The sequence below is a fragment of the Drosophila tropicalis genome, unplaced genomic scaffold (assembly GCF_018151085.1).
Source record: "Drosophila tropicalis isolate 14030-0801.00 unplaced genomic scaffold, ASM1815108v1 contig_443, whole genome shotgun sequence".
NCBI lineage: Eukaryota > Metazoa > Arthropoda > Insecta > Diptera > Drosophilidae > Drosophila > Drosophila tropicalis.
The window spans coordinates 2,856,762-2,974,957 of NW_027172907.1; the positions used below are offsets into that span (position 1 = coordinate 2,856,762).

Here is a 118,196-nt window from a genome sequence, read left to right on the forward strand (position 1 = left end):
TACATATATGCTTGAGAATTGCTGCAAGGGTGTGTGTGTGTGTAACCAACAAAAAAAAAAAAAAAAAAAAATGGCCAACAAAAAGAAGGAAATTTTCCATTATTAGTTAGTCACTTTTTCAGTTTTGTTAAGTTGAGGTTTTTGGTTTTCAATTTCTATAAGCGGCTGGAACTCTAAGACAATCTGCAATATTTTTTTTTGATATATACATACATCAAATCGAGAAAACCTATATATACATATAAAATGATGACAAAAATTATGAATAACGAAAACTAAAAACTAAAAACTTGTGTAAACTAGAAAATAGTGAAACGAATGATGTAAAAAAAAACAAAAACCAGAAACATTAATGAAAAAAGAAAAACAACAGAAAAAGAAATTCTACTAAAAAAAAAAAAAAATAATACTTTCGATTTATTGTAATTAATTCAGTTAGCCAAAATTCAATATGTGTGTGTGTATACATACATATATACATATGTATATGTATGTGTATGCCTTGTGAAAATACTATCTCTAACTATCTATCTCTCTCTCTCTCTCTCTCTCTATATCTAATTCTCTCTTTTGATTAAGCTTAAGCTAAAACTATACAAATTATATATGCTCATTTATATACACCACGACCATGCAGACATATGTATGTATGTGCTTGTGTGTGTGTGTGTCTGTGTGTGTGTATGTATTCTTATATATTATATAAAAATATGCTAAACGCATTCCTCTAGTTAGTTTTTTCGTTTTTAGTTTTAAGCTCATCAGTTTTCTTTGTTTTTCCTTTTATCAAGAGCCATCTATCTCTTTTTCTATTTTATTCCTTCCTCTTTCCATTCGTAAATTAAAGAAGCAAATCAATTTTAAAAACAACAATTTGCTTTCAATTTGAATTTCTTAATCATCTTAATCAACTATTTTGTAAATAAAAACGAATTTAAATACTTTTTTTTTTTTTTTTTTTTTGGTCACATTTTGCAGCTCAACACAAAACAAAACAAAAAATACACCCAATTTATGATAATACAATTTAAAAAAAAAAAAAAAAAAATTATACAAAATAAAAATTTAAATTTAAAAACACATTTTAGCTATATATGCATACATATATATTATATATTTATGTAATTTTTTTTAGATATAATTAATTAAACCTAATATATAAAAAAATATATATGTATATATTTTTTTTTTTTTTTTTTTTTTTTGTCATATTTTTAGTCAACGTTTTTTGTGTGTGTCTAATTTATATATTGAAAGAAAAGTAAAAATTAAAAAAAACAAATGAAAACAAGAAAAAAGAAAATGAAAAACAAAAAATTAAATGAAACTAAAAACTAAAAAAAAGAAAAAAAAAATACCAACAAAACAAAACAATTTTAAAATTTATTAAAAACATCAAATGAAATTTATAAAATGCTTACGGCAAAATGAAAATGAAAATGAAAACAAAAAAGGAAAATCAGTTTCTTTTTTATGCTTGTGTTTTTCTCCCCCTCCTTTTTGTACTTCTTCACTTAATAAAAAAAAAAAAAAGAAAACCAAAAAAAAAAGAAGAGAGAAATGAAAAAAAAAAAAAAAAAAAAAAAACATTTGGAAAAAGAGAAAACCCGACAAATTAAAAGGTTGACAATGCAAAATTCTTTTCAATTAAGTCATCGCACCGACTTTCGGAATACCATGTACAAGTGGAAGTCACAGGCACTTTGGCGCCACCAACGGCCACCTTAAAACTCGGATAATACTTCATTTGATTCTTATAAAATCTAATGGGCCGATAATAAACTTGGTCTACACAGACAATTGGTGTCTTCTAGGGACGAACAACATGACTACATCCACCCGACCATTACCATAGGTGGATCTAGGGCTGTTGCCCCTTAAAGTATGCAATAAGCAGTTAAGGAATGCGCCTTTTGAAACATTCGAAGAACTTTTGGAGAATCTTCAAAGCAAACATTGTTGATAGACTCCCTTTTAATAGCAAGGCATAGGAAAAGTTATCAATTTATAGCATATTGCATACTTTAAGGGGCAAATTTACCCCTTTTACAGCCCTAGATCCGCTCAAGCTATTACTGATTAAGAATATGTACATTTGCATACTTATATTTAAAAAATGTACCAACAAGTCTCACAGATAATCGTTTTGGGTGCCGCAAAAGGTGAGATATATCTTCATCTAGTGCCGGATTAAGCCAGCTCTGGCCAAGCCAAATGAAACTAAATGAAAATCGGTTAAGAACTAGCAGATTCACTTAAAAATTTACTAAATAAAGGTTTATTGGAATACTTTGCTGTTAATTGGCATACTTAGACATGCTTGGAAAGATAACTTGAGAATTAGTATTAACTGAATTCCAATTCGAAAATGAATTTACAAGCATTTTATTTACAGATTCACAAAACTAAGAGTATTAAAAAATTTTTAGAATTTTTCCAAACTGTAACAAATGAATTAAACTTTCAGTGGTCAAATCTCTTTCACTGTCTTCATTTCAGGTAAAGTTTAATTTCTTAAATTTTTTGGTTGGACACTATTCAAACGAATAGTTCAGACTCAACTGAACTATTGCAGATATGTGGTCCTAGATGATCTTAAACTTGAACGGTCAACAAATGGCAATTCAAGTATATTTTATTTTTGTTTTTATAAATAAGTGATATATGCAAGCTTAAAGAATTGTGAAGGGAAACGATGATCGATCGCTGTAATCAAATGGGGTAAGTTCTTATATCGATAATAATTTTTATTTATTTCACTGATTTCTAATCTAATTCGTTGTTAGTTTTAAAAATAAAAATTTTAAACAAGAGATTGGGCAGAATTCAAATAAGAAAAGGTCGACAAAAACTTTATTTTTTAAATACACTTTGATTTTAATTCCAACAAAAGAAGAGATTGAAATCAATAAGTTGAAAAAGGTGCAAGAAGGTTTCAAATTTAGTGCCCTAGGGAAAGGTAGGCATCTGCCCCTCCTCCCAAGCCTAGCTACGCCCTGATATCCTGCCTTTTAGATACAATACTTCCAAAAAATTAAGGAAATTTTACATTTAAAAGATAAAACTATATGGAATTAATGTCCATAGTGCACATAGTCATAGACGGATCAAGGGCTGTAAAAAGGGGTATATTTGCCCCTTGAAGTATGCAATATGCACTAAGATATTCATTGTTCTCAACAAATTTATAACTTTTCGGATGCCCTGGAAGTTAAAAAGAGTCTATCAACAATGTTTGCTTCGAAGATGCTCCAAAAGTTCGTCAAATGTTTCAAAAGACACAGGACTGTTTATTGCATACTTTAAGGGACAGCCCTAGAACCGCCAATGACATAGGGAGATCTTTTATAATGTCTAAGCCACTAGAGTTTGTTAAGTTTAATGGAGACGTTGATAATTAATTTACTTATTGATGGATAAGCCTTCAGTCCTTAAGACAAAATCTTTTGTTTCATTTGTCATTTGTTGACCAAATTTTGTGGAGTTCAACACAACAATTGGCGATATTCAATTTGAATCTAATGCTATTAAGTTTTAATTATCATAGTAAAACTTCTTTGATTTGAAAATTGATTAAAAGAATCGATTGGTATTGGTTGGTACTCGTAGACATTTTAAGTAAAGCGACAAATTCTCTCATAATCCCATAGATATATATGTAGAGTGACGAGTGTTATCCACAATAGCCTTCAACTGTACTTTGGCTTAGAAAGCGAGCTCATTCTTATGAATATTTAGCTGAGAAGCCCCAGATAGCTTTAGGTAGTATATATGTGTATCCATATATAGATATATCCTGTGTTCAGTGTGTGTATTTGTTTTGCATATTACAAATGCATCCAACGAAACTTGCAAATTTTCTTCGTGTTAATTTCCTTTGCTCTGCTGTGCTGAAAACTAAAGTTACGTAAGCATTTACTTTAAATACGACTACGACTATTAGGCAACTATGGAATTGAATTTAAAATTTTTGAGAATTGAATATCGAGAATCGATTATTTGATATGCAGTTGCGATGAAAGGTTGAAGGCAGCTGCTGTGGCTGCTGCCCATTTGAATGATGGCCTGAAAGTGAACTCTTTTTAGAGAGCTATGAAATATTCATTGGAGTTGAAATTTGCGTGCAATAGAAATAGGTACATATACAACAATAGAAGATAAGCTACTGCATACAGGCGTATTTGTATGTATATGGGTCCCTGATCGTTAGCTAAGATGATCGACAACTCTAATGCTCTCACTCTCTCTCTTTTAAAGATTGGGTTAAACATATCTCATTATAACTTACAGACCAATTGATAAGAATAAGATTCTTAGTTTTGAATTTCACATAATTTTATGATTTCCATTGATTGGAAAACTAATTTTTTTGAGTATGGATAGAGAAATGATTGAGAAAGGCTAATTGTCAGATAGATGGTTAAAACTGGTCTAAAACGAAAGCCAAAGATCAGCTGAAAAGTTCAATTGAAAGATTTACTTTGTTTTTTTTTTTGTTGTTTGAAGGATTCTTTCTCGGATGCTATCAAAAATGCTTCAAAGCTTTTAAAGGAGGGTGCATAGGGGTTCATATATATATATACATATATATAGAAAATAACAGACGGCAAACAATATGAAAGAAAGAAAAAAAACCTCGAAATGCGGCGAGCGACCCTGTAATGATAGTTGATAGTAAGCGATAGGGAAGAAACCGAGCTGGCAAGCTCGACAGAGATAGAGAGAAAGAGAAAGGGAGCTAGAACGAGCAAGCGAATGGGTGAGTGAGATAAGTGGATTTTCGATGCGTTTTGCGATCCACTCGATGCAATCAAGACGATCGTTCAAAGGAATTGAGTGAGTGAGTGAATGGAGTGTGAAGTGAGCAGATGAGTAAACGAGTGAGAGTGGGGGGAATAAAGAATGACATATATAAGTATTAAATAATAGCCGGTTGGTTGGCTTACAGGTAACTGAGAACGGCAATGATAAATATCGCGTATACGCCCCGGGCCGGTTGACTCGTAACGAAACAACCTATCAAAGAGTAACTGGCGATAGTTGCTCATGTTCTTCTCATCCATGTGTGTGTGTGTGTGTGTGTGTGTGTGTGTGTGTGTTGGGGTAAGTGTGTCGGGTAGTAGGTGAGCAAGGGAACGACACGAAACGAAATGAAAAAAAAATGCTCATGAGAATGCGCTCGCATTTCGTTGCACTTTTTTTTTCTGTTCTCTTCTTCTTCTTTCCGTTTTGTTGTTGCATTTTCGTCGTTTTGCCGTTTATCCAGAGCTTAGAAATTGCAATTCTCGTGCTGTGTTTTTCAGTTTTATTTCAACACGCGAAACGGCAACGAGCGGCTTTTTGTTTTTGTTTTTTTTTGTTTGCTTCGTTGTTGTTTAACTACATAAACTTTTGGTAAACGGAATTGAAATTGAAAACAGATAAACCGCCACCTACCGAAAGTAGTTTGCGCGTCTTTGATCTACATATATCCCATATGCATAATGCCAGATCGCCCGATTCAAAGTGTCTCTTCTACCTTATTTGTATCAGTCCATGAAAGATCTGCTCTAAAGAACATGAAATATAAGTTTTAGAATTATAAACACAAACAGAAGCTGACAGAGAGAGAGAGAGAGAGTGAGAGAGAGGGAGAGGGAAAGAGAGGGCAAGGGTGTAAGAGGAAGACAAAAATATAAATGAAAACGTTTGCAAAAAAATAAAAAAAAATAGGTTTTTGTTGTTTTTTTTTTTTTTTTTTTCTTCTGCTTTTGCTTTATTCCCTCTTCTTATTATCCACTATTATGCAATATTTTATATTTATTGCACGAGATAACAGAATTAATAAAATGTAAAAAACAAAAAAAAACCAAGAAAATTGCTGTATAAAAAGAAGTAAATTCAAATTGTGCTAACAAAACAAAAAAAAAAAAAAAACTCTAAACAAATGTTTTTTTTTTTTTTTTTTTTTTAACCTGTGGCTCCAAGTGAAATGTTTGTGAAATTAGCCCTAAAAATGCATTTACTATGCCTTTTTTTTTAAATATTAATTACTAAAGTTGTTTGCCAGATCCGTTAACTAAACTAAACTAGCAAAAACTGTGTTTCTGTGTGTGTGTGTGCGCCAAAATAAAAGGAAAATAAAACAAAAATGTTATAGTAAACACAAAAACTAATACTACAAAGACGAACGATGATAATGCCAAGCCGAAGATCATAATACTCTTATGTGATGATGTTTGAAGTGCGAAAAGTCTTTCCAAAATGTCTTTTAAGTGATACGAAAACATGAATACAAAGGATATACAGTAGAATCTGGTTATAACGACTCCGTTTTTAACGTCCTTCCGGTTATAGCGATGAGTGATTGGTTGGTCCCAATACAAACTTATATGAAAGGCCCTCCGGTTAGTACGTCTTCCGGATATAATCCGTCCCTTGAGCGTCCTTATAACCGTATTCTACTGTAGTTCAAAAGCCTAGAAAGTAAACTATCAGACTAATTGGCAACTGCTTAGACGAAAAACTAATATCAATTATCGATTCAATTCTCTTATATAGAAGGAAAAGAAACTCAAACTCATTCAGTTTGATAATTTTGCAGTTGTTCATTCTCAAGTTCATTAGTTAGTTGGCATTACTCTCCAATTTGATCAATAATAGTCATAAAAGTAATCATTTTCATATCATAATTGTCGTGAGATAATGTTCAAGTCCTTTTAACTTCTTTTTGACTGTCTTTTAAACATTAGCGACTAATTTGAATCGTAAGCAAGTGGTTTATAATCCTTATAATCCTTTCATTCCTCTTTAAATCGAAAATAGACTTGCCAAGGCGATTTATGTTAGTTCAATATTCTATATGCTGGAAAAAGAAATTAATTGAATTGAATTACTTTGTTAATAGAAGTACTTAAGTTGTCAAAAGAGAAAAGAAACGAAGTATTCCAACCAATTCTCTTAATCGGTTTCTAAATTCTAACTAAAAGATAAAAAACTTTTCTTATTCTACAAATAAGTTTACCCTTATAAACTAAGGACAAAGCATATTTTAGAGGCAAAGAAAAACAGACTTTAAACGAATGTTTAGTTTTAGATACTTCAAGAGATTGACTAAACATTCGTGGTCACGAGAAAAATATGGCATAGAGTAAGAGTCCTGCAAAAGTTACTCGATATGCAATCTACAGGATGTCCTCGATGTTTGATATCAGCTAATTGAGAAGGGTATCTATGGCTGACAAACAAATTGGAAAGAGTGAGAGCGGCAAGGTGTGAGTGAGAGAAGTTATTAAAAGTGCATTCAACCAAAAATTATCTACGCTAGACAAAAGCTTCATCTGTGTCTGTGTGTGTGTGTGTGTGTGTGTGAGTGTGTGTGAGAACCTTTTCTAAATAAATCTCCAACTTATTATTGCCTATATGTGCATATATGTTTGTATATAAATAACAATATTTGCATGCGCCTGCGCGAGGTTTTAAATTTATTTTATATATATTATATAAATAATTTCAATTTTAGTTCCCTTCCCTCCCCCACACTCTCCTAAACCCTCACCCTCACCCCCATCTCTTGAGCAGTTTTCTTTTTGTAGTTGTAGTGAGTGTGTGTCTGTGTGTGTGTGTGTGTTTTTTTTTTTTTGCATTTTTCATTGTCAAAGTCGTTTTAGTTGGCTGACAAGTCTCGGACCTGGGTCTGGGTCTGGGTCTGGCGTCTTTTTTTTTTTTGTTTTTTCTGCTTTTCGAAACGTCATCGTCAGCGTTTGAGCGTTTGGAGCGCTGTCGTCGATGTCGTTTATGCATCTGTGTGAGTGCGCGTGTGCATTTCTGAACAAGTGAGTGTGTGTGTGTGTGTGTGTGAGTGTTAGTGTGTGTGTGTATGATCATGCGCTAGCCAACAAGCCACCGTAAAATGTTAGTCAATTGACAACTAAAATAATAAATATACAACAAAAAATAAAGAAAACGAAAATTATAAACAAAAAATAGATTGTCAAACACTATTTCAACTGATTCTTCATTTGTCGAGTGACTTTAAACGATTGTGCCAACTGCATTCATTAATCGCGTCATCATTTCACCGCCGAGTGATATTGTCTAGTACAAATATTTAGCTAGACCAGAGATAATCACGTTTTCCGACTAACTCAACTTCCTCCTACAGCACAAAGTCAAAATGGGTTGCCTAGAGAACGAGGTTGATGTTGTCTTGTTAGAAAACTGTTGGATAGATAACAGTCAGTTCAACGATTTCGAAAACTGTTTTAGCTTCCTTTGGACTTTAAAAACGAATGGCCCTTTAAGAGAATCACTTTTGACTTTATCGACTCCCCAAATAAGTCGAAGAAGAACTGTTTCAAATGTATTCAAATGTTTCAACAAAAACTTTAGATTTTGAGCTTAACAAATGTTTCATATTATGTGTACCCTTTTGAAGAAGTTGTATCTCTGAGAAATCTAAATTGAACTGTTTACCCAAAATGTTAAATCTGATATAAATATGTATTCTTTAGATAACTTCTCCTATGTAACCTTGTCTGTATGTAACTTAGGATATAGTTTTCCAAGGACAACATTAACTTAGTCATAATTAAACTTTTAAAGATCAATTCAGAGGCAGTCAAATGTTTGTAAGGCAGAAAGAGGGCGTTTCCTTGTCTCCTTGAACTTTTGAATAGCATTAAGTATCGTGTCTATAAATCAAGTCCATCTGGATTCGATTCTCCTGAGCTATTTGATTGAAACTTGGCTTAATAGGTGTTTACTGGCATAGGAAGATAAACTTTCGATTGAATCCCTAATAATAGATAGCCTTAATGAGTTAAACTCAAAATGTAACTGACATTACATAAGCGCGCCTTTTGCCAGGATACCACACAGACCAGAGAGGAGGAATATGATCAGCCAGAAATAGTTCTTGGATAATGGAAGAGAAAAGGCAAAAGAAAGTTGATGGTTGAGAGACAATATTTTATAAACTATTACTGCAAGAGTATACGAACTTTGTCATACCCTAAGTAATCTTTACTTTGCCATATTTGGACTCACTTCACTTCAGGTTTTCCGTATTACTCTAAGTGATTATTTGAAACGACTTGAAGCACAAGATTTCAGATTCATTTTTGTTGTTATTGTCATTATTTGAAACAAACTTTCGAAAACTGATCATCAGTCATATAAATGACACCCCATACCATATTCAGTCAACATTCAAATTAATTTTCCAATGGCAATTGCCAGAGCAATGAGACATTCGAAAACCGAAAGCTAGCTAAACTAACATTTAGAACCGGTTCGGTAAAGAGGCCTTTAACCCTATAAAAACTAACTAAACTCGAGAACAACAAAAAACCCAAAAAGGCTGCCTAGACGTTTGGATACTCTTTGATCTACTAACTCCTTTAAGTAGATTCAGTTGGTTTGATTATTAAATTTAGATAAAGAAGACACTTTCGTTCCATAGACTAATAGTTGTTGTCCTTTTAAAAGTTCCTTTCTATGCCTATTTGCTAAAACTGACTACTAGATTTAGAACAGGAAACTTTTTGCTTTAAGTTGCAATCGTCTTGGATTAGTTTATCATTCTCAAAAGTAACTTGTAGTAAATGCCAAATGGCTATATTTATTTTGTAGTCCAAAAAAAAAAAACCCATTAATAAGCATATAAGGTTTTAAGAGAGAGAGAGGGGGAGAGAGAGAGAATAAGGCAGGGAGAAAGATCGGGAAGAGGGCAATACTGCAAATAAATCAATGAACGGCAATTGGCAAAAAGATAAAAATAACAAACAAACAAAAAAAAAAAAAAAAGTGAAAAATTTAATTAAGTCAAGTTTAAAAGGTAGCAGCAACAACTATGAATAGAAAAAGGTGGTAAACAAATGGGAGCGAGCGAGACAAAAAATATTACAAAGCTTTGTCTAACAAAATGCAGGCAGAAACGACAAAAAAAAAAGGCGGAACAGAAAAAAAAGAATAAGCAAAAAAGTAAAAACTATCTAACACAAAAAGCTGCAACGGGTCGTATGAGTGTTAGGTATTATCACACACACACACACACACACGCACACTATGCTGTAATCGTCATGCAATTAGCATTGCCAGCAAAAGCTCAAGTTCACTGACAAAGAAATCAAACACACACACACACACACACATACACACACATGCGATAATATTGCCAACTGAGCGAAGCTTTAGAAATGCAATCAAATGACGTTAGTTGCCAGCTCAAGAGAGCACACAAGCATGAAAGAAACACAGACGCACAAATCTCGAGAGAGAGAGAGAGACAGAGGGAGAGAGAGAGCACTGAAGAGAGCAAAGCTTGCAACTGCTCGTGAGTAGGTCAATCGACGATCGTTGTGGGGTTGAGTAAACTTTAGCTCAGTCAACCGGCTTTCTGCCCATGCCATTAGCTTCCGCATTGCAAACGGGGAACAACAAATAGTCAATGCCAAATGCCACACACATACACACACACACACACACACACACAAGACTATCTTTCTTGTGTTGTTCATACATGGATTTAACTTCCATGCAATTATGTGGGTAATTTGCATATAAATTGTCATTTCAATTTCAAAGTATTCAATTTCTTCCCCATCGAAAACTAACTCTGATCAATCCTTAAATCCATTTGAAATTTGATTTTTTGGTGAAAATCTATTTCATTTCTGAAAACAACAACAAAAAATGCTCCTTCTCATTAGCATTCCAGTCAATTGCAGTCGCATGAGTATCTAAAGATTTCCTTATTATGCATCTAGTATTTATAATAAAGCTTTGGAATATATTAACAACCATAAATATAGAAGAGTGATATATGTATGTATGTACAGTGGAATCCGGTTATAAGGACGCTCAAGGGACCGACAATTTTCGTAGTTATATCTGGAATATGGACTAACCCCAGGCCCTTTCATATAAGTCAATCACTCATCGATCTTTAGTAGCTATAACAAGACGGTAGTTATAACCGGATTCTACTGTATATTTCGAAATGTGTTTGTCCACTGCAAATCTTTAAGAAGTTCTTCTATATAAAATGTTGAAATATTTCACTTCTTCGCATTGAATCGAAAACGAAACTTTTCTATGTTGTGAAAAAGTCAATAGAATATAAACCAGAGGGCGGGGGCTAACTTTGACTGCGTCAAAGTTTGTATACCCTTTGCTAGTTTTTTGTTACTCTTTTCTTACCAATGGTCCTCAAAGTGGGAGAAACGTTTTAAAGGGTTTCATAGGAAAAAACGAAGTTATTAATCAGAGTCACTGTTTTCCACCAATATAAGATATAGTCGCCCGATCCTGACCAATTTTAGCACAGTCATTAACAGATACATAAAACTGACAAAAGCTTAAAATGAAAGCAATCGCTTCAAAAGTAACGCAGTTATTCGTAAAAGTCTTGGTTTTCGACCGATCGTTTCTATGGAAGCTATATGATATAGTAACCCGATCTTAATCAAATTAAGCACAGTTGGTTATACGTATGATAAACTCTTTAATATTAAGTTTCACGATAGTAGCTCAGAAAATAACGAAGATATTGAAAAAAGTCACTGTTTGTGACTTTGACGTTTGAGCTTTTGATATAGTGGTCCGATCTGGCTGAATCCGAGATATACAACCACTGCAGTATACACAAGCCTACATGCTAAATTTCAGCTCTGTAGCTCTTACGGTCTAGGAGGAATTTGCGTTCATACAGACGGACAGACGGACATGGCTGATTGAACTCGTCTCGTCGTTCTGATCAAGAATATATATACTTTGTATGGTCGGAGATGCTTTCTTCTATGCGTTGCACACTTCTGACCGACATCAATATACCCTTTTTGCAAGGGTATAAAAATAACATATTTATATGTATTTGCCTCTCAGAACTAAACAATTTTTGAGTGCTTTCCTCGGTTACCTTTGATTATCTCAAGAAACGTTTATTGTTAACAAGTTTAATCCATTAGATTAGGATACATATTAAGGCACTAGTTAACGATTCCTTTATACAGTGAGAAGGAATGAACTTAAGCCAATTCTTGAGTTTAGCTAATTGAAACTTCCAAACGATGATTGGCCAAGGCTTAAATGACTTACAATTAGTATTTTTAACCGCTTTGAAATATTGAGATTTTTGCTAGACATTTCCGAGAAATCGAACTGTGAAAATCTGTAGATAATCTTTCGCTTTTTTCCAGATTAGATTCAGTTTTATCTTTTTGTGTGTGTGTTTATCTCTGGTTAAGATTTTTCCAGTTTGTCGTGGTCAATGAAGTTAAATGTCTTTGAATTTCATGATGTTTCCTTGATTACTACTCAATCATATTACCTGACACTTTTGAGTGGAGACCTCTGTTGCTCCTTATAGTAATCTGTATTGAGAATTGTTGGAATGGTTCTGTGGCTGGGAGGGAGACAAGAAATAACCGCACTAATTGCAACACGAGCCATTAAACGAGTCATTGGCAATTATCAGTAGCTACTTTTTAAGTCCCAAACGACAGCAGCAACAACAACAACAACAAGGCAAAAACCCTCGAGCCAACAGCAACAGCTACTTACGGTTAACCAGAGCAACACTTGGGCCAAAAAGTCGAGGTGAGGAGCGAATAGACACAGCACAGCTTGTTGCTAGAGTATGCGAGTATGCCAAAAGAGGGTTGGGGGGGAGCGTGTAAGTTCCGCGACGAGGGTTGGCCGGGGGAAATTGCCTTTGATGTGTATTTAAAATGTTTTCATTTTGAATACATGTGGGAAATTATTACATATATGAGAAAAGGCCAAAGCTGTAAACCTGGTCAAACGGTAAACGGATTAATTACAGTTTCGACCAAGAGATACATACACTCCCATCCTCTCTCTCTATGTGTGTGTGTGTGTATGTGTGCGTTTGTGAGTTTAAGTTAAGCGGCTTTTTGATCTAGCTTAATTAAAACAGAAAACTGCAACAATTTTGTCATATTTATCACCTTTAAGTGAATATTTTCATAAATCACAGCCAGAAAGTGACGTTTGGCATTTAACTGGCTTTATCCGCCTCCACAATCTGTTCCCCCCCATTCTCAGACCCCTTTTTGACTTTTTTTTTTATATTTTGGATTCAAAAGTTTTGTGTGGCAAAACTTGAAGAGAAAACCAACATTGCGACATTTGGCAAAGAAAATTGCCTTTGGCTTACCATAAAGCGAAGCTGTAAAAATGTTTCACAATTAATGGAAAATATGGAAAATAATTGTGCGTTATAAGGTAGAAGAAAGTGCAGCAAGTTTAGCAATTTCGCTGAATCGAGCGGACCCCAGTGAGTAGAAGAAACAAATTATGCAAGTTTTAAAGGCAAAAGGGATATATGTATGTATATGTAGGTATGTATGTGTGTATGTGTTTATATGGTTGGAGGACCTTTCGAGAAACGGCAAGAAACGTAGGCAAAACGGAGAGAGTTATAAATCAAGCAAATGCAGGCTGACTGGCAATTGGTTAGAACACAAAACACCCTGAAAATCGGTGATTGTTGTAGTTGTTATGGCATTCGTTGAACGCATTTTGTAACATGACCAAATAACGTAGCATACATTTCAGGGGTTGCAAATGCAACCAGCAAGCAGCAATCAGCAGCAGTTGCTATAGCCGTAGCAGCAGCAGCAGCAGCACACACACACACACACACGTAGACAGATTTCGTATCGTTTCGTTACGTTTCGGTTTTTGGTTTTTTTTTTGCAAAATGATTGGCAAAAAACAACCGAAACAACAAAATGAAAAGAACAGAATGAAAGAAAATAGAAAAATTTCCCTTTTTGGTTTATCAAGCGCAGGCGCAGCTTATATTTAAGTTATGCAACATCAGCAGTAGCAGCAGCCACAGCCTCAGCAGCAGTCGCAGCAACAGAATCCTGCTGATAAAGGACAATGGCAATGACAACGTCAACGTCAACAGCAACAGCAACCGAAACGGTAGCAATTCGAAACAGAAACACAAGTGCACTTGTTGCTGACACAACGCGCTCAAAACATTGAGAGAAAGAGCGAGAACCAAGAAAGTTGTTTTAGACCAATTTTTACGACTCATTCTGAAAGTTGTGAAAAATTCGAATTTTCATAATTATTTGTGTGTTTTTTTTTTTTTTTTTTTTTTGTTTTGTTTATTAACTTTTGACATCAACTATTTTAGTCAACAAAATGTGGCTTATTAAGCATTTGGAAATTAAACATTGTGTGAATATTACCTGAAGCCGACAACCAGAAGAATTGTCTCAACAACAAAACCAAAAAAAACAAAGGAACTCTTAACAACAACAACAACAACAACAGAAGAGTAGAGGAAACAACTCTTTGGCAAGAAAAAGATGTGAATATCATTTTGTGATCAGTGAATGAAAGAAAGAAAGGAAGAAAAAAGAAAACCTGCAAAATTGATTGTTTTTTTTTTTTTTGTTTTTTGAAAAGTGTTTGTCATCCTTTTTCCCCCCCTCTGTTAATATACAATTACTCTTTCTGTGTGTGGAGTACGTATCAAAGTGGATTATCTAATAAATACAAAGATGGACGACGAAAGCGATGACAAGGATGATACGAAAAGGTAAGCTAAAAGACAGACGATACACACACACACATACAAACGACATAATTCTATTACTTCTCTATGTCATTTAGCTATTCATAAATAGCCTTAGATTTGACTGCTTTTGACAGTTAGACAAGTCATTGTCAAAATAAAGAAGAAATACAAAAAAAAAAAAAAGCAAAGCAAAGAAGAGCCATTTCAACTGCGCAGGTTGAAGACAATATCTTCCCTTTCCATTTTAACACAAGAGAAAGAGAGAGAGAGAGAGAGAGAGAGAAAGAGAGAGATACAAATTTTCCATACTAAAATATAATTATATTATTTCATATTTTGTCCAAAAACCAATTGTAATTGGTAATTCACACTTTCTGAACGGTTATTTGAGATATTCATAATAATAAAGGAAGCTCAATCATTCTCACCACCTTTCCCCACCTGTCCTTGCCCAATTTGTTTTTCATGATTGCTCATATCATGTAACAAGTTGTTTCCCTTACGACTTGTATCCTGTTTTTGCTCTCAATTAGTTGACAATAGAAATCTGAACTGTCTACCGATAATTGCAAATAAACTAATTCTCTTTCGTATGTAGGCTCGTTTTTTGTATGATATTTGCCTTTCGGTGTGTTAGGTAACTAAATTAATAAGCATAGCATATAAGCATACCAAGGACAACGCTAGGACAATCAATGGAAAAGAGAAAATCACAAGCCAGTTAGGTTAGCTTTTCATTTGTTCTTCTGCCTTTCGACTGAATCATTTGAATAACCTTTGATTGAACTCGAAAACTTAACTAATTAACTTATTAACCAACTGGTGCTTAGTATAGACTAATTTGACCTATCCCAATTCATTTGTGTTTAATACAAACTTTGTCTCGTATTCCTTTTGACTTTTGAATACTCAAAGAAATTAATGAGCTCTCATTGTTAGTTGAATAAGGATTATAAATATTCTATCCATATATGACTGACCTTAGTTTGTTTTTGAAAATAGTTTATATTATAAATTTTCAAATGATTAATACCTAAGGCTGAAATTTTATTATGATAATTGGATCATTTGGGTCTTTAATATCTAATAATGGAAGAAGTTACCTCTATATAAAGTCTTGATCAGCTCAACGAGACGATGCCCATCCATAAGGGTGAATCTAGGGCAGTGAAAGGGGAAACTCAGCCAAAAGTCTTTAAGCGGAGCATCCTTAAACTATTTTCTATATCCTTTCATGCAGAAGATCATTCGAAACTAAAGTTGAAGATTAATATGTTCTTTGTTTGATCAAGGTCACATGACTTCATTGTATTAAATTTGTTTATAACATTGTTTGTTTTTAAGGCTTAGGATAAGTTTAAAGATATCTAATGAAAGATTATATTCAATTTCGAGCAATTCAGAATTCAACTAAATGAATTTACTCAAATCAATTGAAATTTCTATTGAATAAAGAGTATGTGAATCTCATCAGGTAACTGAAAGAGGGTTGAAACAATTAGTTACATGTCAAATAACATTCACTTCGATTAACCTGAACGCTTGCCTGACAATAGCAGCTAACCATTAGCTTATGGGCCATCATTTAACCAACAATTTTGACATGGAAAATGTCAAATGCAAGCAAAGAGAAAGGCTTTTCAAAAATAAAAAAAAAACAACAACCTATACACAAAAAATAGATGCAAAATTTGCTGTAGCGCAACAAATGTGAAGCGACAAAAGGTTCATTTATGTACATACATATGTGTGTTGAAACATATATGATAGTCAGCCCAATCGGCAACCCCTAACCCAAGACACACATATCCAGACACTCACCCCATGCATATCAGTGGGAGGTTGTGAGAGCATATGGGCATTTTGAGCTAATCAACGCCAGACAAAGACTCAATGGGCTAAGGACACGTGGGCCAAGGATGAGTTAGCAGCTGTCCATCAATGGGTTAGCTTAGACCTTCAAGAAAAGTGAGAAAGGAGTGGGAATGGATTTATGTATATGTATATTTATCTAACATTAACTCATACTCAATTAGTTATTTGATTCGAATTGATTTTGTAACTCGCAGTTTTCTTTGCAGAAAATCAAGAAATCTGAGCGAGAAGAAACGTCGGGATCAGTTCAATTCGCTGGTAAACGATCTAAGTGCTCTGATATCGACATCCAATCGAAAAATGGATAAATCAACAGTTTTAAAATCAACCATAGCATTTCTTAAAAATCACAATGGTAAAAAATTGACCATAGAAGTACATATGTGTATGATTAATGCGAAATGTGGTTTTTGGTTTTGGTTACAGAGGCGACGGATCGTTCAAAGGTTTTTGAGATACAACAAGACTGGAAGCCCACATTTCTAACCAACGATGAGTTCACACACTTAATGCTGGAATCTTTAGATGGCTTTATGATAGTTTTTAGCAGCATGGGCAGCATATTTTATGCCTCCGAAAGTATTACCTCACAGCTCGGATATTTGCCGGTAAGAGATGTTTGATTCATCTACACAATTAACAATTTGTGCAATTTTAGATTGTGTGTTGTTTTTTTTTTTTTTTCGTTTTTTTGTTTCCGTTGTTTGCTTTTTTATTACTTTTATCAGAATGATTTGTATAACATGAGCTTCTACGATGTGGCCTATGAAATGGATCATGAGGCACTGCTTAATATATTTATGCATCCCACACCGGTGATTGAGCCAAGGCAAACGGATATCAGTAGCAGCAATCAGATCACTTTCTATACTCACTTAAAGCGCGGCGGCATTGAGAAAGTCGATGCCAATTCCTATGAGCTGGTCAAATTTGTGGGTTACTTTCGTGGGTAGCTGATTGGACTTACTGCCCAATGGAATGTCATAACTTTAACATTTTTCCCTTCCTCTCGTTGGCAAACCCCCGTTTAGGTAACGATACCAATACATTGGCCAGTTCGAGCTCGGATGGAGGCGGTAGCAGTCAATCTGTGGCATCCAACAATTTGCCACGTATCTTTCAACAGAATCCCAATGCGGAGGTGGACAAGAAGTTGGTGTTTGTTGGCACTGGACGCATACAAAATCCCCAATTGATACGGGAAATGAGCATCATTGATCCCACCAGCAATGAGTTTACCTCAAAGCATAGTATGGAATGGAAATTTCTATTTCTCGATCATCGGGCACCGCCAATCATTGGTTATATGCCATTCGAGGTGCTGGGCACCTCTGGCTATGATTACTATCATTTCGATGATCTGGATAGCATTGTGGCCTGTCACGAGGAATGTGAGTAGATCTAAGTTGAAACACTTTTTGTTGTATGATTGATCAACTGTTTGCAGTACGACAAACTGGCGAGGGTAAATCCTGTTATTATCGCTTTCTCACAAAGGGTCAACAATGGATTTGGCTGCAGACTGATTACTATGTTAGCTACCATCAATACAATTCCAAGCCCGACTATGTGGTATGCACTCACAAGGTGGTCAGCTATGCCGAGGTGATCAAACAGAACAACAAGCCAACGAAAGGAGGCGGCGGTGGCTCCAACAGCAGCAGCAGCAAGGCAACTTTGACCTCATCGCAGACCAACACAAACACGAGCAGCAATAAGTCCACAACGGCGACAACAACTCTACGGGACTTTGAGCAGAATAATTTGGACAGTTCCCATTTGGTGGGCATCAACAACAGTTTGTCCACAAGTTTGACCAACGAAGGACAAGGTATTGGCGCTGGCGCCGCTACCAGCAACACTTCACCCAATAGAATGGATTCATCGCCCATGTGGTCGGCGTCGGCTGGTGGTGGTGGACTAGCTGGATCGCAAGCTTGTCAAATAAATCCATTGAAAATCTCCAGACCATCGTCAAGTTATGGAAATATAAGTTCTACGGGTATATCGCCCAAGGCGAAGAGGAAATGTTATTTCTATAGTAATCGAGGCAATGAATCGGACTCAACATCAATGTCGGCAGATTCAGTAACCAGTAGGCAATCCATGATGACGCATGTCAGTTCGGTGAGTGGGAAACAAGAATGCGAATAATCATATGAAAGTCTTTGAAATTTAATGCCATTTTGTTATCTTAGCAAAGTCAACGTCAACGCTCACACAATCGAGAACATCATTCGGCGCAGCAGCAGCAGCAACAGCAGCAACAACAGCAGCAACAACAACAACAACAACACCCGCAACAACAGCAGCAGCAGCAGCAAAATCAACAGCAACAACAGCACCACCAACAACAACAGCAGCAGCAGCAACAACATCATCATCATCATCATCAGCAGCAGCAGCAGCAGCAACACCTTACACAACAGCAACTGTTGCAATCGCAACAACAATTGCAAATGTCCTCAAATTCCGGACAACCGAAATTATTGCCCATTTTACCATTGGCACCCACACAAATTGTGAGCACCAATGCCTGCCAATTTCCTCAGCCTGCTTATCCCATATCAAATCCCCAATTGGTCGGACCGACATTCCTGGAACCGCAGCAATATCTAACAATACCCATGCAACCGGTCATAGCGCCATTTCCCGTTGCACCCGTCCTATCGCCGTTGCCCGTGCAACAGCATCCGGAACTGCTTCCATCAGGAGCTGTGGTCATGACGCCCACACAGAGTCAATTGCAGGATCAATTGCAACGCAAACACGATGAATTGCAGAAGCTAATAATGCAACAGCAAGACGAATTGAGAATCGTCTCAGAGCAATTGCTATTGGCCCGCTATACCTACCTGCAGCCCATGATGCCCATGAGTTTTGCTGCTGCAGCTGCTGCTGCCAGCAATAATGTGCAGCGTAATTTTGGTTTTAATAGCAGCAGCAATGTGGTTGAACCACAATTCAATCAATATGGGTTTGCATTGAATTCCGAGCAAATGTTAAATCAGCAAGATCAACAAATGATGATGCAACAGCAACAGAATTTGCATAGCCAACAGCAACAGAATATGCATCAGACTCAGAATCAACAGCAACAGCAAATACAGCAGCAACAGCAGCAACAACAGCAACAGCAGCATCAACAGCAGCAGCAACAGCAGCAACAACAGCAGCAGCAACAGTTGCAACTGCAACAAAGTCAAAATAGCATGTTGTCGCGGGAAGATATTGAAGATATAGATGCATTTCTTAATCTTTCACCGTTACAATCTTTAAATCAACCAAATACACCCAACAGCATCAATTCCAATCAGCAATATAATAATAGTCATAACACTAGCAACAGTCAGCAGCAGCAGCAGCAGCAGACATCACAGCAGCAGCAACAGAACATCAGTAACAATCAAACTAATTCCAACAACAACAATTCAAGTGCACCACAAAATACGAATGAAGATTCATTATTATCTTATATGCAAATGGCCACAGAATCGAGTCCATCACTTAATTTTCATATGGGTATAAGTGATGATGGTTCTGAGAGTCAAGGTGAGGATAATAAAATGCTAAACAATCAGCAGCAGCAGCAACAACAACAGCAGCAGCAGCAGCAACATCAACAACTTCAGCAACAGCAACAGCAGCAACAACAACTGCTTAACCAGCAGCAATCAGCTAGTTTTTTCAACTCAAATCCCTTTCAATCTCTCAACAATAATAATAGTAATAACAACAATAATACCAACAGTAATAATAATAATAATAATAACACTACTAACATTGTTAATAATAGTAATAATAATGGTAATCAGAATCAAAATCAAAGTCATTTGCCCAACGATTTGGAAATTCTACCATATCAAATGTCGCAAGAGCAATCACAGAATCTATTCAATTCACCGCACACAGCCCAAGGCAATAGTCAAAACTAACTAATCTAAATTCTATTACTTTCACTCTCTCTCTCTCTTAAAAACACACACACACACAGAATGTGTATGTATCTTTAGTTTATATTCCCCTTTTAAACCAATCTGTGTATTAAACTAAATGGTTCCATTTCGGTTTTGGGCTCTGTCTAACACTCTCTTCTGTTTTTCAACTTATTTGTTTAGTCTTCCTCTCTCTCTCTCTTTCTCTTAAATACCTTATTTAGTTAAATTTTTAGTAAATAGTTGTAGATCTCAACAGACTGAGTATTGTTTGTTAGTTAATTATAGCTGATAATGTTCTCAAATTAACTATTAATTTAAATAATTGTTAGTTGTTATCTAATTACCCATCAGTAAGGATCTCTGTGTCTATGTAAATCAAACCTTAATCTAATTACTATATATTATGCTATATCAACTATACATATACACACAAATGTGTCTATTAATTTGTCTAATGTTTTTTTTTTTTTTTTTTGTTTTTTTAATATATAATTTTCAAAGACTGCTCTGACTACATATTAACTAAGTTATGTCCAACTGTATATATATATATATATATATGTATAAGTTATTAGAACTCAGGTTGAGATTGCAACTGAATTTGGTTTTCTTTTCCCTTCATTTTGTAAATTTTGAAACTCGAAAATAAATTTCCCGCTCCGTATTATTGACACCTGCTGCCTCCTGCCTCCTCCTGTTTCGTTTCCCATTGTATTATTCGCACTTCGAAGAGAAAAGAAAAGAAGATGAAGTCGACCCAAAACCTTGTGTAAATGTTAATAATATTTAATCCAAAAAAAAGAAAGAAAACAGAAAAAAAACTCAACTACATCTACCTTATTACAATTAGTTACAATTACTTGTCTAAGATTCTGTACATACCTATAAATCATAATTAAGGCATTCTGTATATAAATATATATATATATGTATATCTCTTTGTATATAGCATTTGATTTTAACTTAGTGCTAATCCAAATCCAAGAAACTACAAAAAAATTGAACAAAAAAGACAAATACAAAATCGTAATAAAGTAATGGAAATAGCAAAAGAAACAAAGGGGAATCCGTTTAGAGGACATACTTAAGGATTGCTTAAATAACTTAAATGTGTTCTCTGATCAACTTACTTTATTTTCGCCCCACATTGGAACAATTTTCCGATCGATAAAACTAAAGTCATATAAATATTTAATGTTGAGTTGAGATTTCTTTTTTTTTTTTTTTTTGTAAATTTTCACCAAAAAGAACACTCTTGAGAATATAATGTTAGTGTATACATTTATTTTTTTTGTTTCAAAGAAGTATACCAGCAATGCTTAACTTTAATTTTAATTTTAATATGTATAAAGGTATAAAAAAAAAAAAATAATGTATAAGAGAGAAAATCAAAAAGTACAAGCGGTTTTTTTTCTTAATTTCTTTTCTTTTAGACACGCAGCTTGGCAATGGCATTCTGTAGGATCTGAAATTCGGAATTTATGTTGTCCATCAGGTTGGAAATTTGCGGCTTTGAATCCAAGACCTCAACACTCTGGGTATAGGCATTATAACGAACTCCAAAGGGACGTGGAATAGAATTGGCAAATTTACTGAAAAAAAAACCCAAATACAGATCGGTGAGAATAAGGTTGTGATCGTTGAAACTGATTGACAGCACTTACATGGTCTTTTCCTTGGCACTTTCGAAACTATCAGCCACATAATACAAGGGCTGGAACTGTGTTATCGGATATTTGGTAATGCCAGTGACCTCGGGCTCGAAATCCTTCAGTTGTGGCTTATCGGTTAGACAATATTCCAATTCGCCGTAAGAGGAAAGCAAACCAGCGCCATAGGCTTTCAGTTCACCCTCTTGACGGCACAGGCCATATTCCACAGTGAACCAGAAGATCTGCAAAGGAATACACAATGTTCTTTGGTCATGCATGCAACATGATTAGACGAGCTCTTGACAAACCGTGGACAGTTTCTCAATGTAGTCATCGGGGGCACCCAATGAGGCCAGTCCAATTTCCTGACTGAATTGAGCAAATGCTGGATCTGCAAAGAGCGGCACATGGCCCAACAGTTCGTGACAGACATCCGGCTCTGGAGTGTACATGGGTTTGCTGGGATGTCTGATATACTGCGTGGAATGGAAGACCCTAAATGCAAGACCAGCGAGGAAATCGCGAGAGCTGAGCAAACCAGCAACGGGGCGCAGAGTGAAGCCAGTGCAATCTGTGGGTAATAATAACCGTGAGTAATTTGAAAGCGATAGAGATGGCGGAATGGCGGGATTACCTCTCAAAAAGTTAGACACATCCTCCAGTTGAGGGATATTATCCTCACGGAAGCCACAATTGTCGACCAGCAAGGGGAACACATGATTGTATTCTCTGCAAGCATGACTCTTGTACAATTTACTCAAATTCCTGAAGATAATGCCCCAAGTTTCAATCTCCTCCTTGTTGTAGTCAACATGGGGTAGAGGCTCGCCGTGCTTATAATTGTAGGCAATGTCGGCAAAATATTTACGACGGTTGCGGTACTCGGGATCTGTGAATCCCGGATGATCGGAATCCAATTCGGCGCCATAGCTCAAAATCTGATTGGCAAAACGATCCAAATCGCGTATACGCCGTGGAAACCATGGCACGGCAGTAGCATTATCCTTGTAATCGCGCGAAATGATATTAAAATAGCTGCATTGCTGCTTCAGATCCTCAATGGCCTTGCCCAAAGCTCCGGATTTGCCATCGCACTCGACAAAGAACTCATAGCCGGGCACACGCAACGAAGAGCGGGATTCAATGTGAACCAAATTGATGTCGTGCTTCTTGAAAATGTTCAATGTATTGGCCAAGGCACCGCTCGACAAGGACGAGTCCTTGGGTGAGAAGAGTAGACATGTATTGCGAGCCTCCTGTATATCAACACCCTCCACTATATAGGCGGAGTCCTCAACGCGCGTGGGCTGTCATCATGATCATGAGGTGGTAAATCAAAACATACATACAAAATTATAGCAGATTATTGTACAGAGCCTTATCAATTCTAAAGCGGATTTCGCTTGCATAATATGGAAAACCTAATTCTCTTATCAACCATCAACATCAATGATTGACAATGGGCAGACAGACAACACCATAATCCATTTATGCCATATACTAACTCTATACAATATAAAATGAAGCAAGTAAGTCGACTCGTCGACTTGGGTATACCATACACCAGGCGAAACAAATATTTCAAATTTCGAAAACCAAATGTATGTCTATTAAATTGTTTTTACATGTTTCATAGTATGTGCTATCTCGCTCACTCTACGAACATACGAGCACTCTAGCGCCGCCACTAGCCAACGGCCAATTCTGGCCTTCTGGACTGCTTTGTAAAATACGTTCATACGCATATTTTGCATGTTTCTAGTCCGATTTCAATAAAATTCGGTAGTTTTGTAGAAATAGATAAGAATAATTAGTCTGCCGAATTTGAATGCGATAGTCAAAAATCTACAGGAGAAAATCGGTTTTTTCTTAAATATGGAGGCGGAAGTGGGCGTGGCAAAATATGAAAATAGATGTACCCTGCGCGCATACTAAGCCAGTGTACATACTAAATTTGGTGACTTTAGCTTTGTTAGTTTTTGAGAAAATCAGTTTTGTTTAATTTGCGGGGGCGGAAGTGGGCGTGGCAAAATTTTTAAATAGCCAATATCTGCGCGTCTATCAAGCTAATCTGCATACCAAATTTGATGTCTCTAGCTGTTATACTTTTTAAGAAAAACAGTTTTATGTGATTCCTGGGGGCGTAAGGGGGCGTGGCAAAAAGTTTGAACAATCAGTTTTTGCGCGCTAACTAAACGGGTATACAAAATAAATTTGATGTCTCTAGCTGTTATACTTTTTAAGAAAAATAGTTTTATGTGATTCCTGGGGGCGTAAGGGGGCGTGGCCGAAATTCCAATTAACTCTGTACGCGTGCATAATACACGAGTATACATACCAAATTTGGTGGCTCTAGCTCTTATAGTCTCCGAGATCTGCGTGTTCATACGGACGGACGGACGGACGGACGGACGGACGGACGGACGGACGGACGGACGGACGGACGGACAGACGGACATGGCTAGATCGACTCGGCTGTTCATCCTGATCAAGAATATATATACTTTATAGGGTCGGAGAAGCTTCCTTCTGCCTGTTACATACATTTTGGCGACTTTAATATACCATTTCACCCTATGGGTGTATGGTATAAATATCGTTTAACTTTGGCCATTATTGGCAAGCATTCTTCAGCGAAGCCTTACAATTGTCTATTCGAAATTGAAATTGTATATCAAAGGTTCGAGACCTGACCGCAATGGCAATCAGTGCGTTCAGGGCCATAGCTTTGAATTTTTTGTTGACCTTGAACCTGCTATTGTATGAGCAGAAATTTCCAAGGTTGGTCTTGAATGCGACAGGTAAGAAATTGGTTAAGGTTATCAATCAATGAAATAGTTAAAAAGAATATGATAATATTACAAATTAACGAACTTAAAACGTAAGAAGTTCAAAATTGGATTAACCCGACTGAAATCGAAGTTTCGAATTCGAATTTGACTAAAGTTTAAGGATTCCCAAGATCCGTGGATATGTTCAAAATGGAGACCTAAAGTTTTTTAAAAGTGTTTCAAAACTTTTATATGCAGTTTTTTTGAAATCCTTTAAGTGTTTTAAACTTAGGTAAAGTTTAAGGATTCCACACAAATACTTCTAAAAGCGTGTTCTAAAAACCTTTTTTTACTTTAACTGAATCTAGTTAAAGCCAGTTAAAGTTTCAAGCTAGTGAGATATGTATGTGAGAAATCCTTAACCGGTTTTAATTTGTTAGATCTAATAGTTGCACTTTCGACATCTGAAGGGATATATATACATATATGTATTATGATTTTTGGCAAATATTTAAATTATTAATTAAATCTTTGCGTTATTATTTTTGTTTTTGAAATCTCAAGATATTGTTATTGTTTTTTTGTTTTGCCAATTCGTGTTTCACTTTCTACATACATATGTATGTAAAATATGTATATTTGTTTTTTAAATAGTATTAGTGGGGGGAAGTTCCGATTATACCTTATCAAAGGAAACCTGACGTTGGTACATTTTTGTGTTGTTGTTGTTGTTGTTGTTCAATTGTTGTCAATCCGTGCACACACGCAAAAGTTTCCGATTCAGATTCAGATTCAAAGGATGATGATGAGTGGAATAAACACTACGAACCGAACGACAATCAGCTTAAAACTGATTTCATTTTTCACTTAATCATGAGTTTAAATAGACTTGTTTGGGGCCCGAGATCTGTAGCCCAGAAGCTACATTCATAGCTAGCTAATCTTTAAGACAATAATAAAAACCCAATCTGAAAGAAAAAACACAAAAACAACAACAACAAAAACAAAACCAGAAAATAATAATGCGAGCAATCGAACGAATGAAATAGCATCTCCTTCGTTGGAAATTGACGTTGGGAGGAGGGGGGCGGGGTTATCAATAGGCCTTTCGGTGTCTCTTGCTTACATTTAAATAGATTATATTCTATATATACATATACACTACTATATTTATGAATATGTACATATGTATGTGTTTGTGTATATATTCTGGTACTTCTCTCATGGGTTGCCACTTTGCTGGGGGTCTAAAAATCAAATTGTTGGCTAGTTTTTTTTTTTTTATATTTTTTCCACGTTATTGTTGCAAATTCTAATGACAAGTTCTAACCAAACGGGTTCAACGGCATTTCTGCTCAATTAATCGATTGGAGTAATAAACAGTTAAAAAAAATAAAGTTGATTTTGAAAAACAACACAAACTAACTTTTGGGGGCACGCGCTAGTCTAAAGTAGAAGTAGTCTAGCCTCATGAGTTACAGTTTCTGAAACTGTTAGGCAGAACAGAACAAAAAAAACACCGTTAGATCAATCACCTGGTTTTTATTTCGATAGGCATAGTTTTGAGCTTGATTTCCAATGGCTGAGTTAACTAACACACTAAATGCTCTACATATGTAAATAGTAATGGTTGATGAAATAATTACACTGTCCTACATAAATACATACAAAACACACGTTTTGGTTGTGTAAACTTCTTCTTGTTTGTTTGGTTAGCTATCATGTGTCGCTCTCTGTCTTTGAAAGGAGCAGAGAGTGGCTTTTGTGTTTGTAACAACGGTTTGTCTATCATTTGTCGCTCTCTCTCTCTTTCTGCCTTCTTCTCTTACTGAAAGGAACAGACAACGGCTTTTGCCTCACACTCCCTCTCTCTCAATTACGGAAAGCCGCTCTTTGCTCCTTTAACTTGTCGATAAAAAAGTCTAACATTGTTATCGTTATCGTTTGGTTGTGCTTTACGCTATTCCAGTTATTTGTGAAAATTATTAAAAATTGTAAATTTTAAACGTGAAATCATTTTAAAGGTAAGCACAGTCGCTTATAAATAATAGAGAGAGAGAGAGAGCTTAATCTAAATGCCCAATTAGTCTAGTTAGGTTAAATTTAAAATGTAAATAACTAAAGTTGTACACGTGTGTTTAGTTTAAATATTTAGTTAGGTATTTATTATAAATTACGCATAAAATGTGCATGTAAATTGACATTTCATTTTTGGATGCTGCACACACACATACACACTGAATGTGTGTGTGTGAGAGTGTGTATGCATCAGAATCTAGCATATGAGCGCCAGAGTGAGGTGAGCAGGCCGCGTTTTGGATGTTGCGTTTGCTGGGGACTCGTTTGTGGGCGTATGTTCTTCAATGTGCAGCCCACAGGCAGATCGACCTACAAACAATAAATCATATTAACAACGACAACAACAAACGATCGATTGATCGATCGATTTATCAACACCACTTTGCCTTCGCTTAGAGTTTTGCATTACTTTAAGTTCAAGCTCGGTTATGTGTAACTTACAGATTGCTGGGAGGTCACCCGAATGGGCTCTTTATCGGGACACACAACATAGGAGTCATAGCCGGAGAAGAGTTGATCACTGGTGGATGATGATGAAGAAGGTGCCTCTCTTAACTCAGCGGGAGCCAGACTAGACAGGGATTCCAGTTGAGGCAAATTGATATCTGGTTGACTGGGTGCAGGTGTGGGCTTTGCAGCTAGTTGAGGGAATGGGTTCATAGCTGGTGATCTTTTGGATAGATTTGTAACTTCTTACCTTTAATATGTATGCGGAAAGAGCAGCTCAAGGTGAGTCCATCTGTGGTGGTGGCTTCGTATTTAATTGTATGTTCACCCAATCTGAAAAGAGCGCCAGGGAACTGACGAAAAAAGAACATTTTGTTGGATTTAGTTGATTCTGGATCCCATTTTTTGTTCAACTCACATGAGATTTAAAGATCTTCAGCAGTTTACCCTCGAAACGTGGCTCATCCCATACCACGGAACGTAAGTTTTGATTCTCCTTTAGATAAACCTCTATCGAAGGTGGACAGTAGTTGGCCTTAGCCGAACCCAATTCCAGATCTAATCTGGAATTGTCACTACTACTGACGGTGACATCGGATGGTGCCACGGCATCACCCACTAATGAGAATGGTGACGGTGACGATGATGATAATGATGATGATGAGGCATCGATAAGCTTGGCCGACGATCGCTGGTTGAACGCTGGAATAGTTTTTGGCGAACTAAGGGTATCAAAGTTAAAGAGGGGAAATGGCGCCGGTTCACGTATCTTGGGCACAGACGATGATCTAAATAACGAAGCTGGTCTCTGATGCTGGCCACTGATGCTAGTTTGGAAAATGGGTGTTGTTCTTGCAGCCGGATTGAAATTGAAAGAGAACTTTTCGGAAACAGGTGGAGGGGATGCTGCGATTATGGGATTCTTGATGGTAATGACCGTTTGACAACCAACCGCCTGCTTAGTGCTTGGATTCTGGGCACGGAAAATAACCTTGTGTATGCCAGCTGGCAGATGTGATTGCAATTGAGCAGCCCAAGGAGGCTGCGCGGTAATGTGACGTTGATCTAAATTGGTTTGCGGAGCCTGAAGTATAACGTGAGCCTTTGTCTGTCCCGGCTTAAGAAGAATGACCACATTCTGTGGGCATCTAATGAAAGGTTTCACTCGTCTAGGACCCGGTAGCTGAACACGTCCGGAAGGCAGAAGTGGCAAAAGATTATTGCCTAGCGATGGCTGGCATTGTAGCTGATTGTTGAATGTCCAACCCATGGGCATGCAGGTTATAAAAGAGGGTCCTACTGCATGGAAACCCTTTCGGCATTTCAAATGGCAGAAATCACCAAAATTGGAATGACGCTGCGTGCAGCTGGGCGGCGAGATCAGGCCATTTTGAGCGGGTTGCAAAGGTGGGCAGGGACCAAAGCTTTTTCCAATGCTGGGTGTTGATTGCTGTTTGATAGCTACAACGATATGCAAACGGAAAAGTTACTACTAATCCTTTAGAGGTTAAGATGATTTGAGTACTCACCAATGCATTTATTGTCCTGGCCGTCCCATTTTCCGGATGCCCCACAGGTACGTATTTCCGAACCCTGAAGTCTATAGCCAGAATTACAAATGACCTTGCAACGGGTGGTATAAAAGTATTTCTTCTTATGACGATATTTATTGCAATGGGCTCTGCCATTAGCTGGAGCTTGGAAACGTACACACTGATCCCGCACTTCTAGAGAAGGACGCGGGAAGGATGATACTGGATTTCTGTTAACTTCCGGCAGTTTGGGCAATCTAGGTAGTTCAGGCAATCTCGGCTTCAACGGTTGCCCATTAAGATTGGGCCTCCTAGCAGGGTATTGTGGCAATTTAGAATCTACGTGTGGCTTAGCTACATCGTGTAGCGTAGGCCTAGTGGGCAATTCTGGTAATTTCGGTAGCCTCAGTACAACTGGGGGCGATCTAGTTGTCGTCGTTGAAGTTGTTGTGGTGCTATCCTCGCAAAGAAAACCGCCTAGTTCATTAACACAAATGCCAGTTAGACAGCCTCCATTGTTCTCTTGACATTCATCGATGTCTTGGCATCTTCTCTGAGTCTCATCCAATTGATAGCCCTCGGGACAAAAGCATTTAAAGGATCCTTGGATATTCTGGCAGTCGTGGGAACAGCCACCACGATTCAATTGGCATTCATCAATGTCAACGCACTTGCCCACAGCTCCAAGTATGAAACCTAGTTCACATGTGATGGGCTCACACCCACCTTCGGGGGTTTCCCTTTGCCGGCTACCTGGTGGGCAGCCCACCAAGGCGGGACGGCAACTGCGTCCGTCGGATTGGAGGATATAGCCCAGCGGACAGCCACACTCAAAGCTGCCCTCTTTATTAATGCACTCGTGGGTGCAACCACCTGACAGAAGACCCGAACACTCGTCAATATCGACGCAGGTGAGTTTGTCCTTACTGAGCTCAAAGCCTTGGTCGCAGGCACATTGATGGGAACCTAAAAGGTTGATACAGATGTGGCTACAATTACCAAAATCTTGAGAGCATTCGTCCAGGTCCACGCAGCTAAGACCATCCGCAGATATTTCATAGCCCTCAGAGCAAGAGCAGGCGAAGCCGCCAGGTTGATTCAAGCAAAGCTGCGAGCATTGGCCATTGTTTGTGAGACACTCGTCGATATCCTGGCAAATGTGGCTATTCATCGAGTCAAGCTTGTAGCCCAGGGGGCAAGCGCATTGATAGCTACCCGGGAGATTTAAACAGAAATGCGAGCAATTGCCATTGTTAAGCGAACATTCATCTATGTCCAAGCAAGCGGGATTTGATGGAGATGATGAAGTGATTGATTGATCGGAATGGTCAGATGATGGTTCGGTCAAGCCCAAAGCGTAGCCCTGCCCGCATAGACAGGTATAGGAGCCATTGAGATTCTCGCAAAGCATTCCCACTGGGCAATTATGCTCCCCACGTTGACATTCGTCGACATCGAAGCAATATTGCTGATGTCCCACCAATGGCAACATTTCAAAGCCACCAAAGCACTGGCATCTATACGAACCTGGCAGATTTTGGCAAACCTGCTGGCAGCCACCATTGCCCTCGGCACACTCATCCACATCGTTGCAACTCTTGCCATCCTCACTCAATCGAAAGCCTTCGCGGCACGAGCAACTGCCTCCGCGCGCCGTCAGGCAAATCTGCTCACAGCCATTGTTATTGCCTGCACAAGGATCTTCGCCAACGCACGTAAACTCCTCCACCAGAGTCATGCCTCCTGGACAGAGGCACTGATAGGCTCCTTCGGTATTGAAGCAGCTGTGACTACATAGATGTGTGCCCTCCAGGCACTCATCGATGTCCTTGCATCCATTGCCCTCATTGACATATCCAGGCGGGCACTCGCAAATGAAGCTGCTGTTATCCTCGCTGGGAATACAACTGCCCGGACGACAACGTTCGTAACCTTGCTCTGTGGTGCAAGCTGATTCGGCCACCTCGCAGCTATAGTGATCCTCGGCCAGATTGTAGCCCTTGGGGCAGATGCACTCATAGCCCTGTTCGTTGGCCAGATTGACACACTGATGGGCGCAACGCGTGCGATTCAATTGAGGATTGTCCAGATCTTCGCAAGAGTCGCGAATGCAACTCTTCTTATCCTCGTCCAAGTGATAGCCGTCATGGCACAGGCAACGATACGAGCCTATGGTATTCTCACATTTTTGTTGGCACAAGCTGCGAGCAGCATCAACTTCATCGACTTCGGCGATAATTTCACACTCGTTGATGTCCAGACACTCGTTGCCACTGGGCGAGAGTATGAAGCCAGCATTGCAGGTGGCAGCAGGCGCTGCAGGAGTTGTAGTTGCCTCCGATGTAACTTCTGCGTCTACAGCCACAGGTGGAACTGGCTCCTCCTCCCTCGCTTCTTCCTTGCCAATCAATGGTAAAATACAACGGTACGAGCCAGGCGTGTTCTCACAGCCGCTGCTACACTCGGCTATAACCTCAGGGAGAATACATTCGTCTATATCTTTGTGTGGGAAGTAGGAACCGTTAATTGTAAAGCTTGGGTTAAGAACTTGCGATTAACTTACCCACACAAGTTTTACCCGTAGCCACATCGATTTGATAGCCCTCCTGGCAGGCACATTGATAGCTACCTGGCAGATTATTACAGATTTGTGAACAGCCGCCATTTGACTCCTGACACTCGTCCACATCTTTGGGAGGGGAAAGGGATAATTGCTGACTTCAAGTAAAGGGTGGAGACGATATTCTGACTTACCGTGGCAAGTGGCATAATCTTGGGTATTTAAGGCATAGCCCTCAAAGCAGCTGCATTTCAAACGTGGCTCATTTTCACCAGGAAACAGGAGACGTTCACATTTGTGAGCACAGCCACCCTGATCTTTACCACAATCAGCATCCAAGAGACGTGGAGTGTAGGGATCACTGGTGGGTTCTATCACAATTGTTATATCGGTTGCAGCATCTTCAGGTTTCAGTTCTGAATCTGGTTGAGTTTGAGTATTATCTTGTGGTTCGGCTTCGCTTGCTTCTGGTCGATTTGCTTGCTCAGTCTCACCCTGAGGTTCAGGTTGACTTACTACTTCTAGCTCCGGCTGAGGTTCAGGTTCAGCCACCTTAACAACAATCTCCGGTTCAGGGTGAAAATGTTCAAAATCTTCGATTTGCCTTTCTGGGATCACTACTTCAGTCGGTGGGGATGGTGGTGCTGGCGGTGGTGGCTTGTGCGATGCGATTTCATTGCCTAATGCCTCTTCCTCATCTTCGTCCTCGTAAACATCATCGCTATCAGTGTCACTGTTTTGTTCGTGATTACTATTCACGGTTGCCTGATCTTTGTCGATCGTCTCGTATTCTTCGTATTGATCGTCAGCATCTTCATCGTCACTGTACTCAGCAAGTGGTATACAAGTTGGTATCTCACCCACCCATTCCTTCTGGCGACAATACATGGCCGTGGCATCTGTGCTCTCGAACTCATAGTTTTCGTTGCATCCATAGTAGGCAACAAGAAAAACCTTTTCTCCCCTGCGGCGCCTCTCATAGCTGACGACTGTTCCATGCCTTATCTGGGGTGCCTTGCCCTGGCTACAACTCAAGTCCAACTGGCTTGCCAAGGGCAAGTTAACTTTTGGTTCTTCGGCCAAGGCCAATATCTTTTTGCGACGCTCCGACAGATTTGTCTCTGAAAAAGAAAATAAAACTTCTTTAAGTCTCATGATCTTTTCTTTTCTTTTCGATTCTTCATACCTTTCTCACATTTGGGTGGTTCCCCTTGCCATTGATCCGATTTCACATAGCATGTGAGTTCGTTTTTACCCTTCAGTAGATAGCCCGCCTCACAGCTATAGATGGCCGTATTGATTGAATCCGATATGAGAATTTCACTAGTGGCATGTTCCACTGGGGGCGCCACCTCACAATCTTCATGGAGACCATGTGTGCCTGCAATGGAAAATGCGGTGAGCAGGTTAATCTCTGCAACAGCTGTGAACACACTCCACACGCCCGCGACACATGTGGCACGGCCATTAAAACTAACAATCTCTTGCCAAAACCAAAGAAAAAATAATAATAATAATAATAAAAACCAATTTTTCAGTGTCGAAGATTTTTTTTGAGATATTTTTTCCTGGTTGGCGGAAGAAAATTTACGAGCAAAGTTTATGTTTTCAGTTTTTTTTTTTTTTTTTTTTTTTAAATGCCGGCCGGTAATTAAGTGGGTGATGAGCTGCCTCTTGTGAGACGGTTGGCCGGGGGATGGAGCAGGGCAGGGCAGGGCAGTGCCATGCTGCCCATGATTCATCGAAATATTTTGTGGTTGTCGTTATTGTGTAGATTCATAGATTCATCTCATGCATATGTTGGATGTATCAGAAGGTGTCATAAAATTTGCCTAAATGGCTCATTAGCTGTTAGAACCAATGATTTTCTTTATGAGATTTTCTTTTTGATGATTTTATGACTAGATTTAGTTCGATCGCGCCTTAAGGTTACATTTTAAGAATTTAATTTAAACTGAAAACAAAATAAATTCATAATTCAAAACGTAAATGGAGTAAAGGAAGATCAGGAGGGATTAGTTCATATGCTGAATCCTTTCAAATCGTTAAAACGAAAATAACTCTTTATTTTATATAATTTTATTTCAGTTACATTTGGAAACATAACGAAATAGTAAATCATGGACAATTGATAACTATTTTCAACTTATTGAGATGGAAATTATATATATTAGCCTCTGTTTGTAGGCTAACCTCAGGTAAGTCTATAGATTTATTTATCAATCTCTATAACTATATAAAGTTCGATTCCTAAGGCTTCTAATCTTAAATCAATTGACACTACATATTGAGATGCCTTAGGTAAGTCTATAGCTATATATACTTCTTCTTATTCGCGTAGTCAACTCGAACTTTCTGGCATTAGATAGTTTTCAATTTCAATGTTTATACGATTTCTATATATTCTTGTGGATGATTTCCAAAAACTTCACTTCTTTCTTCTTTTGAAGATTTCTTGCTCATTTTATTTATCTTTGGAATTCCTCCTCAACCATTGTAAGAACGATCTTCTATGATCTATTTGAAGATGGTGTTGAAGATTCTTTTGTGTATCTCAGTGGAGTGGAGTGTGTGCCACACATGCTTTCCATCTTGCTCATCTTTCGGATACGCCAACTCAAGTGCTGCTTACCTCTCATAAATGTGATGCATGTCAGAGCACATAAAACATATTGCACTGCCCACATAGTGACCTACAATCCTTTCTGGAGATATCTTCTCGCACCTTAGCACACGTTCGAATCGGAACACATTAATAAAATCACTTCTTTCGGTATTTTGTTTTTTGGTTTGTGTTGTTTTCGGTTTTCGTTTTAGAACATTTGTTGGGCTGAAAATATATTTAGTATATATATTTGTGGATGGGAACATATATTAAGTATAAGACATAGGCGACACATTTATAAGTAAAGGGAAGGTAGCTGGTATAAAAAACCATTAAAGATTAAGAAAATTTTCTATAAATACACAAAAAAAAAAAAAAAAACAAACACACACACACACGCACAATACACGGAATAAGAAAAAAAAAAAACAATTAAACAAAAGAACAAACTAACAACACTTTAGAAATATGCCAATTGAAATTTCTTAACAATTATAATTTAAGGAAGATCTAAATGGCATATATGTATGTATGTATGTGAGTTATAATCCATTGAAAGGGAAAACTTTGGGCCTATTATTTAGCTTATTCCAAGATAAGAGAAGGGAAAATCACGCACCGTTGCCGCTCGGAGTCAAGGCAAGACTGAAAAGTCAAAAGAAAATGCCGAGTTTTTCCGTGAAGAGATGTGAAAAAGGGAGCACATTGTATATTCAGTTTTTGTCTCCAAAAGATATATCTACATATGCCCACAGTCGCACACACACACACTCATTTGTATATATCTCTATATATATATATATGTATAAAGAAGAGAGATATATGTAGGTATGATTATATTTATATATAGGCTGTTATATTTCATGCCTATCATAAAGCAAATTAAGACGAGTGGGGCGAAGTGGTCGAAGCAAAAGAAGAGTGGGGGGCAGGTTGAGGAATTGAAAAACTATTTTTATTCCTGGAATGATCATCACTCTGAATTTTCGTAAGTGATAAATTGATGAACTTGAAGATTGATTGAAATGATATATGATTGAAAAAACAAAAAATACAACAAAAAAAAAAATGAAATAAATATAAAATCAAATACGCCGCCGTTGCGAATTGCAATTGTAATTAGTTTTCAAACTAACAATAAGTAATTCTTTCCCCTCTCAACCGTCCCCTTTGTACCTTCCACACATTCCCGATCTGCGTCTTATAATATGTCAGTCTAAATTGTTTTTAATTAAAACTAAATACACATTATTTGCGGATCGCTGCGGTCTGTGTAGGTGTGTTACACTCGTTCAATTCTTGGACTTATTTGGTCGGTCAGCAAACATGTTTTGTTTGTTTTTTTAGTTGTTGCTATTGTTGCTGTATATCGAACTATATAGTAAAGTGGCTCACTCGACCCATATAAAGTGGGCACAGAATCGCCCCCAGTGTAAAAAAGAACACAAATATATAATATATATATCGTTAGTTTTTTTTTTTTTTTTTTTGTTTATTATATAGCTTAGCTTTGTGGATTTGATGAAGCATTTGATTGACAAATTGTTCTTGTTGTTGTTGGCTATCAAATAAATTCTAAGGTTAAACATAATTGACCATTGATTGATCTCGCGATTGACACCAACAATTGTCAGTGCATTCAGAAGCTAAAAAAAATATATATATATGTTTAAAGATAATGCCAATAAATCGCTGGGAATCCCACATGAGAAACACTAGTTTAATGCGAAAAAAGGCATTAAAAAAACATTCTGCCAAAAATCAAATTCTCGGAACAAACACAAAGATTAAATTAAACACTTGCTGCATGTATTAAATCATTAAATACTACTCTAAATGGCATTCACGTGAAATGGCTCTAAAACAAAACCTTTCAAGAGAAAACCAAAGAGCAATCAGATGACTTTATTTTTAATCATACATATATGTATGTATCTTTTGTAGTATGATTTATTAAAAATGTATAGAAAGAGCAACATGGTTCAACTTGTTATTATTATTGATTATACTTTCCATTTAAATTGTGCAACGGTTTAATAAAGCCGCCAAAATTTATGCGACACTTGGAAGGAAGTTTTCCTAAACCCATAAGGTATATATAGGCTTTTAAATCATATCTAATTTTTGTCGTATTTTTATAAAACATGTGCCATTTGACAGGAAATTCAATTAACTTTAATACGTTGATCAAGAAAAAAGTACTTTAGCTTGAATTGATATCATAAAACAACGTCAAACCAAGAGACCTCAAGAATTACATTTCGATGGGCCCTAAAACAAATGCTGGGGCTAAATTGAACATTTTTGGTATGCAGTTTATCTTAGATTACCTAGATCTATAACTTCTTCAAAGAGTTCACATGTCTAAATATAATATTAAAGATTTTGGAGAGACTGGGCTAAACTATTGATCGATTATTGGGTGGGGGCTTTTAGTTCAAACGCACCTGTAAAAAAAAACGTCGAAAGCTGACATGAAAATAATTTCGGGTCATCATCTAAACGCAATAGCCAACAAATGAAAAAAATGTCTTCATTAAATCTCTTGGGAGACGAGAAAATCATATTCAAAGTTTAAAAAAAGGGGCTAACCTACTGACCACCACTTTACATACATATGTATATTCTTGATCTGCCGAATCGATCCTCCAGTATTTGGTTTTGAAAACCACGAGAGCTAGAGATACTAAAAAATTGTATTGCTTAGTATGATGATGACTGATCCTCACTAATCCATTGAGTAGTGCATCATTTTTAAAATGAGTCCTGTAGTAGTTGCCTTTCATATATCTAACAGCTTAACAAATTTCATAAAAATCGGTTAGAAAAACGAAGCAAAGTTGGCCGCCACAAAGTGTTTATAAGAGTTTGCAGGGTGTGGAAGGAATTTTTAGTAGTTCGGCATACATAACCATTTAATTTTTTAAAAATTTCAAATATTTGCTCCCCTCACTGCAGGGTATATCATAGTCGTCCCAACGCCTTGGTTTCTGTTTAATGAATTTCATACTTTATGTAAATTTCTTTTTACTTTTCATATTCACATGGCTTAGGGCTTTAAATAGTCAAATGACAAAATAAAGACTAGAAAATCGCATGCAAAACGCATTCGACGCCTGTAGTAATTTATGTTTCTTTATTTAGAGTTATTGTATACCCTTCTGTCAAACGAGAGGTACATCAGTTTACTCAAAAAGTATGCGAACTTTAACTCTGAAAGGCAAAACTCTAACTAACTCTAAACTCTTAGTTAAGTTAGACATCTTAAAAAGTTGGTGAAATCTACTTTCCAATTTATTCACTGTGAGGAGTACAATTGATAGAGTATACAAAATTTGGTATTACCATTATGGAGTACAATTGATAGAGTATACAAAATTTGGTATTACCATTATGGACCTCTGATTTTGTTTATTACATTGTCATTTTCTTCTACTATTTGATTTTTTTTTTTTTTTAACTTTGTATGGTCATTATAATTATCAGATCTATATCTAGTTTTAATTTTTTTTTATTTTATTATTGCAATTTTATGCGCTTTCTCTTTGTGTGTTTTCTGTGTGTGTGTGTGTGTGTGTGTAGGCTGATTTTCCCAACTTAACCTTACTTGGCATTTGCGGAAATTGCTCAAGGGCGTGGTATATATGCATACATATGTATGTATGTATCTATATAATATATAGTCGGGCATATATCTTTTTGTCTAGCGTGAGCCAATTTATGTTGACATTTTTCTAGACATCTTCTTGTCTATGTGTGTGTGCGTGTGTTTAGTTTTGGTCTCAGGCTATAATATTGTTGGTTTTGGCTTTTATATGGTTCCATTGTCTAGACTCTAGACTTTTTCTATGGATTTCCGTTGACCATGAGTTCAAATGGTCATTTTGAATGAATGATTGTAAAATGTGGGTCTTAGTCACACTTTTGGACTCTCTGCTAAATTGGCAAAGAAAAAGTTAATGCCAAAATATGATCTTTCTCAAAATACAATCAATTTAATAGTTATCAATTAAGATAACTTTTTTTCTAATTTCATTTGGTCTAAATATCCGTGAAATCAAAATTGATTAGACCTCCATTTGGTTTCGATGCTCGGTCTGTATAATTGATTTCATGGCAGATCCTTCCGATTGGTCAAAAAGAAAATGTTTGATTGTTGTTGTTGTTTTTTTGTTTCATTAATAAATTAAACTTTTTATTTTATTTAACTAACAATTCTTGATGTTTTGTTTCGTTTTGGTTAATTACAAAAAAAGTCCAATGTTTTGTTCTTGTGACTCTTGCTTAAAAATTAATCGAAATTAAATTAAGAGAAAAAAAAAATCCATACATATTATATCCTTTTTGAAGTGCTCATCAATTTTATGTAACTATTTTGTGTTTGTTTTTTTTTTTTTTTTTATGAAAAGGCAGTGCCCAAACCGAATCAAGATTAAAATGGATAAATCCAAAGAACTTCAAAATTAAAATAAAGAACAAAAAAAAAAAAAAAAAACAAAAAAAAAGATGAATGCTAAAGAAAACAACAAAACAAAAAAAGAAACACATAAATCTGGAATCTGCCTACTTCTCTATGTACTCTTAGTTGTTCTGGGGATTAGTTCTTGATGCTTAAATACGAGGGTCCCACTTGGCGGACATAGACACTCCGCTCATTGCTCAGATATGGGGGACAACGGACGGTGAGGATGCCATCCGAGGAGAGCTCCGACCGTACATCATTCGGATAATATCCGCGGGGCAGCACAAATCGCTTGACAATGTGGCGACCCACAAAGGTGTCACCATCGCGACGCTTCTCGTGTTTGGCCTCGACGACAACAGTGTCCCCGGTGGTCTTCACCGTGATCTCATATGGCTTGAAGAGATGCACATCGACATTGGCCTCGAATCCATCTTTGCCGACAATGACACGGCTCAGATCGGGAGCCGAGCCCACTCGGGACAAGGAGCGCTTCCAGTAGGGCAAATGCCAGTCATCCAGATCCCAGTCACGCCACAAACGGCGACGATAATCCCAATAATCCCAATCGGTTTCCGTTTTTGTGGCTGGTACTAAAGCCATAATGGTATCCTTGATTCTTTCAATATATAGTTTTGGACGCCGCAACGCGTTAAATGTTGCCGTTCCGTTCCGTTACGTTTCGTTTCGTTACGTTACGTTACGTTTCAACGCGTTCTCGATTTGAAATTCAGATGAAAACGTCCGCACGCGATTTTCGTTCGTTGCAAATTAAACTCAATGTTCATAGTGTCTGCCGCTTTTATAGTGACATGAAGTGGACCCGATCACACTGAGTTGGGCTTGAGAGTGGGCTAAGCTGGTGACGTATTTAGTTGGGCTGCCTTGTTTCGTTTTTGTTGTCATTTGTTTGTTTGTTTGGTTGGTTGTTCGATTGTTTCTCATAGTTTTTAATGTTTTTCCAATTGTTTTATCTTAACAAATTGTTGTTCTCGGTTCTCAATGGGGCGGTAATATCTTTCAGTGGGCAGGAGAATCAAATCAAATCAAAGTCATTTCCTTGAGGCTGAAAACCCAAGAACCAACAGGTGTTTCTTCCGTAAATATCGATAGTTTATATAGCCTTGAGACTAGTAACAGACAAATCAAAAGATAAGATGTCATTTGTTCTTATCCTACTCAGATAACAAATCAAAAGCTTTCAAATCCTTTTCATAAAAATGAATATTTCTTTTCTAAGCTTCTTCATTCGCCTTGAACTTGTGGCAATATACATATATATTTTACTTCCTCGAATAGGCAAAGCAATTCGATTCAATCTCTTACCATAATTGACATTTTCTCTGGGCAAATACCAACCTATCCATAGATTAGCTAGCTGGTTCAGCTCAGTCTCCCATATCGCCAACGCCTATATATTCAGACATTCAGAAGTTCGCTGAGCGTTTCAAACCGAGATTCAAACTTAATTACGCAGCAGTTTCCGCTTTTTCAGAAACAAATTAAAAAACATTTCTTTAGAGGAAATCCGAAAACGAAAAAAAAAAAATACAACAAACAGCAAACGGCGCATAATTCTTTTCACTTTTTGACCAAATTTGGGAATGTCTTTTTTGTTGTTGTTTATTTCTTCTTTTCAATTTATACGCCATACCTACAAATGTATATACATATATATACTTGTATAGGTAGAAATATAAATCTATGTCTATGTTATGTTGACACAGGAATGATGATTGGTGGGGGGAGGGGAGATATAGGGGGAGTTGTCATAACAAAAGGCAATTTGTAAACGGCTTTTCGGCTATGCGATTTTGCAGTGAAAGATTAGCGAAAACAAGAGGAAGAAGCATCGAACATAACATTTATGGGCCTGACCTGACATCCCCCTCAAGCCCTCTACCCGGTTTACCTAATCTCCGGCAGTCGGCCTCGGCAGTCGGCCCATGACAACATCATCATCATCATCATCGACATCAATATCAATGGGCAGCATGGGCTTGGATTTGTATTTGGATTTGGGTTTGGGTTTGGGTAGTCAATTCGATTTAATTGGCCCACCCTGTTTTTGTGTAATTGTAATTTGTTGCTGTTGCTGTTGCAGTTGTTTGCTTTTGTCTTTGCGATTGATTTTGCGTGTGTTTTGATAATAATTATAACAACATTGCCAGCAATTTACATGCCAATTGTATTAGGTTTGCTGCCAGTTGTAGGTAAGCCTAATAGAGAATATAATAGAGAATAGATCTATCTGTGTATGGGCAATAGATTCTATATGGCAAAATGTCTGAGAAATTGAGAAGAGAGAGATTGAATATGAGCAATCGTTACACAACTTTGACATACCCTACAGGTATGGGTAAGTGTATTCCTAAACTTCGGTGTGTTTTCTTCTTCTTTGGTTTGTTTCGTTTTTCGATTGACTTTTCTGGTACAACATGTTGTTTCCATTTGCTTTTGCTATCTTTAATTTTAAGTAGCTTCATAAATTAGACTGGCGACTTCACATCTGACATTTGGCTTGGGAAGGGGGCGTTGGGGTACCTCTCACAAATTGATAATTTTGAAATGACTAAATGGTCCGTCTTGGAATCTCAAAAGTCTTGCCATAGCATCATCCCGAATGTCAATGAAATTTATGGAAACTTGCATATAAATTAAATGCGTTGGCACCTTTTTAAGGCGGCCCAAAATGAGGAGAATCTAATCAAAAGACAAATATTATTTATAAGTGTATCTAGAAGATTAACTATAAATACTTTTTTTTTAAAACTAAGCCATCAAAAAAGGAGGGGAAAAAACGAGAGAGAAAGAAGAAAATAAAAACTATGGAAAACAGAGCCAGTTAATCGAGCTTAGTTCGTCTTGGAAAGGCAATCTTGTTTTGGAAATCGATTGAAAGTGCCGCAGCAGCTGGCTAACAACAGCTAACAACAATGTCAACTAGTAGTAACAATAATGCAATGTAATTATACATTTAAAAACACTCACACACACACACACACAACGATGATGAGTACATTAAAAGAAAGAGTTGACTATGTAAATACCCTGTACTAAGATTAAAGATGGCAAAGGAAATGCTAAATGATAACAAACAAACACTAAAAGCATTTCAGTATTAGCCACATTGTCTTATAATGATCATGAATATATATACAGAAAGCTGTATAATGTCTACTACTCTCCTTTGATTTGTTCTTCCGTCATAGGGTAAAACATTTCATATAGAAACAATAAACAAAGCAATCGATTAATTTGTTTGATTTTATGGCAAAGGGTGTGTAAATCGATGTGTAGGTTGAAACTTTCTTTATATTGTAGTTTATTTTGTTTTTTTATATACTCGTATGTATGTTTGGTGGATTATCTAAGGGGTGGTTTATCTATATTTGGGGGAAAAAGATCTAATTAGCATTGACAATGCACCCACCACAGAGCAAACTATTCAACATTTAGAGCAATTAAAGGCACGCGCTTTGTTTGAAAATGGAAAATGCTGCAGCTGCAGCTGCAACTGCAATTGCCCCCAGGGGGAATAGATGAAAATTTTTAACCGCCTCCCGCCCACACCCAGCGCAGCATCTAACTAATGTGATGGCTCCTTCAAAGCCCCCCTCTCCAATCGAAAAGTTTGTTGCTCATTTTGTTTATGACCACAAATGTTGTAGCTTTTGCTAGCCAAGACAAATTTGTCATTCGATGGGCATTGTGCCAGCAACAAAACACAATATACTAAACACTAAAAACAAAAAACAAAAAAAAAAAAAAGCGAAAGAACATAAGAAAATTCACCTCAGAAACATCTTGAACCATTTGTTTGATTAGCGCAACAGTTTTTCGTTTTTTCAGTTTTCGATTTTATAGCCGTCAACACCTCCGCAAAACGTCGGAAAACAAAAATCAGGCAACCAACTGTCCAATAGATACAACCTGGATCATAAAGACAAGAACTATATATTTATTTATATATGAATGATTCAATGTAAATCATAATTTACATATATATATACATATGTTTGGTGAGACTTAATGAGTCTTAGCATGTTGTAGTTCCTATTAAATGGCTTCTGGCAAATCTGATATAAAATAGAAACAAACAAAAAGGTAACGGAAAGGGCACTGAGACTTTGTAATACTCTGAATTTAAAGCTTAGTGGTGAATTTTATATAACTATACAGTGATTAACTAGTCTTAGTGATTATTCTATCTGAGCGGGTGACAATTTCAATATAATATTGTGGATATTGCTCAAATATGCCAATAGAAATTGTTTTTTTTTTTTTTTGGGCAGCCTAAAAGTATGTGAATTATTTAGTTTTTTAGCATGGCGTATACTTAATCGTTTCAAATGGCAAACTAATTACGTATAGAGAAATCAATAAGCTCAAATTTCCACATGCCACACCACAAATATCAAGTCAACACGGTGGCAATTCGAGTGTAAAAATAAATTGCTACTAAGACACTAAAAGGTAACCATCAGCTGAAGAAAAAGGGCAACAGTTGTTGTTGCTGTTGCTGTTGCTGTTGCCATTCGCCGGCTAATACACAGGTGCAAGCGACCTGAGACGAACCGCACTGAAACATGCCACTATGACTCTGCCACTGCAATGCGACGCCATCTGCAACTCGAAGAAGACATGCCAAGACACACCTAGATGAAGAGAGTGGGAGAGAGGAAGAGGGCGAGCAGTGAAGGCAGAAAGCAAGGAGCAAGAAAAACCAAGGAAAAACTGCAGCTGAAGCTAGGAGCTAGAGCAACTTAAACTGTAATTGGCCATGCAAGTGAACACCGAAAATAAGAAACCCCCCCCCCTCCCAGGCTCAGGAACCAAAAACAACTATCCAAAAAAACAGCAACTAAAAAAATGAAATGAAAAAATGAACAAAGTCTGCACGTAAAAAGTTTCGATTTCCTTTTCTTTTTTCCAGTACAAAAGGCACAAACAAGTTGCCTGTGAATGTCGTTCAACTGATACCCTACACTTAAAACGAATCATTTGCCAATTCAATGCCATATGATAGCAAGCAAATCCAAAATTAGATTGAAATAGGGCCGAGTAAGGAGCAACATTGCTCCCTAAAGTATGCACTAAGCATTTCCAGTAATAGCGTTTTCATATTTCCTATGGATAGACTAAATTTAAAGAGTATCTAAAAGGAGAATCAAGAACTTTACACATTTCCTGTATGTCCATTATGCCCACCAACACGACACACACACACACACACAGAGAGATATACACGGATGGACCCTTTTCCCCCCCTCGACAATCTTCACTGCTGGTTGCACTTGTTTGCATTCGAATGAAAAATTTATTTATAGCCGAAGGAGGCGTTGCCCAGGAGGGAAGGAAGTAAACTAGGCGGTACCCAACAACAACAGCAACAATGTTTGGTCTGCTCGGCCTATTAGTCTATTTTTGTTTTTTTGTTGTGCTATTGAACCCAATAGACAAGACATTCACACACCCAAAACAATAACAAAAGGAGAGAAAGTGGACAACACAGCCAGCAGGACATTTTGAAAAAAAGGAGAAACTTTAAAGTTGCAGTAATTGGTGGCGCCACTGTCATTGCAACAAAAGAAAGGGAAATGCCATAGAAAGCCAATTGAAGGTAGCCTCGACTAGATAGAATCGGCTCAGCTGTTGTTGAGCAACTTAAAACTAATATAGAAACTGAAACTACAAGTACAACACCTTCATTCGTGATGGAAATGCCATCAATTAAATGAGCCAACTAACCTGGCAATGGGTATGTGACGAAAGGTGAAGAGTGGGCCGGGCCAATTGTGTAAGCCGATGATGTTGTTTCCTTGACTAACAGTCCCAGGCCCAGGCCCAGGGACACTCTATTCAAAAAAGGTCACATAATTTAGAAAACAACATTCTTTTTGAGCGAAAAAATATGCAGAAAGGACGCATATAATAACCTTGGCGAATTGTCAAGGCAAAGCCACAAAAGAAAAAACCAAAAAACCCAAAGAGAAACTGCATAAATTTTCTATGTTTTTTTTTTTTGGTTTGTTTGTTATGTTTATTTATTTGAAATTTCAAGTTTAATATGTATTTAATACAATGTAGCTGAAATTTGTTTCATTTGTTTATTGTTTTATGATATGCTTAGCGTTTTGTATTAAAGTATGTAGTTTCGAGAGGTGAGAGAAGAAAAAAAGAGTTTTCCTTTTAGTTTTGTTTTTTGTTTAGTTTTGCTTGTTAATTTTCGTTTAGATGAAGAGAAAAAAATATCATTTTTTTTCTATATATTTTATATGTATGTGTGTTTGTTTGTTGTGTGTAAATAGTTTTTGTTTTTCTATCTTCTTGTGGTTAACCACTATGAATGATATCTAAAAATTCAATAGAAGTCTAAGAGCATTTTCTTTTTTCAACTAACTAATTAAAGTTTTCTTTAACAATTTCTGCTACTGTGTTTTGTAATTAGAGCTCCTGATCTTAGAGTTAGTTAGTTAGTTTCATAGGCCGATCTAAAGTACTTTAAATTCATTTTGATTTATAAATCGGCAGATGAAACTAAACCGACTTTGATATATAGAATCTTGTGTGTATTGTGATTTGTGTTTCCTTTTTTTTTGTTGTATGATAATTTCTAAACTCTGAAATAGTGCAAACAGTTGTGTCTAGGTTCATATCGGTTCATATATATATATATAGGTATATATATATAGGTATGTATATATAAATGTATCTATGTATATAAGTATGTATGTGTATATAAAATTTTCTCTTGTAAATATGTTACTTTGTGTTTGGTTTCCATATTAATTTTCATTTTATGCAACATTTAGAATACATTTAGAACACTGAAATATTATCGAGGTCAAATCTAGTAGATTATTTTCTGTTTCTTTTTTTTTTTATCTATAGTTCTAACAAATTTGCACATTTTTTTTTTTTCTATTTATATTTGTTTGTTTTGTCTTTTTTAGATTTTTTTTTTCTTCTTTTTGTTATCAAGGTCTCTGAAAGAAAATTGAAAACATGTTTCACTTTCCTCCCCAGCAAAAAAAAAAAAAAAAAAAAAAGAAACGAAATAAAAAACATTGCCGACATTGTCGAAAAAGTTTCAAAGCTTCGTTGTAGAAATGTTTTTCCTTGCCTGCCTCAATTTTTAACCCATTTTTACCTCCCGCTCGGACAAAAAAAAAGAAAAGAAGGGAAAAACAAAACAAACAAAAACAAACTTTTTTTGCTGTGTGAAAATGAAACATTGCCATTGCCTTTGTATTAGTGTTGCATGCTGTATACATGTGTGTAGTTTGTGTGTGTGTGTGTGTGTGTGCGAGGAGGCTATTAAATTAGCCAGGTTCACTTTCGGCTTATAGCTTTTTAAACGAAATTTTTCAAGCTGAACTAAACAATTTAAAACAATGATGAAAAATTTCCATGGTTTTCATTTGAAAATTGCTGGAAAATTCCATACAATTGTCGGTTTTCCATTAACAATTCTCTGGAGCATTTTTAGTCAGGAAAGGAAATTTATGAAAAATTTTGTTTTTTTTGTTTGTCTCTAGAATCTTAAATTTCTAGACATTATAATTTGGCTTTTACTTCATTTCATTCAAAAAATTGTTCAAATTGTTTGCAGTAAATTTATGTAGTGTGTGTGTTTCTTTTTCCTTTTCTTTTTGTTTTTGTTTATCTTTTTTTGCATATTGAAAAGTATTTGTGTAATTGTTTGTTTAATAACATTAACTTATTTCGTTCAGCTTTGATATTCTCTGTTCGTTGTTGTGTCCCAAGCTTCTTTCAATTGCCTGACAAAAAAATGTATAGTAAATATAAATATATGTTTTTATACAAGTTATTTGTTTTTTTTTTTGGTTTTGAGTTTTTGTTTGGTTTCGTTTCGGTATCAAAAAATCGTATAAAAAATTGTTCACTTAACAAATTTGTGTGTCGTTTTTTTTGTTAGTAAAAATCTGGCTTTAAAAATTGTTTTGTTTTTTTTTTTTTTTTGGTTTTTTGTTTTCCTCATTTGTTGTTGTTTGCAAAAAAATTTCTTATTCGGTGTGTTTAGGTAAATTGAAAAATTTGATTCTCTTGAAGCTTTTTTTTAAGCGTTGCTTTTGCTTTGTCTTTGGCCTGTATGAAACATTGATGAGTACCTTGCATACCTTCTCTCTCTCCTTTTCATTTGGACTCAGATCCTCATCTACTTGATGAGTTGTTCGCTCTCTCTATCTCTTTGTATAAGACCTCTTAAAAATGATCTACATTTAATTGCAGTGAAGTAACGAACTTCACTGGCATCAAGTTTTCAGATTTCAGACACAGAAATGTTTTCTAACAAATTTAACAGGAATTTAATGTAGCTCTCGTTTGATTGGGACCATTTTAGCCCTTAGAAAGAAATGCATATGTTCATAGCCGGATCTAGGGCTGTAAAATGGTGGAAACTTACCCCTGAAAGTATGCAATAAGCAGCAAAAGAATGTGTCTTTTGATAGAATGTTTTTTAATGCATACTTTAAGGGGTAAATTCCGCCCATTTTACAGCCCTAGGTCCGCATATGATATGTTTATATAAAAGAAAACGTTTGTTTGAAAACTCAAGCTACAAATATTTTGCATATAGCATAAACAGAAGTGAAAATCGAGGTAATCCTTGTATATTTTTAGGAATTGGGAGGAAATCAATCTCAGCAAAAGTCGAATGAGAAACAAAAGTCATCTTAATATTTGTTCATTTCGGCTAGAATGGCTGCAATTCCCTGATTCGAATCCAAATCCAAATGCTCTAAGCTTTCATGTACCTAAAATTTTTCCTATGATTTGATGTAGATTTTTCTATTTGTTTTTGTTTTTTCGCTATTAAAGTTTTGCCTTGAGTCGACGCGCATTGTGCTTGCTGTAAGTGTGAGTGATGCTTTTTCTTGTTGTTTTTTTCTTTTTGGCTGATTTTGCTTAGTAGGCAATCCTACCCAGTCGTGTGGCTGGCAGCGTTGTGGGCTCCGAGCTGGGCAACTCGCCGCAACGTTGCAGCCAACTCCAGGCCTCGCCGCATAGCACACCGACTCTGGCCAACATTCAGAAGCAATTGCTACGCCTCTTTGGCATAATGGCCGCGTTCTATGTCTTCTTTTGGAGCTGCTGCTGTTGGCCCAAGCACTTGGAGGCTCGATTCGATGCTGAAGAAGATGACGACTTCTTGATGAGAAAGCAAGTTAGAAACTCAATGGGTGAGGGTATCTTTTGCAATGATTCCTCCGAACTTGAACTCGATTTGTGGCTGCTCTCGGAACGAAGTTGGCTGCATTTGGCTACCTTTGAGCCGGCGGCGGGACCCGTCTCCAGGGCATGACGATAATAATTTTTGCAACATTTCTTGGACAGATTATACATGCGCACAGTGCGATCAATATTCTCATCGTCCTCCTCATCCCCACCCGACTGAAGATTCAAACCCATTCCGCCCACACCAATGTCATGGGATGTAGATTGCACCATTCCCTGACGTCCAGTTGATGGGGTCCGCTGCTGTTGGTGCTGCTGTTGCTGTTGCTGCTGCTGCTGCTGTTGAGGGGACATCTCCTGTTGTAGTTGCTGATGCAGCTGTAGCTCCTCATGATGATGATGATGATGATGATGTTGCATTTGCAATTCCTCTCGCTGCTGTTGCTGCTGATGTTGTTGTTTTTCGTGTTCCTCGTCTTCATCGAGATTATTTTGCGTATCATCGTAAAACTTATAGCTACGATAACCGCGTCGTCCTTGCCAATCCTGTCGCCCCTGCCAATCTTGTCGTCCGCCGCCAGTCCAATCGGTGCTAGCCGGCAGGGATAGCTGTATGGTTGGTGTACGATAATATTGGCGATGCGGATGGAAGCCCAAACCGAAGTCATCCATATAGGATTGGCTATTTATGTTATCCAGTTCATCAGCCACGCTGAGTAAAAATGGCAGCGTCGACATGGTTTCTTTTGTTGCTTCTTTGCCCTTGCCTACTGGGTTTCCCAAACAAGTTTTCACTAGGCCTTTGGCTTATATATGTTTCTATGTATGTATCTACTAACAACTCTCACTGCACTTGATTTGCCCCTCTCGACGGCGGCAGGACCTAGCTGCACCTGCTGGCTGACTGCACGGATTCGAAACTGAAACTGAACTGAACTGAACTGAACTAAACTAAACTGAACCAATGCAATTTTCACTGAGTCGCATTTATGCTGATGATGATACAAAACTCCGCTTCGTGTTTCGCCTGGCTCGCTTGCTCGCTCGCTCTCTTTCCCCGACTTTCTCTCTCTCTCTCACTCTCTTGCCTTCGGTCTCGGTCTTGCTTTTGGTCACGCGCTGCTGGAAAATCCGATGAAAATGCAACCCAAAATGGGATACCCGATGACATCGACACGATGCCCGATGCCCGATGCCCGACGAGGACGAGGATGAGGACGACGGTGAGGACGATTGCTATTACGACGAAGTCGTCTAGTCTAGAAATTGGGGTTTATGTTTTGATTTTCATTGCACAAAACGTACAACGCGGCGTATGCGTGTTATTTTGTGGCACTGCTGCTGCTGCTGATGGTGCTGCTGGTGCTGGTAAGTGAAGAGGGTTTTCCTTTGGCGCCTTTTTGTTATGTGTGTGTGTGTGTGTGTGTGTGTGTGTAAGGGTGTTCTCTTTCGTCGTCGCGATTTTCTCGTCTCGTTTTTTGAGTTTTTCTTTTTATTTTCATTTGGTTTGGCCTCCAGCGTCTGCAGCTTGCATTTTGCGTCCCTGGGCTCTGAAGGACGAAGGACGACGACCATCAGAGAACCATCATCTCTTCGCTATGCCCCGAGCCGTTGTAATAATGGGTAGCAGTTGCCGCTTGTGGGTGGTCTACGCTTGCCTCCTGGCAGATGGGTAGTCGCCAGGTTTAGCGCAAAATCTTAGTGCGCAATAATTCATTTTATGAAGGCTGCGAAAATTTCCAGCACAAATTCAATTGAAAGGGATTAAATAGCGATTTGTCCTTGGCAAGAACTGCGCTTTTATTTTCGATTTTCCCTTGTGGGTTTCTTTTTTTCGCTCTCCAAATTTTCTTTGATATATGTTCTTAGTTTGGGCCAATTAACAAAAATTTATGCCATAAATCCATAAAAATTTTGCCAGCTATGATGAAAAATCGCTGAAAAACCTTTCTGCTCTGCTGAAATTGATAACGGAACTGAACAAGTCAAGTGGGTGTTGCTTTCCTGTCCCAATCTTTTGATGAGATTAGAAGATTACAGTTGGAACAGTGTCTCATCTAAATCTTTAAGTCTCAAGTGTTGACAAACTGAAAGGAGCTGGCTAATCATTTATGTAATTTATGGCCGGTTCTTGTGATATTTGTCATATAATTCCCAAAAGGGCTTGACTTCTTTTATACATTTTGAGCCTGGCTAAAAAGCAACTGCATAAATCTGCAGAAACTAAATAAATTGCTTTGGGTCTAACACGGGTCAGCATGGCAGTTGAGGTAAACATCAACACAGAAACACATTCATGCATCCATCTATGGGTGTGTGTGTGTGTGAGTGTATAAAGAAATAACTAGACAAGCAACTTTATGTCCTGTCTGGCAGTTGTTAGAGACACTTAAGTGAGAGCAGCGTTCCACTTATTGAGAGCCATAGACACAGAAAGGCAGAGCATAAAGTGGCAGAGAGAGAGTGAGAGAGAGAGACAGGGCAAAATAGAGGGACAGAAGACAGGAGAGGCGAGGAGGTAGAGACATAAATCTTTTAGCACTTTATTTGACACAGTTTCTGACAGGCATCAGGACAGTGAATAGAGAACTAGGACGGGAAGTGGTAGAGTCATGCTGCTGCTCATCAATCGGTCGCTCACATGCCACATTTTCGATGCAATGTCCATGCACCTTGAAGGGGTTTCTTTTTCCTTGCTGTCTTTTTCTCTCCTCTCTCTCTCTCTCTCTTGTTGTTTGTTTCTATCTTTCTCTCGGACCGTGCATGTCTTACTGTCTCTTTCACTTCCTCTTCACATCCTCCTGCTGGCAGACGATGACAGTTGACGATAAGCGGTCGAGTGTGCCTAGTTGAATCCTGGCCTAAGGCCTTTGTGTGTTGGCTGTGTTGTGACTGCCTTTTCGAATTGTTGTGCCAACAAACAGAGAGAGAAAATTTCTATAGATTTCAAAAGGGCGAAACAAAAAAGAACCACAGAAATGATCAAGAAACTGAAACAGAAAACACTTTTATCCTCATGCATCCATAATAACTCGTTTTAGTTAACTTCTGTCTAAACTCCTCCCGTAATGTCACTTAATTGGATGACAAAAGGCCATTGCCTAAGCAAATGTTCTGGACACATTTGTCGTTCAGTGTATCTTTGAAAACAAAGCAAGGTTCCTTAACCTAAGAGCCAAGCCTTACCTTGCCTGGCCTCATTTTATACGCTTTAAGCCATTTAATTGCATTTTTAAGCTGCTTTCAGCTCTGCCTTCCTTTCTCTCTATTCCTCTCTCCTTCATAATAATTGTGTGAATGTGTACATTCTAGTTTTCTCTAATTTGCCTCCCAGAATTGGAACGTGGGAATATAAATTACGCATACGCCGCATATGGCAAATAAGTCGAATTACAATTTGCCAATTTCGTATAATGAAAATTCATTTGAACTATAAAAAAGAAAAAAACTGAACTGGAATTGGATTTGAAGTTGGTGGGAGGTTTGCAGGGCACCCACCCCAAACACACACACACACACACACACACACAAACACCCGGGAAGGTGTCCTTGTGCCACTTTGTGTGAACGAACGAATGACTGACTGCCTGGGTGAATAAGTGAGTGACTGACTGAATGACGTTTCGTATCAAATTATCTATAAATTGCCATTGCCTAGGCACACGCCAACATCAAAATGAATGAATGAAAGTCTCTGGTTTTGTTTTTTGCCTTCTATTTGCCATGTTTCGTGTTTGCTGAGTTTGATTTGATTGTTTTTTATTGTGTTTGGAAATTTTATACATCATTCTATAGGATATATACTATGTATATTTGCACATAGATTCACCCAGCCACCCACCTGCCTGCCTACCATTCTCCCTTCCCTTCCCTGCCCTCCCCTCGCCAGTCGTCCATAGAAGTATTGCACTATTTGTTCGAGATTTGAATTTAATTTTGAGGTCACACAAAGAGCCTAGTATGCATGTGTGTGTGTGTGAGTTTGAGTGTGTCAAGTGGAGAGCCTTTGCTTGGTAGAAAGGAAAAAATGCAATAAATATTTAAATTACTATATCAACGTGAAGCACGCAAATGGAAGAAGCTACAGGGAGAAAAAGGTGATGGAGAGTGGAGTGGGGAGGTGGGGTAATGGGGAGATGGTATGGTGTTTAGGTAAATGAGACTGAGAACTTAAATACTCGAATGCCACCTCAGAATGTAGGCTAAATGTGTATAATTCTTGGAAAATAATTAAGAATCTCAAATAAAAACACAAAAAAAAAATTAAAAAGAAATCAACACACACACACCAACAAAATTGGGTTAAGCAGTGATTAATGAGTTAAACCAGGCTACTAAAATGAAAGAAAAGAACCAACTTACTTTAAGTCTTTAAATTCTAAATCGTTTATTGAGGAGTTTTGCCCTTAAATGGCTTAAAATTAATACTAAAACTGATTTATTTATAATAAGTTAGTTAGCATTCGTTTTACTTTCATTTCATTTGTTATTGAAATAAAATGAGTTTTATTTACCATTTGATATCTTTCTGTAGTGATGGTCAAACCCCCTCCCCTTTGTCCATCCCCCCTCTTTGCAGTCCATTTAAACTCAAAGCTGCCACCACCCGCCTTAATTAAAAATCCATACAAGCCACGCTAAAACACAACTCGAAATCATCGTCTCTGTCTAACTAACATTTTTCAATTTGATTTTGATCAAATTTTGCATTTGTTTAATATTTAAAGCTTTACATTTTTGCACAATCCAAAGAGCCAAAGGCAATTTATTTATTTAACGGCAACAACAATCCAATTCAATGGGCAACAATCGTGTCAAGTTCAACAAAAGCTTCACCCGCTGCTCTTTTCAATTGTTGTTGCCGTCTTACAAGTTTGAATTTTTACAAATAAAAAATTCGTGGCACGCACAAAATAAAAACCAAAAATCGGAAAAAAACCAGTTAATGCGTTTTGTCAAAAAACAAAAACAACAAAAAATGCACCCACGCAATGTCAGAGGCAAAGGCAAAAAGAGACAGCAAAGACAGAGTGTTAAGAGCTTGGCTAAAGAGTGAAGAGATTTGAAGGGCTCCCTCAATGCCTAGACTGACCTTTGGGTCACCTGAGCATAGAACGACTAGCAAAGTTTTGGGAGGGGATAAAGTCACGTGTGCCCCATCAAGTTTGTTGTTTTAAGCTCTTAATATAAATCTTGAAAGCAATTGGCCAAAAGAAACACATCAACAATTGGTAAACGGGGGATAAATAAAATGATATTTACTTAACAAGAAGTTCAGGATCAGTAAAGTTAAACAACTTACAACAAGTTGGCTTCATCTCTGGTCTAAGTCAATCGAATTGATAGCTTTAAACCTACGTTTCTGTAATACATTTAGAAATACTATTTAGATGCCAATTGATAGCCAACTAATTATACAAAGAGCACTATTAACAGATTGTGTGATAAATTGCCAACACTTTCCCCTCTACTCTCCTTTAACAAAAAACAGAGAAAAAAATGAAGCAAGTAAGTCGACTCGTCGACTTGGGTATACCATACACCAGGCGAAACAAATATTTCAAATTTCGAAAACCAAATGTATGTCTATTAAATTGTTTTTACATGTTTCATAGTATGTGCTATCTCGCTCACTCTACGAACATACGAGCACTCTAGCGCCGCCACTAGCCAACGGCCAATTCTGGCCTTGTGGACTGCTTTGTAAAATACGTTCATACGCATATTTTGCATGTTTCTAGTCCGATTTCAATAAAATTCGGTAGTTTTGTAGAAATAGATAAGAATAATTAGTCTGCCGAATTTGAATGCGATAGTCAAAAATCTACAGGAGAAAATCGGTTTTTTCTTAAATATGGAGGCGGAAGTGGGCGTGGCAAAATATGAAAATAGATGTACCCTGCGCGCATACTAAGCCAGTGTACATACTAAATTTGGTGACTTTAGCTTTGTTAGTTTTTGAGAAAATCAGTTTTGTTTAATTTGCGGGGGCGGAAGTGGGCGTGGCAAAATTTTTAAATAGCCAATATCTGCGCGTCTATCAAGCTAATCTGCATACCAAATTTGATGTCTCTAGCTGTTATACTTTTTAAGAAAAACAGTTTTATGTGATTCCTGGGGGCGTAAGGGGGCGTGGCAAAAAGTTTGAACAATCAGTTTTTGCGCGCTAACTAAACGGGTATACAAAATAAATTTGATGTCTCTAGCTGTTATACTTTTTAAGAAAAATAGTTTTATGTGATTCCTGGGGGCGTAAGGGGGCGTGGCCGAAATTCCAATTAACTCTGTACGCGTGCATAATACACGAGTATACATACCAAATTTGGTGGCTCTAGCTCTTATAGTCTCCGAGATCTGCGTGTTCATACGGACGGACGGACGGACGGACGGACGGACGGACGGACAGACGGACATGGCTAGATCGACTCGGCTGTTCATCCTGATCAAGAATATATATACTTTATAGGGTCGGAGAAGCTTCCTTCTGCCTGTTACATACATTTTGGCGACTTTAATATACCATTTCACCCTATGGGTGTATGGTATAAAAACCAAACTAACGCAACTTGCACTAATTTGCTAATGTGCCGCAGCTCATCCATAATTTTTGACTAACAAATTACAAAAGAAAAACGCCAAAGCCAAAAAAAAAAAAAACTAAACTTAGTTGGTAGTACTTGCATAGATAAAAGTTGTATAGTTAACTGAACAAATGTGTTGATCGCCGCAAGAGCGTCGAATTGTCTCTTACTCAGTTAACGGCTTGTCAACGTCAACGGTTTAAGCTCTCTTTAGAGCCCTGCCAACTGGCCAACTGACTGACTCTGGTCTCTCACCACCGAGATGCCGAGATGTACTCTTTTTTTGGAGGGCTTTATCCCCGCCCGGCAGTCGACCGACTACAAAGCCATAAGTCAAAGCATTGCTTCAAGCTTGTCTTTTGATTTGAACTTTGGCAGTCGTTGACGGTAGTTCCAAGCGAAGCGTTCGTAGACGAATTGTCTATATGATAGTTGTAATATGTTGTTGGTTTAATTTTTTTTTTTTGTTTGTTGTTGTTTGTTTTTTTTTTTTTTTTGTTTTGGTTAGCGCGATCCCGCCTTGCGGTCATTAGGCGCCTCGAGTGAATGAGAGTGAGAGAGGGAGTTTAACAACTCAATTACCAAGTGAAAATTTTATTATATTGTACAATCTATGTATATACAAACATACCAACATACATACATATATTATATATAACCAACCAAACTAAATATTTTTAGTTTTACATTCGCGTGTGCGCTCCATTAATACAAATGTGAGTCCTGATCTTATCGCATAGTAAACCAAAAAACCTCCTCCTCCTTCCACTACTCCTCCCACGCTAACCCACGAAAACCAACTCAAACCCCAAAAGATTAATTCTGCTCTCTCTCTGTCTCTGTATATGGGATTACGTGGTCGGTCGGTCGGTCGGTCGGTCTGGTCGGTCTGGTCGTCGCAATAGCCAATAAATATGTGCCACAATTATCCTGACTTGTTCATTTTGTCCCTGACTTTCAATGCGGAAAATAGTCCAAGTTCGTGTTCAATTTAAACCAAAATTGTTGTATATTTTTGTTTGGTGTCGCTTTTGTTGCCTAGCCGTTTATGTGTGTGAATCGACCTAAATTAAATTAAGCAAAAATATATACGACAAAAAATAAAAATAAAAAAGATCTTTTAATTATATCAGCTGCTGGGCAAAAAGCTTTCACTACAACCAAACGACAAACAAAACCCGTTTTTGTTTATAAAAGGAAAAGAAGAAGAAAAAACCAAAAACCAAAAACAAAAACGCAAAAATATAAAATAAAAGACATAGTAAAATATAATATTTCTCATACAACAAAACACACAACAACAACAACAACAACAACAAGCCATCGCATCGCATTCAACAACTTGTTTATTTCAAAATTATATATAACAAAAAAAAAAAAAAAAAAAAACCAAAAAACAAGTCTGAGCAAAGCTTTTTGCGGCTCAGACTTGACGTAGGTCAGGCCATAGGAGCGGAGCCCTTCCCTTCCCTTCCATGCTCCTTCTTCAACAATAATATTAATACCAAACAAATAAAAATCTCATCAGTGTTGTTGTTGTTGTTGTTGCCACCGGCTTATTCCCCATCATTGTTCAGCGGGCTGAGCAAAAAAAAATTCTCTTCGATCGGCGATCTAAACAACAAATCGTTATAATGATTGGTCAAAGCAAAGTGTTTCATTGGTCTCTGATTGTCAGTGCCTTGGGAGCTGTTGTGGCCGCTCTGGGCGGCTATTGCGGATGGTGTCTATTCCCCAATATGGTGCACAAAAAGGTTGAACAGGTGAGTTGCAACTACTACTGATGCTGCTGATTGTTTGCAAATGAAATATCCAAATTATTCGATTTGCCATGCAAAACGCTAAATCTTACATTGCCTACTTTTGGGCTGCACTTAAAAATGAATTTTTCGAAATGTTCTTAAAAATCATCAGAACAACTTACATAATGCTAAATAAATGAATCTTATTCCATTTTAAAGTCAAGAGCTCGATGCTAAATTTATGGCTTCGGAATTTGAATTTGGAATCAGAATTTATGACTAATTTTAGTTAGTTCTTATTGCAAGACTTGCTAATTTTCATATTTAACCAACAGAATCAACAAGGGAATGATCAATGTACAGCTTGTCAAGAGGTTCTCTTTGTCAGAGTTTGTTTAGTTTGCCAAATAAAGAAAAATTTGTACTAGAAAATTGTACTTTGTCTATTTGTGCAAATATCCAAAGAGAAAATATTTGCTTTCCTATATATCCAATATGTTTGAGAGAGAATGAGTAATAGTAATTGTTATGTGTTCGAAGATTATATTCTATACTAAAATAGCTAGATGGATTGTTGGCCAAGGGAAAAGAGTGATTTGTGATCAGATTATCTGCTTAGTTCAAAGATTTGCCTAATATGGAACAAGTGTTGGAACTTCCGGTATATTCTATATATATATATAAAGGTAGATCTATGACCTTTGATTCTAAGCTGCCACTTCATTTAATTGAGTCCACAATTTCCTTTTTTATTTGTACACCATTGTTTCCCCTTTGGGTCTGGTTATTTCACGTATTCGTGTGATTACTTAACAATCGCAATGAGATCTATACACACACACATATATACGAAAACGGTCTATATATGCAACTAGTTACGACAATGCACCACATCATGACAACTAAACATTATGAACATTATCATAATGACATCGCAGATTCCCTATACACATGTATGTATGTGTGTCTGGTGTGTCCATCAAACAAACCCAATACACAAAATCCCCTCTCATCAACTAAAAGGTATAATTGCGACCACAATGCAAGAGGCGATAGAATCATCATCATCATCATCATGGTCGAACCATGAAATCGAAATTAAAATGCATGCCAGATATTGAAGTGTATATCTTTATGTGTGCGTATGGCTGTATCTGTGTGTGTGTGTGTTAGATATAAATATAAAAAATAAAACTATTTTTGAATGCATTTTCATCAAACTAATTGAAATGCAAAGCCTTAGAAATTCTTCAGACTTAAATTTATGTGCAGTTAATTTTGATATATGTGGTCATGTGGGCGTGGGGGCGTGACTAAATTTAGTTTGACATTCTCGGTCTTAGGCATTTAGCCAAGGCAAAAGTACTTGTCTATGACTTTGAGATGGTTTTTGGTATTCATTTTTGTTTTTAAGGTAATTAGAATGCAAGCAGAAATATTATTGTTTAATTGCTTAAAGTTAATTACCGCCGCCCTCCCTCCCTCAGGGGTCCCCTCCTTTGTTATGTTTTTGGTTTTTGGTTTTGGCTTTGGTTTTGGTTTTTTTTTTCGTCGGTCTTCGTTTTGTTTCGCGTTGACATGGTAGTTACCAGTTACTATATTTTTTACCTTGCTGCTTTGGCACCCCGCCTGAGGTCAGGCCTGAAATTGTTCAACAACAACAACAACAGCGAAAAAAACCCTCGACCAAAAAGAAGTTATTCATTTAAAAGTTAGTCTGAGAAATCGTTAACAATGAACTTCCGTGTGCGGTTAAACTCAACCAAGAATGAGCCATAAAAATGAGTGAAGCCTTCACTTTGACAACAACAACAAAAGTTAAAGGGTCACATTTGCATCAATAAAATACCAAAAAAAAAAAAAAAAAAAAAACCTTTCAAAACTTCACTCAAGACTAGACTAGAAGCCAAATTAAATTGCATATTAAAGTTAATATAGTAGTATTTTACAATGAACAGTTTAAGTAAGGCCGATTTGCATTTAATGAGAGAGTGCCGACTATATCTAGAGGATAGTAACCCTATCTAGAGGTTTCTTAGGCTTTTTGGGCTTTTAATACCAATCGATTTTCCTTTTGGCTAATTCATATTTTTAAGTTATAACAAATTTCGAAAAGGTATCTTAAGTGAAAGAGTTTTTTTGAATACATTTTCGATTATTAGCTGATATGCTTCTCTTTGGTAGAGTATTATTGTGTAAAGACAATGTCAATACGATTTCCGTTAAAACCAAAGAAAGTTGGTAACTAACCCCCATTAACCCCTCTCACACACACACAACACGCACAACATTCAATCTCTTGAATTTTTCAATTTCGAAAATCAAACATTTTAGTCACGTTTTTGTTTTCGGTTGTTGATTTCGCAATAATTATTTTTTCTGAATGAATTTTGGGCCAAAGTCAATTGTCTGTCCCTCATCGCTCCATCTCTGTTGCACGCTCTATCTCTGTCTCTATTCACATGGCTCTCTTTTTTATTTTTGGTTTTGACTCTTAAGGTTAATCAAACGTTTTATATACTGCTCTTTCATGGCGACAACGACGATGCCGATGCCGATGACGATCATGTGCAGTGACCTTGAAAATGTTTTTTATTTAAACAAATATATGTATGTACATACATATATATTTTTGTATATATTCGTTGTCAGTCTTTGACAATTCTTCAATTGTATCCAAATCGTAAAATTATATTGCTAGTCATGTTTGTGAACTTGTTATATTTTTTTTGCCAACTTTTTTATTGAGGCCTTTAACAAGGTCAACGATTGACAAAATGTGCCAAGAAATCCACACATAAGAGAAAAAAAAATATAACGAAATTCTTTTCATCAATTAGCTTTCGAAAATAAGACTTTCAATATTTTGTGTCAATTATTTTGTTTACCAATATTTTATTTGGTCATTGATCTCTCTGGCCCTCACCCTCGCCCTCACCCTCTTGTAGCTCTTGCTAAACAAATGCACTTGATGAGAAAACAATCTTACACTATATAGCTGGATATTACACCAGGTAAAGGTATATCGGAATCCACATAACGGAATACCTATGTACATACATCGATCGAGGCATATTCTTGCACTATCCTTTTGCCAATTGACTGCTGGAACTTCTCATAGATGGTCAAAGGATATGGTTTCAAGATCCCAGATTCGATTTGCAAGAAACATATAGAACAATTTGTCGATAGATGTCAGAGTCAGTCACTCGAATATTTTAGGTTCTGGTTCTGTCAGTGTATTTTAGTCAGTATTTTGTAAGCTGGCCCTTTACAAGGGTATATCAAATTCGTAGTCATTACTTAGTATATGGATTTCTGTGTGTTTATCTAATGAAATACTCGTTGAAACCGGTCCATAGACATGTCGTCGGACATATCCATCCATTATACGTCATAAATTAGATGTTAAGATGATCGTGTCCCCCATCTTCTGAATAAATGTGATAAACAAAATGAATAAATTGTTTAATAAATTGAAATTTATATGTAATTATGAGAAAATAATCAAAGTTTTTGTGTTTTTTCATAAGTTCATAAAATGGTATTAAATAAATAAATAAGCATCAAATTGGCATGACATTTTTCAACAAAAGATTTGACAAATTAAATGAGTATTTAAAAAAAAAAAAAAAGAACTGAGAACTGAAACAAACTTTTAATTTTTAAATATTTTGATTAGGTTTTCTTCTTTCTAATTGCATTTTCTCTTTTCTTGTTTTCCAGAGTGTAATTATAGCAGATGGATCTGATCAATACAAACGTTTTGTCAATCTACCTCAACCGCTGAATTTCAAAGTATATATTTTCAATGTCACCAATCCCGATATGATACAACAAGGTGCCATACCCATAGTCGAGGAAATCGGTCCATATGTCTACAAGTATGTATTATATATCGAACCAATCCATCTAAATCTTAACCAATATCTGTTAGACAATATCGACAGAAAAAGGTGAAGCATTTTTCACGTGATGGCTCCAAAATCACTTATGTGCAGAATGTGCACTTTGATTTTGATTCGGAGGCATCGGCACCCTTTACACAAAACGATCGCATTGTGGCCCTAAATATGCATATGAATGTGAGTATATATGTTCAATTGCTTCCTCTAGATATATATATATCCTTTATATCCCTTTATTTAATGAACAAATACAACTGATAATAATAATTATATATATTTTGCCCAAAAAATACCAACCAATTTCAGGCGTTTTTACAAGTATTCGAAAGAGAAATCACAGATATCTTTCAGGGTTTTGCAAATAGATTGAATTCGCGCCTGAATCGCACACCTGGCGTACGCATATTAAAGCGTCTCATGGAACGTATTCGAGGGAAACGTAAAGTAATTTTATTCACTACTAATTTCCATTTTACAATTAGTTAGACTAGATGACTTCAATTACAATACAATTGAGTGTATGAATTGCATGAAACATTTTTGGTTAACGGGTTTCGATTTTCAGATTTCAGATTCTTTGGTCTTTGGGTCTAGCTTTTGTCTCTTCAACCATAATAAATAATTAAACATTGACAATACCGTGAAATATAACAAATTGACTTTTGATACTCATACTCACTTAATGGTAATGGACTTCAATTGGCTTTGGCTTTGTGTTGATAGAGATATTATCTATTTGGCTACCTCTTAGTTTTGTTTATTATTCATTGTTTCTTTGTTCTGTTTCTTTTGTGGCCCAGATTGTCATTATATTATTTTTATTGCTCTTAATGATGATTAATTATGATTTTACCCTAGACGTTTATAATGGTAATGAATATTGGCATCCAAATAACTGTGAAGTCCATAAGAAGACATTAAGATGTCCTTTGATTAAATTGATAAATTGGCAAGAAAATAATCAGCTTAAGTCTAGATAAAGTTTAAAACAAATCCAACTCTTTATATTAAGTAGACTTATTGCAGTTCTCCTCTAGAGATTTTGTAGAGTTTCTTTCACTAAAATGAAAAGAATGACATTTAAGCTTTGATAGATTCGATAAATTCAGTCTAAATGTCATTCGGTCATTCTTAATTTGTTTGTTAACTAACTTATTTAATATGGTATCAATTTATAGCACCCTTTAGCTGGGTACACGGCATCTTAATCAACATAATTGAAGATGTCAAAGTAAGTGTTAATGTTAACAAATTGACTTTGCAGTCAGTTGCATTTGAATAAAGTTAATTGCGTTTAGTTTGTTTTTTTTTCCAAATCATTCAATCTCAAGATCATTGCTTATCATCATCATACTATGAGTTTTGATTGGCATGAACCTTGACTGAAAATTATTCACCGATATGAGCAAAATTGATGAGTGGAAAAGTGATTGATCAGTTAAATACAAATTTATCATACATACAGTGCATACAACAAACATTTCAACATGAATAGAAACTAAAATTGGTTGCTACTACTACTAATTTGTAATATTTCAGCTTCTCGCTTGCTAAAACTAACTGCCCCGCCCACTAATGCTTAATGCCTGGCTTTGCATTTGCCTTTACCTTTGCCTTTACGTTTGCCTTTGCCTTCCTCTACCTCTGCCTTTTGCCTTAACGACTGGTTTTATGGTCCAACAACAACAAAAATTAATCATCAACTTAATTGTCTTTTAATGTTTTATGTGTTCTTTGTAATCAACAATCATTTTGGAACTTTTTGTTGCAGTCCGTTCTGCAAATCGGTGAAAATGATCCTGGTCTGGCGTTGCTTCTGGTCCATTTGAATGCCAATCTGAAGGCCGTCTTCAATGATCCTCAATCGATGTTTGTTCATACCTCAGTTAGGGAATATCTGTTTGATGGCGTTCGCTTTTGCATCAATCCCCAGGGCATCGCCAAGGCCATTTGCAATCAAATCAAGGAGAGCGGCTCAAAGACCATCCGAGAGAAACCTGATGGCAGTTTGGCATTTTCCTTCTTTGGCCATGTAAGCAATAAATCTAAAAGAAGAAAAAATTTCATTAATTTGATGTGATATTTACTTTGTTTTTGTTTTCTTTTTTGGATTTTCAGAAAAACGGATCCGGTCATGAGCTCTATGAAGTTCACACCGGCAAAGGAGATGCCATGCGAGTATTGGAGATTCAAAAACTGGACGACTCCCACAATCTGCAAGTGTGGCTCAATGCCAGCAATGAGGGTGAAACATCGGTGTGCAATCAAATCAATGGCACAGACGCCTCTGCCTATCCACCGTTCCGTCAACGTGGCGACTCGATGTATATCTTTAGTGCCGATATTTGTCGATCGGTTCAGTTGTTCTATCAATCGGATATACAATATCAAGGCATACCCGGTTTTCGGTATTCGATCGGTGAGAACTTCATCAATGACATTGGCCCAGAACATGATAACGAGTGTTTCTGTGTCGATAAATTGACGAATGTGATTAAACGTAAGAATGGTTGTCTCTATGCTGGAGCCCTGGATCTGACCACTTGTTTGGGTGAGTACTCTCCTCTGAATATGTTCGATCAACAATCTTATATATGATATAGGAAATTGTGTGTAGTAATCAAGATATGCATCTAAAACGAAACAGTTGTAATAGACATGTCTATGGCATTTCCTTGATAGTCTTGAAAACTAAATATCTAGAATTTTTAAACAAAGAAAATACATACATAGTTTTCAGACCAGTTTTGATATGTTATCTCATTCAATAGATCTGTATAGTATTTCACAAGTTTTGGCTTAATTATCATATTAAATAAAGCAGATTGAATCGGTTTGTTTGTTTGTTTGTTTGTTTTTTTAGTTTTATCTAATTTGTTATTTGGTTTATGTTGATGTGTTCACATTTTGACACTAGAAAACAGTTTTTCAAAGCACTTTGTTAGCCGATATATAAATGAAATTAATTTAATTAAATCTGCCCCCATTTGTCATAGACTAAAAATATCGAAATCAAGACTTATACATACATAGCTTTGGTTGAATTGTGTTGAATTATGATAAATAACCGGAAATACTTGAGATCATATTTGACATTTTTGTGAGCGCCTCGAATTGTCGTCTATGCAAATGAGTCTTCTTAGTGTTTTGTTTTATGATGATGTTGATGTCGATTGGCTAACCAGATATGGCCAAGTTAACTACTACTGGAACTGCTTCTTAGCACCATTTGCCACTCCTTCCGATCAGGCTTTACCCCTCCCTCTCCTGCCACGCAACCCTTTGTCATTTACCACTGTCAGCATGCGACTAATTATTGAAATTTAAGTTGTTTACCATCCCCCACAACACTTGTTCATCATACATACATACATATATAGTTTTGGTCATTGTTTCAAAAGAAATTATAAATCAAAATGCAAATTAAGATGTTTTTATTTTAGCTGATCTACCACAAGTATATATTCTATATACATGGGTAGAATCGTTTCGTGTGCGAATCGAAGGCGTAAAAAGGCGGCAGCTAATTTAAATTGAAATAAAACTTAAATTATGTAGCAATAAAATGTTTAAAAACTAGAAAATTGCATTCGATTTTGGATTGGATTTTGATTTCGATTTCTTTTTCATTTTGATTATAATCTTCATTTCGCTTAATTAACACTTTCAAGACATTTGCGCATTTCAGAAATCAAAAGTGTTGAGAGTCTAATGACTCCAATCATTATGAGTGCTACAAATTGAAGCATTAAACTTCTATTATTTCATTTTTTTTTATCGTTTGTTGGCTATGTCCGATTTTGGTTTGGGTGTTTGCCCAGAGCGCACGTTTCATACTTGAGATTCTTTGCTGATATTTTACCCTGTAGGCATCAACAAAATGGGTATGCTAAGTACAACCAAGCCAAATACACTCTCACTTACTCACCTACTCACTTATTCGCTGATTTAATTGTTCAGTTCATTTCTCACTTTAAGTTGTTCAATATATTTCAAATATGTCTCTTTCAATATGGAGATAATCGAGTTTTTTCAAATTACGGGGGCGAAAAGGGGCGTGGCAAAATTTTGAAATAAACTTGATCACTTTACATACTACACGAGTCTACATACCAAATTTGGTGGCTCTAGCTTTTCCAGTCTCCGAGATCTAGGCGTTCATACGGACAGACAGACGGACAAGGCTAGATCGACTCGGCTGTTGATCCTGATCAAGAATATAAGTATATACCTGACGGCTTCCTTCTGCCTGTTACATATATTTTGGCGACTTTAATATACCATTTCACCCTATGGGTGTATGGTATAATGAGTATACCAAAGTCGATGCTCAATCTAATGCAAGACATTTGATTGAGTTTCTTTTTTTTTTTTTGTATTGTATTTTGTTTTGACTTGTCGGCTTCGTCTTCTAAGTAATTGATGAAACGTGAGTTAACAGTTTTCGTTTTGGCTTCCAGTCAATTTAATGAGCATTTGAAATATTTTTCCATAGCCATATTCAGGAAATTCTCATACAAATTGGTTCAGAAAAGTAAATGTGCAATTGAAATCTAGTTAAGCAAATATTTATTTGCTCAAAACGTGAGTATCGAAAAAGTCTTCCGCATAATATAGCATATAGCATTTGAATAAATGTTTATAGACATAGATTCGATAGGCTATGAACCCTTTTGTTGGTCAAAAGGGCTTTTCCATTCATTCATTGTCTTATCGAACATTCCCGATTAATTGGAATGCCATTGAAATGTCAAAGGGGGTTTCGTTAAAATATCGTCATTTGTTTGCCATGTAAACAAAGTAATTAACACTGGAAATCAGTGCAATGACTGCGTAATTAACTTGATATGCAAATTAAATACTTAATTATACACGGCAAGAAAATGCACTGCATTTTAGAATTTTATCTTTATCTAGCAATCAGCAGAAAGCCTCGAGGATAAACCATTATCTCTTTATGTTTCGTTTTGTGTTGTGGTTTTTTTAAGTGTACATCTTGTTAATGAGTTTCATTTGTTAAACCTTTTTTTTTTGGACAGATGCCCCTGTTATCTTAACTTTACCTCATATGCTGGGTGCCTCGAACGAATATAGAAAAATGGTCAGGGGCCTTACACCTGATGCCAAGAAGCACCAAACCTTTGTGGATGTACAATCGGTAAGTGTCAAGCCAACAGAGATGGCGCGGGTTATGGGCTTATTTATGGAATTGAACACATTTGCAGCTCACCGGAACGCCCTTGCAGGGGGGGCAAGAGGGTCCAGTTCAATATGTTTCTCAAGAGCATTAATCGGATTACCATAACCGAGAATCTGACAACGGTCTTGATGCCCGCCATTTGGGTGGAGGAGGTCAGTTAGTCGGTAAACACGATTTTAAAGCACTGATCATTAAATGTGAACAATTCATAGGGCATTCAACTCAATGGCGAAATGGTGGCCTTCTTCAAGAAGAAACTCATCAACACGCTGAAGACCCTCAATATAGTCCATTGGGCGGCTCTCTGCGGTGGCATGGGCGTGGCAGTTATATGCCTTCTGTACTATATCTATCAAAGAGGACGCTCAGCGGAGCCTCCGGTGAAGTAAAGACCTCTCAAAAGCCTGTGAGGAGAAGCGGTTATTATTATTAATATTATTGATAAATGTTATTAATTGTTATATAGTATGTGTGTATTATTGTATGTTAACCCATTTCCCTGCTCTAATTGTTAACGAATTTTTTTTTTTATAATTTATTCCTTAAATGTGATTTTATTGATGTATTGTGATTTAGTGTTTACTAAAAAAAAAAAACAAAAAAAAAGAAACAAAACAATTCTCTAAGCTTAACAACAAACAAATTTGGTTAAATAAAATATATATATGTATGTATGTGTAGAATCGGTGACATCTCACAAGTAAAATAGAGATCAAAGGACAGATTTCGATGAATCCTATATCAAGATTCAAAAAGAGATTCATATGAATGTGACTTCATTAGTGATCACAATCACACTCTATTCCCATTCATCTGTATCAACCATGTAATGCTCTTTCATCGAAGTTTCATTGCAACACTAGCCTAAGGCTATATCAATATCTTGGGCGATTACATAACAAGGGATAGGAAATATCATATGACACCCAGTCGGAAGTTCATGCCAAACAATAATACTGTTGTATGGGACAATACTGAAAGATTGTGGATATTTATCATATCATTCCCTTACAAAACAATTGATCTTATGTCTTCTTTTCATAAGAATGTTCCAAAGCTTTGGAAATTTAAGGAACCTAACGATTAGATCAAGTGTAAAAGACTTGTTGACTCTTTGAGTCATCGGATATATATATAAACATATATATGTAAATATGTTCAGGTGAGTAACTTTTGCAAGTTTCATACATTTCGTACATCATGAAAACTAAATAACTGAACAAAAATTTACCAATTCTTTGAATTTTTGTTATAGGAATTCCCATAGAATAGAATATTTGGCAAAACAATTTTGTTTGGTGATTTATTTGTGAATTTGATTAAAAATTTTTCATTGGAACTAACTTTTTTCAAGTTGTGTTTGTTTGTCCAAAACACTTTCAATCAACCACAAAACGAGATTCATTAACAATTGCCGCGAAGCGCCTTGATCTAAGCCGATTCAAGTTCAAGATCAGCATGGCCCATAGCCAAATACAGAAAGTGCCAATAATATATATATGAATTAATCAATCAACACAAAACTGCAAATTACTTTAAAACATAGTTTAAATCAAATTGCATAAAACACACACACGCACACACACACACACACAGAGAAAACACAAAATACGAAATATCTTACGAAAAATGAAAACAAAAAGTCAATTGACCAACAAGCAGAAAAATACAAACAAAATAAAACAAAGTAAAAATAAATAAATAATAGTAGTGATTGAGACACTGGATAGAGGCTGGCGATTGGATTGACAGAAATTGGCGTGAAAAGCGCAAAATAAAGGAAAAGACAACAACAATAGCAAGCAACATTATAAACTAATGAACCGAACCGAACCGAACCTCAAATGAAACCGATGTGATCCGTAATGTATGTATGTAGGAATCACATCAGTTTCAGTTGTGGTCCGATTCATTAGTTAGGGGAAATTAATTGGTCACTAATGGACTCACACTTGGCGACTTTCTAAAGATGTGTCTTTTTCTTAAAGTTCTAACGCGTGGACACTTTGTCTATGGAAATCTGTTAACATACACACACATACATACATATGTACATATGTGTATATGTATGTATACAAACACACATATAAATAATTATGCAATATTTATATACAACAGCAACAAAAGCCTAGCAATACCAGTTTCATCGTCGTCTCTGCCTCTGCTGTCGCTGCCTTCGTCATTCAAATTGAGTTTTTGGGGCCTGAAGATGAGACCCCAGACCCAGACCTAGACCCCAGTCGGAGTGGATGTTTCAGTCGTCAACGAAACGCCTAAACGCACGCCAGTGCGTTTAAATAAGAAACGCTAAATTACAAATTAATAGAGTTAATATATTTCGTTTTTTTTTTTTGTGTTTTTGTTTTTGTACTTTGTTATCATAATGTTGTTGCTGCCGCTGTTCATAGTGTTCTTTGGTCATTTTGCCCTTCTGGAGGGTAAAATCTATGAACGATGTGAGCTAGCCAATCAACTGCAGCACCGCTTTGGCTTACCCCTAAATGAAGTGGCCATTTTGGTGTGCATAGCCCAACATACGAGTGATTTCAACACGGCCTTTAGCAACAGCGATTCGCATGGCATCTTTCAGATAAGTGATGCATTTTGGTGTGATAAGACTGGCGGATTTGGCGGTGCTTGTGGCTTAAGTTGTGCCCGTCTAAGAGACAATGATATAGCCGACGATGTGTTGTGTGTGAGAAAAATCCATGCGGAACATCAAAGATTGTCGGGAGATGGTTTTACGGCCTGGCAAGCGTATGGTGCATATTGTCGACAGGATGCAGCGCAATATCTGAATGGATGTACAGGGGGAGTTGGTGCTGTGGCATTGAAAACGTCTCAAAGTGTGTCGTATTATCAGAACAGGATTCCGCCAGTGACAATTCCTGTAACGATTCCATCGAGAATAACACCATCCTATTATCCTACGCAGACCCAACCTCGGGGTAAAATCTATCAACGCTGTGAACTGGCTCAGGAGCTGTACTACACACACAAGATGCCCATGCAACAGATACCCACTTGGGTGTGTATAGCCAAGCATGAGTCCTCGTTCAATACTGCCGCAGTGGGTCGTCTAAATGCCGATGGGTCGGCGGATCATGGTCTGTTCCAAATAAGCGATCTATTTTGGTGCAGCCATGACGCGAGAGAGGGTGGCAAAGGATGCCGATCTTCGTGCTCACAGTTTTTGGACTCAAACATAAGTGATGATGTGCAATGCATTAAGAAAATCTATCGGGAACATAAACAAATCTCTGGAGATGGCTTTAATGCCTGGACTGTGTACCAAAGGAATTGTAGAAATCAAGGCTATGAGCAAGTGGCCAGTTGTTTTAAGAATCCTGTTCAGATACCACAGCCAAGTTATCAGCAACCGAATTCTATTGGATTTTCCAACCAGAGGATTATCACACCCACGTCGAATCCCTATTATAGACCTACTCCACCATTGCTAACCTATCAGCCGCAGCCGAAGCATGATCGGTCACCATATCAAGGCAATCCCTTCTTGCGACCACATTATTCGGCGCAACCCCAAGCGAATGCTTTAGTGACCGTAACAGCAAAGAAAGGATATACACAATACACACATCCTTTCTCCCAAGCGGGTAAAGTTTACAAACGTTGCGAATTAGCCCAAGAGTTACATTTCTCACACAAATTTCCCATGCAGGATATAGCCACTTGGGTGTGCATCGCCGAGCATGAATCCTCATTTAATACCGCTGCAGTGGGTCGTCTGAACGCGGACGGCTCGGCGGATCATGGTCTGTTTCAGATCAGTGATCTCTACTGGTGCGGTCATGACGGCCTCAAGGCCAAGGGATGCAATTTGGCATGCGATCAGCTATTGGATGGAGATATAACCGACGACGTGGAGTGCATCAAGACCATTCACAAGGAGCACACACGTCTTTCGGGTGACGGTTTCACCGCCTGGACTGTCTATCCTTTACACTGCAAAAACAGAAGAGCCGATGAGGTGGCCGCTTGTTTCGATTCGAATTCAATTTCTTCCATAAAGGATGTTGTTAAGGCCCCAGCCAAAACCCAACCAAAACCAAGGGGAAAGATCTATCAACGCTGTGAGCTGGCACAGGATCTTTATTACAAGCATAAAATGCCCATGCAGCAGATACCCACGTGGGTCTGCATAGCAGAGCATGAATCATCATTCAACACTGCAGCTGTGGGACGCCTGAACTCGGATGGATCTTTGGACCATGGCCTATTCCAAATAAGTGATCTGTATTGGTGCAGTCACGGCAATGGAGGAGGTAAGGCTTGTAATATAGATTGTGATCGCTTTCTTGATGCAGACATAGCCGATGATGTAAAATGTGTCAAGACAATCTACGATGAACACACACGTATTTCGGGCGACGGGTTCACTGCGTGGACTGTGTATCCTTTGCACTGCAAAAACAGAAAAGCCGATGACGTGGCCAATTGTTTTAATTCAACTCTAACGCCTCCAATAACAGAATTGATTAGAGCACCTAAACCAAAGCCAAGGGGAAAGATCTATCAACGCTGTGAGCTGGCACAGGATCTTTATTACAAGCATAAAATGCCCATGCAGCAGATACCCACTTGGGTCTGCATAGCAGAGCATGAATCATCATTCAACACTGCCGCTGTGGGACGCCTAAACTCGGATGGATCTTTGGACCATGGCCTATTCCAAATAAGTGATCTGTATTGGTGCGGTCATGGCAATGAAGGAGGTAAGGCTTGTAATATAGATTGTGATCGCTTTCTTGATGCAGACATAGCCGATGATGTAAAATGTGTCAAGACAATTTACGATGAACACACACGTATTTCGGGAGATGGCTTTAACGCCTGGACGGTCTATCCAGGCCACTGCAAACATCAAAGTTTGGCCAAGTTGAGTGATTGCTTTCAAGGCAATGAGATCATCGAAGCTGATCATCAAAAGCAAACACTTTCCAAATTGGAAAAGCATCACGAAAATGTAGTAGAAACGTCTGCGAGCAACAGGTATTCGGGTAATCCGTTTCTTCAAAATGTACAATCAGCTGCAAAGCCTCCCCGAGTGACTAAACCTCCACCCACGATCCAAGCGACAAATATTAACCCTCAATCGAATGCCTATGACTCTAATCCATTTCTACAGCGCGTCAAATCACAGGAAAGCAGCAAATGGCAATCCAAACCTTTTTTCTAGTAATGTTGCAGCACCTGTTTCGAGCCCAAATAACTATGCTCATAATCCTTTTCTAACGGTTCCTGGGCCGTCGGTTCCCGGCAATTCTGTTAACCACTTAGAAAAATCTAAGCCAAGCGTTGATCACTTCAACTACGCGTCCAATCCTGTCCTGAATATTTTAGCCAAACCTCTGGTACCTACTGCTGTTAAACCTTCCGCAGTTGCTTCGACCACAAAATCTCCCCCACCTCAATATCATCAGCAATCAACAAGACCCTATATCAGCAGTGATAGCTTTCGTCATGAAGTTATTAAATTTACAGCAACATCAGTGGCAGCTCCGAAAATACCAAGTACTACAGCAGCTCCTACTACTAAATTTCCAGTTTGGTCGTGGCAAAATTACGTACAAACATCTGCGGGATTATCTACAGCCAGACCAACAACAACTAGTTACTCTGCACCAACTACAACGAGGCCAACCACGAAGCCAGCAACAGCCAAACCAACTACAGCCAGACTAACAACTGCGAGATCAATAAGTACTAAAACAACAGCGAGAACAACAGCTACACGACCAACCACAGCGAGACCCATCACAGCAAGACCAACCACAGCGAGACCAATTACATATAGACCAACCACAGCGAGACCCACCACAGCGAGACCAACCACAGCGAGACCAATTACATCAAGACCAACCACAGCGAGACCAACAACCACTCGTTACTTTGCATCGATATCAACAACTGCGCCTACAACAACGGCCAGAACAATAACAAGACCACCAACAACCAAAACGCCAACAACACCGCGTCCAATAATAACGAAACCAACAACAACAAGGCCTACAACAACAAGAGCCACAACAGCGAGACCAACACCAGCTCGTTACTATAGAACAAGTACAGCCGCACCACGTACAACAACAAGTTCCTCGTTCCAATCGGTCACACGTCCTTTGAAAACAACAACTTTTACAACAAAAACCACATCTAGACCCACTGCCCAAGCACCCAACACTACAACGAGACCAACCCAACGTAGTACGACACCGAAGCCATATTTATTTACATCGACTACCGTAAAAACAAGCACTAGCGATCCATTTAGCCATCCATTCTTTCAAAAGTTCAAGGAAAGATTTCAAAATCCCTCAAGTAATATTGCCCCAAGCAGCAGAAACCCAACAACAACGACAACATCGAGCCCCTACTATGCCAGATATCAGGAAAACAAACTAAAAGTGGCTGCAAAGACAGTTTATAGCTACGATTTTGGACAAAATCGCACCACGACAACAACAAGAACAACAACTAAAAAACCGTCAAGTGCTTTTGATATATACCTGAAATGGAATAAAAACTAATCTAAGAAAGATTATGGGCATAATATATGGGATGTAAAATGGGAATGTAAATAATTGATGGATGAACGTTTTATGTAGCTTATAAATATTTAATTTTATGTTTAATATAAATAGGATTTAGCTAATAAAACCGAAAATAAACTCAGACAGAGAGAATAAAAAAAACAAATGCAAAGTGCGAAACACCAAAAATTAATTCATTCGACAACCAGTCTCTGAAATAAATACAACAACAAATTGCAAACAGCAGATAAAGCTGACAACGTGCCAAACGTCGGCAAGTGCGATAGGACGGCATTAAAGACGAGGTTTTTGTGATTAATTTTGCATTAACTAGTTTTCGTTTTCGGCCTTGTTAGCATAAAACTAGCTAAAAACACGAAAAAAAAAACATTTGTAAAAAGGCGTGAAACAACAAGTTTTAGTGTTATAATGGGTTATACAAATTGATTAATAACAAAAAAGTACCTCTATCCGAATAATAAACAAACGTCAATTACAACAATTTGTATGTAAGTGCACTTTTATCTACTTATGTATGTATCTACTTCAGCTAAATTTAAAATTGGCGCCAAACGAAAACTCAATATGATTTCAGACATTTCTACAACTCTGGCAGCTCTACTCAGGCCAAAAGTATGCTATATCTTTCCAAAGGAAAAACCACACCAGATTGGAGGCACCGAGCAATAAATACTGGGAGACAAGTTAAAATTTGGTTCAGAGAAAGGGCGAGACATGCGGAAAGGGAGAGCCCACGAATTTTGAACTGCATTTAATTTAATCACATTATTGGAAACTACCATAAATAGAAACGCATCCACTTCACCCACACCAATAGCCCATCGGTTACATTTCCTTGCCATAGTATGTGCTTTTGCCAACGACAATCTGCTTCACAAGAATCAGCCCGGCAAGTAGGACTATGATTCCTTTAAGCAGAAACATAAAAGTAAAACGAAATTGTTAACCCGAAATTCTCAATTAACGACTCGATCCAAGAACTTGATCCAAGAGTCTCTCTCCCTAAGACTATTGAATAGACGTCTAGCGTTTTTAGTAGATATCGGCCTTTTCCAGTTCATTCTTATCAGGTAGAAAACGATTTGGTTGTTGGATTTATTACATATGACACCAGAAAATGCAAACGTCTTGTGCATTGTCCACGGTTCGGTTGCAATATAAACTAAAGTGATTGCGTTTGCCAATATGCCCAAAAACAAAAGGCAGCCTGTACAAAAATGCATACACACATATGTAGATAGCACACACACACATAGCAACAGCCCGCCGCCCACAAAGCACGAAAAAGAAAACTATAGTTTAGGTTTATGCGTTGCAATTAGATTGCGAATATCGTTAAAATATACAAATAATGCGTAATATACTCTTCATAAACGGTAATCAAAGGGTTCTGAACGCGGGAAGTCCAGTTTTTCTGCTAGAAAGCCACAATTTCATGTAATATGTTGTAATAAATTTACTTATTTATTATATATATCGAAGATTAGTGTCATGATATTCATTTGAGTGTGACCGTTTCAACAGCATTTTCCAGAATTTGACGTTTACCAACACTGACCCAATTTTTTGGCTTATATATACAAATCGTCGAACGGACACACTGGCAGTTACTCACTTCGTTTTGCACGCTTATTCGTGAAAATGGCGGCGGAAAATTGCAAAAGATGATAATAAATAAAATAATCAAAAAAAAAAAAAAAAAATAATCAAAATAAAGCGGACCTAATATACTGCAGTGCCCAAAACAAACAACCGCCCGCCTAAGTCGTTGCCCTAATGTGTGTATATGTGCCTGTGAGCGTGTGCGTGTGGCGTGTGTTCGGAGATGAAAATTTTATCTAAAAGAAACATTTCCTTCCTTTAGGAAAAACGAAAATCTTGTAACAAACCGAGTAACGTTGACACACACAAAGCAGATCAGCAGCATTGGCTGCGACAAGGACGCGGACGAGGTGAAGCAATCATCATCAGTAGCCTCTCCACACAGACACACAGACAAATATAGAGCCAGCAGAGCACCCACTTTGGAGGTGATTACAGAAGTTAGTGTTAGTGTGTGTGTGTGTTTGTGTTTTGTGATTGTGTGTGTGTATGTATATGTATGTGAGACTGGGAGGAGAGCCCTCAGGTAGGGAAATAGCATAACCTTTCACCAGTTTTCGTTTTAACCAACAAAAAGAACCAACAATTTGTTAATTCTGCCTTGCAGCATGCCCCAAATTGCAACGTCCAGCTGCCAGCACTGCAACAACAACAATAATAACAACAACAGCTGCAACATGATGACACCACATAGAAGTTGAGAACAGGAAACGAAATCTTGGCGGTTAACTTCGTGTTTAAGCAGGTTTAGCTTTCTCCCAAGCAAGCAAAACGCCTCTGCCTTTGATCCTTCATTAGGATATCCAAGCGCATCATGAACTCAAGCCAGACGGCAGCAGCCGGTAATCGCATCACATTCACAACCACCAACAGCCAACCTATGCCCAATGGCTCTATCAATATAGCTGCTGGAGGTCAAACGAATCCTACAATCATATCTACATCCCAGTTGCCAAATACCACCACCATAAAGACCATACAGGCAGCAGGTGGTGCACAGGCTGGACATCCTGCTCTGCATCATCATCAGCAACACCAACAACAACAGCAGCAACAACAACAAACGCAATCCGTAGGTGCCACCCAAACTCAAACCTTAGTTATTAAATCCAATCACCATGCTGTTGTCACCCTGCCGGCGGGTCTAGTATCAAGTGCACCACCAGCAGGAATCGTAACAATGACCAAGACCATCAATCAGGTATCCACCGAGCAGAAGCAAACGGCAATCATTTGCGAGAGAATCAAAGAATCTTCTATAAATTACTTCTGCCTGCTTCTTCTCTCCAGTCTGTGTATATTCCCGACCAGACGTCTCGTTTCTTATAATTTTCAGTCGCGATTAGCGTGACAATTTCAATGCCAAAAAACCAACAAGGACTTAGTATTTTGTTTTTTTATTTCTATTTAATTTGCTTTTTTCATTATTGCCTGATATCGTTGATTCTCACTTCTTCATAAGCTGCTTATTTCTGTCTTTCGTTTTAAACATCAAATTTGATCACTGTAGTCTGTCGCAATATAATGTTTGTCCTAATTCTCTAAAGGTACAAATTATCACTATGTAAAGATTCAGTACTTTTAAATCTTGATTGTATGCTAAACTTGTTCAAATGTTCAGTTTATGATTTTAAATTTGTATTCGTTACCATCGGCTTGTTCCGATCATAAACATTAATATCAATCTATTTAATCTTTTATTACGATCATATTGTTATAGTGGTTATTGATAAGGATAGTATTTAATTTAAATAATTATCAAAATGAGAGATCTTTGCAAGAACCCATCATTACTTTCTTTAATGACTATAATAGAGTTGCTTTATATTTTGACTATAATAGAGTTGCTTTATATTTTCCTTAAGCTTGATTAGGATATCGATTCATGATACATTCTTCCTTTCGTTGTTGTTTGTAGATGCTTTAAACACGCCCGCTTTACTGTAGAATCCAAATCATATACATACATACATATGTAGAAACAGTCTAATAATGTACCTATCCATTTTCCATAATTTCCATTATCAATACGCTTTTATTTTATATCTTGGGAAATTGTGTGAAGACGCGAACTGCTGCATGTTGTAGTGAAGAATAATAAAAGATATATCTTTAATCCTAACATAGAATAACTATCGTTGAACATTTTCTAATTAATATTCAAAAATCTCTCTTTTTTAATTCCTTTAGGCCGGTCAACCGTTGCTAAACTCCATGCTGCCCGCGGGTGTTGTAGTGGGCATGCGCCCACAGGCTCCTCAGCCTCAACAGCCAAAAGCCGTACCCGCCAATCCACTGGGTCGAGTGGTAATAAGCAATTCTCATATGGCTGGCGTGAGACCACAAAGTCCATCGGTAAGTGATCAACTTTACTGATTGATTCTTTATCAAATATATTTTGTTTGTTATGTATATTGTATATTGTGTGTTGTTGTGGTGGGTTTCTCTTCTCTCTACTAACCAACATCCCACATATATGATGCACAGAATCAATCCAATCGAATCCATTATCCACACATTTATATCACGTCCATATCAGTGATTTCAACGTTAGGAAGAATGAGATAATATTGATATTAAATGTAACATAATATTTGGATATTATATTCAATTTTTAAAAATGATTTTTGTGATATATTAGAGCTAATGGTCATTGTTCATTTACTTTTATATTTAATATCAATAATATCGGCCTATTTTTCATTAATTGTATCGATGTACACATACACACATATATATAGATAAATATATATATACTTAATGCATGCATACACCAATATCATCAATCCCAAAGTTAATAACAAAAAAAAAAAAAAAAAAAAAAAAAACGAAAATCTTTCTCTTCTTCTCTTGTCTCTTCTATATTTTAGATAACTTTAAGCACACTTAATACAGGACAAACTCCGGCACTTTTACTGAAAACGGATAATGGATTTCAATTGTTGCGCATGGGTACGGCCACAACGACGGGTCCGCCCACTGTTACACAGACCATAACACAGACCAATAGCAACAACAACAACAATAGTAATACAACAACCACATCAAATCATCCCACAACCACACAGATACGTCTACAAACTGTGCCGGCTGCAGCTGTAAGTAGATATGGACAACAACAATCACAACAGCAACAACAACTACAGCAGCAATCACAGCAGCAACAACAATCATCACAGCAACAAGCATCAAGCACTAGCCTAGCACTGCGCAAAACGATTGTCCGTAGTACTAGTAGTTGTTCTTCTTCTTCATCCACAATCCTCCCATCCGGCAATCAAAATATTAATAATAACAACAATATTAATAACAATACAAATAATAATAATACCACCAACACCACCTCAACCACCACCACCACTAGCAACAACAACAGCAACAACAAACCCGCTACTAACCAACAGCAGCAGCAGCAACAACAGCAACACCAGAAGCTACAACAGCAACTTAAACAGCAGCAGCAGCAGCAGCAACAAAAACAGGCAGCAGCCGCCGCCGCTGCTGCCGCTGCAGCTGCTGCCAATGTGGCAGCCACAATTAAAATCAAGCAGAATGTAAAATCCCTTTCTTTATTCATTTTGCTCAATATTTACATATATATAGATATATATTCTGTGTATTTGCCTAAAAGCTTCAGTTGTTCAATTGAAAAATTGCCTATTTTCCTTTCGGTTTCGGTCCATTATAGATCTTTAATTTATGATCTTTCTTGAGATATTCTCCGTTTTCTTTCTGCATGCCGCTGCGTTGTGTAACATTTGCTGTGTAATATCTCTCACCTCTTCCTTTTTGTACATTTTTTTATAAATTTTTTTTTTTTTAAATTTGCTTTACCTAGAATTAGTTTTCTGATTTTGTCTTTCATCGCGAAATTGTTGCTGTGTTTCCCTCTGTTTTTTTTTTCTAGAACGACTATAATACTTTATAATTGATAATCGTTTTGTTTATCTCATGAACGGACAGATCGAATGATGTGTGCTGGGTTGCTGTGCGGAATAAGGATTCAGTTTGGTCAAAAAAAAACTTCTGCAACATCACATAGAAACAAGTTTGTGTAAAGTTAATTAAGATAGTTCAAATAACTCCAAACGAAAGTACTTTGAAGAGTAATTTCTTGCTGAAACAAAGTTCTTTAGATGGCATTTGTTTCCTTTATAAAACTAAATTAGAGTCTATAAGTTATCAGGCAAATTATTGTAACCTATGCAGAATTTTCAAATCGAATTTTTGCCTTAACTAGGAAAATTCTTTAATGAAATTTTGCCTTGACTAGGAAATACATTTGGCAAGCATGACGAGAAAGGCAAATTCAGGGTAGAGTATAAAAATTTATGTAGATTGGTTCGAGTTGCCCTCTTCTGGGCGGCATTTGTTGTTGTTGATGATGAGACGATGTTGAGCACTCGATTGACCATATGTTATAGATTGCCGATTTAGTTAGATTTAATCATATCTAATCCCTGCCCTGCTGCATCGTTTAACCTTCTCCATCCCACCCCAACCCTGGCACACACATTCTGACCTTGAGCCTGGTATCCCATGCCCATTATTCATCATCATCATTATAATCACGATCGTCATTATAATTGACACTTAATTTTTGTATGCTTATATTGCTCTTAATAATTTTTTTGCTCACTAATATTCCGAACACAATTCTCGCGTACAATAATTTCAAACTGTTTGTTAATACCAATATCAATATCTTTTACATTAATATAGTCACTGACCAGCACCACCGCCTCCAACAACATTATAGTCAATTCGGTGGCCAGCAGTAATGCGCATGGTGGATATGCCACAACGACTGTCTCACAGCCGCCGCACTTGACGCAATTAAATTCGCAGGCGCCGCATTTGCCACAGATCACACAAATCCAAACAATTCCTGCCCAGCCACAAAGCCAACAGCAGCAGCAATCGAATAGTCTGCCAGCTGGTGGAGCTTCAACGGGTGCCACAGGAGCGGGCACAACGACGACAACCACAACGACGGCTCAACAGGGGAATACCAAAGAGAAGTGTCGAAAATTTCTAGCAAATTTAATTGAATTATCAACACGAGAACCCAAGCCAGTGGAGAAGAATGTACGTACGCTCATTCAAGAGCTAGTTAATGCCAATGTAGAGCCAGAGGAATTTTGTGATCGCCTGGAGCGTTTGCTCAATGCCAGTCCGCAGCCATGTCTAATTGGTTTCCTTAAGGTAAAAATTCCATCTCACCAGAATAAAAATTCATTTGTACTCAAACATCTCCACAAATCATTTCCAATTTAACAGAAAAGTCTGCCATTGCTGCGTCAGGCTCTCTACACCAAGGAGCTGGTCATTGAAGGCATCAAGCCACCACCACAGCATGTCTTAGGTCTGGCTGGTTTATCGCAGCAGTTGCCTGTAAGTAAACCCCACATTCAAATGCAATATATTCATACAAATTCACTTATTCATCTCTATCACTTTTATTTTGCAGAAAATTCAAGCGCAAATCCGTCCAATTGGCCCTAGCCAAACAACAACCATTGGACAAACACAGGTGCGCATGATAACACCAAATGCTTTAGGCGCGCCGAGACCCACAATCGGCCATACAACGATATCAAAACAGCCACCTAACATCAGACTACCCAGTGCACCCCGCCTGGTCAATACGGGGGCATCAGGGGTCAGTTGCCTGCACTGCAAGTGCCCACACAGGCGGTAAGTTCACTTCACATTCAAATCGGAATTCAAAATCCTAAAAACTATTTTCCTAACTGTTTATTTGTTGTTTGTATTCGGTATCTGCGACACATTTAGAATATTGTGCAAATTCGAGGGCCTCAGCATGCTCAGCTACAGCGCACCGGTTCGGTACAAATCCGGGCAACGCCACGTCCGCCGAATAGCACACCGCCAACGAACAAACTCACTGCCGTCAAGGTGGGCCAGACGCAGATTAAGGCAATACAAACGCCCAGTTTGCATCCGCCATCGCTGGCTGCCATATCGAACAGTGGGCCCCCGCCCACGCCTACATTGTCGGTGCTGTCGACATTAAATTCAGCATCGACCACCTCGTTACCGATTCCGTCGCTGCCCACAGTACTGTTGCCGCCGGAGGCATTAAGGGCCCGGGAGCAAATGCACAATTCGTTGCATCACAATAACAATAACAATCATTTCGAGGCGAAGCTGGTGGAGATCAAGGCACCAGTGTCCCATATGGAGCGTATTAATGCCTCATTGACGCCCATATCGGCCAAGGCAATGCCCAAGGCATCGCCGGCGGCCAATAAAGCGGCGAGTAAAAAGAAACGTGATGCCCTCGACAAAGATTCCAAGGACGATATGAGTAGTAGGGCGGGCGGCGGTGGAAGCGGTAGTGCAGGTCTAGGCGGTAGTGGCAGCGGTGCATCAGCAGCGGCCGCGGCCAATTCATTTTTCCAACAGAGCTCCATGTCCTCATCGATGTATGGCGATGATGATATCAACGATGTAGCTGCCATGGGTGGCGTCAATTTGGCCGAAGAGTCGCAACGGATCCTTGGCTGTACCGAGAACATTGGCACCCAAATTCGTTCCTGCAAAGATGAGGTCTTTCTCAATTTACCTGCGCTTCAGGCGCGGATACGAGCACTTACCACAGAAGCTGGCCTGGAGGAGCCATCTCAGGATGTGGCTGTTCTCATATCGCATGCCTGCCAGGAGCGACTGAAAAACATTGTGGAGAAGTTGGCTGTGATAGCGGAACACCGCATAGATGTCATCAAGGTGAGTGCCGGCGCCAGCTGGAGGTTGTTGTGATGGTTATAATATAATGATGGTCATATTGCAGTTGGATCCACGTTATGAGCCAGCGAAAGATGTCCGCGGTCAAATCAAATTTCTGGAGGAGCTGGATAAGGCCGAACAGAAGCGACACGAGGAAGTTGAGCGTGAAATGCTTCTCAGGGCAGCCAAATCGAGATCACGCGTCGAGGACCCCGAACAGGCCAAAATGAAAGCTAGGGTAGGTTTCCACCTATATACAAAATTATATGTCCCTATACGTTCTATTTTCTTGTTATAGGCGAAGGAAATGCAGCGTGCCGAAATGGAAGAACTGCGTCAGCGGGATGCCAATTTGACCGCATTGCAGGCCATTGGACCTAGGAAAAAGCTTAAATTAGATAGCGATGCGACAAGCGCAGGAGTGGTAAGCAACTCGTTTTAAATACGTTTCCGCATCCCTTTCAATTTCTGATCGATAAAGTAGACGCAAAATGTTAAATTTGATCACATCCAAAGATAACTATAAATAAATTATTTATTTAACTAAAACTTAATGACTTAAGGTTTCGTCAAAGTCTGATCCAAAATGAATTGCGTTGTAGTTGGTCCGTTTAACGCGATTAAGAATCATCAAAAAATCGTGCATTATTTCTACTCAACGCTGAGAACTTTACGAATTAGACAGAGAAAAGAGATATTGGTAATCTGCTCGGATTCCGGTCGTGTTTGAAATAAAACTAAAATTGAAAAGAATGCATGTGTTCATAAAAAGACAGAGGGTCCGTTCCTTCTATATAATGCCGGCGTTGGGTGGGAGTCATATTCATCTATTATTTACCGACTCTTTTTTTGTTTATTTGCTTTAACACTGATTTAATCAAATGATATCCGTTCTGTTTATCCGTTTTTAATTACAGGGTTCTGGCGGCGGAGGCAGAGGGAGCGGGATGTTAAGCAGCTCTGGCTCAGCATCGACCACACTGCGACCGCGAATTAAACGCGTCAATTTGCGTGATATGCTCTTCTACATGGAGCAGGAGCGTGAGTTTTGTCGGAGCTCGATGCTGTTCAAGACATACCTCAAGTGATTGCTGCTGCTGCAGGCGACGCTGTTCATTCACCAATTGAAGCAAACGATCATCATCTCTCCATCCTCAGCACCAAGACCAGATCCTCTACCCACCACCTCCATTACCACTCCCACCACCCATCTCACCCAAGTATGGCCACTAATGCCCAATCACTTTGCAATAATAATTTAGCCCTCTCAATTGTTGTTTTATTATTATTACTATACTCCTACTATTACATTTTTTTTTCTTCTTTTAGTTAGGTGACCAACACTACAACTCCAATTTATTATCATCCTGCACCATCCCATTCCCCTTTCCCCTATTTAAACTAGAGATATATATATATATATAAACATACAAACTAAATTCTAATCACATTTGACTTTAAGCTTAATTTAAATTGAAAAGGAGAAAAGTACAGAAGAATGGACAGAATAGAACAGAGAAGTGAAGAGTAGAAAAGCTCGTTTTTCCAATAACAAAAACTTAAACCAAACCAATCCAAAAACAAAACTCAATGCCCAGCGAGAAGAGTCAGGCGATAATTGAATTTTGTGTAATTTGTAATAAAGTAATAATAATAATTGCATTCATTTGCATTGACGGCCTTATCTAAAACGATATAAACAATTAATTAAAGTAGTTTGTTAAACAGAAAACAAAAAAGAAAGAAACAAATGTAACAGAAAACTAAATCTTAATTTTTTTAGCCAAGTAAGAGATACAAAGTGAGAAAGACGATGGAAGAAATATGCAGTAAAAAAAAAGAAGAAAGTTACTAAGAAAAATTAAGAAAGAGAAAGCTAGTAACTGTAAGTGGTTTTTAAAACCATCGGCAACAACAACCAGAAGAACGGGAGATAAATGGAAATGATGAAAATGCGATAGGAGCGGATCAGAGCCGAAGTAAAGAGAGAAATATCCATATTAAACCCACATATACATTGAATTAGTTGTAGTTGTTTCAGAAATACAAAAACAAAAAAATTGTATAAAGTGTAGCAGTAAGCTTTTTTTTCTATTAGTTAACTTAGGTAAACAAGAACAACAAAAAAATGCAACGTAATTAACAAATTTCACTTCACAAAATAAATAAAAAAAAAAAACAATGAGAAAGAGAAGAAATATAAATGTCGGTAAAAAAAAGCAAGCCCAATATTTCAAGCGCATTCAAATTAATGATTCATTAGTTGTTAAGTGAAATGTTTATGTGTTTTAATGTGCGAATTAAATTTCTTCAGCAATTTCCAATTTGCAGATAGCAAACAAAAACAAAAGAGAACAAAAAAAAAAAAACTGACCAAAAAGCAAAGCATGAAAAACAGCGAAGTTCGAGATGAAAATATTCGCACTAAAATATCTTTAAAACAAATAGACAAATTTTATATATCCCAAATTGAAATATTCACATAAAACACACAAAACGAGTAAAAAACAAGCTACATCAAATTCTTCAAACTAAAATCCAAAACAAAATATAAAAATCATCTTTGTGTGTGTAAAATAAAATATTTTAAACAAAGATTAAACAAAACGAGAAAAGATTATCGAGAAGTTAAATGCAGGCAACCAATCGTAAAACAGCGCATAGTTTGGTAGGCATATTCTATATATATATATATATATATATATAAATCTTTATATATAAAACAAAACAACAACAAAAACACATATGTTTAACAATTTAAACTAAACATAAACCTATTGTATGTACAATTAAGTTTAACAAAGCAAAAAACAAGAAAAAAAAACAACAAAAAACCAAGCAAAAAAAAAAAAAAAAGAAAATTCAAAAAAAAAAAACTCAAATAAATTGAAAAAAATTTAAAAAAAGGAATCAAATCAACATCCATGGAAAGGCAACATTAAACAAAATCTTTGGAAGTTATATTCTATATATATATCGATAGATAGATATATATAAATATATATTGTGTAACGGTATCTCAGTTAATTAGCTAGTTAATTCATTTAAATTTTATTGTAGTTGAATTAAACAAAACAAAAAACAGCAACAAAAAAAATGAATCATAATTTTTTTTTTTTGTAATAAGTTTTTTTTGTAATATTATTGCTATTTTTTATATTCATTTTATTATGTTAATTATTATCAAAACATAGATATATATATATATATATAAATAATATATACATACATATTTTTGTGTGCGTGTGTGTATAATTTGCCGAAAAACTAACACAGAGAAAAGAAAAAAAAAAGGAACCACAAAACAAAGAAAGCGACAGCAAAAAAAAATTAATAAATATGTAAAACAAATTTACACAATTTGAATACAAAAAACAAGCATATGAATAGTGCGGACTTCATTTTTAGTTCTAATCCATTTTTCGTTCTTTCGATTAGTTTAATTTAATTTTTTTTTTAGTTTGCAATAGTTTTGGTTATGTACCATCCAGTTAAACTTCACAACATTTCAGAATTTGCTTCTATAAAGCACATTTTAATTCCAAGGACTAAATCGCTGCTAGCTAATCAAAGCATGTAAATGGATTAGTAGGTGGTTATTATTTGAGAAGTTAAACTCACTTGAATTTTACTGCAATAAAGGGAAGGGGTATGTAATCAGTGACAGCTTTTTTTTGACGGACAATAAACTTGGCAATTCGAGCTTCTCACAGTCTATAACACCTTTAAGAATTTTAGTTATTTTGTTTATGTCGATCTTGTGCAGAAATGCCAGCATATAATTTGAATTCAGTTAACCCGCGTGAAATAACATTCTGTTAAGGTAACAGTATTAAAGTTGCCTATGCAATCACTTTCTCTCTCTCGCACTTCTCTTGGCATCAAATAGTGGGAGTCCACAAAGAGTAAAAGTCAATTACAGGGGTTAATTAAATTTGATTACTGATTTCGCTACGATGCATATTCAAACCAGAACGCAGGACCAGGTTTGTTTAAATTAAGATTTGGTTTTATTTCTAATAAAATGAGATCATGACTTCTATGGAATATGTAGTTAGTGACAATAATAGAGATTTTTATATAGCAACATATAAAATGGTTGGTGGTAGTAGAGTAACAGCTGGTACAATTATTGCTTCCGCAACTGGTAATACTATAGCTTCTGGAGCTGGTAATACTATAGCTTCTGCAGCAGGTAATACTATAGCTTCTGTAGCTGGTAATACTATAGCTTCGGCAGACTCTTTCTTGCGCTGGTGTATCCTGCGATGTGTTCGTAAAGCTGCTGGTTGGGTAAATCGTTTGCCACACTCTTCGCATTCGAAATTCTTCTCGCCCGTGTGTGTCATTTCATGATATTTTCGTGTGTCCGGTTTGGCGAATCTCTTGTCACAATAACTGCACGGAAAGTCGCGAGCTCGCTCATGGACAGTTCGTACGTGCATTTTGAGATTGCCGGAACTGTTGCAAACTTTAGAACAAAATCGACATGGCCAAGTTCTTTCCAGTGTATGATAATTTATATGGATTTTTAACTCATTTCTAGTGGTCTTACGCATGTCGCAATATGGACAAGCGAAATTTTTGATGCCCTTATGCCGCATCATATGTACCTTGAGTTTTTCCCTGGTAGGGAAACGACGTGAACAGTCTGTCTCTTTACAGGCAAAGGGCATCTCAGACTTATCTTTATGTGTATATCGATGATCGTTGAGTGAGGTCAGGGATTTAAATGCTCGTCCACAGAATTCGCAAATGTGTAATGCCAGTTCCGGACCCAGTTGATGGCATTTCCTTTGATGCATGACTAGGGTGCCTTTGTGACGATAGGCTTTATGACAATTCTCCTGATCGCAATGAAACCACTTCATGGCGTTGCCCTCGTGCTCTTTGGCATGTTCCTGTAGGAAATTACGACGGTTAAAACCACGATGGCAACTGGGCTCCGGGCAAGGAAATGGCATTTGAGCTTTATGCTGTCGTAAATGGGCGAAATATGGATGCTCCTTCGTGAAACTTTTAGAACAAATAAAACATCTGAACTCCAAAGGGGACAGATCGACTGACGGAATCTGGAGAGAAATCTATCATTAATAATCCGTCATCGGCCATAGCTTTAACTTACTTCTCCCTGCTGCCCATCACACTGGATCATTTCAGTAGTTTCTATGGGTTGACTTTCCATTACTCTTTTTCGCCTTCCAAATGATTCGTATCCCTTAGCCTGTAATCGCAGTTCACGATAGTTATTGTTCGCGTCTATGCATAATTTTCGAAATCTATAAAACTCCTCTAACTATAGGAAACATTTCTCACAGAGTTCTTTGGGTATCAGCTCCGTATCCTTCACGTCTTCGTCCTGCGACACATTTATACTCGTACACGTATAGAACTTGTTGGCCAATTCGGGTGTGTCCTTTGAATTAAAGCATTTCTTGGTTTTAATCATATCACAACAACAGCTGCGACATTTTTTAACTCATTCATATCAGTTAAAATTTTTCAAAATTGTTTTTGGTGTATTTACATTTTCTTCAGCTGATCCCACCTTAGGGATGATAGATTTTAAGAGCTATCGATAATAATCGGTAATCGATTGTTCCCTTAAAAACAACTAAAAACCATCAATGGCGATAGACATCGAGTGTTTACCAGGTCTATGAGGGGGCGTAGATAATAGTAATTTGTGTTATTTTTCTTTATTTGTTAGTTGGCTGCAAAACAATGGAGAACTCCAGTAATGGTATTCATTACATTGAACTCTCTAGAACTCCTATTCGCTTTGATGCAGTTAGCCAACTGACAAACGTGTTTTTCGATGACTCTAACAAACAGGTTAGTGGACAACTTCAGGCAACACAGAAATTGTTTTTATAGGGCTTAATGTAGATCTTTGCAGTGCGTTCTGGTGGAGCTACCGGCGTAGTGGTAAAGGGTCCCAATCCAACAGAGGATACGGTAATATCGTTTTGCATGAGCGATCGTGGCGGAGCCATACGATCTATTAAATTTTCGCCAGACAATCAAGTTTTAGCAGTCCAACGCAAAGAGAATGCTGTGGAGTTTGTGTGCTTCCAGGGGGGATCAGCCGATGCTGCAGGACATCATTACTCATCAAGTGAAAACACTGATATATGGCTTTGTCTGGGTGCACAACCGTGAGGTTGCCTTAATCTCCAACACGGGAGTAGAGATCTTTACGGTGATACCAGAGAAGCGTCAAGTGAAGACCACAAAGGCATTAAGCATAAGTATCAAATGGTTTGCTTGGTGCTGTGATGCCAATGTTGCCCTGTTATGCACCACAGAGGGTAACACTTTGCTTCCGGTGCTGGTTAAACAAAAGGTCATCACCAAACTACCAAAAGTGGATTGTAAGTAAACAGATTTGAAAGATTGTCGAATTTTATATTTATGCTGGTTTCATATATGGTATAGTAGGCCATCCCGTTCGCGAAGTTCAGGAGAGCAAGGTAACATTGGGCCAAGTTTATGGCGTATTGGCTGTTCTCATTTTGCAAACGAATAGCAGCGATGGTTTAATGGAAGTAGAGGTTCATTTATTGAACGGACCTGGTTTGGCACCACGCAAATGTCACGTCTTGCGACTTAGTCTCAATGGTCGATTTGCCATTAACACGGTGGATAATCTAATAGTGGTGCATCATCAGGCCACAGGCACTTCATTGCTATTCGATATAAATCTTAGCGGCGAAGTAATAAATGAGGTTACCTACCATTCACCTATTACGCCAGGACGTTCAATTAAACCATTTGGCCTAAAATTGCCTTCGCTATCTCCCGATGGGCAAATACTGCAATGCGAATTGTGTTAGTATATTTTCTTATGTAATTTTCTTTTTAGAAAAAATGATTTATCATAAACTACATTTAATATTTATTGCAGACTCCACCAATTGGGTGCTGTTCCAGCCAAACATAGTAATCGATGCCAAACTGGGTTGCATGTGGTATTTAAATCTCTGCATTGAGCCCCTTTGCCATTTAATCTCTGATCGCATTCGCCTTACTGAGTTTCTGCTCCAACGCAGTAATGGCAAACAAATGCTTTTGAAAGTAATTAGTCAATTGGTGGATGATCAGTATAAAGGCACTCTCCTGCCTGTTCTTGAGACTATATTTAATCGCATTAATAAGATTTATGCGTAAGTTTTTTGAAAAATGCATTTGAATAGAGATCAATGTATTCCTTACTTATTTGCAGCTCTTGGGTGCATTTTGAATTGCAGCAGCAAACTGCTCAACCCTCGAATGTAAAGCCAAATCCTAATTCAAAGCATTCGCCACCACCAATTGTGCTGATCGAGCAAAGTGATATGGCTCAAATATTTCAGACAATCGCCCAACGTCCGTATACGGAAACTATTTTAATGTTATATTTACAGTCGTTAAATCGATTCAATATTGCCGCCCAGGAGGAGTTAAGCAAAATGATAATTGTCGAGCTCATAAAAAATCGTAGTTTTGATACATTGCGTCGATTAGTGACCTATTCGATGCTAATGGAAACCAAGTCCACTGCCTGCTTTCTTCTGGCTCATTCTAATGTAGATACAGCCATATCACAAGTAGCAAGCGATATGTTGGGGAAAATACAGGCTCATGAGGTAAGATTTCAATAGAAATAATTACCAAAAATATAAACATAACTCGATTCTGCTACTCTATTAGATCATCATTGAGGTAATGTTGGGGCAAGGGAAAGTGATTGATGCTTTACGTTTGGCAAAAAGTTCGTTGGGATTGGATAAGGTGCCGGCACGAAAGTTCCTTGAAGCTGCCTATAAAACTAAAGATGATCTGGTCTTTCATAGTGTCTACCGTTTCTTCCAAATGCGCAATTTGAGATTATACGAGACTCTAGCGTTCCCTAAAAGTAATTCAGTTTTCATACAATTTATCGGACATTTACATCTAAGAGATCATCTTCTGTCTTTTACAGCTGAACAATGTACGGAATTTATTCAACATTATAATAACACATTTCCTGTTGATAAAGCCCCAAGACCACAAATAAGTTGAGAGATTTTTATCATTAAGATGAGCTGATGTGATTTAATTAATTCTGATAAATGAAAGTATCTACCTGTATGTATGTATACATACAATTATGTAAATTTAATTGAATATTTTGTATAACTAAGCTAATAAATTCAAAACTCTAGCATTGAGATTTAATAGTTGCCGTTATCGCTGCTGTATTTTAACCTAATGCTTCCGACTCTGATTTCCCCTCCCAAATGAATGAATGTTCTTTTTAATCTTTGAAATATACTTTATTTTATTTTTGTTTAAATGCTTAAACTTTAATGATTACTGGCACCTGAATACGTTCGTTCTCCATAGCAACAGAAATGACAATATCTGTGCTGGTGCTGCCACCTCTGCGACATGGTGGGCTATGTAAGAGTTTCACTTGAATGTCAATCTGTCCGCCATCGGGTGACACATAACATTCCCTAGGTGAAAGCTCAATTATGTCAGTTCTATTACAATTAATTTCTATCAGCTGACGGGAGCGAAAATTGTTTTTAATGGTGAGTTTAGCAATTTGACCAACAGAGGCCTGATCAAATTCGATGACATAAGGATCAACGCTCCAATTGGGTAACATGGTGGTTGTTGTATCTGCCTCCTGTTCCAACTCGTCCACTGGCTCCAACATGTGACTCTGAGTGGGTGTAGGAGAGTTGGCAGCTTGACATATGGTACGAAATAGAACAGTTTCCTCCGCCTCGGGCAGGAATAACAGCGACGACTCTGCCGATTCATCAAAGTCTCGATTTAAGGTTAGGGCCACATCGATAATCCTAACAACGGTGACCAGGTCCAGTATGAACTCAGCTGGTTCATTCAGTTGGCTTAAATTTCGTATGATCTGTTCTTCAGGGAAATTAGACCAAACACTATCCAACATAGAAGAAGTCAAATGTTCACGCTGTCTTTTTGTCATCCTTTGGATAAGATTTCGCATACGTTGCCGGTTTGGTTCATCTCCGCAAAAGATGCGCATATTGGCCAATGTCAAGACCTGCTGAGTAGATGATTTCTTTAAAATATTCTTCATATCGTCACGATTGGGACGAAATTGTATTTCGACTATGCGTTCTGAATGAGGCGGCAAGATCATTTGACTGGGACGTACTTCAAAGGCTTCGCTTAGTCGCAGTTTCATCAGCACCGTGGAATCCACAGAAATGCTAACAAACGCAGTAAGAGGACCCTTGTTGTGAAACTTGCAAGTGGCCTTTAGCGGGCCACCCGAGGATAGTTCACAAACGTCTCCAATAGTTAGAAAACTGGCACCAACAGGTCCTTTCAGTAGCCCTTGTATTGATATCGATGCATTGCCACCATAGCCATACAATGGAATCTCCATGCCTGGTTGAGCTCCGCCCAATGGGGCATAGAATAGTAGAGCACCCATTGCCGCTCCACATACGGTAGGACAAAAGTTAATCATTATCGAACGACATTCTAAGGCCTGCAAAGTAATGGTCGAACTTTCATTGCCCACCAATTGAAAACCTGGTCCCTGAATGCCCAAACGTACGGCAAGCCTTTTATCCGCTGTATTTTTTATCTGCAACGATTTTCTCACATCTGTGCGCAATTTGGTGCTGCCCCAACATAAGCTTGTGTGTGTGACCTTTAGAGGCAATCTTTTGCCATCGCGATGGCTAAACTCACTGGAATTGGAGCAACGAGAGGAGAGGCCAGTGCTGCGCTCACTGCCAGCAGGTGATGATTGAGTTTTGCGTGGAGCAGCTGCCCCATGCGCCGATGCTGTAGCCATGGTAAGCATTCGCCTGTCAGAGCTGGTAGTGCTATCCAGCAGAGGCGAGGAAATGCAACTTCTAGGCGAAGACATTGGCGAGGCTTTGTTGGGCAGATTTGGTGATACGCCAAAATCACATTCTGTCGACGAAGCCACTGCCTCGCAGCCGTCGAGACGTGTGGAACTCAATGATGACGGCTGAGGCAGACTTAGCCTCTTGTTTGCAGCAATCGGTTTATTCACAGGGGTCCTCTCATCTTCATCTTCATCGTCTTCCTCTGTGGTTGTGGTTAATGGACGCACCCCTTCACTGCTGCATGGACTCACATTTCTGGGGGATAGCTTAGTGCGGCGAACTCTGCGTCCAGGTGATTTGATGGGTGTTGAAGGCCATTCATCTATATCGGCCTCATGGGACGATAGATTATCCTCTTGATTTTGGACACCTGTTACTTTTATTTGTGGCTGCTCTGCCAGCGGACTTAATGGATTTCGTGTTATGCTCTTTTGCAAATGCTTGAAGTCTGAAGAATTTAATAATGAATCGGTGAAACTTTGAGTTTGGTCGCATAATGTTTGGTCATTCTCCTTATCCTCGTCATTTCGACGGCCATGAAATACATCGCCCTTTAGCCTATTGACCACCTCTACGGTCGATGTATCTGAATTCAAGTCCAGACTTCTCAATGCTTTATCAATGGCCGATAGACTTAATAATTCCGATGCTTTCTGCTTTTCAATCTTTTCTTGTTGCTTTCGCTTCCAGAGATTGCGTTCCGGTTTACTTTCCGTTTCAGTCTTAGTATAGGTTTTATTATCTGGTTGGGGGGTCTTTAAGTCTAAATCGACGAGAGCCTGAGGTTCGCCTTGATTGGCTGGACTGCCCCCTTGGCCCACAATATTCCATATATTTTCAGAGCGAGTTTGGAAATATGTGCCCAATGAGAAATCCGGATCGCCAGCCAAAACCGAACTGTAATTAAAATAATTTTAATAAAATTGAATCGTTTGAGTTTTCCAGTTGATAATCATATTCGCTTACTTAGTTCTGGAGATGTCTATATCGCTAGTGTTGACTGGAGCCTTAATTTTCTCCAGGGCTTGCTTACTCAGTGTTGCAGTCGGCATGGCTGTATATGCCTGAGCCCAGGAAATTTCACCCAAAACTAATTTCGATTGCATTAACTCGGCAGGAGCAAAAGATTCATCACAATTATTTTCAGTGGCGACTGCTGCAGCTGATGAACCAAATGAGAAACCGGCCCCACCGTTTAAACTCAAATTGCTCAGATCTGCGGTGCGAGGCAGGCTGCGGGAGTAGTTAAAAGAGTCCATAAGAGTGGAATTTGGGTGCGAATTGGAATTAGAGGGCAGCTTCTTTTCCAAAAGACGAGCCTTCTCAACAAATGAACTTTTTAATATATCGGATACTGAAATGGCTTTTTTCCTTTGCTGCTTCTCGTGCTGGCACAGTGTGGATCTGCCCGTGATTTCAGCCGGTTCAAAACTAATATTTCTCCCTGAAATCGCAGCTCGAGGTGTTTCCAGGGCAAAGGAGCCACTGGTATTTAAATTAATTGTCTCATCAGTTATTAACTCAGAAATATTGGTACTTATGGAAGGACTTGGTGAGGGGCGTGAGGAGCGCAAGCGCGGCTTGTCCAGCATTTCCAAAGCCTTCTGACGCTCAGCCTAAAACAAAATATAATTAAATAATATCAATAAAGTACCATCGATACCAGAAGTGAAGAACTTACCTTAAGTCTCTCATGAACATTTGAAGAATCTCTTCGACTGCGGCTGTTGTTCGACATGTCTCCAAACACTACAATAAAAAAATGTATATGTATGTATGTATGTACATCCATATATTAACTTCGTTTGCATTGCACACTATGGTGAGACGCACCTTTAAGATTTTCCATGCTTAATATGCCCAAAGAGTTTTGATCCACTGCATTGCTTTTATCCATTTTGTTTCTTCTTATTAATAATTTATATTTAACTGTTGTTAAACAACAAATTCTTATGTATAAACAGGAAAAAGTCGATATAGCAAAAAATGGCGCGGAGTTCGTTTCAAAAATGGACGTCGATGGTCATTAGTGTTGGTCAGAGAGGAATAACTGCCTTTTTTCGAGATTCATAAATAAATCGAATTGCCAAGCGAACTATTGTATTCTTTAATTGAAAAATTGGTAAATGTTTACTATTACTACTCGGGCCCAAAACGCGCTTAAACTACATAATTTTGGTATCAAACGAAAGAGAAAAATTGCACGAGCACGACCTCAGCTGCGCCTTGGCGATTTGTTTCGTAGTTTTTGAGTAATTAACAAAAGAAAATTAATATTTTTAGCGGGACTATAGCTAAAAGTAGCTTTTTCCGGCTAAAAAAAGCTGTTCAATTTTGAGATGGTGTTGCCGAATGCCGAATTTTGGATACTCGAATACGCGGGCTTTTTGAATCTTTTGTTAGCACTATTCTCAACAAACGAAAATATTGTTGAGTTTACAATATTTCTTAATTTTATGGAACAAATATAGTTTAGAATACATATTCCTCGACTTTTGAGTTTAGATTAAAATATTTGGCTACCAGGGCAGTCAAACAGTGCGCCAAATAAAAAATAGCGTTTGACAACACCGAAATCTAGCTTTACCCGATTTTTCCACTTTTCAACACTGAAATCTCGAGTAGTAATAGTAAACATTTACCTTTACCAAAACTGTGTTAATTTTTAGCTTGATTTTTTCACATTTAAAAGTTGCTCATCTCTGATTCTGCTGTTGTACAATTTGAGTGATCACATATGCCTTGATAATTCAAAATTTGTGTGCCAAAACCAATACCCCGAGCAGGCTACAGCAGTAAAGTTAGTCACAAACAGTCTATCTTAGTTAACACACGTGTGTAGAAGTAAAACAATATAAAAAATAATATACATGTATTTTCAAAATATTTATTAGTGATATTTACGGGAGCCCTAAATTTAATAAAACGTGGTTATTTACTTGATTGCTCAGCCCTGCGTATATTTTTTGCAAACTCCCTCGCTATTCCTCCCGCGTCTAGTTTCATATTTTTTTAGCGGTTGCAGCGCTCAGCGAAAAGTCTAAATTTTTTGTGATATCCTTATTTAATCTCGGCCTAATACATACATATATATATTAAAACAATGTCACAACAATTGGAACAAATTATCGAGGGTCTGCTCTGCTCAGATAATAGTAAGATACAGTTGGTAAGTGTCTTAAATTTAAGTAGAAGGTAAATCAGGTTAGCTGCATTTTATCCTGTGCCGATTGCTTGTCTTTCTCTATTCGCCATTTTTCTTACTTTAATTATTATGCCTTGGGTTTCTATGCACAAACACATAAGCTGCAAATACATCATATTTAGTTAGCTGAAATTATTTCTTATTGACAGTTTTTTATTAAATCATTTAACATGTGCACATTCCAATACATGCATATGTACATATGAATCTATGTACATATGTACACTTTTGTTTTCCGGCTGATTATGGCAAAAGAATATGTGTGTATTTAATAAAGTGCTATATAAAAAAAGTCTTACGCTGTTTTATGTTCATACATATATATGTACATATGTATGTGTATACATATATGAAATATTTGATTCTGCATTTATGATTTGCACTATTGAAATTTCAAATGAAAGCACAATTGTTTGGCCCTTCCCATTTTTAGAAATCTTTATATAAACAAATATATGTATGTACATACATACATACATACATACATACATACATACATACATGTGTATCCTTCAGTTTAGTGGAAAAAAGTATGAATCCTGATTCTTGGAATTCCGTATATTTTTTCGGTAATCGCCGTTTTATTGAACAATTGCCAGAGGGTAGTTCGCTGTCGGTTACAAAAGAAGCACTTGATTTTAAAATTAAAACAAATTTTTTATTCCAACAATAAGTGACCATATGGAGTACCCACTTAAAGTGTACATACATACATACATACATATATCGGCATACATATGATATCATCATACATATAATTAAAATTCTTTTCGAATTTTCTTGCAGGCCACTGCCGAATTAGCTAAGGCCTATGAGAATCCAGAGACTTTATGGACATTGTGCCAAATGATCGTATCGCCACGTGACACACAAAAACGGCAATTGTCAGCCGTTTTATTGAACAAGCGTATAATGAAGCTTCGTCACTGGCAACAGGTTCCCCAGCAACAGCAGGAAGCGTAAGTTATTAGGCATATAGCATTAATGAACCGTAAAGAAATTCTGGTTAGAATTTAAAAATTGACCCCAATTCTTGATTTATTTTTTCTCCCCTTATAACTAATAGCATCAAACAAGCCATAATGCAGGCTCTTATACTGGAGAAAGAGAAAACAGTGAAGAACGCAATTGCCCAATGTGTAGGCTCCGTGATTCGGCATGACTCTTCGAAGAAGGACGTATGGCTAGGTCAAATTCTGAAATTCATTTACGAACGCATCAGTCTACCCGATGCGAAAGAAAGTGAGCTCGGATCATCTACATTTGTAACATTAACAGATTCAGCGCCGGACCAATTTGTCAATCACATGGATTCGATTTGCGAAATGTTTGCCTCAGTCCTTATTAATGCTGAGACGCGGGGAGATTTGGCTTCACCCACTGTATCCAACATGATAGTTGGCATGTGTTATCTAATGCCATTTGTCAGTGGTCACACAACAGCCGAACATACAGTACTCAAAGTAATGCCGTTGATTATTAAAGCAGTTTCGGCATTCGTCGTTAAAGGGAATGCAGATGATTTTTCTGTCGTTTTCGATATATTTGACGGCATGCTCGAATATGTTCCCAAGTTGTTTAATAACAACATAAAACCTTTAATGGAGTTCTGCTTGACCACCCTTAATAACAAGCAAGTCGATAATGCCATTCGAAGTCAAGTAGTTATATTGATTGGTCGTATAGTGCGGCTAAAAAAGAAAGATATAACCAAACAGAAATTATTGGAGCCAATTCTACAAGTTGTCTTTGAAATGATGTGCTGCGAAACTGACAATGATGACGGTAACTTATTCGGTAATTACATTCATCGAGAGAACTATATTACCAACTGCCTTTCTTTTGTAGCCGAGGATCTTTCCACCGATGGTGATTGTCCTGTCTCAGCGGCCACACAAACTCTTGATTTATTGGCCTTAAATATGTCGCCAGAAAAGCTGATACCTCCACTACTACAATTGCTGGAACCGGCTCTCCAAAATGCTGATCCCTACCATCGTCGAGCCGCCTTCCTTTGTATGGCTGTCATTGCCGAGGGCTGTGCTGAAACCATATGCAGCAAATATCTAGAGATAATGTTAAACATTGTAAAGAGTGGTATAGCCGATCAAGCGCCTGTAGTTCGCAATGCTGCCTTTTTCACTTTGGGCCAGTTTTCTGAGCATTTACAGCCGGAAATATCCAAATTCGCTCCACAGATATTGCCTGTCCTCTTTGATTTCCTGCATCAATTGGTTGTGGAGCTAAAGGTAAGTTTATTGATAATCTGTTAATTTTACATATACATATGTATGTACATATATTCTATATTTGTGCTTTAATTGCGTTTTTTCGTTTGTTTTGTTTTCTGTGCTGCTTGGTCAATTGAAGGAATATCCAATGGCTAATGCGCCGGTCAAAGATACAATACAGTATATTAATCGGCTACAAATCAAACGCAAATCGGTTCTCACCAAATATAGGGTGCCTGTTCTAGATGTTTTCTTATCGTTTCTCTATTTTACCTTTGCACTGCACATTTATAAAAACTCCTTTCAGATGCAAATCATTTTAGGTCTTATTCAGTCATAAGATTAGGTTATAATATTTTATAAATATATAACAGCTCTTTTCTCTACGATCAATTCATATCGCCAATTAAATTCTATTCGAGTAGAGGTTTATTAGAGACTAAACTTATGCATAAGAATATTCGCTGCAGCGCAGGCAGCGAGAATAAGAACGTAAAGCAGAAATGAAAGAATGTCCGTTACAATTCACAGATCGGATCATTCTAGAATAATATGAAAGAGATAGACATACTGCGGTGGTTATATACATATTTTAACACTCCTTCTCAACGCGAAGTCTATCTTGTACAAAAATTATTTTAATCCCAACATTTCTGTAAACTTTACATGTTTGACCTTACATAAGTTCTTTGTTAATATATCTGAGGTCATACTATCTGTGGGAATGTATTTGATATCTATTACATTTTCTTTATACATTTCCCTTACAAAATGATATTTTATTTCAATATGCTTGCTACGTGAATGAAATTTAGCATCTTTAGCAAGACATTGTGCGCTCTGGTTGTCACTATAAATTATCAGCTTCGCCATCGGCCCGAATCCCATCTCGTTGATCAGCTTTCTGATGTATATCGCTTCTTTGGCTGCTGTAGAAAGTGCTACGTACTCGGCCTCCGTGCTACTGAGGGCAACCAGATTTTGCTTCTTTGATTCCCATGACACCGCCGCTCCAGCAATAAGGAATGACCAACCAGTGAACGACTTCCGATCGTTGCAATCGCCAGCCCAGTCCGCATCAACAAAACAGTGGATAGGAACACCAGTTTTGCTATAATGGAGTCTCACATCTGAGGTACCTCTTAGATATCTCAATACCCTCTTGGCTGCAACCTCATGTTCCTTGTGCGGATCTGAATTTCTCTGCGCCAATTTAGCCACAGAGTGTATTATATCTGGCCGTGTAGTCAACGCCAAATACAATAACGAACCAATGAGTGATTGATAGCGTGTCTTGTCCACCTGACCGCAATCATCGCTATCGCACTTCGTCTGGAACCCAACCTCTAGAGGAGTCGCGTTCGGCTTGCAGTCCTGCATACCATATTCATGCAACAAGCCTTCGATGTACTGCTTGTGGCCTATGGAGACATTGCCAGTCTTGCCATCTCGCTCGATTTCCATCCCCAAAAAATGATGGAGTTCACCGCCGTCGACCACATCAAATTCGTTTGATATGAGCTGCTTTATGTAGGCCACGTCGTCTTTTCTGGTACATGCAAGTATAAAATCGTCAACATATACAACAATAATAGATAAATACCCATTGACTTTGCTCGTGTATATACACGGTTCGCTTGCACACGGAACGAAACCAATCTTCAAAAGAACGCTATCCAACTTTTGGTTCCACTCACGCCCACTCTGTTTCAAGCCGTACAACGATTTATGTAGCTTGAGTACACGCTTGGGATGATCAGTATCGACAAAACCTTCAGGTTGTCGCATATAAACGTCATCTTGTAGCTCACTATTGAGGTATGCTGCAGAGACATCCATCTGGTGCAAGTGCATCTCGTGCTCCACCGCCAACGCAATCACCAGTCTGATTGAGGAATAACGTGCAACCGGGGAAAAAGTTTCCTTGTAGTTAATTCCATATTGTTGACCACACCCTTTTGCGACCAATCTTGCCTTGAAGCGCTGAACTTTGCCACTCTCATCTCGTTTGGTGGTAAAAACCCATTTACAACCGATAACCTTTTTTGTTTGCAGGAAGATCAACCAAACTCCATGTCCTAATGTTTTCTAGGTTGTCATACTCCTTCTGCATTGCTGATTTCCAGTTTTCCGACTGCTCTGACTTAAATGCCTCATTTATACAGGTAGGAACAATGACGTCTTTCGCATCTAGTACATTCAGCATATTGTACTCTCTTCGTGGACGACCAGCACGCCCAGTGCGAACAATCTTTGGTCTCCCTGGCCCTCTTCGGGTATATGGTTGCTCCTCCTCAGCATTTTCTTCGTCACCACTTTGCTCATCAACAATTGGAATTTGCTGCTCCACAGATTTTTCTTGGATTTCATCATTATGCTCGCAATCAAGTTTTTCACTTGGCTGAAAGATTACCACATCTGACTCACATGATGATTCTCGACCGTGCTCCAACTCTTTCATGAACTTGTGCTCCAAAAACACGACATCTCGGGATACTACTACGGTCCTTTTGACAGGGTTGTAAAGACGATAAGCCTTGGCAGTCTCGGAGTAACCTACCAAAATATGCTGCTTCCCTTTCGCTGAAAACTTGTTCTTATGAGTTTTATCTAAAACAATAGCTTTCATACCAAATACTTTAAGATGAGATACGCTTGGCTTTTTCCCATACCAAACCTCGTATGGAGTATTGTCAGGCAAAGTTGCAGTTTCTGCTCTGTTCCGTAAATATGCAGCCGTCATTATCGCCTCTCCCCAAAAGGATTCGCCAACTCCAGCATGCACTATCATGCTTCGCGCCATCTCCACCAAGGTTCTATTTGCGCGCTCCGCCACACCATTTTGTTGTGGAGTGTGGGGAACAGTGAGTTGTCTTTTTATTCCATGACTCGATAAGAACTGTTCAAATACATCGCTCAGGTACTCGCGACCGTTGTCGCTTCGTATGGCTTTTATACGCTTACCCGTCTGATTTTCTGCTAGAATTTTGAAATCTTGGAATTTCTGGAAAATATCGCTCTTATTCTTTAACATGTATACCGATACATAACGCGATTTATCGTCTATGAAAGTTGCAAAATAGCGCGCACCACCTTGTGACGCTGTACGCATAGGTCCACAAATGTCTGTATGAATCAAGCCCAACAATTCCTTTGAGCGACTTTCCGAAAACTTCGGAAACTTCTTAACGCAAATTTTACTTTTTGCACACGTTTCACATACAAGGTCATTTGTACTACACACTCTAGCATTGAGACCATAGACCATATCCTGCTTAATCATTTTGTTCAAACTATCGAAATTTAAATGTCCGAATCGATCATGCCATTTCACCAGCTGATTTACATTTGCTTCTGCAGCAAAAACTGTTTTTGTTTTACTTTCAAACAAAAACAAACCGTTGTGTTTCTCTGCGATCATTAAATCACGATTGTTACTGTCTTTAACGAACACTTTGTTTTTGACAAAAATTACTCTTAAGCCATTTTCTGTTGCTTTTGATACCGAAATAAAGTTACATTGTAAGTCTTTTACATATAGCACGTCAACCAACTCGATCGTGATATTTTTGCATATTAGTTCCACTGTACCGCAACCTTCGGCTTCTATATAACTGTCGCCTGCTAACTTGATTTTCTCTTTGTGCTCACGCATACTCGTGAACATTGATTTGTCCGCACACAAATGAGCTGTAGCCCCGCTGTCTACACACCACGCATTTTTCGACAAACCGATTCGTGTTCCAGAAGTAGAGAGCACCGAAAAGATTTTTTACTGTTCTTTTCGCTCGCGTTGTCTTTTCTCTCTTTCGAACTACACTTCGACGCGAAATGCCCGCGACGACCGCACAACCAACATTCAATGTTTTTTGGTTCTCTCATTGCTTTGTTCTTTTTACCGTTTTCTTGACGCGACGAATACATTTTATTCTCACTTTTCTCGGCTACTTCGCCAATCTTGCGTCTCTCTCCCTCTTCAAGCAATTTAATTTTTAGAGCGCTTAGCGATGGCAACGAGTCTCGCGTTTCTATGGCAACTACAAAATTTTCGAAATCATCACTTAAACTTGCCAACAAAATTATAACGAGCATTTCATCAGGCACTTGTTCCTGAATTTCACTTAACTTTTCTACGACATTAGAAAAATTATTCAAATGCTCTCGAATACTGTCTGTAGCCAACATTTTAGAATACAACAATTGCTTAAACAACTGTATTTTTCTAGCCGGACCGGAGGGCATGTGAATCGCGGACAACTTTGCCCATGCCTCGTTCGCGGTTTTACAATGTTTTATACCGTTGATCTGCGACGGACTTACGCACAACAAAATACTTGCGAGGGCTTTCTCGTCTTTACTGTCAAACAACTCCTTTTGTTCAGCCGTATCAGACGCCACTTTTTTTAACCGACCACATGTCACCGACCACAAATCAGAATGAATCAACAGACTTTTCATCTGTACTGACCATACACTATAATTTTCACCATCTAGTTTTTCGATTGAAAATTGTGTACTCATCTTGAACAAATTAGTTAATCACAAACTTTAATTAACAAAACGAATCTCTTACAAGTCTTTCCGACTAACCCGCACAGTTTTACTTTCTGCTGCCTGGGCCCAGAACCTATTCGAGTAGAGGTTTATTAGAGACTAAACTTATGCATAAGAATATTCGCTGCAGCGCAGGCAGCGAGAATAAGAACGTAAAGCAGAAATGAAAGAATGTCCGTTACAATTCACAGATCGGATCATTCTAGAATAATATGAAAGAGATAGACATACTGCGGTGGTTATATACATATTTTAACAAATTCAGACACAAGTCAACCAATGCAAACCAAAAAAATTGTTTATCAAAATAGGTAATTAATTTTACCAAGTATAGCTTGAAATATAGGCATAGGTAAGATGTTTAGGTGATTTTTAATTATACATATAAAATCGATATTTATTATATTTTTTTTTATAGGCATTCTCTTCCGAGTTTTTGCACTTAAGACACATTTTACTGAACTTTATAAAATCTTTACTGAAATACCATTTTATTCCTTTTTTTTTAGATGGGTCAACCCGAACCTAAACACTTGGAGCGCATGTTTTATGCTTTAGAAACCTATTGCGAAAATTTGGAAGATAACATTGTGCCGCATTTGCCATTGCTGATGGATCGGTAAGTAGTTATAAATTTTAGAATTCAAATTGTTTTTAAGACTGTTTTGTTCAGGCTTTTCGAAACTTTGGATAACAATAATTCGACACACTTGCGAGAATTAGCCTTGTCGGCTGTCGCATCTACCGCAACAGCAGCGAAGGAACATATGATGCCCTATTTCCCAAGAATCGTGACCATATTGCAGGCATATTTGGTAAAGGAGTGTGATAAGGAAGCGAATACTCTGCGTATTCAAGCAATCGATACATTGGCCGCAATTACCCGTGAGGTAGGAAAGGAGAATTTTATACCATTGGCAAATGATACAATGTCGTATTGTTTGACGATGTTGTCTGAGGGTCCAGACGATCCAGACTTTCGTCGTGCCATTTACAATTTGATGGGTGCTCTATCTAAAGTGGTGAATGAAAGCATGTCCAATGTGTTTCCCAAGATAATGGACCGTGTGGTAGAATCTGTGATTTCTTCTGAAGATATTCTGCCCATTGTTCAGGAGAATGGCTCAAGCTCCTTGCACGTAGAGGGAGAAGAAAGTGGATTCGACAGAGAAATCGATTTAGACAATACAGATGATGAAGATGATGACGATGAGCTCGATGGTTTTACAGTCGAGAACGATTTTGTCGTGGAGAAGGAAGAGGCCATTTTGGCTCTTAAAGAATTCGCAACCAATACTGGCAGTGCATTTGCCCCCTATCTGCAAGTGGCCTTCGAGAATGTGTACAAAGTGATAAATCATCCGCATGACTCAATTCGTAAGGCAGCCGTGGAAACTATTTGTGAATTTGTGGCCGCACTTTATCGTCTAGGTGATACTGACGGAGTGAAGCGGGCCTGCGAGATTGTCATGCCAAAATTTGCCCAAATGATTCGCAAAGATGACGAACGTTCTGTTGTTATCCATTTGCTTGAAGTGATGACTGATTTATTCAAAGAGATTAGGACAGCGGCAATCCCAACGCAAGAGATAAGTGACTTGATCTTTCATTGTATTAAAGATGTATTGAACGCTAAAATGGCATGCCAATTTAATGAGCCAAGTGAAGTCGGCGATGATGAAGACCCAGAGGATAGTGAATACGACGAGATACTTATTGAGAATGCTGGCAATTTGTTTCCAATGTTCGGACTTACCATTCAACCAGAACAGTTCTCATTGTATTTTGGCAGAATTTTCAATATCTTTATCAATAAGTTGGTAGGTCATAAACTATTATAATTTACATGTGCATTATTCATAATTACTGTCCTATGTAGAATAAGGCCAAGCGTAACGATTCTGCCGAGCAGAGAGCTTTTGTCTATGGCGTTTTGGCCGACTCCTTTAAATCTTTGGGCTCCTGTGTGGTGACCTATTTTGATATCCTTTGCCCCTTGCTCATAGGCGGGGCAAACGATAAGGATCCTAAGGCTCGTCAAAACTGTTACTTTGGCTTGGGTGAGCTGGTACTCTACGCGGAGGAAAAATCGTTTGAGTGAGTATAAACTCAAAATATTTCCCCAATCAACTGAAGTTATATATATTTGTATTTCGATGTCTTTACAGAACTTACCCTGCAATTTTGCAAACTCTCTCCAATGCTATTTCCAAGGAGCCGAATCCTTCGGCAATGGATAATATATGCGGCGCCGTGGCACGACTTCTGGTGCTTAATCATGAAGCTGTACCTATAGCTCAAGTTCTGCCCGTTTTCCTTGGTCATTTGCCATTGCGCGAAGATACTGAAGAAAATGATATGATTTTGAAGGCATTCCGTGCTCTCTATATGAAAGCGCAACCCAATATTGTAGACTTCATCGAACAGATGCTGGCAATAGTGATTGAAGTTCTATATAAAAAACAAATGCCTGATAAAGAAAGCACAGCCAGTGCCATTGAATTCGTCCAAGAGATCCGTCAGCAATACCCAAACAAGTTTAATAATGTTACCAATTCGATGACATCCATATATTCGAACAGCTTCTACCCACAAACATAGATATACTCGCACAGCATAGCTCCCAACCCACTTAATTAGTTACATACTTAGCAACCGAAACGAGAACATCATGAATAAAAAACGAATAGTTGGAAGTGGAAAATATTTATTGCATTTTTATCATTCGTTTATCATTGCCAACTGATGCAGAGACAATAGTAGATGCATCAGTTATTACCAATGTGCGTTTCTTTTGATGACCACATCTTTAACAATATCAGCATGATTGGCATGCAACTTTAGTTGTTGGCCATCCAAGTCAGTCCAACGGACATTGGTGGCGTCATCGCCGGCCATTAACTCCAATCGACCCACATCCGTGCCGTCTTCGTCGTGAAAGTTTAATGCAGATGTCTCCATCCAGGCATTGTCCGTATTACGGAAATCATCTACATAGCCACTATAAACGTGAACGCCATTCTGGAAGAATTTTTCTACCATATTTGACTTGTCAGTGAAATTAAGAGCCTCTTCTGTAAATTCACGTTTCAACGTAACGCTAACATTCTCCCCAGGGTCGACCATGCCCCCAGGTATGGCCCATAATTTATTATCCGATCGTTGAATAGCTACCATTTGAAGAATATTCCTTGTAATAAAGTGTAATGTACAAGTTAGCATAAAAGAATGGATTTTATTGTAGGAACTCACTTGCCCGTTTTGGGATGCTGCATTTTTTCATCCTTCTCATCTCGCTTCCATCGAGTCACAATAGGATCGGCAGCATGGTTGGGGCCCCATCTGCCTAACAAGCCGCGACCACGAATGCCTGTGCGCCCCATGGGATTAAGCGGAAAACATCCGCCTACTACCTCGTAGTTACCATGAAAGGATTGTCGATTGACCTGACCGTTATTGTGGTTCCATTGCGGATTAAAGGTCTCACTGGGTAAAGGCGGATCAGCCCATATTTGTCCACCTATATGTGGAGCTGTGTACGAAGGTGGTGAGTAGTCTGCAAAAGGAACGGACCAAAAAACGAACTCATCTGGCACAGGATAACGCGCAATATTGCTGCGGGGATACAATTCATTGCGGCACATAACATGCCGGAAAATGCCCGGCTTAACCAAAGAGGTCATCATTTTGTCTGAATCAGGGGACTGTTCAGACCGAACGTTGGATAGTAGGCCAAGATAGAGTACAAAGAGAACAATTACCGCTGCATTTCTGTTTGTCATTAGAAATATAACAAAAATCGTTGTCGCGCCGGCAAAAAGAAAACAATCGAAAACTGGTCACATTGACAAATGAATAAAATACTCAAAAATGGGATAACAAGCTCGCAGTGAGTACCAAACTCAAAAATAAGGTAATGAGCTCGTATTGAGTCATTGTTAAACAAGATAGCTTGGATTTATTGATAAAAGTTAATTTAAACACAAAATGGCTCTGGTTGATCATGACTCATGGGACATTGAGTACGAGGGATGCGAGAGATTGCGTCATCAACTTCTGGTGCAACTACACGAACGACAGCAACTACAAACCGTATCCACCCATATTCAAGATCCAAAATACACACAGCTGTCCTCAAGCATTCAGACTGGCTTGGAGCAATTGGCGAAAGATGTGGAACACTTAAGGGTTGTCTTGGAAAACGTTGTCACCTGGGAGACAAGCAACAAGGAAGAGCTACAGCAACGGCGGATAGACCTCGACAAAATCAACTCGCATCTAAGAGAAATTACTAACAAATTTAGTCAGTCCACAAGGGCCGATCGAGCAGCAGCAGCCAGCTCTTCTGCTTCGTCCATATGGCAGGAAGAAGCATCTTCTGGCTTACACAACATCGAAAGCGCACCCGCCGATATGGCTTCGTTCAAGTTAAGAAAGGAGCAAATGCTAGCAGAGCAAGAGCGAGGTTTAGATTCACTATCTAATACACTTTCACGTCAGCGTCTCCTAGTTGAACGTCTTGGCAATGAGGTTGAGGATCATAACGGTTGGTATACATTTCCATTTGTATGTGTTGGATTTTGAATAAATATATTTTAATTTTGTTTCTGTAGTTATTTTAGATAACATGGCCAATACAATGGACCGAGTGGAATATGGTGTCCAGCGGGAAACCCAAAGCATTAGCCAAATTAATCGTCGAGATAGCACTTGGGGTTATTGGCTGATAATAATTTGTCTCTTCGTGGGCATTATTGTGGTAGTCTTTGTGTGACCAAAAAACGAAACGATTAGTGTTATGCCTTTTAGGACATATGTATTTTTTATTTTACCCTATATATAAATACTACTATATGTTGCTCATTATATTTATCAAAGTTTTAAAGAATTTTTTTTGTTGATAAAATTTATTGTTATGTGGCAGACTTTAATTTGGTCAGTGTAACTGACCTGGCTACTTGGCCACTTGCGTCAATTTGGACCTTGAAAAAAAAACTAAATTACAAACAATAGAATGATGAATGGAATGATTACTTGGCAAGTCCAAGCCGTCTTTTCAGGTTCAGAAAAACATATATCCAACCGTAGTTCTGAACAATGCAAAGAAATATCCGAATGTCTAATGGCCAGTTTGACGTCTTGTTTCCTTAGATAACTACTAATTTTAATTGACGCCACTCGATGCTGGTTTTTAAGGTCGTCCCAACACCCGTATCGTTTTGTTCTGCGGCTGCATGTACAGATTTGAGAAATAAGACAACAAATGAGAATTATTCGGTTGCAGTCATATACTTGCATGATGCTTACCCATTTCGACAAGGTATTCTTCTATAGTCCTTCAAGATCAAGACTATCAAACTGCATTTAAGGATTTTCAACACTCTGTAGAAGGGACGTATTCGGATAAATTTCTCAACAGACGAAAAAAAAACATTAACAGCCTTTTAAGAAAGCCATTTCAAGGACGATCAGGAATTTTTAAATTATTGTCTTTAATGACCCGCTCAGATCCTGAAAAGCACATCCATTAACTGATACAAAAATAACTTTTTTCTATGAGAAACAATTGCAAATATCTCTCGATTTTTTTAATGGATTACCCCGACATTTTACCCAACTAAAAAAAAGAATGATATTTTAAGATAATCCTAATTTGTATTATTGCTTATTAAGACTGTGTAAACTATATAAAACAAGGCCAATTTACTTCCCTCTTCTGGGTTCGTCTTCTGCATTTACTTCGTAAGCACACATATTAGAGCCTTGAAAAACAATAACCATTATCTTTGATGTTCAAAACATGAAACAATTGATCGTTCTCAAAATATAGAACAATTTTAAGTAATGCCTTAAAGTAACAAAATCGAACATTAATGGATTTTTTGCTATCTTCAAAATGAGTCATCATCTGAACCAATCTGTGTTCAATAAATCAGATTTCATATAGGTATGTCATGTAGGTAGGTAGGTCATATGTACATACATACAAACGTTAATATTTATCCAATATTTTGTCATTTGAATTGTATTTCCGTAAGTAAAACTTAATTTGTGTCAACTTATAAATGTAAACTACGAGAACATGCTTACAAGACGCAGCTGTTCAAATACACCAAATATAATTTTAATATTTAAAATATACACAGAAATATTGGGTAGAAATTGGACTTATGCATAAATAGGCACAGTTTTAAACAGATGAAATCAGAACACCCAACTACCTCAATCCGATCCATCTCCACAGAGCTTTATCCTCTTGTAATTCAAAATGAAGTTCCTGATTGTCTTTGCCCTAATTGTCCTGTCCATTCAGTTGGCTGCATCGGCATCTTCAACTACGAGTAATGCAACTACAACTACAACGACAACAACAACCACTGATGCGACGACTACAACAACAACTTCCTCATCCGCAACAACAACGACAACGGCTAAATCCACCCACAAGAAGAAATGTTGGAAGGGCAACAACTGGTGCCACACTCGCAGACCGATCAGGAAGTGTCGCCATCCCGAGAAATGCCACAAAACTATCGTTATAGTGCGCCGCAGAAAAGATTAACTTTTAAAGAATGACATTTTGTTCATTGGACCATTAACTAATTTTAAATAAATAACATTTTTATTCAACATGATTATTTGACTATCACTACATTAAACAGAATCTTTTAATGTCGCTTTAAATTGATATTCTGTGTACAGTTTTAAGCTTTGCATCTTAAAGACATTTGAGAGAATCCTATTCAATACTATCCTATCCAATTACCAACTAGCATTCCGAGACAACAAATGATTCGATCTAAAGGTCTGCCCTTGAAGTAGCTCATCTCACAATCATACAGTGCCAATAAGCATGAAATAGTGAATTGTTCGCTGCGTTTTCGATCGATTTTCATTCAGGTTCTAACTTTCACATCAAAGTGATCTTATAATTTCCTTTATAACCCTGTAAATTGTTCAGTTCACATGTTCCTTGACAATATTGCAAATATTTGCCATTGATGCCATTTTATGACACCAAATCGTATTGCCGACCTTTTTCATTTCTGTTCAACAACTAAACTCAACCAAACTATAAAATATAAAATATAATTCGGATCTTCAAAGATCCGTTCCTTTTATTTAACATGTTTAAAATAAGTCGCTATTACAATCTAAAATTTTTTTTGGTTGCGAACAAAAAAGGATACAGTCTAATATATCCTTTTCCCAAAATGGAAATCCAATGAACAATTTACCTAATTTTACGTAGGATTCAAATGCCATGGGATCCACCACTGTGCATTTGTGCGATTTTTGTATATTCCCAAAGAAATACTATTGCATACCTTTGAGTGTACATATATTAAACCGTTTATTTCGTATTCTTAAATAGTTGTACATAAATTAGACGATAAACTCTTAATCCTTTCTGCGGCGCACTATAACGATAGTTTTGTGGCATTTCTCGGGATGGCGACACTTCCTGATCGGTCTGCGAGTGTGGCACCAGTTGTTGCCCTTCCAACATTTCTTCTTGTGGGTGGATTTAGCCGTTGTCGTTGTTGTTGCGGATGAGGAAGTTGTTGTTGTAGTCGTTGCATCAGTGGTTGTTGTTGTTGTCGTTGTAGTTGTAGTTGCATTACTCGTAGTTGAAGATGCCGATGCAGCCAACTGAATGGACAGGACAATTAGGGCAAAGACAATCAGGAACTTCATTTTGAATTACAAGAGGATAAAGCTCTGTGGAGATGGATCGGATTGAGGTAGTTGGGTGTTCTGATTTAATTCGCTGAGATGACTCTGTATTTATTCAGAATTCGGAAAACGATTTCAGTGTTTACCTTATTGGATAAACAAATTATTCGGATAAATTTGTGTAGACTGAAGTTTGTAAATATCAAGTGTTTAAACAGCTTTATTTTTTAAACTTGTTTGTAACAATTCTTGGTATAGAGATTTTAGGTAAAACGTTTTGTTTGGGCGACTCGACCTTTTTTCCTCAGACTGAACACGTGAGGTTTTCCTTCTGAAAATAGGTTTTAAAGTTACAGAATCGCAAAGTTTAAAGTTTTTAAAGCTCTGAAAGATATGGCTCCTAAATACACAGCAGCCCTAATGAGCAGCATCTTCTTCTAGGCGCCAATTGGGAGTGTGGAGCGGAAGAATCACTTTCTCTCGATTATTGGCACTGTCTTCATTGTATCTGTGACAAAAGGGGCGAGTGGTGAGAGGAAAAGGTTAAAGTTATTTTATTGAAACTTTCACTTAGTAATTCACTGGAATAGCTAATAAAATAGATATTTATAGTTCATTTCAGGCGATGTTGTGCAAGAGCGAATGCGAGAACAGTTCCTGGCAATATCCTTTGATTGCAGAAGGTTTACAAGACTTTTGGACTTAGTTGCTTGTCTCTGGGAATGAGTCTCTTTTCATAATTTGCCATTCTTCTGTTTACTAGTTCGAGAAGGACAAGACAGACAAGGGCAGACCTTTAGATCGAATCATTTGTTGTCTCGGAATGCTAGTTGGTCATTGGATAGGATAGTATTGAATAGGATTCTCTCAAATGTCTTTAAGATGCAAAGCTTAAAACTGTACACAGAATATCAATTTAAAGCGACATTAAAAGATTCTGTTTAATGTAGTGATAGTCAAATAATCATGTTGAATAAAAATGTTATTTATTTAAAATTAGTTAATGGTCCAATGAACAAAATGTCATTCTTTAAAAGTTAATCTTTTCTGCGGCGCACTATAACGATAGTTTTGTGGCATTTCTCGGGATGGCGACACTTCCTGATCGGTCTGCGAGTGTGGCACCAGTTGTTGCCCTTCCAACATTTCTTCTTGTGGGTGGATTTAGCCGTTGTCGTTGTTGTTGCGGATGAGGAAGTTGTTGTTGTAGTCGTCGCATCAGTGGTTGTTGTTGTCGTTGTAGTTGTAGTTGCATTACTCGTAGTTGAAGATGCCGATGCAGCCAACTGAATGGACAGGACAATTAGGGCAAAGACAATCAGGAACTTCATTTTGAATTACAAGAGGATAAAGCTCTGTGGAGATGGATCGGATTGAGGTAGTTGGGTGTTCTGATTTCATCTGTTTAGAACTGTGCCTATTTATGCATAAGTCCAATTTCTACCCAATATTTCTGTGTATATTTTAAATATTGAAATTATATTTGGTGTATTTGAACAGCTGCGTCTTGTAAGCATGTTCTCGTAGTTTACATTTATAAGTTGACACAAATTAAGTTTTACGGAAATTCAATTGTAATGACAATTGTATGTATAAGATGTGAAACAAGTGGGAAATATTCCGATTTAAATTATATACAGACTTGTTTGGGTATTGGCGAATCCACGGCCTGAGGAAAATGGGGAAAACCATTAGATTCTGTAAAAAATTTCAATACACTCAAATAACCAAAGAACCTCAAATAATTTATGTCATAGAGAGAAATATCCTATTTGTGATGCATAGCTATAAGATCCGGAAATCCTGCAGCAGGAAAAAGAACAAGGATGCTTTGGATTTCCACAGATTCTCAGTTAACCGAAGGACATTCCAGGATCAGGAGATGTCAATCGATCTGCGTGTTCAAGGACTTTAAGCTGGCCAAAGAACATCCCAATCGTCCTTAAAATGACCACCTTATGAGCACTCTTTCTGTTTTTTCACTTGTAATTTTTTCCAAGTCCCAAATTCTACCAAGTGGCCAACAAACTGGACAAAATCTATGAAATCCTTAATATCTCAGCTCTCCGCAGGACAATCGGGATGTCCTTTGCACCAACGATAGTCCTCAATGGTTGGAATGTTTGGGCACCACTTTCGTCCTGATCCTGCAAAGGACTCGCGAGTTAATTAACATTTTTTCATAAACAAAAATGTCCTTTTATCTCAGCTCCCAAAAGGATATTCCAGGATCTAAGAGTGTCAGTCGATGTGGATCATCAAGGACTACAATCTAACCAAAGGACATCCCGATCGTCCTTTAAATGACCAAGTTATAAAGACATTTGTAGTTTTTTGTCACTTTTTTTGCCATTTTTTTGACCTCCCCCCTTACAAAAATTCGAGCAATATTTTTGGAAGGATATTGAAAATCCTTGAATGCAGATCGATAGTCCTGATCCTAGAGGCTCCGGAAAAGGATGTCCTGGCGAAATCGATCAATGTCCTGGCGAGATATGGCCTCGACAAAAAGGTCCTTTTTTCCTTTCTTAGCTCTAGAATCGACAAATCCTGGCGCAGGACGAAAGGATATGGATTCGTAGAAAGTCCTTGATGATCTGTATCGATTGGCATCAAAAAAAGTTAGGGTCATCTAAGGATGCAGGACATGAAATTTTCTGCAAAGGTCCTTTTTTCCAGGACATGGTAACGTCAGTCGACGCGCATGAGCAAGGACTTTCATCTGGCCCAAGGACATCCCGCTCATCCTTAAAACTACCGAGTTTTGAGCACTTTTCTGTTTATTTGACTTGTAATTTTTTCCAAGTCCCAAATTGAAGCAAAAGTTAAAAAAAATCTAGAAAAAATGCAAAAACCTTAATATCTCAGCTCTCCGCAGGACAATCGGGATGTCCTTTGCACCAACGATAGTCCTCAATGGTTGGAATGTTTGGGCACCACTTTCGTCCTGATCCTGCAAAGGACTCGCGAGTTAATTAACATTTTTTCATAAACAAAAATGTCCTTTTATCTCAGCTCCCAAAAGGATATTCCAGGATCTCAGAGTGTCAGTCGATGTGGATCATCAAGGACTACAATCTGACCAAAGGACATCCTGAGCGTCCTTTAAATGACCGAGTTATAAGGACATTTGTGTTTTTTTGTCACTTTTTTGCCATTTTTTTGACCTCCCCCTTACAAAAATTCGAGCAATATTTTTGGAAGGATATTGAAAATCCTTGAATGCAGATCGATAGTCCTGATCCTGGAGGCTCCGAAAAAGGATGTCCTGGCGAAATCGATCAATGTCCTGGCGAGATATGGCCTCGACAAAAGATCCTTTTTTCGTTTCTTAGCTCTAGAATCCACAAATCCTGGCGCAGGACGAACGGATATGGATTCGTAGAAAGTCCTTGATGATCTGTATCGATTGGCATCAAAAAAAGTTAGGGTAATCTAAGGATGCAGGACATGAAATTTTCTGCAAAGGTCCTTTTTTCCACCTATTTAAAGGACATTCCAGGACATGGTAACGTCAGTCGACGCGCATGAGCAAGGACTTTCATCTGGCCCAAGGACATCCCGCTCATCCTTAAAACTACCGAGTTTTGAGCACTTTTCTGTTTATTTGACTTATAATTTTTTCCAAGTCCCAAATTGAAGCAAAAGTTAAAAAAAATCTAGAAAAAATGCAAAAACCTTAATATCTCAGCTCTCCGCAGGACAATCGGGATGTCCTTTGCACCAACGATAGTCCTCAATGGTTGGAATGTTTGGGCACCACTTTCGTCCTGATCCTGCAAAGGACTCGCGAGTTAATTAACATTTTTTCATAAACAAAAATGTCCTTTTATCTCAGCTCCCAAAAGGATATTCCAGGATCTCAGAGTGTCAGTCGATGTGGATCATCAAGGACTACAATCTGACCAAAGGACATCCTGAGCGTCCTTTAAATGACCGAGTTATAAGGACATTTGTGTTTTTTTGTCACTTTTTTGCCATTTTTTTGACCTCCCCCCTTACAAAAATTCGAGCAATGTTTTTGGAAGGATATTGAAAATCCTTGAATGCAGATCGATAGTCCTGATCCTGGAGGCTCCGAAAAAGGATGTCCTGGCGAAATCGATCAATGTCCTGGCGAGATATGGCCTCGACAAAAAGATCCTTTTTTCGTTTCTTAGCTCTAGAATCCACAAATCCTGGCGCAGGACGAAAGGATATGGATTCGTAGAAAGTCCTTGATGATCTGTATCGATTGGCATCAAAAAAAGTTAGGGTAATCTAAGGATGCAGGACATGAAATTTTCTGCAAAGGTCCTTTTTTCCACCTATTTAAAGGACATTCCAGGACATGGTAACGTCAGTCGACGCGCATGAGCAAGGACTTTCATCTGGCGCAAGGACATCCCGCTCATCCTTAAAACTACCGAGTTTTGAGCACTTTTCTGTTTATTTGACTTGTAATTTTTTCCAAGTCCCAAATTGAAGCAAAAGTTAAAAAAATCTAGAAAAAATGTAAAAACCTTAATATCTCAGCTCTCCGCAGGACAATCGGGATGTCCTTTGCACCAACGATAGTCCTCAATGGTTGGAATGTTTGGGCACCACTTTCGTCCTGATCCTGCAAAGGACTCGCGAGTTAATTAACATTTTTTCATAAACAAAAATGTCCTTTTATCTCAGCTCCCAAAAGGATATTCCAGGATCTAAGAGTGTCAGTCGATGTGGATCATCAAGGACTACAATCTGACCAAAGGACATCCCGATCGTCCTTTAAATGACCAAGTTATAAGGACATTTGTGGTTTTTTGTCACTTTTTTGCCATTTTTTTGACCTCCCCCCTTACAAAAATTCGAGCAATATTTTTGGAAGGATATTGAAAATCCTTGAATGCAGATCGATAGTCCTGATCCTGGAGGCTGCAGAAAAAGATGTCCTGGCGAAATCGATCAATGTCCTGGCGAGATATGGCCTCGACAAAAAGGTCCTTTTTTCGTTTCTTAGCTCTAGAATCCACAAATCCTGGCGCAGGACGAAAGGATATGGATTCGTAGAAAGTCCTTGATGATCTGTATCGATTGGCATCAAAAAAAGATAGGGTCATCTAAGGATGCAGGACATGAAGTTTTCTGCAAAGGTCCTTTTTTTCCACCTATTTAAAGGACATTCCAGGACATGGTAACGTCAGTCGACGCGCATGAGCAAGGACTTTCATCTGGCCCAAGGACATCACGCTCATCCTTAAAACTACCGAGTTTTGACCACTTTTCTGTTTATTTGACTTGTAATTTTTTCCAAGTCCCAAATTGAAGCAAAAGTTAAAAAAAATCTAGAAAAAATGCAAAAACCTTAATATCTCAGATCTCCGCAGGACAATCGGGATGTCCTTTGCACCAACGATAGTCCTCAATGGTTGGAATGTTTGTGCACCACTTTCGTCCTGATCCTGCAAAGGACTCGCGAGTTAATTAACATTTTTTCATAAACAAAAATGTCCTTTTATCTCAGCTCCCAAAAGGATATTCCAGGATCTAAGAGTGTCAGTCGATGTGGATCATCAAGGACTACAATCTGACCAAAGGACATCCCGATCGTCCTTTAAATGACCAAGTTATAAAGACATTTGTAGTTTTTTGTCACTTTTTTGCCATTTTTTTGACCTCCCCCCTTACAAAAATTCGAGCAATATTTTTGGAAGGATATTGAAAATCCTTGAATGCAGATCGATAGTCCTGATCCTGGAGGCTCCGGAAAAGGATGTCCTGACGAAATCGATCAATGTCCTGGCGAGATATGGTCTCGACAAAAAGATCCTTTTTTCGTTTCTTAGCTCTAGAATCCACAAATCCTGGAGCAGGACGAAAGGATATGGATTCGTAGAAAGTCCTTGATGATCTGTATCGATTGGCATCAAAAAAAGTTAGGGTCATCTAAGGATGCAGGACATGAAATTTTCTGCAAAGGTCCTTTTTTTCCACCTATTTGAAGGACATTCCAGGACATGGTAACGTCAGTCAACGCGCATGAGCAAGGACTTTCATCTGGCCCAAGGACATCACGCTCATCCTTAAAACTACCGAGTTTTGAGCACTTTTCTGTTTATTTGACTTGTAATTTTTTCCAAGTCCCAAATTGAAGCAAAAGTTAAAAAAATCTAGAAAAAATGCAAAAACCTTAATATCTCAGCTCTCCGCAGGACAATCGGGATGTCCTTTGCACCAACGATAGTCCTCAATGGTTGGAATGTTTGTGCACCACTTTCGTCATGATCCTGCAAAGGACTCGCGAGTTAATTAACATTTTTTCATAAACAAAAATGTCCTTTTATCTCAGCTCCCAAAAGGATATTCCAGGATCTAAGAGTGTCAGTCGATGTGGATCATCAAGGACTACAATCTGACCAAAGGACATCCCGATCGTCCTTTAAATGACCAAGTTATAAGGACATTTGTGGTTTTTTGTCACTTTTTTTGCCATTTTTTTGACCTCCCCCCCTTACAAAAATTCGAGCAATATTTTTGGAAGGATATTGAAAAATCCTTGAATGCAGATCGATAGTCCTGATCCTGGAGGCTGCAGAAAAAGATGTCCTGGCGAAATCGATCAATGTCCTGGCGAGATATGGCCTCGACAAAAAGGTCCTTTTTTCGTTTCTTAGCTCTAGAATCCACAAATCCTGGCGCAGGACGAAAGGATATGGATTCGCAGAAAGTCCTTGATGATCTGTATCGATTGGCATCAAAAAAGATAGGGTCATCTAAGGATGCAGGACATGAAGTTTTCTGCAAAGGTCCTTTTTTTCCACCTATTTAAAGGACATTCCAGGACATGGTAACGTCAGTCGACGCGCATGAGCAAGGACTTTCATCTGGCCCAAGGACATCACGCTCATCCTTAAAACTACCGAGTTTTGACCACTTTTCTGTTTATTTGACTTGTAATTTTTTCCAAGTCCCAAATTGAAGCAAAAGTTAAAAAAAATCTAGAAAAAATGCAAAAACCTTAATATCTCAGATCTCCGCAGGACAATCGGGATGTCCTTTGCACCAACGATAGTCCTCAATGGTTGGAATGTTTGTGCACCACTTTCGTCATGATCCTGCAAAGGACTCGCGAGTTAATTAACATTTTTTCATAAACAAAAATGTCCTTTTATCTCAGCTCCCAAAAAGGATATTCCAGGATCTAAGAGTGTCAGTCGATGTGGATCATCAAGGACTACAATCTGACCAAAGGACATCCCGATCGTCCTTTAAATGACCAAGTTATAAAGACATTTGTAGTTTTTTGTCACTTTTTTGCCATTTTTTTGACCTCCCCCCTTACAAAAATTCGAGCAATATTTTTGGAAGGACATGGTAACGTCAGTCGACGCGCATGAGCAAGGACTTTCATCTGGCCCAAGGACATCCCGCTCATCCTTAAAACTACCGAGTTTTGAGCACTTTTCTGTTTATTTGACTTGTAATTTTTTCCAAGTCCCAAATTGAAGCAAAAGTTAAAAAAAATCTAGAAAAAATGCAAAAACCTTAATATCTCAGATCTCCGCAGGACAATCGGGATGTCCTTTGCACCAACGATAGTCCTCAATGGTTGGAATGTTTGGGCACCACTTTCGTCCTGATCCTGCAAAGGACTCGCGAGTTAATTACCATTTTTTCTAAAACAAAAATATCCTTTTATCTCAGCTCCCAAAAGGATATTCCAGGATCTAAGAGTGTCAGTCGATGTGGATCATCAAGGACTACAATCTGACCAAAGGACATCCCGATCGTCCTTTAAATGACCAAGTTATAAAGACATTTGTAGTTTTTTGTCACTTTTTTGCCATTTTTTTGACCTCCCCGCTTACAAAAATTCGAGCAATATTTTTGGAAGGATATTGAAAATCCTTGAATGCAGATCGATAGTCCTGATCCTGGAGGCTCCGGAAAAGGATGTCCTGGCGAAATCGATCAATGTCCTGGCGAGATATGGCCTCGACAAAAAGATCCTTTTTTCGTTTCTTAGCTCTAGAATCGACAAATCCTGGCGCAGGACGAAAGGATATGGATTCGTAGAAAGTCCTTGATGATCTGTATCGATTGGCATCAAAAAAAGTTAGGGTCATCTAAGGATGCAGGACATGAAATTTTCTGCAAGGTCCTTTTTTTTCCACCTATTTGAAGGACATTCCAGGACATGGTAACGTCAGTCAACGCGCATGAGCAAGGACTTTCATCTGGCCCAAGGACATCCCGCTCATCCTTAAAACTACCGAGTTTTGAGCACTTTTCTGTTTATTTGACTTGTAAGTTTTTCCAAGTCCCAAATTGAAGCAAAAGTAAAAAAAAAATCTAGAAAAAATGCAAAAACCTTAATATCTCAGATCTCCGCAGGACAATCGGGATGTCCTTTGCACCAACGATAGTCCTCAATGGTTGGAATGTTTGTGCACCACTTTCGTCATGATCCTGCAAAGGACTCGCGAGTTAATTAACATTTTTTCATAAACAAAAATGTCCTTTTATCTCAGCTCCCAAAAGGATATTCCAGGATCTAAGAGTGTCAGTCGATGTGGATCATCAAGGACTACAATCTGACCAAAGGACATCCCGATCGTCCTTTAAATGACCAAGTTATAAAGACATTTGTAGTTTTTTGTCACTTTTTTGCCATTTTTCTGACCTCCCCCCTTACAAAAATTCGAGCAATATTTTTGGAAGGATATTGAAAAATCCTTGAATGCAGATCGATAGTCCTGATCCTGGAGGCTGCAGAAAAAGATGTCCTGGCGAAATCGATCAATGTCCTGGCGAGATATGGCCTCGACAAAAAGGTCCTTTTTTCGTTTCTTAGCTCTAGAATCCACAAATCCTGGCGCAGGACGAAAGGATATGGATTCGTAGAAAGTCCTTGATGATCTGTATCGATTGGCATCAAAAAAAGTTAGGGTCATCTAAGGATGCAGGACATGAAATTTTCTGCAAAGGTCCTTTTTTTCCACCTATTTGAAGGACATTCCAGGACATGGTAACGTCAGTCAACGCGCATGAGCAAGGACTTTCATCTGGCCCAAGGACATCACGCTCATCCTTAAAACTACCGAGTTTTGAGCACTTTTCTGTTTATTTGACTTGTAATTTTTTCCAAGTCCCAAATTGAAGCAAAAGTTAAAAAAAATCTAGAAAAAATGCAAAAACCTTAATATCTCAGCTCTCCGCAGGACAATCGGGATGTCCTTTGCACCAACGATAGTCCTCAATGGTTGGAATGTTTGGGCACCACTTTCGTCCTGATCCTGCAAAGGACTCGCGAGTTAATTAACATTTTTTTCAAAAACAAAAATATCCTTTTATCTCAGCTCCCAAAAGGATATTCCAGGATCTAAGAGTGTCAGTCGATGTGGATCATCAAGGACTACAATCTGACCAAAGGACATCCCGATCGTCCTTTAAATGACCAAGTTATAAAGACATTTGTAGTTTTTTGTCACTTTTTTGCCATTTTTCTGACCTCCCCCCTTACAAAAATTCGAGCAATATTTTTGGAAGGATATTGAAAAATCCTTGAATGCAGATCGATAGTCCTGATCCTGGAGGCTGCAGAAAAAGATGTCCTGGCGAAATCGATCAATGTCCTGGCGAGATATGGCCTCGACAAAAAGGTCCTTTTTTCGTTTCTTAGCTCTAGAATCCACAAATCCTGGCGCAGGACGAAAGGATATGGATTCGTAGAAAGTCCTTGATGATCTGTATCGATTGGCATCAAAAAAAGTTAGGGTAATCTAAGGATGCAGGACATGAAATTTTCTGCAAAGGTCCTTTTTTTCCACCTATTTAAAGGATATTCCAGGACATGGTAACGTCAGTCGACGCGCATGAGCAAGGACTTTCATCTGGCCCAAGGACATCCCGCTCATCCTTAAAACTACCGAGTTTTGAGCACTTTTCTGTTTATTTGACTTGTAATTTTTCCAAGTCCCAAATTGAAGCAAAAGTTAAAAAAAATCTAGAAAAAATGCAAAAACCTTAATATCTCAGCTCTCCGCAGGACAATCGGGATGTCCTTTGCACCAACGATAGTCCTCAATGGTTGGAATGTTTGTGCACCACTTTCGTCATGATCCTGCAAAGGACTCGCGAGTTAATTAACATTTTTTCATAAACAAAAATGTCCTTTTATCTCAGCTCCCAAAAGGATATTCCAGGATCTCAGAGTGTCAGTCGATGTGGATCATCAAGGACTACAATCTGACCAAAGGACATCCCGATCGTCCTTTAAATGACCAAGTTATAAAGACATTTGTAGTTTTTTGTCACTTTTTTGCCATTTTTCTGACCTCCCCCCCTTACAAAAATTCGAGCAATATTTTTGGAAGGATATTGAAAAATCCTTGAATGCAGATCGATAGTCCTGATCCTGGAGGCTGCAGAAAAAGATGTCCTGGCGAAATCGATCAATGTCCTGGCGAGATATGGCCTCGACAAAAAGGTCCTTTTTTCGTTTCTTAGCTCTAGAATCCACAAATCCTGGCGCAGGACGAAAGGATATGGATTCGCAGAAAGTCCTTGATGATCTGTATCGATTGGCATCAAAAAAAGTTAGGGTCATCTAAGGATGCAGGACATGAAATTTTCTGCAAAGGTCCTTTTTTCCACCTATTTGAAGGACAT

General features: G+C 37.9%; 17 protein-coding genes across 21 annotated transcripts; 8 read left to right on the forward strand and 9 right to left on the reverse strand.

Annotated features, from left to right (window-relative positions):
• Positions 1-5,302: 5,302 nt before the first annotated feature.
• On the forward strand, positions 5,303-21,572 carry Clk (circadian locomoter output cycles kaput protein Clock). 2 transcript variants are annotated; one of them, XM_068285707.1, is made up of 8 exons: positions 5,303-5,394; positions 14,153-14,560; positions 16,609-16,769; positions 16,841-17,022; positions 17,143-17,359; positions 17,446-17,805; positions 17,862-18,541; positions 18,613-21,572. In XM_068285707.1, exons 2-8 carry the CDS (start codon positions 14,523-14,525, stop codon positions 20,347-20,349), a joined length of 3,375 nt encoding a protein of 1,124 aa, XP_068141808.1. In that variant the 5' UTR covers positions 5,303-5,394; positions 14,153-14,522; the 3' UTR covers positions 20,350-21,572. The 2 variants fall into 2 exon arrangements, with proteins under 2 accessions (XP_068141808.1, XP_068141809.1); XM_068285708.1 differs by having other exon boundaries at positions 16,621-16,769.
• A 42-nt stretch (positions 21,573-21,614) lies between these two features.
• Positions 21,615-25,632, reverse strand: Hn (phenylalanine-4-hydroxylase). Its single transcript, XM_068285709.1, has 5 exons — positions 25,458-25,632; positions 22,639-23,311; positions 22,313-22,575; positions 22,017-22,246; positions 21,615-21,944 (listed from the first exon to the last, which is right to left on the reverse strand). The coding sequence occupies exons 1-5, from the start codon at positions 25,485-25,487 to the stop codon at positions 21,782-21,784; spliced, it is 1,359 nt and encodes a 452-aa protein (XP_068141810.1). The 5' UTR covers positions 25,488-25,632; the 3' UTR covers positions 21,615-21,781.
• Positions 25,633-26,912: 1,280 nt separating this feature from the next.
• LOC137574340 (uncharacterized) lies at positions 26,913-34,564 on the reverse strand. Of its 2 annotated transcripts, XM_068286634.1 has the most exons (11): positions 34,453-34,564; positions 34,026-34,223; positions 32,580-32,774; positions 31,588-32,514; positions 31,397-31,522; positions 30,361-31,332; positions 28,831-29,799; positions 27,720-28,762; positions 27,552-27,654; positions 27,296-27,492; positions 26,913-27,163 (listed from the first exon to the last, which is right to left on the reverse strand). In XM_068286634.1, exons 2-11 carry the CDS (start codon positions 34,078-34,080, stop codon positions 27,044-27,046), a joined length of 4,707 nt encoding a protein of 1,568 aa, XP_068142735.1. In that variant the 5' UTR covers positions 34,081-34,223; positions 34,453-34,564; the 3' UTR covers positions 26,913-27,043. The 2 variants fall into 2 exon arrangements, with proteins under 2 accessions (XP_068142735.1, XP_068142734.1); XM_068286633.1 differs by having other exon boundaries at positions 28,831-31,332.
• A 2,706-nt stretch (positions 34,565-37,270) lies between these two features.
• On the reverse strand, positions 37,271-39,241 carry LOC137574343 (heat shock protein 27). The gene is made up of 2 exons (XM_068286637.1): positions 38,566-39,241; positions 37,271-38,453 (listed from the first exon to the last, which is right to left on the reverse strand). Exon 1 carries the CDS (start codon positions 39,061-39,063, stop codon positions 38,596-38,598), a length of 468 nt encoding a protein of 155 aa, XP_068142738.1. The 5' UTR covers positions 39,064-39,241; the 3' UTR covers positions 37,271-38,453; positions 38,566-38,595.
• Positions 39,242-46,975: 7,734 nt separating this feature from the next.
• LOC137574342 (uncharacterized) lies at positions 46,976-48,561 on the reverse strand. Its single transcript, XM_068286636.1, has one exon. The coding sequence runs from the start codon at positions 48,400-48,402 to the stop codon at positions 47,560-47,562; it is 843 nt and encodes a 280-aa protein (XP_068142737.1). The 5' UTR covers positions 48,403-48,561; the 3' UTR covers positions 46,976-47,559.
• A 6,070-nt stretch (positions 48,562-54,631) lies between these two features.
• Positions 54,632-65,633, forward strand: Snmp2 (Sensory neuron membrane protein 2). The gene is given in 11 exon segments (XM_068286635.1): positions 54,632-54,679; positions 55,379-56,008; positions 59,714-59,871; positions 59,925-60,072; positions 60,202-60,339; positions 61,667-61,927; positions 62,014-62,446; positions 64,935-65,053; positions 65,121-65,141; positions 65,143-65,247; positions 65,308-65,633. Coding segments are annotated over 10 exon segments (1,689 nt in total). The 5' UTR covers positions 54,632-54,679; positions 55,379-55,879; the 3' UTR covers positions 65,485-65,633.
• Positions 65,634-67,475: 1,842 nt separating this feature from the next.
• Positions 67,476-71,654, forward strand: LOC137574021 (uncharacterized; the record flags this gene model as incomplete). Its single annotated transcript, XM_068286126.1, has 2 exons — positions 67,476-70,113; positions 70,304-71,654. Coding segments are annotated over 2 exons (3,978 nt in total), but the record flags the coding sequence as incomplete, so codon positions are not given.
• Positions 71,655-73,263: 1,609 nt separating this feature from the next.
• Positions 73,264-82,488, forward strand: LOC137573734 (transcription initiation factor TFIID subunit 4-like). Its single transcript, XM_068285751.1, is given in 12 exon segments — positions 73,264-73,697; positions 73,877-74,470; positions 75,460-75,624; positions 76,140-76,367; positions 77,992-78,474; positions 78,550-78,663; positions 78,740-78,914; positions 78,917-78,966; positions 79,066-80,019; positions 80,084-80,257; positions 80,318-80,443; positions 80,937-82,488. Coding segments are annotated over 11 exon segments (3,027 nt in total). The 5' UTR covers positions 73,264-73,697; positions 73,877-74,083; the 3' UTR covers positions 81,108-82,488.
• Positions 82,489-84,006: 1,518 nt separating this feature from the next.
• LOC137573753 (gastrula zinc finger protein XlCGF46.1) lies at positions 84,007-85,565 on the reverse strand. 2 transcript variants are annotated; one of them, XM_068285778.1, is made up of 3 exons: positions 85,336-85,565; positions 85,145-85,243; positions 84,007-85,091 (listed from the first exon to the last, which is right to left on the reverse strand). In XM_068285778.1, exons 2-3 carry the CDS (start codon positions 85,202-85,204, stop codon positions 84,096-84,098), a joined length of 1,056 nt encoding a protein of 351 aa, XP_068141879.1. In that variant the 5' UTR covers positions 85,205-85,243; positions 85,336-85,565; the 3' UTR covers positions 84,007-84,095. The 2 variants fall into 2 exon arrangements, with proteins under 2 accessions (XP_068141879.1, XP_068141878.1); XM_068285777.1 differs by having other exon boundaries at positions 85,145-85,565.
• A 75-nt stretch (positions 85,566-85,640) lies between these two features.
• Bulli (regulator of MON1-CCZ1 complex protein bulli) lies at positions 85,641-88,218 on the forward strand. The gene is given in 8 exon segments (XM_068285776.1): positions 85,641-85,854; positions 85,909-86,097; positions 86,099-86,393; positions 86,458-86,850; positions 86,927-87,185; positions 87,245-87,647; positions 87,712-87,916; positions 87,983-88,218. Coding segments are annotated over 8 exon segments (1,935 nt in total). The 5' UTR covers positions 85,641-85,743; the 3' UTR covers positions 88,063-88,218.
• Positions 88,219-88,291: 73 nt separating this feature from the next.
• On the reverse strand, positions 88,292-91,920 carry spd-2 (spindle defective 2). The gene is made up of 4 exons (XM_068285775.1): positions 91,728-91,920; positions 91,576-91,643; positions 90,861-91,510; positions 88,292-90,791 (listed from the first exon to the last, which is right to left on the reverse strand). Exons 1-4 carry the CDS (start codon positions 91,789-91,791, stop codon positions 88,340-88,342), a joined length of 3,234 nt encoding a protein of 1,077 aa, XP_068141876.1. The 5' UTR covers positions 91,792-91,920; the 3' UTR covers positions 88,292-88,339.
• A 706-nt stretch (positions 91,921-92,626) lies between these two features.
• LOC137573726 (importin-4-like) lies at positions 92,627-102,588 on the forward strand. Of its 2 annotated transcripts, XM_068285739.1 has the most exons (8): positions 92,631-93,063; positions 93,886-94,058; positions 94,166-94,884; positions 94,948-95,348; positions 100,394-100,503; positions 100,558-101,704; positions 101,764-101,981; positions 102,053-102,588. In XM_068285739.1, exons 1-8 carry the CDS (start codon positions 92,998-93,000, stop codon positions 102,483-102,485), a joined length of 3,267 nt encoding a protein of 1,088 aa, XP_068141840.1. In that variant the 5' UTR covers positions 92,631-92,997; the 3' UTR covers positions 102,486-102,588. The 2 variants fall into 2 exon arrangements, with proteins under 2 accessions (XP_068141839.1, XP_068141840.1); XM_068285738.1 differs by having other exon boundaries at positions 92,627-93,063; positions 94,166-95,348.
• Positions 102,575-103,728, reverse strand: LOC137573727 (ADP-ribose pyrophosphatase, mitochondrial). The gene is made up of 2 exons (XM_068285740.1): positions 103,137-103,728; positions 102,575-103,074 (listed from the first exon to the last, which is right to left on the reverse strand). The coding sequence occupies exons 1-2, from the start codon at positions 103,664-103,666 to the stop codon at positions 102,660-102,662; spliced, it is 945 nt and encodes a 314-aa protein (XP_068141841.1). The 5' UTR covers positions 103,667-103,728; the 3' UTR covers positions 102,575-102,659.
• Positions 103,729-103,766: 38 nt separating this feature from the next.
• On the forward strand, positions 103,767-104,772 carry Syx8 (syntaxin 8). The gene is made up of 2 exons (XM_068285741.1): positions 103,767-104,430; positions 104,498-104,772. The coding sequence occupies exons 1-2, from the start codon at positions 103,872-103,874 to the stop codon at positions 104,656-104,658; spliced, it is 720 nt and encodes a 239-aa protein (XP_068141842.1). The 5' UTR covers positions 103,767-103,871; the 3' UTR covers positions 104,659-104,772.
• A 1,301-nt stretch (positions 104,773-106,073) lies between these two features.
• On the forward strand, positions 106,074-106,446 carry LOC137574255 (protein new-glue 3-like). Its single transcript, XM_068286450.1, has one exon. The coding sequence runs from the start codon at positions 106,153-106,155 to the stop codon at positions 106,444-106,446; it is 294 nt and encodes a 97-aa protein (XP_068142551.1). The 5' UTR covers positions 106,074-106,152.
• An 839-nt stretch (positions 106,447-107,285) lies between these two features.
• LOC137574272 (protein new-glue 3-like) lies at positions 107,286-107,582 on the reverse strand. Its single transcript, XM_068286485.1, has one exon. The coding sequence runs from the start codon at positions 107,580-107,582 to the stop codon at positions 107,286-107,288; it is 297 nt and encodes a 98-aa protein (XP_068142586.1).
• A 1,016-nt stretch (positions 107,583-108,598) lies between these two features.
• On the reverse strand, positions 108,599-108,898 carry LOC137574253 (protein new-glue 3-like). The gene has a single exon (XM_068286448.1). The coding sequence runs from the start codon at positions 108,890-108,892 to the stop codon at positions 108,599-108,601; it is 294 nt and encodes a 97-aa protein (XP_068142549.1). The 5' UTR covers positions 108,893-108,898.
• Between the last annotated feature and the right edge of the window lie 9,298 nt (positions 108,899-118,196).

What these genes read in the sequence shown, in the direction of transcription:
- LOC137574253 (XM_068286448.1), bottom strand. Translation starts at nt 108,892, where the DNA reads ATGAAGTTCCTGATTGTCTTTGCCCTAATTGTCCTGTCCATTCAGTTG.
- LOC137573753 (XM_068285778.1), bottom strand. Translation starts at nt 85,204, where the DNA reads ATGGAAAGTCAACCCATAGAAACTACTGAAATGATCCAGTGTGATGGG. An exon ending in GTGATGGGCAGCAGGGAGAA is followed by an intron (nt 85,092 to 85,144) that starts GTAAGTTAAAGC and finishes ATTTCTCTCCAG; the next exon opens with ATTCCGTCAGTCGATCTGTC.
- Hn (XM_068285709.1), bottom strand. Translation starts at nt 25,487, where the DNA reads ATGTACCAACGTCAGGTTTCCTTTGATAAG. An exon ending in ACATTGAGAAACTGTCCACG is followed by an intron (nt 22,247 to 22,312) that starts GTTTGTCAAGAG and finishes ATTCCTTTGCAG; the next exon opens with ATCTTCTGGTTCACTGTGGA. An exon ending in AGTGCCAAGGAAAAGACCAT is followed by an intron (nt 21,945 to 22,016) that starts GTAAGTGCTGTC and finishes TTTTTTTTTCAG; the next exon opens with TAAATTTGCCAATTCTATTC.
- LOC137574343 (XM_068286637.1), bottom strand. Translation starts at nt 39,063, where the DNA reads ATGGCTTTAGTACCAGCCACAAAAACGGAAACCGATTGGGATTATTGG.
- Clk (XM_068285707.1), top strand. Translation starts at nt 14,523, where the DNA reads ATGGACGACGAAAGCGATGACAAGGATGATACGAAAAG. An exon ending in CACAGCTCGGATATTTGCCG is followed by an intron (nt 17,023 to 17,142) that starts GTAAGAGATGTT and finishes TACTTTTATCAG; the next exon opens with AATGATTTGTATAACATGAG. An exon ending in TGTGGCCTGTCACGAGGAAT is followed by an intron (nt 17,806 to 17,861) that starts GTGAGTAGATCT and finishes AACTGTTTGCAG; the next exon opens with TACGACAAACTGGCGAGGGT.
- spd-2 (XM_068285775.1), bottom strand. Translation starts at nt 91,791, where the DNA reads ATGGATAAAAGCAATGCAGTGGATCAAAACTCTTTGGGCATATTAAGC. An exon ending in AAGCATGGAAAATCTTAAAG is followed by an intron (nt 91,644 to 91,727) that starts GTGCGTCTCACC and finishes TTTTTATTGTAG; the next exon opens with TGTTTGGAGACATGTCGAAC. An exon ending in ATGTTCATGAGAGACTTAAG is followed by an intron (nt 91,511 to 91,575) that starts GTAAGTTCTTCA and finishes ATTTTGTTTTAG; the next exon opens with GCTGAGCGTCAGAAGGCTTT.
- LOC137574340 (XM_068286633.1), bottom strand. Translation starts at nt 34,080, where the DNA reads ATGTGGGCAGTGCAATATGTTTTATGTGCTCTGACATGCATCACATTT. An exon ending in TTTCCGCATACATATTAAAG is followed by an intron (nt 27,493 to 27,551) that starts GTAAGAAGTTAC and finishes TCCCTCAACTAG; the next exon opens with CTGCAAAGCCCACACCTGCA. An exon ending in GGGTGACCTCCCAGCAATCT is followed by an intron (nt 27,164 to 27,295) that starts GTAAGTTACACA and finishes TATTGTTTGTAG; the next exon opens with GTCGATCTGCCTGTGGGCTG.
- Syx8 (XM_068285741.1), top strand. Translation starts at nt 103,872, where the DNA reads ATGGCTCTGGTTGATCATGACTCATGGGACATTGAGTACGAGGGATGC. An exon ending in TGAGGTTGAGGATCATAACG is followed by an intron (nt 104,431 to 104,497) that starts GTTGGTATACAT and finishes TTGTTTCTGTAG; the next exon opens with TTATTTTAGATAACATGGCC.
- LOC137573726 (XM_068285738.1), top strand. Translation starts at nt 92,998, where the DNA reads ATGTCACAACAATTGGAACAAATTATCGAGGGTCTGCTCTGCTCAGAT. An exon ending in ATAATAGTAAGATACAGTTG is followed by an intron (nt 93,064 to 93,885) that starts GTAAGTGTCTTA and finishes ATTTTCTTGCAG; the next exon opens with GCCACTGCCGAATTAGCTAA. An exon ending in AATTGGTTGTGGAGCTAAAG is followed by an intron (nt 95,349 to 100,393) that starts GTAAGTTTATTG and finishes CTTTTTTTTTAG; the next exon opens with ATGGGTCAACCCGAACCTAA.
- LOC137574255 (XM_068286450.1), top strand. Translation starts at nt 106,153, where the DNA reads ATGAAGTTCCTGATTGTCTTTGCCCTAATTGTCCTGTCCATTCAGTTG.
- LOC137574272 (XM_068286485.1), bottom strand. Translation starts at nt 107,582, where the DNA reads ATGAAGTTCCTGATTGTCTTTGCCCTAATTGTCCTGTCCATTCAGTTG.
- LOC137574342 (XM_068286636.1), bottom strand. Translation starts at nt 48,402, where the DNA reads ATGTCGACGCTGCCATTTTTACTCAGCGTGGCTGATGAACTGGATAAC.
- LOC137573727 (XM_068285740.1), bottom strand. Translation starts at nt 103,666, where the DNA reads ATGACAAACAGAAATGCAGCGGTAATTGTTCTCTTTGTACTCTATCTT. An exon ending in CAGCATCCCAAAACGGGCAA is followed by an intron (nt 103,075 to 103,136) that starts GTGAGTTCCTAC and finishes CTTTATTACAAG; the next exon opens with GAATATTCTTCAAATGGTAG.